The sequence below is a fragment of the Rhyacophila brunnea genome, unplaced genomic scaffold (genome assembly GCF_057557595.1).
Source record: "Rhyacophila brunnea isolate RB1 unplaced genomic scaffold, BYU_Rbru_1.0 scaffold_2, whole genome shotgun sequence".
In the NCBI taxonomy this organism is placed as follows: domain Eukaryota; kingdom Metazoa; phylum Arthropoda; class Insecta; order Trichoptera; family Rhyacophilidae; genus Rhyacophila; species Rhyacophila brunnea.
The window spans coordinates 9,792,783-9,936,961 of NW_028232859.1; the positions used below are offsets into that span (position 1 = coordinate 9,792,783).

The 144,179-nt window shown below is 35.7% G+C and overlaps 3 protein-coding genes across 3 annotated transcripts; 2 read left to right on the forward strand and 1 right to left on the reverse strand.

Moving 5' to 3' along the window:
* The first annotated feature begins 2,380 nt into the window (after positions 1–2,380).
* On the forward strand, positions 2,381–46,601 carry LOC147071829 (uncharacterized). Its single transcript, XM_085946409.1, has 2 exons — positions 2,381–3,092; positions 44,250–46,601. The coding sequence occupies exon 2, from the start codon at positions 44,919–44,921 to the stop codon at positions 46,599–46,601; it is 1,683 nt and encodes a 560-aa protein (XP_085802535.1). The 5' UTR covers positions 2,381–3,092; positions 44,250–44,918.
* Inx7 (innexin 7) lies at positions 28,530–65,516 on the reverse strand. The gene is made up of 8 exons (XM_085946713.1): positions 65,301–65,516; positions 37,404–37,640; positions 36,088–36,265; positions 33,901–34,048; positions 32,519–32,705; positions 30,904–31,054; positions 29,945–30,134; positions 28,530–29,129 (listed from the first exon to the last, which is right to left on the reverse strand). Exons 2-8 carry the CDS (start codon positions 37,638–37,640, stop codon positions 28,901–28,903), a joined length of 1,320 nt encoding a protein of 439 aa, XP_085802839.1. The 5' UTR covers positions 65,301–65,516; the 3' UTR covers positions 28,530–28,900.
* Positions 65,517–124,388: 58,872 nt separating this feature from the next.
* Inx2 (innexin 2) lies at positions 124,389–127,877 on the forward strand. Its single transcript, XM_085946803.1, has one exon. The coding sequence runs from the start codon at positions 124,461–124,463 to the stop codon at positions 125,538–125,540; it is 1,080 nt and encodes a 359-aa protein (XP_085802929.1). The 5' UTR covers positions 124,389–124,460; the 3' UTR covers positions 125,541–127,877.
* The last annotated feature ends 16,302 nt before the right edge of the window (positions 127,878–144,179 follow it).

Below are 144,179 nucleotides of genomic sequence, written 5' to 3' on the forward strand. Positions count from 1 at the left end.
CAATACTTTGTAAATCGACGTGGCAGGCCCTATAAATTCCACGTCGATCAACTCCGACGTTACCTACCTCCTGTGGCCACGGGAGCCGAGGTAACTGACGAGGGGGCAGACGATTCGGTGACGCCCCCAGCGCCACCGGACGTCACTTCCGCGAGCTTGGGTGACAGTACCGAACCGGTCGGACCGTCAAGCATCCCAACAGCGGAAGAAGGAGTCGACTATGACTCCGACACGGACGACGAGATTGGGGAAACCCAAGGAGTGGATGGCGTGGTTCATACAATCGACCCCGCGCCATCAGGGGAGTATCGCCCGTGGGAGATGGGGGACGATACGAGGAGACGCGCGTCACCAGGACCGGCGTCTCCAGAAAACCCCGAGGCTGACGGCCGCACTACGGTGCCCGGCGTCAGTGGGAGCCTAGAAGACCGGAAGAGTGTGTTAGATGACGTCCTAGACGACACACCTTTCAGGTCAAGGCCTCCCAGACGAGAGTTCCGTTTGGCGGGACGCACGGGAAAACGGCGCCAAAAAGGGTCCGTTCTACCGGCGTCCGAAGACGTACGGTAGGAGCCCAGAACTATACGTCGTTGTTTACTACCGCTATCCGGATGCGCGCAAGAAGGGTCACGCACGTAAGGCAACTAGTTGTGGGTCAAAGGAGTGCACGCCTTAGCCCAATAAAGCTCTCAAACGGAAGGCTCTTGCGTGGCGTGACAGCAAAGACACCGCGCGCATAGATGGGACAGAGGCCCAGGGTAGCGGAGTACTCACACGGGTATGAGTTGGGTTCCACCACGTCGAAATGGAGTAAGCGGAACGGCGATATTTTTTGTTTTTTTGTTTTTTTTGTTGCTTTACTAATATCTATTGCGCATGTATATTTTGTCTCTTTGTTGTATATAAAAAAAAAAAAAAAAAACCATGTATGTACCAGCGACGTCGAGGATACGACCGGGGGAATCTCCCTGGCGTATGATTCTGCAGGTCCCAGAACGGGCTGCCTGGCTCACACCGGGAAACCTGTACACCCACCCCTGACGATGGACTGGTGGAAGGATACTTTCTTAAGATCCTGTCCTAGAAAACACTCCACGTCAGGAGGGTGACAGGCAGACTATTTCGTCACCAGCAGCCCGGGAATGAATTATCTCTAATCCGAATTTGCTTTGTATAAAATTTCGTTTTTTCTTATATCCTTGTACCCGACTCTGGGCCAATAATAAATAAATAATAATTACCCTTTTTCTTGTCATGTGCATGCCGTAGCGTTACGATTATTTTAGATATCTTCTTTTTTGTACGTTTAATAGTTATTTCGTTTTTTGTCTATGCATGTACTGTTTGTTTTGTGAGGCGGAGCCAAGGGGGCCGGGGGCTAATTGAGGTCAGATCCTAGCGGTGGTTTTGCTTTGGTTGGGGGGATTTGTCACCGACAGGTTTTTCCGCCCCTGTGGGGGGCGCTCCCATAAGGAGTAGTGCCACCCAGCCGCTCGGTCTGACCCTGGTAGTCAATGCGCCACCGATGAAATGATGATGACCCTTGGCAAAGCTGAACAAAATATGTCATATGTTAAGTCCCGCAGTTTGCTCTGACAGGCCCCACGGCTTCTCAGAGTGAACTGTGGATGGTTAAGTCGGTCGCCACTGACCATGTAAATATAGGTAATAGGTAATATAGTATAAGATTGAATTTTGTTTGTCGAATATAATATGGTAAAGGGTAATTAAATTAAATATGATTTGTTTGTAATGATAATGTATAGTATAAATTGTAATATAATATTCATATATAATGCAAAGGATTAAACGGTAATAAAGGGGGACTTATAGATGGGCGTTGATGGTATGTAAAATAAAATAATTAAGATGTACGTAATGATAAGGGCATATAGATCGATGTCGCTACGCGTCGCACGTACACGGCACAGTAATTGTTAACATATGCTCATAGGCCTGTTGCGAAGGCTCCCATTTGCACGTATGTGCAATCACAAAGCATAGCAACACCTAGGCAATCATCGATCCGATTATAATCACGATCCCGCGTAATTAATTTGCACATCAATTCCGATCATTAATATCCGCGGTCATTCCGCGCGCGGCGTTTCCGAATCGGTATTCTGGCAGCTTTCCTGCTCTCACATACGACGGCGTCTCTGTCGTATGTGTAGAAACCGATTTCGAGATACAAATTTGCTCGCTTTGCAGTGACAGAGCCCCTCTCGCTCGCGTGTATGACGGCATCACGCTCACGCGCGACGGGAGAATCGGATCAATGATTTTGGTCGATCAAGGAGACCACGTACTGGAATAAAGTGCGGGTAATCTTTGATCGGCTAGGTATGAGTATGTACTAAGCAATTATTACTGCCTATATGTTTGGTTGACGGAATGACATCCGTCAACTAGTCGTAAGTATGTGCCCGTGGCGACACCGAGCTATATTAGTTGTTAACGTGAGAAAGATTGCGCGACCAATACATTTATATATTAGAATCAAGTAACTTCCCCGCTTGATATTGTTTTATATTAAGCTTTTATTTTGTAGTTAAATTACCAATCTACCGAGTTCATATTCTTAGACCAACGTCAAGTAGGTATTCAGGCCGTCGGGGCGCCTCAAAGTTGAGCCCCCCAACGGTAGTTGGCCGAAGGATTGGTATGCGCTGTCGAAGGCCTGGTGCCACAAATATGCCAAGTTAACCACTGGCATATGACGCCTTATCATCCAGGCTAACTTTGTAGTACTCTTGTTTCTGGGTGAGAGGTACCTTCGCGCCGCTAGGGCCCGTAAAGCCGGCCGCCGCGGGAACGCCCCTCCCTCAGCCATGAAGAGCGCCACCACGCGGGGGGTGTGCTGTATCGATAGGTAATTCAACCACAAATCCGTCGATGCCTCGCACGTCTTCGTAGGTGCGTTTTTCGTGGGGCTGGCCCAGAAACACTGCGGTACTGCTACATCAATTACACGCTCTCGGTACTCCTAGGTACTCGAAGGACGTACGTGACGAGTGAGCGACGCCGCCCACCGGCGAGCGTCGACTCGCGCCCATAATTTTACTTAGTCGGCCCTTACGTAGATGTCGCGGGTAATTAGTCATTGTACAATTTCCGCCACTCTCGTAAGGAAACCGTTAATTAATTTTGTCACCCGAAAAACGTTGAGCTAAGGGATGAAATCGGCTAGATTTGCATATAAACCCACTATTTTTAATTTCAATATCAGTCTTCGCTCTCGTTTACGACCCTGAACCTGCGAAGGTCAGCGGCGTAATTTTATCCGAATTTTTACATACAAGTCGCTGAGACTTGGGAAGAAGTATTCGCCAGGGTACAAATACCTATTGGTCGGTACTCGTACGTCGGTACTTACGCGAAGTGTCAGTCAGCGACTTAGTCGTTTTTGTGCATAATTTTCATTTCTCGTTACCGGACCCGGTCCTCAACCTTTTCCGGACAGTGACCCGCGCTCGCGCAATCTCGCTCGCGACTTATAATAAATAATTCTTAATAAATAAATAATTAGTTTCTATAATAATATTACATAATAATTTAGTTTCTCTTATAATAATTTGTGGTTCTGAACTTTCGTAATTTGAACTTTTGTTTATTTTTATGTGATTGTGGGACTTAATAAATTGTTTTAATATCGTGAAATTTCTTTTACTGGACTATAACAAGTGCCTACCTGTTCTTCCTACATCTGAATGTACCTCCACTCCAGGCCCGGAGCTAGCCGAGGATTCGGAGGCCTACACTGTCCATTCCGAGCGCTGCATCCGTGTAAAGTTCTGTAAAAGGACGTTTTCATTCGATTCTGTTGCCCTCATTATTCCGAACAGTAGTCAGAAAATATATCACTTATATCATTAAATTTAAATCTCTTCAACTTAAATTGATGTAATTACAATATACCTAGTATAATTATTGTAATATTTATTTTGACAATCAGAATTATTCGTATGAAGTTCGGGCATAGAATCTTTTATTTGCGAGGGTGAATATCCATACAAGAATAAATATCATTAATGTAATACAAAGTGCACCGATATATGGCACTAAACTAGTTCCATGACTGGTTTTGTCGTTAGGACACATTCAAATATGCTTATTTATTACAAATATGATTGTGATAATAAGTTAAAAAAAATAACTAATATAATTAAGTATTTGTTATTCCAAATTTTACTGTTTTCTTTTAACTTTTTACACTCATTTCCCGTACGCACCGTGGTGGCGCTCTATTACCGTGAATAATTTTATTCATCACCTGCGAATCTATTTCGATGTATAATCTATGACTCAACGAAGTGTAAGCTGTGATGAACGAATGTAGACAGTAAAACGGATTCATCAACTCTGCGTATGCACAAAACTTCTCGGTGTAAAACCAGAATTTAAAAGTTGAAGAGGAAGTCGGCGTTGAAGTGAGTAAATGGAGAAATAGAGAGGTGCATTCGTCCCAATACGGAATACGGAGTCATTCTTTGACACGATTTCGGGCAGCGCCCGCGGCGTCGGCTGGCCGCAGGACGCGACGTAATAGGCCAGTGCCCAGTGGTTGCCAACCTATGGCACACGTTTGAAGAGAAAAAAATACATACAAGAATACAGCCGCGAACCTCTAATTTTGATATATTTACAATGCTTGAGCTTGACACCACTGTAGCGAGAAAATGGCTCATCTGATCGGAACAATTCTGGTGTAAATTTGTGCGTAAAGAAGCAAACTAATTTATACATTGACAAACAATTTCATTTCAACCAACAAAAAATGGCTGCACTAAATAAGAACCAAAAACGTGGTTGAACTAGTAGTAATTCTGGCGAGTGTTTCTAAATTGGTGGACCGAAATGTATACCCTAATTGAAAAGGTGATACAACTATAATATGTGTGCTATGTTTTGTGAGTGGTATCTAGAACATCATCATTTTTTTAATGGATTCTTAAAAACTATTTTTTCCCCATGAAAAATTGCTCGGCACGTCAGACAGTTGAAAAATAATATTTGGTTTTGCACCGCTGTCGAATTTTTTCAGTGGGTAGTGATACCCTCTTTTTATGCCGGCATCACCCTGGGTCTGAATTCGGATAAAAATATCAATTAGTCACAGATGTCAGTTAACGACTCGCATATTCCACTGACCCAGTTGAACTATGTATCCATAGTCTAAGGCTGAACTGAATAGTTTGTATTGAGTTGCAGCCTCCTTGTCGAGCTACTAGGACGCGTTCTTCATCAATGTTATAATCAGAGCTCGGAGCAGGAGCACGGAGCACTGGAGCAGTGGCGCACCCAGGATTTAATATTGGGGGGGGGCAAGGAGGAGAATGTAAATTAGTCCCATAGGCTCTTTTTCTTCTTCACAGCCCAATTTTTCGTTTATCGGTCTTTTGTCTATTGCACTCGGTGTACCTACCTACACATTGGTCCCCACATCCTGAAACGGGCCCTCAGGCTAGGATATTTGGCGGTCCCCCTACCTACCGCTAAGATTAAAGGCAGTGTGAAACACTACATTAACGTTATTTGTCTAAGTCCAAAGGTATAGTTTATTGGCTTTCAATTTCAATGTTTAAAATCATTCTGACAATTTTCATGTTTGGGGGGTGCCAGGGCCCCTTGCCCCCTGGGTGCGCCACTGCACTGGAGCAATGGGATTTTACCCGGAGCAGGAGCGGAGCCGAAAATTTGTAGTGCTCCACTGTTCCGGATGTTTTTTTTTATTATTAAATTTTCGTCCAAAAATCCAATGAAAATAGTATATTTTGACACTTTGCAACACTTATTATTTGAAATATGGCAACACTGCCGAGTGATAAATAACCTCACCTTTTTTTGACAGAAGTAGGCAAATAATGAGGGATGATTTGCTGTCGGTATTTTGTTTAATAATGAAAATGAAGATTATTTTAAAACTACTTACTTATTTTTAAACATTTGTATACATATATAGTAGAGGTGGGAAAACTGGTCGATTTTGAAGACTAAGTATACTTACTACCAGTATTAAAAAATACTTAGTATTGAAACTTGTTCCAAAATACTTACTAGTATTTGAAATATCGGCTATAATAGAATCGTTAAAAATACATCCGCTTTTCGAAAAGTCCCATTTTCGAGACAGGTACAGCTGGAACTATGGCACTAGTCACTCCTGTTTCAGTAGAAAATACTGAAGCATTAAAAGCACTGGTTTCATTTATCTGTAAAGCATTTTCATTTACAGGTGGAGCTATATTTTGCCTGGCAAATTCAATATGAATAGTTGGATGCTTGCGATGTAAAAGTTTCTTCAAATTTGACATTGACTTGTATGAATTTTTTATTTTACAAACATTACAGATGGAATAATTTGTAACTATTTCTTTGGAACGATTCCACACGAAACTTAACCTTTTAGTAGCCATTTTTACAATAATTGTTTATTAAGTATAATATAATTATTATCCATTTATACAATCACGCATACAATTTGAATTCAGTTTATGTTTATAAGTTCCAATTATAACACTAAAAATCGAGAAACTCGCGTGACAAAACCAGATAAACGCGTAGTCAGTTCAGTTATTCATTTTCAGTTATCAGAACTCCGCTATTCCGGCTTGCGACTGACGTCAACTCGATGTAAATGTCTTACTCAACTGAAACTAAAACTAAAACCCGTTGCATACTAAACATACGCGAGTCGCGACGCCGAGGCGATGATTTCATACGTAGCAAGACTGCGAACTAGCTAGCGGACGGCGAGATCTCATACCATGCGTCGAACTCCTGGACTCGATAAAGTTTCATACTCAACTGAAACTAAAACTCTTAAACTAAAACCCTAAGGCGAACTCAAAAGTATACTATAAAACGAACATGACGTGACCATTTCTGTCCTTCACTATACCAACTTTACAACAGAGGAGAAAGGGAGAACAATGACAGTTGAGTATAATATCACGGCTAGACATACGTGTATCACGATATCTCGCTCGCGCGCATTTAATATCAATAGCGTTGAAAGTCAACCAGCATCACGGAATAGCGAGTCACGGCGATGATATTATTATCGAATGCGTTCGAATTCGAACATCTAATACGTTTCAAGTTTCTTGAAACAAGTTTATTGGGCAACAAATACTTAGTATGGGTAGTTTCATCCGAAACTTAAGTACACAAACTGGTGACAGTATTTCCAACTCACCTCTAATATATAGTACTTATTAAAACTTTTTACCCAGAGCGGAGCAGACCCTGGAGCAGAGCCGGAGCAAGTAGTAGGTCCCAGAGCGGAGCAACTCAAAAAAGGGTCCGCTCCAACGATCTGGTTATAATCTATCTATAGTACAGATTACGGAAATAAATGTATAAGAATATTTAATAAGATATGACTATGAAAATATGCTTGTCAAACAGAAATGGACGACTATTTCTCGACCAAGTAATTTCGTAATTGTGTCAATCATGTAAGTACTTACTTAATTAGATTAATATACAGTTTTTTATGCTCCACTGCTAAAAGTCACTGACTGGGTAATTGCATAATGCTAACGATATATTGAATAATTAGACTTATCTATTATTTTAAATGCATAATTGATTGCAGGCGTCGGAAAACTGGGCTTGCGAGCTCGCAATAAAAAGGATTTCAAGTTATACACATTTATATTATTATAAAAATGGATGTTTTTTAAAATAAATATAAAAAAATATTAAAACTATGAATTAGTCAAAAATCTATACGACAAAATATAAAAAACTTAATGAACTAAATTTTAATAATAAATATGACCATAAAGTAATTATGTAATAATAAGATGGTGTCCTTCGACAAATTCACATTTTATAACAATTTTTTATAATTGTATATTTGATAATGTTTTATAATTGTACTTTGATTTAAAATAAAAAATATTTTTCTTTTTAATGTTTTCAGATGCATATTTATTTATTAATACAATTTAAATTGTAAATTATCAAAAAATGTCTCTAATTGCAAGCTTCGTATTTTTCCGCTAGGTGCCTCTGGTAGGTAGAGTATTGCCTGAACCAGGGAACTCAGAAATAATGGGAACTGAAATACCCGTAAGGTACCTGTAAACCTTAAATACCTGTAAGGCGACAGCAGGTAACCATCTCGAGTAAGGAAGAATCCGAGTTAAACTTACACACGTGTCAACAATACGTTGTACGTCTAAAAGTGGGGCCACACCGAAAACAAGTCGCGCGACAACTCGTTAAATTTTACGATAAGCATGATAATTATCGTAAAATTTCTTAAGCAATTATGATAATTATCGTAAAATTTAACGAGTTGTCACGCGACTTGTTGCCGGTGTGGCCCCACTTTAATACTGAAAACTGCTCTCGGTTTATGCATTTACGCTCATTTAATGTTGGTGTATTACACACACTATTGCAAGTGCACAATGCGTGCTTCATTTTCGTAGGACACTCACACATTCAAAAGATCTGCTTCAACGTGCGGCGTATTGAATATAGCCAATCGGTATTCTATTTATTATCTGTTCTGAGGCCTGAACGTATCCATTGATATACTTTATTACTGCAGATGATTTTCCTTGGAAAATGCTCTCCCAATGCCCAATCGGCGAATCTGCGACGCATCCCGTTGAACTGAATCTTATACAGAGGTGTCTTCAACATTTCTGGCTCTTCCGCCACACTTTCACGTACAGCAGCAATGTTTACGCGTGAACAGACTAGATGAAGATAATATACAGGTGTGAAGGTGTCAGGTGATCCAAAACACTACCTACTAGTCTCTTCAATTTAATGTAATCAACTTGCGAATGCAGCAAGCAACAAAAGCCAGGACTGTGAAATTCGTCCCACGAGTTGTATAACCAGTATTATGGCAAAAGTTTGTCAAACCCTGACCTGATGTAAAAGTTTGTATAAATCACTTCACCTCTCAATTCATACCTTTTAATAATATACCTACTTACGTTTATTATATAATCATGGTGATATTATAATATTACCATTAATTTTATTATTAACCTACAGTTATGATAATACGTAGATACCAACCTACCGACTATTATATATTATGAATATGCATATTATATTTTCATTTAGAGGTTAAATTACTTATATAAATAATAATATAAGAAAATTGGCTACAAATAGCCAAAAAGAGAGTTCAGTGGGACTCTTTGGAGGAGACCTTCACTCGAAGAGGGGTTGACACAAACCAAACAAACTAATTAAATATCATTGTTTAATTTATAAACATCTAATAGTATTATATACAAAATAAAAAATCTTAATAACTATGTGTATTATACAAAAATATAAAAAAAAATAATACTTAATTAATATTATATAAACTAGAAAATAAATAGATAATTCAATCATAGATAAATATATATATATATAATAGATATATGCATAGGTTATATATATATATATATATATATTCATTAGATATAGTCAATTAACTGTCATTTACTTTTGTTTGTAAGAAATGAAAAGGCTTTTTATATTTATATTATATTTATATAAGGAAATATAAATTATAACCTTTAAAAATGATTAAAGTTTTGTATTATTCCATTTGAGAATGGATTTCAAATGGATCTCAAATGGAATAATACAAAACTCAATTAAACCTAATCAAACGAATCCCGGGTCTGGCAGATACCTATGTACCTACATGTGAATTTTGTTCAATGTGTATTTTTTACTCCAGATAATTAACTTAATAGGTTGAGCAAGTGGCTGACAACAATTTCTAGTAAAAACCTGCTAATACAACCTCCACTCTATGCAGATCCATATAATCTTCTTAGGATCAAATACCTATGGTAAAAAACAGCTTCACCGAGAAGATGAACTCATCTCATTAATTTATGTGTTCTCTGAATCCAAATAAAATTTAATGTTCCTCCTTCAAACGTTGATTCAGGTGTACGATGAAAATAAAAGCACTATATTTGGTTCTCTTTTACTCGCATTAACAATGTCGTTTTGTACTGCATTTTTGATTATATCTAGCTCTTAGACTATAGATACATCTAGACGCCACCCATTGCATTGCTAAATGAAGCTGCGTGCCGTGCGATTGGTTTGTGGGCGAGCGAACGCATTCGTATACAAAATGTTTGAGACCATAGACCATTTCGCTAGTGCTCGCCCAAAGTGCTCGTACTAGACGCTCAGAATTAAAATATAATTTTCTATTTTTTTACGTTATATAGTATTTTTAAGCGCTCAAAATGCAACCGTTAGGTAAAAATATCCATAATTTAAGTTATTTTAAAGAAACACTAGGTCACTTGATATTAAAACATATAATAATATACAAATAAATTATCACGAACACGTATCAACTTACCTATGCAACGTAATACCATCTTCTTGCTTATCAGTACGGCTACCACATTTTAATACAACACACAGAACCATCTTTTCTACTTAATTAACTAAAAATATTTACCACTGACTTTATGTTTAACACAACAAATATCAATTTTAGCAACACGCGCGCGCAGGTTATCGACGCTTAGTTAAGCAACAAACTAAGATTTGGCGGCGACACCATAGCAAACTATCTCATACATTTGTAAACCTTTTATCTTACTCTAGCGTGTGTCGCAGAGATTATAAGGGTGCCGAATACTTTCTCATTCGCACTTACGCGTCGTTTTTGTTCAGGCCTTGACCTAGCTATATAAATAAGAGCTAATCATTTTGGGTGTGTCTAGTCTCTTGACACAGGCTCCGAAGACGTTCTGCAGTAATGAATATACATAGATATCACTCACAGAATATAGTACACATTATAGCTTTAGCCTAGGGGCGGCAGGTTATATGAAAGTATGGTGAAGCAGGTAAGTATGGTGAAAAGGTATGGTGAGGCAGGCTGGTAATCAATTTGCGGCAAAATTTCCACGTTAATATTATATTATATGGGTACGTTATAAATCAAAGTAAATCCTCCGTGATGCCTTGCATTTTTTTTTTGTCGCGTCGCTATTTCTCATAAGTTGTCGGCTATTAATTGTTGGCCTGCTTCATTTAGTTGTATGAGAAAACCGATTTCTTGTCCCTCGTTTTATTTAATACCTCTATGTTTAGCACCCTTTCAATTACGCCATACATTTCGGTCCACCAATTTTTAAACTTTACTGTCTGCCAGAATTACTATTTTACAAGCATCACCAAGTTTTTGTTTCTTATTCGGTACATCCATTTTTGTGGGTAGAAATAAAACAAAATAAAATGGTTTTTTATTGTATTACTTATGTTGGTTCTTTACGCACAAATTGACATTGAAGTTAAATTCCCTCCACCAAAACCCGCCCCGTACCACCCTCGGTCTTAATCGAGAGTATCACGGGAGCACAAATTGACAATAGAATTGCTCCGATCAGATGAGGCATTCTCTCGCTACAGTGGTCTCAAGCATTGAAAATCGATCAAAATTAGAGGTTCGTGGCGCGGCTTCTCTCTTTGTGCGATAATATCATGGCCTCCAGATCCTGAAGCGGGCCCCTACGCCAGGATCATTGTCGGGCCCTCCTACCTATCGATAGGGTTAAAACAGACGCTCTACAGAAACGTTTTCCAAATGATATTCCAAGTAAAATTAAGGGTATTCAGTGTATCTTTAACGATTTTTTGTATTTTTCAATAAATTCATTTGTGTTATGAAGTTTTCTAATATCGACACACAATATTTCAAATTTGCATCACACAATAACATATTTTAATATGGTAATATTCTTAAAGCAAAATAGCACCGCAGACGACTTTTTTACCATTAGAGCAAATTTGTTATGTGTATTTATCTCACTTGATAATGTAGACGCGCCACGCGGGGCCCCACCAGAGCCCGGGCCCCCAGGCTAGAGCCCTTTCAGCCCCCCCCCCCTTGTGGGGGCCATGGATAATATTATATGTGGCGCATAAAATCTAAGGACCGACCTATTCAATAACATATTTAAATTAGATGTGGTGCTTAGTTTTGAAGAGTATTTGCCTGCTATTTTTATACAATACGATCTGTCATTTATTATTATTACATGTATATTTTTTCTCTTCAACATAAACATTCGCGTGTCATATGTTCGTTGCCACTGCTGTAGGCTGTATGATTGAGGATAAAATCATAAAATGAAGCGCCTTCTTTCAAAAGCCTCTAAAACGGTTTTTGAACAATTTTGAGTTATGCGTCAATTACATTGAGCTTCTTTACGAGCTGTTTGTTGGCGAAATTATAATCTGCCTGTAAAGTCACCCAGTGTAATCATCGAAATGTTAGTTTGTTCGATGATTACACTGGGCGACTGTATAGGCAGATTATAAATTCGCCAACAAACAGCTCGTAAAGAAGCTCAATGTAATTGACGCATTAGATATGTATTTAGATGGATATTTTTGTTACCTATATGATGGCCAAAGATTGAACTTTAAAAAACGCCAAAAACCATCAATACGTATGATCAAAAATTGGGGTAAATTTCAAAACCCGCTAAAATGGTTGGGTGTGCTTTTCAAATACCCCTAAAATGGAAAGCCAAAATACTATTTAGAATGTAAAAAATAGATAAGTACATAAAGTTCACAGATTTAATAGATATGATTTTTTCTCATTTTTCTCAAAACTACGTAAAATCGTTTTAGGGGCTTTTGAAACTAGGCGCTTCAAATGTCGTCTCCAAAAGCTATATCGATGTACATAGTTGCGAAGATTGCTTTCTGGTAAGTAGGGTTTGGCCAGACGCGGCCGGGCCTGTAAAACCTGTAAGACCCTGGTGTATAATACCACACACACAATTTTTGTTTTCATAATGCTATTAATATCGACAACTACATTTATTATATTACACCCAAGCTTTTGCGACGATTCAATGAAAAATTAAATGTTTGATTTATACGGTAGGTATGTTGCCAATTTAAAAATAAATCACTGCAAAACCATCTTATAAATAATTGATTAGCACAGATGGCAACTCGATTGAATTGAGGACATTTTTTTACGTGCAAAATAATTATTCGTTGCAAATCGGTGTCGTAAGTTTTAACCGTAAAGACTAACCGATATGTTTTTTGACCTGTATTTTATTTATCCGATTTATCGACGATTTCATATTTCAATGGTGGTTTTTTGTTTTGTTTTCAGATTATGCAAGCTTTCAATTTTCACGGTTTTTCTTCAATCGTAATAGTATTATTTATCACAAAATACGATTGCGATAATTGGACAACACAAACATACACCCCTTCAAACCAAATTAATGTCCCGCACCGCACCCGGTCTTATTACCCTACATATAATTTTTAATATTTTGCAACTATTGCCTATAAAATACCAAGATGGCGGAAAAATATTATTTGAGTAGGTACTTATTTAGTTGTAAGTAGATAGGTACCTACCTAATAATGTATACATTTCAAAGTTACCTCATAAGAATATTAAAATTAATTTAATGTATGGTTATTATAACGATACAATAATAATAATTATGTTGTAAGACTTGTAAATAACTTATTTATAACAGATACTTACCCAATTTTATTAATAGTAAATAGGTACCTGTCCACTTCGTAATTCGTACGTCATTCGATGGGATTTCTACCTAGTAATAATATACTAAGTAAATATTGCACGATGGTTAAAAATGCACGTAGGTCGGTATGTAATTAAAAATGCAGGGTTTCTAATGAAAATATATTCCTAAAAAGTTTAATTTCTCTTTTCACTTCAATTAAATAAAGGTCATTTCTATGGTGTATTGAAGTACTTACTTAGGTAGGTACCTACTTACCTATAATTATTGTATTATTATCGTCTGGTTTCTTGTTCCACGACCATTTTCAATAAACTTGAAAAAGACAAGCGTGTACCGGTCTTTCTTCTTCAACGAAATTCCAACTACACAGCTATCGTACAATAGAAAAGCATCAAGTCTTCTCCAGCCCAATCCTCAGTCATATCAGTGACAAACACTCCTAACTAGGTGATTATTTAAAGCGTACGTCTTCACAAGAATTACATATGATTATTAATAACAGAGCGTTGGAGCGGACCCTTTTTCGAGTTGCTCCGCTCCAGCTCCACTCCAGCTCCGCTCCGGGACCTATTAGTTGCTCCGGCTCCGCTCCGGATAAAAAGTTTTAATTAGTACCTACTACTCCTACTAGGTATATGCATACAAATGTTAAAAAAAATAAGAAAATAAGTGGTTCAAAAAAAATCATCATTTTCATTATTAATACTATTAAACAAAATTCCGGCAGCAAATCGTCTCTCATTATTTGCTTTTTCTGGCAAAAAACTGAGGTTATTTATCACTCGGCAGTGTTGCCATATTTCAAATAATTCCAGTATTGCAAAGTGTCAAAATATACTATTTTCATTGGAGTTTAGGACGAAAATTTAATAATAAAAAAAACATCCGGAGCAGTGGAGCACTACACATTTTCGGTGCTCCGGCTCCGCTCCTGCTCCGAGTAAAATCCCATGGCTCCAGTGCTCCATGCGCCTGCTCCATGCTCTTGCTCCGAGCTCCGCTCCAACGCTCTGATTAATAACCTAAATATATTTCAAAGATAAAATACCAACAGAGCTATCAATCTCTAAGTGTCCAGCCGTAGTGGTTTGGCGGGCGCGGCGCGGCGGCGTCTTGCGAAACTCAAACGTAGAACCGTGTGTGAAATGTTCGTAGACAGTGTTTTTTTTGGGGCATAATACACACGGTAATACGTTTGAGTTTCGCAAGACGCCGCCGCGCCGCGCCCGCCAAACCACTACGGCCGAGCACTTGTATTAAATATAGGATCCAAGTCTTTTGAATCTTCTACTAACACATCCAAACAAAGGCTTGGAGTAATTTAAAGTTTTTTTGTACCTACCTATGTAGTTTGATGCTATTTGTCCTTGAGGTCTCAGCACTGTCTGCTTCATTATATGAAACGACTAATGCTTCCAATGACAACGCCTACCTGCGAATATTATGTAATGGGTATTGGCTATCTTATTTTGCACACAGTAGGTAATATCATTGGAAAACATTATACTTATAGGAATGTATGACATTTTTTGGAATAACTGACTCCAACGTTATCAACTTAGATTATAGATTATCAACAATATGAGAACAATGACACCTCCGGAAACCCGTCATTTATAAAGGGCAGAGGGCTTCAGTTAAGGTTCGGGATTCTCAAGTTCCATGGTTGCATTCCGGTTCCATTTCCAGCTCTGTGTAAAAAATAGTAAAACAATCTGGAGAGTTCGCCATGTTGCCAATCCAAGTTGTCAAAAATATAGCAGCCGGAGCTAGTCTGAAAAATAATCTAATTGGATTGAGAAAAAGCTTGGTGAACTAAAAACACGACAATAAAGATTACCTTTTTTACATCTTCTCAAGAAAAATCAGCAGGGAAATACATTATTTTACCTTATATCCTACAGATTTTTTAAATTAAACTTACATCAGGTAAATATCGGGTGAAAATAATCTGGCGTCTTTATGGAGACAGCTGTTCCTGGTTTTTTAAAATGTCTGATAATACTCGTAATATAAAATTGGATTCTATTAACTTATTCCACGGGCGTATCTTTCATTCCATAATACTTAAAACGATACCTACCTATGCAATCGACAGCTAAGGTAAGGTACGGTTCGGACTACTTTGTAGATAAGCCAGTACTTCTGCTTGCAATGCCCCGAACGACAATCTTACCTGGAGAGAATGTTGCGCGATGCGCCACATAAAATGCATTTATGAACAAAAAGTTGGCTTACCTAAATATAACTATTGCTTATAACACTTAAATGACAGCATTTTTTTTGAAAACTTAAAAACTTTCAATACGAACGATCAAAATAATGATATTGATAAATGAAATAATATTTGATGGCAAAATATGTTATTAATTTACAATTTTAGTTTTTTTCTCATATTATGTGAAGATAAAGGTTTCAAACTATTGTAATGAAAACTGTTTGTTTTTTACAATTCTTAAATTGATCAAATGCCTACGACAGGTATTACATTAATAGAAATAATAATTGAATTCTAGCATGTAAATAGCATTGCAACCAACATTACAACAATGTGGGTTTTCAAAATATTACTAACACTTCGGATGCACTAGTGATATTATCATACATACTTAGGCATTGTCCTAAGCTAATGGGATTATAAAAAACGCAATACATATACAACATCAATACTTTGCTGTACCTACATATAACGCAAACGTTTAAAGAAGATTTTTAAAGAATTTATAGACACAAAAAAACAGTGCATAGTAGGCGTTGATGTTAAATACTGACACCTCATTTTCTATTCGTCAGTTGCTACAACAACTTTCCTTTCCAAGTAAAATTCTCGTTAACTATGACTATTAATATCCCAGCAACCCAATATTTACAAATACTGCATTATTTTAGCGGAATGCTGGTTGAAAATCACTGCTCCACAGGTCGTCTAATTCTTAGATTTCCTTAACAGAACCGATCTGGAACCCTTGATTCTGACTCTCGAGAATCTCGAACTGTAACCCATCAAAATGCCGGGGTTCTGGGTTCTGGATGCTCCATCGTTTTTAATGTTTTTTTTATCATTTGTATCACATTATTTTTATTTATGTTTTTTCTGGACCACTGTTTATTCGATTGTTCTAAAAAATATATTAATTAATAAATTATCCATTCCTACTGTATATTTTATTATAAAGATTTTTTTATTAGTGTGATTTCATACCTACACTTTGTGGTATCTATTCAGTCCACCAAGTATACCTACCTAGTAAATAAAACCGTTATGTATGTAAATGTGTTTTTTTTTAAATAACCGTAATCGAATTCCATTCGACTTTTCCACTGGGACCGAACCTTTTAAAAAATTGGAGGGTCAAGATTATTTTTATTTATATTGACCTCTTCAAATATTTATAAACAATATCAATATAATGTTCATATTATTTACCCTTGAATGCAAATGTTTACTTTATACGGACGTCATTTATTAATTAATCTTAATAATTATTAATATTTAATATTGTTATGGTGCTTATCACTCCCCTCCATTTTGGTATGAGAATATTTCAACTGTCACTTTGGGTTTTGTTTTCTGGTTTATCGTCTGCGTTTTAGGATTTGGAGGTAGATAATTGACACACCGGAATTAGGATGGAAAACGACGAGTTTATTTACGTGTTAATATTATAATCATTACATTTTTATAATTTAATTCTACGGAGCGCGAAATGTACGCGTTCACGATTTTGCTGCTTATCGCGATCTGAGCGCCATCTTGAAAAATCATTCCCAACGGTTTTTTTTCTTGGGCGACGTTGCATATCTCCAACGGTTTTACAAAATTTACGGCATTGCCGGCTGGGCTCTATTATTATTATTTATTTTCGTAATCAGCGCCTTATTATTTGCTGGCTTCGATACCGATTCGGGCGTCTCCAGATACACAAAGACATCCCCAAATGGGGACCATACGGGGGTGTCACAAGCGCACCTCTCCGGAAAGGCCCGAATGGGGATCGGGCCAACTAAGGGCTGATTACGATAGCGTGTGTAACTGGACAGTGCGGCGGCTTGATAAGGGGGGGTTGCATTTCTAGACGTTGAAGGATCGAAGCCCTCCCGGTACGTCGGCGGCTGGAGAGACTCGGATGCAGCACTGTAGCATAGTGGTTCGCGGTTCCCAGGCCTACCGTAAAGCTGCTGAGAGAGGAGGGCGTCGCGCCCAGCCCTCTCAACACCCTCGGACCGTCGGCAACCGGAGAGTTTCGGATGCAGCACTACGCCGCTTTGTGGGCGTAGTGGTTCGCGGCTCCCCATGTCTACCGTACGGGCGGATGCTGAGAGAGGACGTCGCACCCAGCCTTCCCAACAGCGACCGTCCGAAAATCAGTCGATCCCTCACGAAAATGCATACCGGCGCATTACTCGACCCCCTTTTTTGCTCGCTTGCCCTGCCGCGGCTATCGAATTACACGCACTGCACTGATATTATACTAATATAATATGCGAAAACTTAATTTTATACTTAAAATGGCTTTAGAGTTAATAAAAATAATTTTAAAAATATATCAGGACCCGAAATGGACCGGAACGCCATTCTGCCTCATACAACCGCTCCGGGTTGTAAAATTTTCCACTTCGAGCACTGAAATAACTTATTATACATCGCTTCCAAACACAAAACACTTAAAACTAACTAATCTATGATGCTAATGGCTGAGGATGCTGCTTGGCTGCTATCCGCTGATGGAGGCTGCTTTGCTCAGCTGAAGAAGGCCGCTTTGCAGCTCTCTTCATCCTGGTGCATCTGGGCCAGGGCTGATTGCAAGGCTCACAGACACGCTGCTGTTGACGAAGAGGGCTCAAGCGGCTGATGATGCAGGGCATTTGACGCCGTTTTCCCTCGTTGGAGCCAGGGTCTTGGCCGATACACTCGTCCGTGGGCCAAGTTCGCTGGCGGATGCAGTTGGTCGGGAGTACATCGGGAGCCATGACTTCGCAATCCGGGTGTTTCTGCTCTTTTCTTCACTGGCTTGGCTTTGGCAGCATCCTCTTTCTACTGTTTATTATTATACTTTTGTTGAGCGCCACCAGAGGCAAGCCTCTGGATGTTTCTTCCTCGCCGTTTCCTATTCCGGTGTTTGGATCTCAGGGTGTGTGTCCGGGTGAAAGAAATTTCACCTGCTTCTTGATTCCAGACGATTAAAATCAAGAAGCGTAGTCCCACGTTGACTGGGGCCACTTATCACTCCCCTCCATTTTGGTATGAGAATATTTCAACTGTCACTTTGGGTTTTGTTTTCTGGTTTATCGTCTGCGTTTTAGGATTTGGAGGTAGATAATTGACACACCGGAATTAGGATGGAAAACGACGAGTTTATTTACGTGTTAATATTATAATCATTACATTTTTATAATTTAATTCTACGGAGCGCGAAATGTACGCGTTCACGATTTTGCTGCTTATCGCGATCTGAGCGCCATCTTGAAAAATCATTCCCAACGGTTTTTTTTCTTGGGCGACGTTGCATATCTCCAACGGTTTTACAAAATTTACGGCATTGCCGGCTGGGCTCTATTATTATTATTTATTTTCGTAATCAGCGCCTTATTATTTGCTGGCTTCGATACCGATTCGGGCGTCTCCAGATACACAAAGACATCCCCAAATGGGGACCATACGGGGGTGTCACATGTTGATATAATTATGAGATAATGTCATAGGTACAGATTAAATAAATAATAGATCTACCATATCACAAAGGTTGGACATCACGTCTCTATTCTTCCTTTATGATCCCAAGTGTTAAACCATAAACAATGACGGAAAACGTGGATAAGATGCAATATTTAAAATTGAAATACCTGTATATTTATATAGAAAAGGTGTCACTTAAAAAATCTGCCTATAAAAATAAATTGTTTTATCATCTGTCTGGTTACTAATATGTTAAAAATCAAGATGGCTGCCGCTGCCCATCGCGCAACATTTACTAACCTGCGCTCAAAGGTCAACACACGGGAGTAAACTTAACTCTCTCAGGCCTTCCATATTCAAATAAAATAATAAAAAACACAAACAAAAGAAGTGCAACGTTTGAATTTTTCGAAAAACGAACACAATGGGATGGAACCTGTTTTGAAAGTTAGGAATTTTACATCCAGTAACCATAGTATACAATTAATAATTAATAGCATTTGTTATTGTATGTCTTATTTCAATTCCTACTGGTATGAATACCTACTTGAAGTTTTTATTGATTAATTTATCGCTACTAACCCTTTTCGTTGTGTGGTCTGACTGTGTAAGAATTCTAAAATATATATTATGTATATTGTACCCACAGTTATATAAATTATACACCATCACTGAGTTGGCAACAGTGGCGAGGGGTGGAGGTAGACTATTAAGATTTCACATAAATAGTGCATACCTACTAAACTTTGTCAGTCATACTGAAGTATTTGTTTTCATCAAACTAAGGATACAATTTTCAGTTGGTACTGGTTAGTTTTTAAAATTCAATTAAACAATGCCTAAACCAAACCATAATAGTTTAGGTAGGCCATGGCCCCCACATCCTGAAGCGGGCCCCCAGGCAAGGAACTTTGGCGGGCCCCCCTACCTATTGCTAAGGTTAAATGCAGTGTATACGATATACAGTTGCGTATTTCAAATGGTGTTCGAGGTAAAATTAGGATATTTTTTTTTATAGATTTAATACACCCACTTGAATAATTATGGAGTTGTCAATAATCAAAAATTGCATCGCACAATCATATATTTTTAAATGTTAGTATCGTTGAAGTGAAATAGCGCCGCAGGCGACATTTTTTTACTATTAGTGCAATTTTATGTGTTTATCTCACTTGGCTGGTCGATCCGCCAAACCGGGTCCCCCTTAAGCCCGGGCCCCCAGGCTAGAGCCCCGTCAGCCCCCCCCCCTTATGGGGGCCATGAGGTATGCTATGACCATTCCGACAAAAATAGTGGTCACTTTTTCAGTCATACATTTGTTTGTTTTCGTTGAATTAAGAATACATATTACGGATGGTATACTTAAGTTAGTTTTTAAAATTCATTAAGCCCTAAACCAAACCATAATCGATAAAAAATATTTATCTATCTATAAAATATCTAAAATTACGTATGGCTTAATGGCATAATTTTAGATATTTTATAGATAATCGAATATTTTTTGACTATTATCGACTACGGCTTTGATTAGGCAGATTTAAATGAATTTTATAAACTATCAAACACTGTCTACACATTCATTGATTGTAGTATTGGTTCAATTAATACAAATACCTACGTTTGACTGACAAAGTTTAGTGTGTACTATTTACACCGGATTTTAACAGCCTACCTCCACCCTTCGCGACTGGTTGGCAAAAAGTTTTGATCTCTAAAATGTTTTGCAACTTTATCATAATAAAATCCTAAAGGACTAATCATAATATTACGTTTATTTCTCAGATATCATTTTTTTGTGCCATGTCGAAGCTTGGTCACAATATATTTCGTAAACGTAATTAGTTCACGACCTCAATTAACTGCTATCCAAGACTTAGTTGCGTAATTTTTTTATGAGTGTCGTAAATTTCAGTTTTTAGCGCTTCGAGATACGTGCACATTTCGGAATTTGAGCAAGATTAATAATTAATTGCCATCAAGTGCCTCTTACTTACTTCTTGCTATGAATCCTACATAAAAAAAAACTCTACAAACAAAATAAAGATAATGAACGTGCAAAGTTTCCTACACAGAGCTGAGTAATAAGATAGAAAATATTTTATATTTCCGATCTCCTACCGTCATGACAATATTATGTATGTAGCTGTGGATATGCAGACCGCCTGACCCATGACACTTATATAGAAAATATGGGTACTGTTCGGTTATACCGGAGGCAGCGGAAAACGCATTTTGAAAATAGCCGATAAACTGGATTATTTGTTAGTTTGGGTTAGTTTAGGTTCGGTTAGGTTGGGTTAGGTTAGGTTAGGTTAGGTTAGGTTAGGTTTGGTTAGGTTAACCTAACAAATAATCCAGTTTATCGGCTATTTTCAAAATGCGTTTTCCGCTGCCTCCGGTATAACCGAACAGTACCAAAATATGTTACGTGCTCACTCTCCTATCCCGACACGGAACCGCACGAAACTCATGTAACAACCATGCACCGTGGTCAGTGATGTCCCGAGACAAAATGCCGCCCCAATTTTTTATATAGCATCATCCGCGCACGTGTCGTTTCTGTTCACCATGGACGTCGAAGGGCAACGGAAGTAAACTAGACATCGCGAACTCAACAAAAAAAATACAGTCCTGTTAAAACATTTTGTTTCCAAATGGAAAGATATTTTCGTATTTACTAAGTTTAGGTAACTATTTCTATATAAACCAAATGATTCTCCTAGATTTGCTGCCTTTAGAGTAACTGCCGCCTTCAAGCGACGCTCAATCTACTTACCCTCACGGGACATCACTGACCGTGGTGCATAAAGAATGTGAAAACCTGTCGCGATGGATGAAAGTTTTCAAGCAGAGTTCACCTTATTATAGGTCTCTCAGCCAGAGTTGGTGCGCACACAGATACGAAAGATTGTGTGTATTGGTGCATTTCTGAGGCAAAGGGCATTGCACAATGTCTACGAGAAACAGCCGTTTGTATTACTTACGCCTAATTATTGCGAAAAGAGGACAACATGCGTATAGGTTGATGTCGATTTAAACATTTTAAACATCTTTTTTGTAAACAATGCGTCTGTGTGAGTATTGCTTCGCCTCAACTCTTGTTAACACATCTATACTTTAGTAAGGCCTTAGGGGCTTAAGGCCATGAAACCAAGTTACACAAAAAGCGCCGACTGTCCTCAAATATAGAACGCACGCTTCGTTTACGTGTCACACATTTATGCATATTATGACAGACGTAACTATTGAAAATAACATATTGTTTAACACATGTTTAAGTTCATCCCATATTTTTCCACAATCGAGATTCGTAACCCACACCCGATAGGGAAAGGCAGTTCCCATTATTTTTTTGTTCCATGGTCTACTCGGTTGATTATAAAGTCGTCACAGAACACGGCATGTCACCATATTGCGACATAGTGACATCATCTTTGGTAGGTACTATCATCTTACCCAATATGTTCATGAAATACGACACATCTGGAAAATGGGAGCCAGGGTAAATGTGGGTCAAAATTGCAAAAAGTTTGACTAAACTGAATAGCAAAGTGAACTTATATGATTATTAAAACCACATAAAAGATTAATAAGATAACACACAAAGCCCCCTGAAAATCCTCAAATAATATGTTTCGTCTGGGTACGTGACACGCTTTAATGCATAATATTATTATGATACAGATGTAACTATTAAGGTGTTTTTTATTAATTAATTAAGTTTATTGCACATTTTCCCCATTCGATAATTGTATCTTTTTACAGGTACAAAAAGTTACCCACTTCACTTAATATTATGTTCCTGATTAATACAATATGACGGGTATATAAATGCTTAAAAACAAAATGAAAAATTATTTCAATATGGTACCTACTTATAATTTTATCCATTTCGATTACTTTCGCCGTGTTGCCATCCGCCATCCTGCAGCAGAGTCATCGCGGCTGTATCGCTATAGCTTTTGGCGAGCACATTTCGACGTCGCATACAAAAACTGTAATGCCAAACCCGCCACCAGTGCGTCGCAGTAGCTCCTGGCGAGCACATTTCAATAATATTATGTAACACATCTGAAGTGTTCAAAATTGTGTATGTTCAATCAGTGGCGCACCCAGGATTTAATATTGGGGGGCCCAAGGAGGAGAATGTAAATTAGTCCTATAGGCTCTTTTTCTTCTTCTCAGCCTAATTTCTCGTTTATCGGTCTTTTGTCTATTGCACTCGGTGTACCTACACAATGGTCCCCATATCAGGCTAGGATATTTGGGGGGGGGCCCTATCTACCGCTAAGATTAAAGGCAGTGTGAAACAATACATTAACGTTTTTCAAATTGATTTTAGTTCAAATTAAGGGTACTTACTGACTTTTTTTACTATTAAAGCTAATTTATGATGTGTGTTTATCTCACTTATCTGGTCAACCCGACACGCCGGGCCCCCCACAGCCCGGGCCCCCAGACAAGAGCCCTGTCAGCCCTCCCCAGCCATGACCTACACCACTCCGGAATTCGGGTGGACACCGAGAATTTTTTGACAGTTCCATTGGGGATTGTGTTTCTAAAAAAGCCTGACATTAATGTTTCGAAATTTTTGTGTTAGAAATTAAAATCTAAGATTTTTTTCTAAAAAGGGTGCTGGAGAATTATTACAAATCATTTTTTGCCGTGTTTTATTTGTCTAAGCCCAAAGGTATAGTTTATTGGCTTTCAATTTCAATGTTTAAAATCATTCTGATAATGGTGCCAGGGCCCCTTGCCCTCCCCTGGGTGCGCCACTGTGTTCAATAGCAAATGCTACATTTATAAATCGTTTGTATTATTTATTGAAGAAACAATAGTCTCATTAAAAAATATTATTAGTACCTACGTTAAAAATAAAATTCAGCTTACACCATTGAGGAATTGAAGTAGCTACTTAATATTTATACTTACGTAAGTACCTTGATTCAAAATAATAAAATATGGTCAACGTTTTAACAAAGCTTGACATAAATACCTGGAACAAATTGTTTGGTAAATTTCGACGTAATTACTAATTAGTATTGTACAGATTAGGTACTTAATTGGTAAAGAATATTGGCCGGAATCCGATGTATATTCAATAATAAAACTACTTATGTTAAAATTGATATGAGATTTTTTATTCAAATTGAACACATTTTCATTAATTTTGTTAATCTAATAAAACAATACAAACGCGTTTACATAAATAAATTACTGACTTACTTATAATAAATTTCTATAAAAATAGCATAAAAAACGTATCATAATATTTTGTATTCCATCCATTTCGAAAAAACAAGAAATATTAGCAAACCTTTGAATAATATTTTATTATTAATCGCAATGTTGCATTAAGCAAAAATATTTATAAAACATTTAGCAGCTCCACGGCAATAAACAGAAGCACTCTGTAAGCATATTAAAAATAATTACATTTATAATATTTATTTTTACAATAATGTGTGGTGCACTTTATCACATTCACATAACATGACGTATAAAATTGTCAAATTTAGCATATTATTATTTCGAAAGTAGTTTGAATTTAGATTTAGGTACTACGGTAAAACTCAGCTAAAAACATCCATCAAAACTTTCTACACAGCCTCGTATTTTTTGTTACATAATTAATTAATATTGTTATAAACATAAACGGTCCCAGGCCCATTAATCAGCGCAGTAGCATAATATGCGCCAGGTAGTCAGCGCACATTGATATTAATTACCACACGCGGACAAAATCGCAACGACAAAAAATATAATATGAATTAATTGTATGTAGGACGTCGTCAAAAAAGTATCAACACTTTCTTTCGATACAATGCCGACACTTTTTCTTTCGATGTGCTGTCCCTATATTTATAGGTACCATCAAATCAAATTTACTATTACACTTACCGCATAAATACATAATATCTACTAAAAGGCCCGTTTCAGACGGGACACCGGTGTCGCGCTCGTATATAATAAGGAGGCCTTTGTATTCGAATAAAGGGGCCGTTGTATTATGTTTATGAACGCTCCAGAGCTAATGAGTCAACGCGTGTCCGGTACACTTTTCCGTCGGCCGCCGCCGATACACTTGTTTTATTACCGTAGCCAGTTTTATGTTCTAATTTTTAACGCGAAACTATGCGTTGACTCATTAGCTCTGGGGTGTTCATAAACATAATACAAATGTCCCTTTATTCGAATACAAAGGCCTCCTATATTATATCGAGCGCGACACTGGTATCCCGTCTGAAACGGGCCTTGGCTTCGGTAATAAAAACAAGTGTATCGGCGGCTTGAGAATCTAGCGGCCGACGGAAAAGTGTACCGGACAGGCGTTGACTCATTAGCTCTGGGGCGTTGATAAACATAATATAAAGGCCCCTTTATTCGAATTCAAAGACATCCTTATTATATACGAGCGCGACACCGGTATCCCGTCTGAAACGAGCTTAAGTATCGTCATAATTCAACAGGTTTATACATTTGCTACCCGGAATTCTACTTTGGCTTAGGTATATTGGTATATAGATAGTGATAGGTAGAGGAAGAAGAGATTCTTCTGACATTGCAGCTACTTTGTCACGGTGTCATTTTGAAGATTATGCTATGCAATACCAATACCTAAATGAGTCGCTTACACTGTCAGAAGAATCTGATACAATTCTACCACGTACCTACCAACATCGCATATTATATTAGAATTAATCAATCTTTAAACTCAATTAATCAAATAAATCGCACTTCAAACAAGTTATAAATAAGACAATCTTTGTCAACTTTACTGTAAATCAGCACACTTATTGAGTGCATTTTTGCGTGCGATATCTCTGGGTGTCATTGCGCTGATGCCCGTTGTGCGTCTGTCCGATCACTCTTAGCGATAGCGCTCACAGAACGCGTCGAGCGGGCGAAGTCGGCGAATGCAGTGTTTATTCATAACCATAATCACACGTCTCTTCCCGCGCATTACCCTTCACCTATGTAATATGCGGCCCAAGCAGCACAAAATAAATATTATTACAGCGCCTCTCATAACAAAGCAATAAAAATATTATATTATTTCGGGGCTTGTAATTAAAATTTACGACGACATTATTCAACCAGCGATAAACTGAACACGCAATAAAATTAAACAATGATTCTCTGTTATTAAATAATTGCTTTTCGCCCGTCCATCGACAACGCCTCGAGCAGCGTAATTTTGGTAGCCGTATTCAATGAATGGACTCCATTGTATTTTCTTTCATTCGTATCGCCGAGAAGCGGTGATTCGCGAAAAAACGATGATTCATGCGGCGTGCGCGTATAATGCGTCGTGAAATCCAGTGGGCGCTGGCGTATTTGATTACGTTGTATTTTCGTTGATTTACGCGCCACTTGTAGAAATTTTGCGCGAGCGCCGCACTCGCTGCGTCAATGGGCTTTATGCCTTATAAACGTAATTTTTAAAATAAATGTACTTATAATAAAATTGTTGGCAATAATTCAACATATGGCAGGCTAAAATTATTATCTAATTTTCTCACGAAAGCGAATATAGAACAGCGTTTGTAATGTCACATACGATTAGTATTTTTTGCACCTAATCTTATGTAACAGATGCGCATCCAGGATTTTTGTGTGGCTCCCATCGATATATTTTCAATGGTGGCTCCAGACGTCGTAATGATTTTTTTAAACATGCAATTTAAAAATATATTTTCAGAATTCTCAACAGAGTCTTATTATAATAATTATTATTGCAATCCAAACCGAACAAGAACATAACACCTCGAAATTATTTTTGTTTAATTAACGTGCCAAATCATTCATTCACGAATTATTAATGTGATTTTCCACTATTAGAATACTGCCTACGGCTTAGGTACCTACTCATTTATATTCAGCACCTAATTATGTATAAGTAAGTATTCAATAATATGAGATAAACAGATAATATTTTAATAATAACTTTATTGATTTTTTTGACTAGTGTAATAATTTTGATAATATATGAAATAAAGTAGTCAGAATTTTTGGCAAAATAAATCAAATAAAATATTACAAATAGTTAAGGTCATCATTTTGTGTGTTATATTTCTTATCTGACCGAGGCAAGTGTGTATTTTAATCATAAATCAGTCACATTACATTATACCTATCTATGATATTTAATATATAATATAAAGTATGAACACATTCTTTCCATTTGATAAGATTAATTTCAACATAATGACATACATAATTGACCAAGTAGCAGGAACATAATCAGTAATAATTATGTTACCTACTACAGAGCCGCGGTAAAAACAGCTGCCACCTGAATGCTAACCCAAAATTGCCACCTACCCCCCCCCCCCCCCCACATTTATAAGAATATATTTTAACGGAAAATTAAATAATAATAACTCCAAAATAGAAATATTATGTATTTTCTTAATATATTTTGTCAGATTTTAGTTAGTGCTGTACCTACATACTTTTGCAATACTGCGTACGTGGGCACCTAGTTATTTTGTATATTTCACGTGAGATTCACTTTATATACTTAACTTATTGAAATTAATAAATTTTATGTTTTTTAATTAAATATTTTTCAGTTATTACGTCTCCATCTGAAACCGCCCACCGCCCGGATTTTGTGCACACAATCCCACTTAGCGCGGCCCTGGCTACATACAATTTTCAAAATAATTTTATATAAGTATATAGGTACTTATTAAAATCAGAACATTTACATTATTGCCATGAAAATACCAATGACTTACAATTAGTGGGTTCTTAGTTACCGGAAAAGATCCTAATCAAATAATCCGTACGTATGGTTAACTTACAAACTACATTTATAATATTTTATGTCGTGATTGTGTAATATGTTTGGATAATATTGTTGTATCCATATTAAAACAACAACATATAGCTATACATAAATTTAAGATCAATCTAAATCAGACATTGTTACACTAACGTCAGCTATCTTTGCCCACCAATTGGGATATTTTACAAATTATAACTATTGGGATACTGTATTCTTGTATTCATCCATTGCCAACTCAAGTGCCGAAAGCCGATACATTCACAACGACTTGTCCTACTTTTACCGCCCCTCCCATTGTTGTCTGAGGATGACCTGTCATTGCCTGTCATTTTTCTATAGAGTGCTCATACTGACGCGTCTGTCGTGTTCACACAGGGAATGACTTGATTTGAATAGATAAGTTACATGATAAATAATACACTAGCATTAGCACACCTTCTACAAATGTTATGCATAGATCAATGCTACATATTTTTTGGAATCGGTACTAACACCGGTTTTTTCGTAAAGAATAACAGATGCTGGTGAATAACAAGAATGTATATTATTTATAATTTATTAATATATTTGAATTGAGAATTTTTTATAATTCAATTTGAAACGAGAAAAGGCGAATCAATATGTCAAGCAATCTGGGATTTGATTTTGACAGCTGAACAGTGGACCACTCGTTGCTTGTGCAAAAAGATAATGCTCAGGCTTTATTAATCTAAAGATGGCGCTGATTCATCACAATAATAATAAAAAAATATCATGTTCTCATTTTTCGTATACGCCTTCTTAAGTATTTAATCTGAAATCCCCTTTTCATTTATAAAGGAAACACCAGTTTAACGAATATATCAAATGTTTGAAACACTTTAAATTTAAGGCAATTAAAACGTTATGCATTATCTATAAGCTTTTGTCCTTGTTAAATCCGTCGATCTTATCTCCTGGATTTTTGTCGGATATTTTCAAAGTACTATCATCATAGAAGTCAACATCGTCGAGTGGTTTCTTCTTCTCGATCATCGGCGCTTTGTCGTCGGTGGTGTTGTTCGTCAGCAGAGGAAACTCATCCCTGGCCTTGCCTATCTTCCCCGTCCGGTCCATTTCTTCTGCAAGGCTTACGAATAGATCCCTACAAAGAAGAAACAATTCGTTACCTCTAAAGACTTTCTTCCATAATACATGTGTATAAAATTGAAAGTGCTTTTTATTATGACGTATAAAATTTGATGTATGTTTGAGCTATGTATGTGTATTTTTTGTGTTTATTGAATGAATGGTGTTGTGTTAGGTTATCGAAATAAAGCAGTCGTTGACACTTGTCCGAAGCATACTCCTGCCTATCATGGCTATCAGTTAGGCAAAAAGCATTTATTTTTAAAGTTATTAAAAATATTAAGATTATAAACATTTTTCACTTAAAAAAAACATTGCCCAAAGACGGAACTCGTATGGAGAAAATTGTGTTACCATAAAGTACTTTATAATAATCTAAGAATGACAGTCATTAACAAAATTACAAAAAAAACTTTTGCGAGACAATATTTTATATTGCTTAATTTGTCAATTTTAGTAGAAATATGCATTTACAGAAAGGACATTACGAAACATCTTTTAGGCTTCATATTTTCAAAATGCCAAACGAAATGCAAAAAAGCACGTCGTAATCATTCTTTAGTTTTCATTTTCTGCAAAACATCGTGGTTAATTTTGTGAATACAACAGAATGCTAAAAGTGGAATTTTTCGTTAACAAAATAATTACCAAGGCGATCCGTGATATTAAATCCATTCAATAATGGTGCATAAATCGCAGGATCGGGCTAATTTTTAAAATCTTCAAGTTACCTATTATACTATATATTATGACAAATGGTGATAGTCAGTTGATAAACATAATTATATGAGTATACTTATGTATATCTATAAGAAGTGTTAAAATACATACCTGAAGATGAAGCCATCCATATTCTTTGCAAGATAATAGAGGAACAACCAGTCAGCAAAATGGCACTCCCTTGTGACTGAGATCATGTTTCTAAGGTCTATTTTTCCTGGACTGGCTGTCGAGTAAACCCACTCATTGAATCTTGCAGACCTCGAATGGAGTAAGAGTGTTGCGATACGCCAAATAAGCCCTAATAGTAAAGTTATAAGTAATGTAACAAATTGTATTTACAATTTGAAGGTAAGAAAGTGCAAAAAATCAATGAACGTATTATAACGCGCAATGAAAGTTGAGGCGAACACAGATGCGAAAGATTGTGTGTATTGGTGCATTTCTGAGGCAACGGGCATTGCATAATGTCTACGAGAAACAGCCGTTTGTCTTGCTTACGCCTACTTATTGCGCTTATAGCGAAAAGAGGACCGATGATGATGAGACGAAGATGCGTATACGTTGATGTCGATTTAAGGCTATACTTCAGTTAAGGCATGGTCTAAAAAGATCGTGGCTAGGCGATGCGCGGATTGTGCAAATGACGCGAGCCGAACAAAATATAATTTGTCATAAAAATTCAACATCCGTCCATGTATAGTTATGTTTATTGTTATATTACTAATAATAATAGTATATATTATATTCATTGGCATGTTTTCTTTTTTAAGTAGGATACGTAAAGTTTTTTAGTCATCTTTGACGCCATGACAAAACAAATCGACGTGCACACACCTCGACGGTCGGTCTCCGATTGGCGAAGAGTGCCAAATTTCGTCGCACCTACTGTTGAAAATTATTTGCCGTTTCACTGAAGTACGCTCTTAAACGTTTGAAACATCCAGTTTGTAAACAATGCGTCTGTGTGAGTATTGCTTCGCCTCAACTCTCTTTAACACATCTATAACAATCGTCTCCCACGTTGAAAAGTAGATAACTATTTTTATTACAACTGTATCAATAGTTACCAAATGTAGTCGCTATGAAGAGAATGAGGAACCAGAACCACAGGACAGCGTAGATCTTCTCGTTGATGATGTTCAACGCCATCACGCAAAGTGCATCGTGCGTTTGGATGGAGCCGCTGGGACCATATTTGTGGAATATGCATTTTGTGACCTACAACAATTACACATAATATAATATTGAAGAGCGACATCCCATTGTATCTCAATCACAAAAGTAACAGAGAAATTCAGAAATTAAGACCTGGACAACGTGCCGTGGAGAGGATTGAATGGACAAGGGAGCAAACGATAGTATGCTACGTAATTATGTATGCCAAAGCCCATCGGACACATTGCAAATATACAAATAAAATAAATAATCCAGTGTTTCCCAAAGTGGGCGACATCATGGTCAGCAATCCAGAAGGCGGTAGTAGCCTCGGAAATTTTCATTGAAATTATGTTTTGTTATCGTAATTTTGTTTTTATTTAAATGTGAATAATTTTATAATTTGAGCATCAGGACATCTTATTTATAACAACATCCTATTCCGTTGGTAGAAATTATATAGGCACACAAATAACCGAAAATTTGTCATTGTATCTTTCTGTTTGTTTGCTTAAAAATAATGCAGATTTCTAGGGGGCGGTGAGTTATTTTTTATGATAAAGGGACAGTGGGCGGAATACGTTTGGAAATCTCTGCAATAATCCATTGGTGAGCGATGGATATAATAATATGACAATCGAAAGGCCTCAGAATAAACAGGATTGCCGAAATATTATGGTTCGGCGGAATAAATTAAGTGGCAACGAAGAACAAGGGAGGGATAATAGTGGAGAGAGTTTGGGGATGCCACCATCCAGCACTGGATTGAGACAGGATAATGATTTATAATATATTACTAGATAGTAGATAGGTACATTCACGGTTAGTCGTTATAGCCGTTCATTCTGTTAAAACGTTGAAGAAATGAGGAGGCAAATAACATGGTGGCAACGGCAACTCAAAAAATCAAGTTCGGTAACACATACCGATACAGGTAAACAGTTTATAATTACCTACATGTGCATACTGGATGTACACAACCCTATAGCAGTATAGCAGAATCACCCAAGTGATAATGATTACCGATAATTTCAGCTTGTTGTTTTCGACATTGCTCAATTGCAAAATTTGCGTATGAATCTTGATAACTACATAAATGTAGGTATATATATTTAATGCCAAATAAACAGCTTTAATATTAAAACGACAACATTCTAAAAACATGATATCTTGGCACATTGTTCGATATTTTAACAAGAATAACAAAAAAAATGCTTATAATGTATTTTTGATGAATTGTGTAATTTAGACGGACATTGTTATAAAACTTTTAAATATTGTCTTTTAGTAATAATTGTCAGCAGTTTCTTGAGAAATGAATAATACATAATATAACCCGGCTTGATCTAATCACCAGAATTCAGATTTTTTCCATTGTTGGTATATTTATGTGTTTTATGTAAGATAATATTTTTATATAGTCTGAGAAAGTCCATCTTCTTTCTCCAAATGCTTTACAATTTATTGTATGTCTACATACTATAGTAGTGTTATTATTTGTAGATAATAGAATTATATATTATTTACCTTTGGAAAGACTACGTCCAATGGATCCATAGCTCCTTCCCAGTTGACGTAAAATAGTTTTGGTCCCAGTCCTAAGAAATGTCCTCCGAGGAACTTATTGGTGATATGAATCTGGAGGATAATATTGAGGAAGTTCAACACTTCACATAATATCAGCCAAGTGGACCATGGTCTGGACGCATGTAACCTGTTTTTAAAACAAAGCAAATAACTCAGACATCGTGTCAAAAGCATTATTATTCTTGGTGTCCGGAAGACATAATAGGAATAATTACAAGATACAAAGAACTTTTTATATACGTTTTTTAAATTTCTGTTGAATCATATAAACTTGACTTGCTAGCTTAAACGATCAAAAAAATTTGTACTTGATAGAAATAATACTGAAATGTCATTTTGATTTCCGTAGTAGTGCACGTATATATTAATAATTTAGTTGCTAGGACCTGAGGACCCCAGACCCCTAGCAACCAATAATAGTGGATTGGATTACGGATTTCTTCCGAAATAACTTTTCATACGAAACAGAATTAACTGAAAATGAATTCAATTATACTTAAAGATGGCTAAAAGTATTAAAAAAATGCATTGGCATCGTGTTCTGATATATTCTAAAAGTTTCAAATGTCTAGCTAGTCAGGAAGTTAGTTAAAAATCGATTGCAAGATTTGTACCGGACAAACAACCACCGGACAAATAAGAATACGAGCTAATAAAAACGTTGTAAAAAGTGGACTTACCACTCACTAAAAAGGACTCGCTTTGGTAAATTTTACTATAATCGGATGGTACCTACATAACTAAATGGGATAATAATACATTCATTCTTTTTTAATAGATATATGATTAGGGATTGCAATACCTGTAGATATTTCAAAACCGGTATCCCACAATTTTTTGATACCGAAATATCGGTTTTAAAAAACAGATAATATCGATATATTCGGTATTGAAAGTGGAAATAAAATATATTAAGTAACGAAAAAGCTTTAACATGGCTGTATTTTTTGACGATTTACGCGATGTCTGGTTTACTTCCGTTGCCCTTCAACGTCCTTGAAGACCAGCTATGGCACGTGCTATACAATAGTAATATGTCCATACATTTCACGAATACCGGTATTCAATAGGAAATACCGGTATTAGTATTTTCATTCGGTATTACAATCTCTGTAGGTACATGATTCCTTTCCTGTTGAAGGGCATGTATTGCAATGATAATCTATACGCTGGAAAAATTTTCTCGGAGCAAGAGAGACCTTTTGACACCAAAGCAAAATTGTTCTTGTACTTTCTTTAATTAAACCATGAGGTTTACCTTCTGTCGTAGTTTCGTATACAATGTACTTTTTTGTTATATCCAATAGTGAACTTTTATGTACCTGGTAAGGAAGTCTACCCTGATAGTAGTGATCCTTCCGTCGATTGAGTCCTTTGATGGAACAACAACACCGTTTACATTCAAGTCATCTCCGGAGAATGGCATCGCTGTCATGTGAAGACCATTAACCAGGGCTTTTATCCGACCACCTATAATGATATGAAGAAGCTGACGATTTTGGAAGACAAAGAGTTCAACATATAAAATAACAAAATATCAATTGAATTTGGCACAAAAATATGTATACATAAAACGATAATAATACAGACATGAAGATGATGATCATTATTTTTGACGATGGATATATAATATATATGAAGAAACGGTAAGAGTTGCATTACAATATAAATTAGAATCCTATAATACCCAACCACCCGTACTACCCGTACCACCCCGGGAATGTGTTGGATGCAACTACCCAAGACTACGGTTGCTATGCAGTTAAGTGTGGGGTTACTGACTTTCTTTTTGAGAAGAGTATTGATCGAGCATCAGAATCGGGAGTTTATTATGTTATTATTATTATGTACTCGACATCAACATAGCACCCAGTCTTACAACGGGTCTAGGACGATTTGGCGCCTGGACAATTGGACGCCACGCAATTCGAAATTAAATAGACGTTAGGTACTTATAGGAACTTTAAAAAAAAATATTTAATATTATCATTTATATTTAAATTATTTTATTTTGATTTAATAGTTGGTGAGAATTTAAATATGCACACGTAAATAATGACTTAATCGTGCATATGTTTAAGCTCCAACGAAAAAAGATTTTTTTATTTTATATAAAGCTTTAGGCATGGTAATTCTCAATCCGCAATAAAAAAACATTATGTTAAGAGTAAAATGAATTAAAACTACTAAGTAGTAGATAGAAACTGATTAAAATTCCTCGTCTACGTTCTGTATACGTGTCTACGACAGTGCGGCGTCCAATTGTCCTGGCGTCCAGTTGTCCCATTCCCCTTAAAACGGATAAATGTCATTGTAGATCCGACAAAGAAACAGTGATGAGTTAAAAATATACGAATTCACAGTATTCCAAATTGTTTGAAGAATATTTCTTAACCTACAATGTCATTTTCTTATGATTGCATTGATTGTCATTTTTGCATTTCTTCTGATCCGACAATTACAGGCTTCCGCAATCAGGCGGCGATCTTGTGTACTACAACTGTACATAACTACTAACTTCAAAGGTGACTCGCGCGCTGTAAAATATTATGGACTCTATGCGTTTGCTTTGCTTTCTAGGTTATGGGGCATCTGGGCTTTGAGTCCTTATGGGGATCTTCTTTAGTTAAAAATCTGTAGTATAGGTTTCTTTTGTGAACTTATTATGTTTTGTAACAAGGTGTACGGTTTTTAGTTGTGTAAGAAAGTTAATCCGGTTCTTGAGGATGACCTGTAGAAGTGTTTACCTCTATACCTCTAAGTTAAATATTTATGCTGGTAGTAACTATACACAAGCGAAATTCATAATGTGTTCTTCGAAATATGTTGCATACACGCTGTATGGCGGTACATTACGCCGTGTCCACATTGGCAACAAGTTGCTGGCAACCACATTAAATTTTGATTAAAATAATTTTTGGTCAAACAAATTTTAATAATTACAGTAAAATTTAATGAGGTTGCCAGCAACTTGTTGTCAGTGTGGACACGGCATTAGGTTACTGTGTTTTATGAATGCAAAAAGAATCGTGTTGCAGTCAAGATAAACAAGGAGCAACACGCTGTTGTTTGAAGAAAAAAGAAAAGATGGCAATTTTTGAAAAAAAGATAAATTTAATACAAACTGTATTATTTTTCTGGTCGGTATCGACCTAATTTGAGGCCTGTTTATCTCGATCCTAAATTGTATAAAATGGCTTACAAAAATAATTGGGTATGTAGATATATTAAATTCCACTTCCATTTAATCCACAAAGTATCTTTTTATTTTCTAAAACTCTTTCTTAAAGCACTAAGGTGCATGGTTTATACATCAGTCCCGTGCAGCATCGCTTCGAGACAAGGAAGTGTGGCACTAAAATCTTTTCATTCTGACACGTTTATTGCGTCATGGAAGGCGGCCGTGCACAAACCACAGCTGCATATACATGGCGGATGGAGATGGGGAAACTCAAATCATTGTTCACTGAGTAATAGTATAGTAAAGTCTTTAATCAGCTCTAAATTACCTTCAATCTTCTTCCATATGTTATGGGGAATGTAGAACATGATTGCCTGGCCGAAGAGTACGAAGGGTACCCATTGGTAGTACGCATGATGGGTGATATTGTCTCGGTCGTCCAACGGACCAACTCCTGGGTGAGGGATGTAGCCCATCGCCAGCATAGATTCATTGTAATGTCGCGACTGAAAGAAAAAACCTATATAAATCTACGCTTGTAAGTTTCCGGTGGCTTGTTGGGACGATAACGCCAATCCAGTGGTAGGCAGGACCTTAGCCCTGCTTGCACGTTTAGCCTTTTTGCTGTTGAAATAAAAAAAATCATTTATGGACTCTTGGGACCCAGTTATTTCATTCGAGCCATCAGATACCGAAATAGAAAAAAAGCTAGGTAAGTACATATTTTTCAAACTATGAAAATTAGTCAATACGTCATCATAGTGTGATCAAAAGATTGAAATACAAATATTGTTTTATTCAGTGTAAAAATATTTGAGTTGGCTACTCCAAAAGAGCGTGAGGGACAATTTTCAACTTAATGGAAAGCAATCTGAAGAAAAAGTTGGTATCGTCATTAAGTTTTACACTTTCTATCCTACCAACACATATTATAATTAATTATAATAATTATATATATTTATAACATAGATATAAATTCGCTATGGAATAACTCTTATTTATGGACTTTTGGAATGCTGCAATTTCCATTCTAAACAATCTAACCCAGAGGATACCAAGCTTTTTAGGGTCATGGCGCCTCAGATGACTTTTCTCTTTCGACTCTTAACATAGTAAAAATTTGTATTTAATGTAAAATTTGAAAAAAAAGAAAAACAAAAAAGCATTAAAATATATTCATTTTACAATTAACAGTGAATTTAATGATATTTCATTTTGATAATTTTGTTGAAAACGAACACGACTCATAACAACTACCGTAGCAAGTCGCACGTGTTCGACGTAATAACGCCATGTGTGCAGATAATCCATAATCTCAGAATATACACTCCGCAGTGCATGGTATTAATTATTCACCTTCTGAAGATGTTAGACGTTTCAGCCATTTTAAACTAAGCTGATTAAGCTATCTTCTCGTTATAGAAGGTAAACTATTGCGCACTACCAGAAAATGCTATTTTGAAAACCATGGCCGTCACTGATTGGGAGTGGTAGCCACTAGCCACAGTAACTACTGTGGTTAGTGACTGCGCTGCGTATGCACGTGGCTTAACTGGACAGTCATTAATTAGGTTTACATAATATTATATTGTGTATTTTACATAACACAATCAAAATGTAATAATGTGTAGCAATTTCACTTACCACTGTGAATGTGCTGGTGAAGAAGCAGAATGTGTTGATGACATGCTGCGGAACACCGTTGTCCACCAAACAGCGAATATGCTCACCAAAATACTGCCGAGAGCACACGAGGATGGTGCAAAGCACCAGCATGAGAAAGGTCACCCTATAGTGTAGCTTGAATATCAGATTGTCAACGGAGATCTTTCCAGGCTTCACCTTCACGTGGGTACTGAAGTATGAAAATGTTCCCAACATCTGTTGAATAGAAAAACGTATTAGTTAGCAAATACGTAATAATTAATTGGTCCTGAACACCATGTTGAAGATATGACAGGTGATTAATAGCACGTCGTAAAGAAGCAGACGAAATACGTAGGTTTGGCCCCCAAAAGGGGAGGGGGGCTGACAGAGTATGGCGGGTCGACCAGGTAAGTGAGATGAATACACATCACAAAGTTTATCTGATAAAGATCTAAGTTAAAAAAAATAGCCTGCGCTATTTTACTTCAAGAAACGCGCAATACAAGTGGAAAACGGAAGGAAATAGGAATAAATAAGTGAATCATTCAAAAGGAGGTGAGCAAGAATATGCTTGTAAGTATCAAGTCGTACATATCAAATTAGTATTCTTGTTGAATCTAATAAAATTGAAACATTACTATCTGTAATGGTCCACGAACAACGTATCATTAATCTCAATGCTATACGACCATCTCTTTCTGATACGACAGCTCACGGTGAACTGTGATACGGCGAAATGCAATACGTAGAATTTTCAAATATTACGAATATATCATAGTTAGATTTCCATATATTTTTTTACACTCCGATTGTGAAAAATACGCAATTTTTTAAAAGTATTTTCTAACGAAGTGATACATCACATGCTTCATGAAAAGATGCCAATGGTTTTTCCGACATACCATTCACTCTGCAGGCTATGCGGTCAAAAAACCGTACTGTGCGACGTCAAAAATGGACAGCGACCATAGAATAGATTAAAAAGATAGAAGTGCGAAAGCCAGTCACCGTAGTGCGTAAATCAAGCACTTTGAAAGCAGTTTTGGTTAAGGCTATACTTCAGCTGAGGCATGGTCTAAAAAGATTGTGACTAGGCGATACGCGGATTGTGCAAATGACGCGAGCCGAACGAAATATAATTTGTCATAAAAATTCAACATGCGTCCTTTTAATGTTATGTTTATTATTATATTCGTAATAATAATAGTATATTCAATGACATGTTTTCTTTTTCAAGTACATGCGGAACGTTTTTTAGCCATATTTACACGATTTAAGAATATATTCCTCCGACGCGATCACAAAACAAATTGACGTGCTCACGCCTCGACTGTCAGTCTCCGATTGGCGACGACTGCGAAATTTCGTTCCACATACTGTTGAATATTATTTGCTGTTTCACTTATGTACGCTCTTAATGGCTTAATAAGGAGCAAGCCATTAAATACAACATATACAGAGGCCCCCAGAATGTCCTCACATATTACCAATATTGAATGCGCATTGCGTTTACGTGACAAAATTAATGCATAATAATAATATAGTAATGATGTGGCTGTAAATGTTGAAAATAATATATGTATTCGTGATTAAATTTACCCCATATTTCTCCACACTCAAAAATTGTTACAACCACACCAAGAAGGTAATGTACTTCTCATTATTGCTGTTTTTTCCTTGAAATGACAAAATTTCGTACTTCAATGTGCATTACACTGGTTTCTCATGCCATGGATTCCATGCTTAATCCCCGGTGAAGTCACAATATAATTTTATAATAATAATGTAATACTTATATTTTCAAGCATGGGTGTTTCTGTGATTTTTTTCAACTATTGTAATTGAGTTACGTGGTCCGTTACACTATCGATAATATTATTGTTGACATACGCTTTTCCACGTCCAATCATTTTATAAAATTTCAACGTTATTTAGTTATCATAACCACCCGGTATTTATAGACAATATTTTTATAACACTGTTCTCACTTATTTGATTTTAATAGCTTTGACACCAGCATTTAAAAAATATCAATCACTGTCAATACTTATTGAATCTCTTAATAGGCACTTCACATCTAGGTTATCGATGAAACCAAGACGTAGATAACTCTATCGGTAAAAATGCAAAAGTATGTCGGTGAAACCACACGTGAATTTTAAGAACATTAAATTTCGATTAGGAAATACGAAAATATTCTGTTAAATATATAAAATTTAATTTGCTATCATTCTGAATCCACGATGGCTGATCGGTTTACGCGACAGCTTGTAATGTCGTGGGTGCAAGGTTGGAGTCCTGGGTATGGAAAATACACGTCTTATTATTTTTAAATTTGTCTAAAAAAATCTTTATATACAAACCCTCACTCTGTGGAGGCCCATATTAATAATATTATGATCTTATTAGGATCGGACATGGTAAAAAATATTCGTAACTAATAAAATTTTAACGTTGTCATATTACATTATAATATACATATTTGTCTTGATTTATATATCTATCAATCTGTCTATAACGTATGAGAGAAAACATATTACGTAAATGTGTAGGACAGAGTGACACAAGGAGAAGACGTATAAAAATAGGTAAAGTGAAAGAAAAAAATATTTATTTTTCAAATTCTAACTTTTTTCCAATGACGTTGAAGAATAGGTACCTCCTTCTAAACCCCCTAAATATAATATGAAAGTGGAGCAAAAAATGAAAAGAAAAGGAAAGAAAGAAGGAATATGACAAAAGTTCCTTAGAAGGTAAGTAGTCTTAGTTTGAAAACATCACAAGGGTCTTCATACTTTTCAGAGACTCAGACCTCCACGTACCTAAAACCAATGCACTTTGAGATAAGGTTTCTTGGAAATGATTTAGATAGTAGATTATGTGTAAAAAAAAGATTATGTGTACCTACGTATCATTTTTTTCAAGATTATTGTTGCATTCGTCTTTTTAGTTTAGTTTTGATGATAACATAGGTATAATATATGCATATAACGATTTTGCATAAAATTTGAGACTAAAAAGGAAAGAGGACAGCATTCTAATAGTCTGTCTAAAGGCGGCACTTTCCCTTCGTACCTACGTCGCTGGATAAACAGGTGTCGTCTTATCATTATTTGTGTTATGTATTTGATTTTAAGTCAATAGTAACACGTCAGATTTAGCTAAATATTAATGTAACAAATTAATAATTGGGAAATATTATGATATCACATGACAATAGTAGGTATTTGATAATAGTGCACTGCACTTCGTACTGTATTAAGTTACACACGTTGTTATAGAAAATTATGTCAAAATGAAAATATTTTAGTGCCTCACTTCTTCTTGCCAGAGACTTGAGACCCACACTGGACCGATGAATCAACGATGCCTCATCACGTGTATCATGTTATTTTCTCCGGAAAACTAAAGGACAAGATTGAAAAACAATGTGTAGCTAAAAAATTACTACCTTCTGGTATTGCCTATTAGAAACACGCTGAAGATGTTATTTTGTCAATTTTCCCCTAGAACCATTGATACCTATTGTCACCGACAGGTTTTTCCGCCCCTGTGGGGGGCGCTCCCATAAGGAGTAGTGCCACCCAGCCGCTCGGTCTGACCCTGGTAGTCAATGCGCCACCGATGAAATGATGATGACCCTTGGCAAAGCTGAACAAAATATTTCATATGTAAAGTCCCGCAGTTTGCTCTGACAGGCCCCACGGCTTCTCAGAGTGAACTGTGGATGGTTAAGTCGGTCGCCACTGACCATGTAAATATAGGTAATAGGTAATATAGTTTAAGATTGAATTTTGTTTGTCGAAATATATATTAGGTAAAGGGTAATTAAATTAAATATGATTTGTTGGTAATGTTAATGTATAGTGTAAATTGTAATATAATATTCATATATAATGTAAAGGGTTAAAAGGTAATAAAGGGGGACTTATGGATGGGCGTTGAGGGTATGTAATTAGATAGTTAAGATGTACGTAGTGATAAGGGCATATAGATCGATGTCGCTACGCGACGCACGTACACGGCACAGTAATTGTTAATATATGCTCATAGGCCTGTTGCGAAGGCTCCCTTTTGCACGTATGTGCAATCACAAAGCATAGCAACACCTAGGCAATCATCGATCCGATTATAATCACGATCCCGCGCAATTAATTTACATATCAATTCCGTTCATTAATATTCGCGGTCATTCCGCGCGCGGCGTTTCCGAATCGGTATTCTGGCAGCTTTCCTGCTCTCACATACGACGGCGTCTCTGTCGTATGTGTAGAAACCGATTTCGAGATACGAATTTGCTCGCTTTGCAGTGACAGAGCCCCTCTCGCTCGCGTGTATGACGGCATCACGCTCACGCGCGACGGGAGAATCGGATCAATGATTTTGGTCGATCAAGGAGACCACGTACTGGAATAAAGTGCGGGAAATCTTTGATCGGCTAGGTGACGCAGACTGGCACTCACCGCGAACAGTCATACCTCAAGCTACGACACGAGTAATAATACCGATACAGATTCGATTTTATTAACGCTTTCAAGACATTTCGATTACAATAATTCCGATCCGAATTTCGACACAAAGAAAATTCGATACGAATTCCGCCACCTCCGCCACCTTTCTCGATTGGAATAACTCCGCCACCTTGCTCCGCCACCTTCGCCGATTGATTTCAATACGAAGCTGCCACCTTCGTTGAAATAATTCCGCCACTATCGCCGATCCAGTCCGCCACCTTTGGATGCTGCAGCGCCGTTATCATCGCCCATCTGGAGGACATCTAATGAATTTCTGCCGCCTCTGATTGTCTTTCTTGAGATAATTATCGACGGCCGAGTGAATTGGAACTTCTCTGAAGCCTTCATAGCGGCTAACAGAACAGACACATTCAGATATTGTTACCGATACTGCGTTACAGTTCGACTAAGCGAGCCAAGATGAGCAAGATTCCTTCGCTTACCGGTTTGCTGAATCCGGACTCACATGCGCAGATCGACGATAACATCCAAACCGACCTGACGCAGATCCATGAGCTGAAGAGGAAGCTGAGAGCGGCAGATTTTGCCTACATCTACGGCTTTCTCTGCATCGCTTATGGGATTCCGCCACACGAGACACTGCCAGATCTCCAAAAACAGAGAGACAAGCCTGAGAGCAAAAAGAAAACAAAATCCAACATGCAGAGAGTCCCAGAAGAAATCGATGCCATCAAGCTGGTGACCCCTAATCAAGCCGACACGGAGGAGGACGACGCTGACTACGAGGACCTGGACATCGATGATTCTGACTACTTTGACGACGACTCACAAACCATGGAAGCTGATAAACCCGCTCAGGCCCCCACTTTGGCCACTGCCAAAGCCCAGGCCCCAGGCGGCCCCTCAACATCCACCGCCCAAACCAAGACCAGCCCCGAAATGATGGACACCACTCCAGCGGTGCCACCATCTCCCAGCATAAAATCAGACAAATCAAAAACGTACGCAGCCGCAGCCAAATCAAATGCAGCCTCAGCCATGACCACAATGAGTGATGATGAATTCCTCAAAAAAATAAGAGCCGTTAACGATCGCCTCAACCTCGAAGAAGACGAAGAAATAGAAAGAAAAAAGATCAAAAGAGCAAGCAAACGCCCAGCCACAAAAAGCCCCGATCTCAAAATTGCCAAAAAACCAGCTACACAGACACCGAAAAAGCCAGACATGCCAACCCCCAAAACGACAGTACCAACGAAGGACAAAAAAGCAGACAGACCGCCCAAAACCCCACCGATTATTCTGCATGATAAAAAAGCATTCAGGAATACAATGGCCAAGCTGAAAGACGCTGGTGTCACTATTTCTGACGCGAAAAATATCAAAACAGGAATATTACTCACCCTGCCAGACCCAGACTCTTACAGGCTGGCAGTTCGGATTATGGACACAGACAAGACTGAATACCATTCATATAACCTCCAAGAGGAAAAACCATTAAAGATAGTGATCAGAGGTATCCCTGAAGAGACGACTGCTGAAGAAATTCGCAGTGAACTCATTTCACTGGGATACCCGATCAGGAACGCCTTCAGGATGACCCAAGGGAGCCAGAAGACACAGATCCCGCTGATTCTCCTCGACGTCGAGAAGAGCGGCGAGGCCAAGAATATCTACAAGCTCACCTCCATCTTTGGATTATCCATCCAAGTGGAGCCGCTACGCAGAAGAACGGCGGATGGACAGTGTCATCGCTGCCAGGGCTTTGCCCACTCCGCCTCCTGCTGCCACGCTACTCCGATGTGCGTCCGATGTGCTGGCGAACACCTCACCTCGGATTGCAAGAAGAAGAATACGACCGATCCCGCCAAATGCGCCAACTGTGGTGGCCCTCACCCGGCCAACTACAGAGGTTGCCCAAGGCACCCCAAACACGCCAGATATGCGTTTACAAACGCCGACAAGCAATTTCAACAACAGCCCAGACAACGCGAAGAACCGCAAAACACATTCAAACCAGCTTGGATGAACACAGCCAACAGAACCACGGAGCCAGACCAAATCAATGAAGCGCTGATGGCGCTCAAGAACGCCATCGATATCGCCAACGAACTCATGAAAAGACTAACCAGCAAAAGGACCTAGATCCACACCAAAGTATAGATAGAAACGAACGAGCGCCGACAAGAGTGAAGAAAGAAGAAAAAGAAACACAATTTTAATCCTAACCAACAAGCCAAGATGCAGACAATACAGAAAAACCCGCAAGGGAGGAGACTTCCATCACACGCCATCATACAGATGAAAGGGATATGGGGCTTGCCCCGGTGCCCTACACGCCAAACATACCACAACAACAACAATCGGCTAGGTCATTCGCAGACTGGCACTCACCGCGAACAGTCACTTTAAGCTCCGATACGTTACTACAGTTACTACATACAGTTACTACTGAGATTATATTATATACTCTGATAGTAATAATCAACTCGATAAATAATTCGATACGAATTACGTTACAATAATTCGAACAAATTCGATACGAATTCCGCCACCTATCTTGAACGTCACAACGTCGCCAGCTTGCTCCGCCACCTCCGCCGATTAATTTTAATACGAAGCCGCCACCTTCGTTGAAATAATTCCGCCACCTCCGCCGACCCAGCCCGCCACATTTGGATGCCAACGCCATTACGATCGCCCATCCAGAGGACATTGATGCGAGTTCCGCCACCTTTCTCGAACGCCATAACGCCGCCATCTTGCTCCGCCTCCACTACCGATTTATTTCAATACGAAGCTGTCACCTTCGTTGAAATAATCCCGCCACCTCCGCCACTTTTGGATGCTGCATCGCCGTTATCATCGCCGATCTGGAGGACATCTGGTGAATATCTGCCGCCATTGATGGTCTTTTTCAAGATAATTATCGACGGCCGACCGAACTAGAACTTCTCTGAAGCCTTCATAACGACGAATAGAGCAGACACATTCAGATATTGTTACCGATATTGCGCTGTAGTTCGATAAGCGAGTCAAGATGAGCAAGATCCCCTCGCTTACCGGGTTACTGAACCCGGACTCACATGCGCCGATTGATGACAACTTTAAATCCGACCTGACGCAAATCCATGGGCTGAAGAGGAAGCTGAGAGCGGCAGATTTTGCCTACATCTACGGCTTTCTCTGCATCGCTTATGGGGTCTTGCCTCACGAGTCACTGCCAGATCTCCAAAAACAAAAGGATAAGCCAGAGAAAAAAAAGAAACCAAAATCAAACATGCAGAGAGTCTTGGAGGAAATTGAGGCCATCAAACTAGTTAACTCTGATCACGCCAACACGGAGGACGACGCTGACTATGAGGACCTAGACATAGATGACTCAGACTACTTCAACGATGAATCACAGACCACGGATGCTGACAAACCCGCTCAGGCCCCTGCTGAGGCTACCGCCAAAGCCCCGGCCTCAGGCGGCCCTTCAACATCCGCCGCCAAAACCACGACCAGCTCCGAAAAGATGGACACCACTCCTGCGGTGCCATCAATTCCCAGCACTAGTAAAGACATACCAAAAACATACGCAGCTGCAGCCAAATCAGATGCAGCCGCAGCCAAGACCAAGAGGAGTGAGGACGAAGAATACTATAAAAGACTAAAAGCCGTCAACGATCGCTTCGATCGAGAAGAAGACGAAGAAAAAGAAAGAAGAAAGATCAGGAGAGCTAGCAAACGCCTAGCTACCGAAAGCCCCGATCTCAAAATTGCAAAAAAACCAGCAAAACAGACACCTAAAAATCCAGACATGCCAAGCCTCAAAACGGCAGAACCAACAAACGATAAAAAAACAGACAGATCGAAAAAAACTCCGCCTATCATCCTACACGATAAAAAAGTATTTAGGAATACAATGACCAAGCTGAAAGACGCCGGTGTCACTATTTCTAATGCAAAAAATATCAAGGTAGGAATCCTACTCACCCTGCCAGATTCAGACTCCTACAGGCTAGCAGTACGGATCCTGGACGCAGACAAGACTGAGTACCATTCATATAACCTCCATGAGGAAAAACCGCTAAAAATAGTGATCAGAGGTATCCCTGAAGAGACGACTGCCGAAGAAATTCGCAGTGAACTCATTACACTGGGATACCCGATCAAGAACGCCTTCAGGATGACCCAAGGGAGCCAGAAGAAACAGATCCCGCTGATTCTCCTCGACGTCGAGAAGAGCGGCGACGCCAAGAATATCTTCAAGCTCACCTCCATCTTCGGATTATCCATCCAGGTGGAGCCGCTGCGCAGAAGAACGGCGGATGGACAGTGTCATCGCTGCCAGGGCTTTGCCCACTCCGCCTCCTGCTGCCACGCAACTCCGATGTGCGTCCGATGTGCCGGCGAACACCTCACCTCGGACTGCAAGAAGAAAAATACGACCGATCCCGCCAAATGCGCCAACTGTGGTGGCCCACACCCGGCCAACTACAGAGGATGCCCAAGGCACCCCAAACACGCCAGATATGCGTTTACAAACGCCGACAAGCAATTTCAACAACAGCCCAGACAACGCGAAGAACCGCAAAACACATTCAGACCAGCTTGGATGAATACCACCACCAGAAACTCGGAGCCAGACCAAATCAATGAAGCGCTGATGGCGCTCAAGAATGCCATCGATATCGCCAACGAACTCATGAAAAGACTAACCAGCAAAAGGACCTAGATCCAGACCAAGATAGATAGAAACGAACGAGCGCCGACAAGAGTGAAGAAAGAAGAAAGAAGAAAAAGAAACACTATTTTAATTCAAACCAACAAGCCATGATGCAGACATTACAGAAAAACCCGCAAGGGAGGAGACTTCCATCACACGCCATCATACAGATGAAAGGGATATGGGGCTTGCCCCGGTGCCCTACACGCCAAACATACCACAACAACAACAATCGGCTAGGTATGAGTATGTACTAAGCAATTATTACTGCCTATATGTTTGGTTGACGGAATGACATCCGTCAACTAGTCGTAAGTACGTGCCCGTGGCGACACCGAGCTATATTAGTTGTTAATGTGAGAAAGGTTGCGCGACCAATACGTTTATATATTAGAATCGAGTAACTTCCCCGCGTGATATGGGTTTATATTAAGCTTTTATTTTGTAGTTAAATTACCAATCTACCGAGTTCATATTCTTGGACCAACGTCAAGTAGGTATTCAGGCCGTCGGGGCGCCTCAAAGTTGAGCCCCCCAACGGTAGTTGGCCGAAGGACTGGTATGCGCTGTCGAAGGCCTGGTGCCGCAAATATGCCCAGTTAACCACTGGCATATGACGCCTTATCATCCAGGCTAACTTTGTAGTACTCTTGTTTCTGGGTGAGAGGTACCTTCGCGCCGCTAGGGCCCGTAAGGCCGGCCGCCGCGGGAACGCCCCTCCCTCAGCCATGAGGAGCGCCACCACGCGGGGAGTGTGCTGTATCGATAGGTAATTCAACCACGAATCCGTCGATGCCTCACACGCCTTCGTAGGTGCGTTTTTCGTGGGGCTGGCCCAGAAACACTGCGGTACTGCTTCATCAATTACGCGATCTCAGTACTCCTAGGTACTCGAAGGACGTACGTGACGAGTGAGCGACGCCGCCCGCCGGCGAGCGTCGACTCGCGCCCATAATTTTTCTTAGTCGGCCCTTACGTAGATGTCGCGGGTAATTAGTCATTGTACAATTTCCGCCACTCTCGTAAGGAAACCGTTAATTAATTTTGTCACCCGAAAAACGTTGAGCTAAGGGATGAAATCGGCCAGATTTGCATATAAACCCAATATTTTTAAATTCAATATCAGTCTTCGCTCACATTCACGACCCTGAACCTGCGAAGGTCAGCGGCGGAATTTTGTTCACACTTTTCATATACAAGTCGCCAGGACTTGTGAGGAGGTACTCGCCCAGGTCCCGATACCCACTGGCAGATACCTACCTCCATACCTACTGTCACTTTGACAGATAGTGGTGAAGTGTCAACCAGCGACTTAGTCGTTTTATTCGCGAGTTTTATCGTTCATTACCGGACCCGGTTCCCAACCTTTTGTCGCGGTGCCCCGTGTTCGCGCAATCTCGATTACAGATAAAGATAAATTAATTCTTAAATAATTAAATAATAAATGTGCTAGTTTATATAATTAATATTATATAATAAATAAGACTTTTCTTTTCTTTTAATAATTTTTGTGGTTTCGGACTTATATAATTTGAACTTCGAACCTTTGGTGATCGTGAGACCTAATAAAATTGTTTAATATAGTGTAAAGTTCTTTTACTGGACTAGACATAGTGCCTACCTGTTCTTCCTACAATTTGAATGTACCTCCACTCCAGGCCCGGAGCTAGCCGAGGATTCGGAGGCCTACACTATACTACTAGATGAGGAGTTCCCATACAAGCGTCATTTTAAAAATGTACCACAAAATATCGGATACAAATAATATCGTCTTATAATATTTCCTTGTAGGTATAATGCGTTAAGACCGTTAAGGCCATTGGACCCGTTTTTTCCTGTCTTCTCAGAATCGTGGAAATGGCAAGGACGTTTAACACGAATTGACACATAATAAACACTTTATTTATTTAAAATCTAATAAATAATATTCAAATAACACTTTTTGTGTCATTAAAATTTTCTGATTCGCTTTACTTTTTAAAATAAATGACAAATAGTCGGTCCTGTTTTCGAAATTGGCCAAAACGACTGTCACGCCACAGTGAATTTTTGAACTTAATAATAGTTTTGCAGGTATATATTGTATGAAAGAAATGGGTAAAACAATAAATTTCATTGATTAACTTACGTACTTTTTTTAATTTCAGAAAAATAAAGATTTTAAAGCCATTTTAGTTTGAGTATACATCAGCCAATTTTGAATGATTTTTTCTCACAAAATAATATATACTGCACAATAAAAATATTTTTTTATTATAATATAACATTTCCGTAATACTATAAATAATAATTAACAATGAAAAAATAAATAAAACCCTATAAATTCGGTACAATTAGTGACGCTATATTACCAAAACACGTCGTACGTTTTCATGTATTTATCCTATTTTCAGACAATTTAGATATATAATTATTTTGCAAAATTAACAAAAAGAGACCATTTGATCGATTAATCCATATAGTTTTTCTAATTTCTCATTTCTAACCTTAGTAGGCTTCTAAATTTCAACGGGTGAGGACGTCTTTTTTTTCCAAATTTTTATCCGTCGCGAACAGTATTTTAACTCATAGAAAAATGACCTTTACTCGCATTGCAGTAACAATCAAATTGGCAAGACCACATGACGTAGACCAGGTGTTATAATTTGTGTTGACAAATCAAACATCATAAAATACCAGTGAATGTCAAACTGAGAAAAATGTAGTTATATTATATTATTTATTATCTTGTAATACAAATGGTTGCAGCATGTGAGATATTGTAAGATAATTGAATCTTATAACCACGGTGTCTACAAAGAAGTCCTAAAGGTATTCGTTCGGTGCAACATTTATAAAAAAAAATATTTTGGACTTGAGCAGTTTAGATAAAATATAGGTGGACTTTAATTATTTTGATAAATACCTACTTGGTTGGGCTTTAAACGATTTGAAAAACTTTGCATGTACTTAATACAGTTTTTATGTACCTGGGTCGCCATGTTTTGTTATTTTCAAAGGGACGTATCCAGGAGTATGTTTATTGGCATTATCAATAGAAACAAAATAATATTATTTTTCAAGGTCTATTTATTATCGATCTTAAGTGGTTTATGTCACAAATAGTAAATTTGTAGAAAATTTAAAGTAAAATACGTTTTCGAATGCTGTCATAGTAATGGCCACTGAAACATGTGTCATAATTTTCCTAATCGTCAAAATAATAATAAAATAAGTGTTTTGGGGCAGAAAATCACGTATATGTTTTATGATGTATGTATTTTTCAGATGGTTTGTGGTAAAATCTTTTTTTTTCATACTGCCACAATTCAACTATTCATAATTAATTGTTTGTTAAATTTTTCATTGTGCACTTTGACTTAATAGGTAGGTGTTAAAGTTTTTACCTTACTTTATTGTATTAATTTATTGTTAAGTGAGAATTAGCTGCTTTCGTTGTCAGTGTGTATTTGATGAGTGCGCATAGTGCCTGACGATGTCGAAAGGCGAAACCAGGATCGCATAAAACGACTCAAATGAAATAGTACAAAACTTAAATCCATTAGAATTTAATATATTTAATGCCGAGTTGAATTGAATGGAATCACCTTAGGCATTTATTAGTAATTATTTAACACAAGTAAAAAATATATTGAGGTAAGAACCTAGTTCATTGAATAATAAAAACAATATTACTCTTTACATCACAACTGACAAGATTTATATGAATTGTATATTGCCTGAACTCATTGATCCTAGACTAACACGGTCGATGGATATAAGAAACCCTCAATATCATAATTATATTAGATGCTATCAATAGAAAAGAAAAAAAAAGAAAAAATAATAAAAAATAATAATTTATAATAGTTATTCTAATACATTACATACCGTTAAGCCTGTACACTAATTAAAGAACCAATTATTAATTTTCTATACACACTAATGTTCCGAAATCCTCCGCGGTGACCAAAACGTACTGCCGTCAAATACACGTTATTATAATAATGGTTTCTTAAATCTTGATTGTTGCGTAATAAATTTAAAAAAAATTGTAAAAAGTTGTAAATATTCATTGAATTGCTTTCTTTTATGAGTCATGTTTTTATAATTCAATAAAAACGCAATAATAACAGAAATCTTTTATGCATCTTGTGAATGTTTTAAACTTATAATTTGTAATGTGAGCTCATGAAAAAATGAATAACTTTTGTATTCATACACACCGATATATATAAATAATATACCAATTTGAAACACCTCAGAAACATACATAAGTATTAGATTTTTTTTTGAAAAATATTTGAATTTGAACCCACAATATGATAGGTTCAAGAAAAGGTGTCACTTCACAAATTCAGCATATCAATAATATGAGGTTCTTATTTGGAGGTCTACTATTTTTATTCTTATAATTTATTCTACCTACCACAAAAATGTTTATAAAATTTGTTAGGAAAAAAAATATTATTAATTCAACACTTTTAAAACCTCTGATTTCGTATCTACTCCCAGAGACGCTGTTTGTTTTTTTATGCGCGCTCCGCGTATTGCTATTTTGTTGTGGCTCTTACGTCAAATTTGATTCTTACGAATGAACCCATAGGCCTTAACATGGATTCCCGAATTTCACCCGTATTGCCTTGGCTGTAAAACTAAATTTGCGTTCTTGGAGTAGCAACCCAAAGCTTGCAAGCTACCAAAAATTCATGTCTGAGCGAACAGAGCAAGTCGTCATGCGCTGACTATTAGTTAGAGTAAGATGCAAGCTAGATCGGGCTTACTCATAATTATTGCCAGGTCGTTTTCGAGACAAATATTAAGTGAGCTTATATCAAGTTAAGTCCGCTGATATTAAAACAGTAAGTTTTAACACTGGCCGAGTCGCTGAAAATCGGGCATCATTTTAAGAAGCATATGATTCATCCAGTAGTATATCAATGCCTAGAACCCATTATTCTACTGTACTGAGTACGCTTCAAATGTTTTACAATCAAATTGGGCCCAATCGGTTCTGGGGCTCAATTTTTGAAACAAGCAGTAGGTACATATCATAACATATGATAACTTGCTTGAAAACGCCAAATAGCTTGAAAAGTAAGCATGGTGCTTCGATCGCGTACGAGTTTGCATTATATTTTAGTCTGTGGACTTCTACGACAGCTAAAGTTAACATATCGTAAACAAGAAAATAACCTACAATATGGTAATGCCATTATCATATTTTATTAGTAGCCGTTAAGCCTCAATTACATTGAGCTTCTTTACGAGCTGTTTATTGGCGAATTTAAAAGCGGGCGATTCAGCTACTGCGATTTGATGATTGGACACAAAACATTCCATTCGCTGAGAAGCCACAAGCCAGCGACTATTTTGACGGAACGTAGTTCGTTTTTTTACCGGGAGGTTGGTACTGCGCTCTACTGCGCAGACGCAGTAGGCCCACACGCCGACGTGTAGCGTGTAAAGTTGACCGGCTTTCAACTTTTCTCGGTAGAGTGTTTACAACCTGCTTATTAGCTTATTCGATGATTACACTGGGCGTCTTTACAGGTAGATTGTAAATTCGCCAATAAACAGCTCGTAAAGAAGCTCAATGTAATTGAGGCTTTATAGTAGGGTTATTAAAACTATTACAATACCTACGTAATTTATCTAATGACTGACTAATTAATCGCTTCTTCTGTATTTTTACGTTCAGTTCACTGGGTATAAATAAATCATTTATGTTTTCAAATTTTCTATTTAAAGAGAACAATGACATAATTTTATATATTGACGTGATTCAAAATAATTGTGTGTAATATAATATTGACGATAGCTATCTAGATTGGTATCAATGTACGTATGCGTAGGTACAAGTTTTGTATTACAAACTATTACAACTGGAAAAGGCCAATGCTTGAATTGAAGTCATGTCCGCCGACACGTCATATTGACATCGAAGAAGAAAATAATTTGGATTGATCTAGTGATTCTAGTCGTATAGTTTTGTTTTTATTTATATTTAAATTATTTTTGAACTACAAAAGTTATCAGATTTTCGGATTTAAAGTTAACGTGCTCCATATTCTATTGAAACCATACAATGAAAAGGATGCGATCTGTATGTTGTTTGAAATTTCAATTGCAGTACACACCCAGCCATTGAATTTTACCAGAATAGAAGAAGTGGACACATACAAGCTAATGACAATCTACCTAAGTAGATTAAAATAATATTTTGTTTATGGGTTTGTGTATGACAAGGATTTTTTGTAGTAGGCACAATATCCAGGCATGTCCAACTCCAAATAGGCTGTCATTTACTAGGTATGTATACGTCATTATCTCCCATTCAGTGGTGGGTTTAGGGACGCGGAGGCCCGACGCACAGTGTTTTTGAGGCTCCACACGATTAAAAAAAAACACGATAAGCACCACAAATTACATCCCTTAATCAAAAACAATTATCATTGACGCTGACAGTGATGACTGATGACACATAATAATATTATTGGTTATGTTTGATTTTAGTTGAAAGGATTTTGTTATGCTTTGGGCATTGTCTTATACTCAATTTGTGAGAAATACCTACGCATTATTTGAATATAATTGAGTACCTAATTGTATGACTGGTTTGAACTGCTTCAAGGCCCCCTTTTAAATCTTCTAATGAATCTGATTTACTTTTGGATATTTTTTGGATATTCATCGTCAAACTATTATCCTGCTATGCAAAGAGCCTACTCCGTGACGCTATTTGTCTCACTCCCTCGTGCAACTATTTGTGGATGCGATATGTCGGATTATTTCGTAGATGAGCACTTCTAATTATACGAGGGTGGGTCAATAATTCCTTAGAAAAAAGCATTAAAACAGTTTTTATTTTTGTATTTTTTTTTTATTTCTCAACATAATCTCCTGGGAGCTCAATACACTTGGTTAGACGTTTCTCAATATTTTTTAAACCGTCAGAAAAATAAGTTTTCGGAAGGTCCTCAAAATAAGCATTTGTCCGATCGATGACTTCTTCATTTGAAAAAAAACCTTGTCCACTTAGCCATTTTTTTAAGTTTGGGAAAAGGAAAAAGTCACTGGGGGCTAAATCTGGCGAATACGGTGGGTGGTCGACCAATTCGAACTTCAATTCTTCAATTTTAGCCATTGATCGTAAACATGTGTGAACACGGGCATTGTCCTGATGAAAGAGGATTTTTTTCCTGTTTAAATGAGGCCGTTTTTCTTCAATTTCGTTTTTTAGCTGGTCCAATAAAGATGCATAATAATCTCCTGTTATTGTTTTTCCTTTTTCCAAATAGTCAACGAAAATAATTTCACGTGCATCCCAAAATACAGTAGCCATAACCTTACCAGCGGATTTTACGGTTTTCGCCTTCTTTGGACATGGTTTGTCTTCGCAATCCACTGCTTTGACTGTTCTTTCGTCTCCGGAGTATAGTGGTTATCCATGTTTCATCTACAGTCACAAAGCGACGAAAAAATTCATCCGGATTGCGTTGCATGAGCGACAACAGGGCTTTAGAGGCCACCACCCTATTGCGTTTATTGTCGACTGTGAGCAAACGCGGCACCCATCTTGCAGAAACTTTTTTCATGCCCAATTTGTCATGTAAAATAGAAATGACGCTACCTTTTGAGATCCCTGTAACCTCAATTATCTCACTCAACTTTAATCTTCGGTCACTTAACACCATATCGTGGATTTTATTGATCATTTCTGGTGTAGTCACCTCTACAGGACGTCCTGAGCGTGGTTCATCCTTTGTTGATGTACGACCACGTTTAAATTCATTTAACCAGTTATAAATAGTTGCAAGTGAAGGAGCAGATATGCCGTGAACTAAATCCAACTCATTTTTTATTTCCTTTGCTGTTAACCCTTTTATATTAAAATGTTTAATAACAGCTCTAAACTCAATTTTCTCCATTTTCCATTTTTCCATTTTCCACAAGCAATTTTTTTTTTAAATGTACGAGAAACACACAACAACCCGACCAATCTGATTGAAACTTCGCAGCATACTGAATCGGTAGTGCCGCTGCATGAAAACAAACCGCTTACAGTACTAGTCGCGCCACCTGTCGGCTTTTCTAAGGACTTTTTGACCCACCCTCGTAGTTACAGCCCAGGTCTTCGTGTTATAGTTATATACACAAAGTACGGAATGTCTGGGTATAAGGAATGTACTCGGTCCACGATTGAAACGATGAAAAGTCGAAGGGAGTAGTTGGAGGGGCAAATACGGAAATTAGTGCCACCCGCTAGAATTTGCCCCTCTCACTGCATTAAAAATCAACAATAAATTACTATGGATATTTTTTTCGCATGCGGGATGCATTCCGGGATCAACGCGTTGGACATGCCTGCAGAGTACTATGAATGTACCACCAAAATTGCCATAAACAATAAAAACATGGCGGTATACATTCTACAGTAAAATTAATTTTCGGATGTGACTAGGTATATTGTTAACTCAATATACAACAATGAGTTTCTAACATTAAATATAGATTTATGACAGAGAATAATGCATGTGCATTTTTATCAAAATTCTGGAAATTATGTCAGCCGTGTAAACAATGGAAACAAAACACCTGTAATCTACTTTAAAGTACAATGTAATATAAAATATTATTTTACATGAATAATCGTACGCATGGAGCAGTGGCACCCAATCCTTTTGTGGGTCAAGAGTGTTTTGGCGTAAAAAAAAATCATGGTATCTAGCAGTGGCGCTGAGTTTGTAGATACAGTAGATGCTACACATCCCAGACACAATCGATAATAATATATGACGTACCCTTGTTCCTGTGTGTTTATTGCACAATACTGCGGTAAATTTTACGCTTACTGAGCTATCAAATTAAATGTGGTTTAAATAGTTTACATCTTTAAAATTTTCGCGCTTTCCACGAAACCGTAGTCGCTACTTCCGTTTGAAACAGTTTTAATAAAACATCCCGCAGACAACATTTGCTTGATTATTAACGCAATTGCACGTGTTGTCCATCCGCAGTCAATTTAATAAAACATGGCAATTGTCAGGTATGTTTGTAAATACTTTCCCGGATACAAAATATGTATACATAAAAGGGATAAAAATGCTGCTGCATTTGCAACAACATATCTTTGCAAACAAGGATTTTCCACCGAACTTAAAAACAAAGTTGGTACAGAAATCTGTTAAACCACGAAGACAGTAGGTATGTACCAAATTATTCTGACATCAAATTGACATCAAAGTAGATAATACCTAATGGGATTTATGTAGATTGTAGATATTGATTGTCTACTACCTACATACTATATATTTTTTGGTTAAGCCAGCTTATTTTCATTTGATTATTATGTAGGTATTGTGTTTTATTTTTTTAACTTTATAGGTAGGTATTTCATATTACCACGTTTTTCTTAGCTCGTATTCTTGTTTATCCGGTGGTTGTGTATCCAGTACAAATCTTGCAATCGATTTTTAACTAACTTCCCGACTAGCTAGACTTTTAGAATATATCAGAACACGATGCCAATGCATTCTTTTAATACTTTTAGCCATCTTTAACCAGAATTGAATTCATTTTCATTTAATTCTGTTTTGTATGAAAAGTTATTTCGGAAGAAATCCGTAATCTAATCCACTATTATTGGTTGCTAAGGAGGTGTTCCTAGCAACTAAATTATTAATATATACGTGCGTTACTATGGAAATCAAAATGACATTTCAGTATTCTATATTATTTGTTTGTTGCAAAATAGCAAAAAAATGATTTGTTGACAATTGCCTTATTTGTCCTGAATTATTAATAAGTACATAGAATAATTGTTAAGTTTATATGATTCAACAGAAAATTTAAAAACGTGGTAAGTATATAAAAAGTTCTTTTTATCTTGTAATTATTTCTGAACATACTGAAAGTAATTTTAACTTCCATATACTATGTTATAAGTACCTACTATATGAGTATATTTACAGTATAATATATTATTATTACAATGAATGATTGTTAGTCATTTGCTGAACTCTTTGACTCTTGCCTCGGATATAACCAGTGAACAGAAAAACAAGGAAAGTGGTCTACTTTCTGGCTGTGGCTGTAAGAATTTACAATTCTCGAGTTTGAATATATGGGATAAACTTAAAAGGTGATAAATAATGTACCAGTTAACTCAAAAATAATGGAAACTGAAATACATTACGGGTAAGGCGATAGCAGGTAACCGACTCGAGTAAGGAAGAATCCGCGTTAAACTTACACTCGTGTCAAGAGAATACGTTTTACGTCGAATACTGAAAACTGCTCTCGGTTTGTGCATTCACGCTCATTTAACGTTGGTGTATTACACACACTACTGCACGTGCATAATGCGTGCTTCTTTTTCGTAGGACACTCACACATTCAAAACCCTGCATCAAGATGCAGCGTATTGAATATAGCCTATCGGTATTCTATTTATTATCTGTTCTGTGGAATGTACCTATCGTATCTGTATTATAATAAGATTTAATGGTTATCATGTCAACGAAATGCGCCTTAAATATTGGTAATATTTGAGGAAACTAAGCGGGTTTGTATTATTACCGCCATTAAGTAATAAACCAAAACTGGCCTCAAAGTATTTGTCTTTGGCGGCTGGCTTTCGCGTTTATATCTACTTCATCTGTAATGTGGATATAATACATATTTAATATAATATATTGAATTCATTTCATACTACTCCACTACTATTATTCTAAGACATTTTCATTATTGTCAACAACGAATTATAATAATTATTACACTTTATAATACAATTATCTAATCTCAGTCGTGAATCTAATAAACGGCATAGGTATATAATGATTTATTTTCTCTAGTATCAAATAGAGAACTGTGAATTTATATTATTAGTCAATTAAAGCTTGTACATAACTTTTAATCTGAGACCTTGGAGTGTCTTTCAATACAATTTTCTATCTATCAAAGTTATATTGCAAAGAAAATACATTAGTAACTATCTATTGTCTTTCATACTAAGTTCTACAATAAATGTTATCATTAGGTATCATTATCAGTGTTGCCAACTGTGGTTGACAAAAACATGTCAGACGGGGTATGAAAACAAGCTATTTGGCAGGGAAAAATGCTAGATTTGTGAAAATAAAATTGCAAATAAATTTACTTATTCTACCAAGAATAAAGTCCGAAGATAATTTGGTTTCGAGTATCGAAAAAAGTGTAAAAATCGAAAAATGTCGATATGTGCTGAAACCACACATTTTAACAGAAATATAATATTTCAAAATATACAACAAATACCTATACTCCTATACTGTGTCAACGGCGTTCAAGTTTCGAAGATAAAAGCTTCTTTCGTGTAGGATAGACATAGAGAATTAAAGAACATACCTTTTAGATGAATAATTATTGTTAAATTATTATTTTATATAAGCGGAAATTCGGAGTAATATACAAAAACATTAAATAATGCATGACATTGTTTCATCGTGTTTTATTTCTTACTAAAAATAGGTACCGACCTACCTGCATTAAGTATCACTGATAGTAAGAAATTTGATGCGCATGAAAATAAACTAACTATATCTAGCGTTTTTCAACACATTTAAAGCTGTTGGAGGCATCAAAAAACGACAGTAAAACCGCCACAAGCCAGATGCGTTTTTATCAAGCTTGATGCCGATCAAAAATGCTAGATCTGGCAAGAATAACGCGAAATTGGCAACGCTGATCATTATAACGATCATCATCGTCATCGGGGTCGATCCACTGCTGGACGAAGACCTCCCCATAACTCCTTCCACGGTTCTCGGTCCCTAGTTCTTGCTGACACGTACATCCGCGAACTATATGAGTTCCAACGGTTTTTAGGAGGTGCGTGTGGTCGTTTACCACAGCATTTATCCAGCGGTTGACATTTAGGAACAACGTACCACCCATCGCCTCTATCAATCTTGTCTGGCACCTTATCTATTGGTTTATTTGGTGGTATTTTCGCTTTATACTCAATATGCATCTTTCCAAGATTGCTCGCAGAACCAAACTGGCATGCCGCATGGAGCAAATTTGAGTGCCTCAATAGTATCCATAAAAGTGACCCCCCGTTGTGTATTAAGCATTAAGTGTTCAACCAATGTGTGCCACCAATGCTCACGTATGTATGTGAAGCATTGATCCTTAATGTTGCCATTATATTTTCAATAAAATAAGAAAACACAAGGTTTAAAATTCATATCTCAGCGCAGAGTATAGTAGATATTATTAACATAAAAACATTATGAATATTTTTTGTAAAGGGCTAACAATTAAGTATGGCCCCCTATAGGCACCAGCCAAGACCACCACATCCTGAATATTTGGCGGCCCATTCAATTCAGTGTATTTTTAACACATCGAATTATGGAGTTGTCGAGTATCAAGACACAATAACCAAAAATTAAAATAAAATGTTAATAACCTCGCAGTAAAATAGCGCCGCAGGCGACTTTTTTATTATTAGAACACAAATTTACTATGTGTGTTTATCTCAATCACCATGTGGTCGACCTGCCAGGCCGGGCCCCTCCTGAACCCGAGCCCCTAGGCTAGAGCCCTGTCAGCCCCCCCCCTGGGGCCATGGCACCAGCCGCATATGATCCACCCAAGAAACACAAAAATAACTATCAGTGCGTTACGTTATGGATGTGTTTGAAAAAATGTACGATTTTTGTGTGCGGAGAAAATGATATGGGATAAATATAAACACGACGTGTTAAAGATTAATTATTTTCAATAATTACATCAAAGTTACGTAAACGCAGCGGCGGCGTACACTCAATATTGGTAATACTTGATGACATTCAAGGGCTATTGTATTACTTGACCCTCATTTAAGTCATAAACACAAAAAACTTTGCTTTCATTTTTCTATCGGTTGAGGTTTTGGTTAATTAGACGAAGATGCTAGTATAATCAGCACTAGGATCATTTCGTACAAGTTTCCCGTAAAACCTTTTGACACACCTCCAACATCATGTTACAACAAAATGACAGGAAAGTTGTTCGCATCTTTTATCATAGCGCTTATTGCATCCAAGTGATCCAAGGTCAACAGCTTCTTATCTTTTCAATATCAGAATAAATTAAATATTTCACGGCATTACAAAGTGCAACAAAGCCCGAAAAACAAACCAATAAACAAATCGATGCATTTTGAATACAGCTGGTATTTAGATAAGGTATCTACATATTATTATGCAACTGTTTTATGACGTGCATAGACGTGTTTAACTATCACATATTGTTGTGGTAAAATCTATGTACATAAAAAACACTATAGTAGTCTTTTTAGAAGATTTGACCTCAAACAATGATGTTTTCGGTATTACTACTAAAATACGTCCTCTGTTTAGCATTGATTGAGTTGTTCCGAAACATTTTTTTCATACTTACCTATATATCTGTAGTATTTAAACAATTTATGGTGTGTACAAATTAGTAAATATATAATTTTGCTGGCTGATGTGTGCTCTTTCCATAGGTGAATTCAAACTGTTGAAATGAGAATCAGATAAGTCCCGCCACATTATTAAGGGCGGCGAATGAAGGAACAAATACATACAAACATTACTACTTTTGAGAGCAGTGGCGATTTTCCAATGAAGCAGACGATGCGGTCGCTTCATTAGAAAGTATTAAGATCTTAGTTTATAGAATAATCGAAGCATAAAAAATCATAACTATTGATGTAATACCCATTGCAATAGATATTGTAATGGTGGTTCTTCGCTCAGGTAATGTTTTCACAAGGGACAACTCCACGTCCCTGAAACCACCACTATTTGAGAGTAAGTTTCGTGAAAATGCTTTAATTCTTAGTAGATTGTGTATAGCCGACAATTAATTTTAAAATAGTTACCTAACGAATTTGCACACAGTTTTTGACTAAAAATGAAAGGCTACGGCAATCTAAGTCTGCTTATGCTTACGGACGTCACTGCACTCTAATACCTTACTAAAATATCAACGCACTTCAAACCTATATGAATTTAACTAAAAGCTTGAGATATATATTTTTAATAAACTATTTCTTTTATTCAACGAATAATTCACAAAATTGAGAATGTACCTAACATTCCACATATTGAAAATACATAATTCGAAAACATTTCAAAATCTTATTTGAAAAAAAAACTGACGTGACTCATTGAACCTGTAACCACTGGATTCGCGCCAATGTACTTTTCTAATTAAGCTACGGGCATCGTACTTAATTAGATGAATTTAACTAGTAGTTCTTACATGAAATGTCTATCATATATCTATAAGGCATTTAATTGATATCTTGATTTAAAATACGAAAACATTATTAACGCTATGATACAATGATTTATGGATGAGATGTTTTCAAATTATCTATGTTCTTAAGATATAATATGGTAAATCAATGGATATTGGCAGTTTTAAATGCAGCAAATGAGACGGTGACTTCGTCAGAAAGTACCAATAATAAGCGTACTTTTCATAACCTGACTGTTTAAAATCTTACTAACAAAAGAGGCTCCGAACCTGTCAGTGTCTCAAGGGGACGTTCACTATCAATGAATGAAACACTGAAGCAATGTGGTCAATACTAGGGATTCCAATCCCGGGATCCCGGGCTCCCGAGCTATTTTCGATACCTATGAATCCCGGGATTGATAAACATAATCCCGAAACTTTCGGGTTGATTTTTTTTATCAATATTTATGGAAAATAAAATAAAAACGAAAATATAACGGAAAAAAATACTTTTAATAACAAATAACTACATTAGAAATAAACTGAGTTTGAATGAAGTTTGATTTATACCCATGTGTAAGTTGCTGATTCATTTTATTTTTTCACATAAATTAATAAAATTGAGAAAGATTGGAAAAAACAAAAACTAACAGATTAATTCCACCATGATCTCATACGTTTTACGGCATTTTCATATTTGGCTGACTAATTAGAATTGTGAAGCGGAAAGGCCATAAGTACATTTACTTTACTATTTTAAATCTCGCTAACCCATTCATTAAGTCTTTACTATCAGAAACAGCAATCTCATATTAAATTCAAATTATTATTTATATTACAATATTATTTACTCCATTAAACTTATGTATTTCCAAGATTAAACGTATACAATATTAACAATAAATGTCTTAAATAGTATAAATTATACTAGATTTATTTTTGGCCGATTTTATTAATGTTATTTGTAAATATAAAAATTTTATATTAACAATGGAAAAAAATGCCAATCCCGGGATTGTCAAATTGTAATCCCGAAATCCCGGGATCAGAATTTTGGCTCGGGATTAGATTCCCTAGTCAATACACACATTGTTTTGTAATGTTACAGTGATTATTAATTTTCTTCAATGTCACAGTGTATATTATGTACCTACATAACTGTGAAGAAGATTGTGGATCGGTCTGCCCGTGCAATTGACCGGGCCGTCAATTATTGTCCGGGAACGAATCCAGAGATAGCGACATCTACATCCCCATACATAGATTGTTAAACCAATGATTCGTTAACCGACGATGTTTGATGAAATAAATTAACGTTGATTGGCGGGAATGACTGTATATTCTTCAGTTACAAGTTACAAACATTCTTAGAAATGAATACTTACGTATTATTTTATTCTGTTATATTTATAATCCACCCTGGATTTTTCTGGTTTTGTTTTTTTCGAATTCGAACAAAAACGTACCTATGGCATAAAGCCCAACAACGCGGCGCTCGGTGCGCTCTCTACGAAGTAGGCCCCCTCCCACCCGCGCATTACCCTTCACCTATGTAATAAGGGGCTCAATGAGCACACAATAATTATTATTATCAGCGTCTCTCATAACAAAGCAATAAAAATATTATTAAATTTCTCGGGGCTTGTAATTAATATTCACGATGACATCATTCTACGAGCGAAATATCGGCACGCAATAACTAAACAAAGAGTTCACTGCTATTAAATAATGGCTTCTCGCCCGTCTATCCGCTTCCAGGAGCGTGATTTTGCTTGCCGTGTTCAATGAATGGACTACGTTGTATTTTCGTTAATTCGTATCGCTGAGAAGCCAAAACACGATGAATCATAGGGCAGGCGGGCACAATGCGTCGTCAAATCCAGTGTGCGCTGGCGTATTTGATTACGTTGTATTTTCGATGATTTACGCGCCACTTGTGAAATTTTGCGCGAGAGCCCCACTTGCTACGTTAAATGGGTTTTACGCTTAGACAATATAGTCTATAAGAGCCTATAAGTCATCCAGTACTCACTACCCAGTGACGTTCATAAGAAAAGTGTCGCCTTTAAGCGTACATAAAATGAGTGTTTCACAACCATAGTGAACCAAGTCCATTCTGGTTATTTTTGAGTAGGCTAGGTTCAAACATAATGTTTGAGTATTTGCTATTCTGTAAAGGTATGATTTCCCTTACATAATAACTTAAATGTACTCAAAATAACACTTTAGAATTGTAATCATACCCTTACAGAATTATAAATACTTTAATATTATGTTTGAACCTAGCTTACTCAAAAATAACCCAAATGGACTTGGTTTACTACACTGTGTTGTGAAACACTCATAATGACGCTGCCGTCCATTTTAGTCTTAAAATAATTCTTATATGTTAATTCATTACCTATTATATTTCATCGCATTTATCTGAATCCGATACATAAAAAAATATAACACAATTCTGACATTCACTAACGTTCGTATGTACTTTATTTACTCGTATGGAGACAGGGTGAAGGCTTAAAAAACACAGTTCTAAACACAAAATCGCACTGTCAAGTCAACACGTCCAGAGAGATTATAGAGAAAATAGTCATACAGAGAAGGCGTACGTACAGGGCGCAGCTTTTACCGACATGTTCAGCAATTTGTATTTTACGCATATCGGATTTATGAGGCGTCTAATTACAAAAGCGACAAGTCCACAATTCAATATTTTTCGGGAAACAACGTTTTTATGTTTCAAGCTTCAATTATTTGTTTTAACGTAATATTATTTTTTCCGTTGTATTCTAGGTCGAAATTAGAACCAAATATCAATGTGTTTCAGCCGATAAACTCTTAAATGTAATAAATATAGGCAAAATAAAATTAGACGTAGCGCTACTTGTACCTCACTTTTTAATTTATTCTGCATAAGGCACATATTTTCGTGGCACTGTCATGAGTTTACCAGATGCTACAGCATGGGAGTCGCCCTTTTTAATATTGAACATTCGCTTATTGGTTGACATAAACACGCGCGAAATCAATCATGCTTTAAATAATATGAAACACGGACTTGGCGCTTTTTGTAATAAATCGATACTTAAAATATTTTTTTTCGTACGGTTTTGTCGCGTTTTGGAATTTATAGATCAATACATATTGTATAAAACTATACAAAGAATACGTGCGACGTAAATGTGGACTCCTCATATGCTCAAATATCCGGTTGCCACAACAGATTGCCGGGGAGTATTCACATTACGACAAAACATACCCTCATATTTTACAAAGTAATCATTACGTCAATTATATTTGCCGCCCCCTTAGCAGCGTATGACCTACCTCCCACACGGGTCGTCACTGACAATATCTCAAATATGTTATGTCACAACTGTATATCTTGTATTTAGCCAATAATAATTCATGATTAAGCTTAAACCTTTTATTTCTCCCTGTAACGTGAGAAAATAAACTGCAATAGTAAATTTTATAAAACTAATCGTCAAATAGTATGTCATTATAATAATATTTTGAATTGATCAAATGAAGTTTAGTAAGACTGTAGTGTCTCAAAGTATGTAACTAATTTTGCTCTTGTCACAAATTGACCAAAAACCAAAAATGCCCGTTTATATTTCGTGTGTAAAATATATAAAATAACGGTAAATAAATAAAAATAAAGGCCATTATCATCAGACGCCAGAAACAAACACTAGTTTTAGATATCGTGTTTTTACCTTTGTACTATCACACCGTTTAAATGATGGATGACAAACAATAATTGCACAAAAAAGGTAAACATGACGTTTTATCAAACGTTCTTAAAATTATATTAGAAATTATATTTCAGTATGTGCCCGTAAAAGTAAGGCTTACACACGTTTAGATTTTTCTGTAATAATTATTAGCTTATTAGGTGGAAAGCCCATCCAAGGATGTACGAAAAATATTTAAACTCTTGTTATTTATGACGAACTTTATGATGGCATCTATGTATTTAGGAACTTATGTAAAAATAACAGAAAAAGATGACCTAAAGCCCTAAAGTCAGTCCCGTAATCTCATTATCGTTTTTAACACTGCCAAGGAAAATGTCTTGCGTTTATAGGTACTTATAAGGATTATTTCCACAATTAATAAAATAATGAAGTCATCCAAATGACCACGTCTTATTCTTATAAAACATTCCTTCCTTTATTCATGCTTTTTAAAATTTTCACCATTATTTTAAGCAATCATCACAATAAAAATATTATAACATGTACTTATAATTGAATTAATAATTATTGTTTCAGTGCGTAATACAAATGACAGCACAGACAAGGATTTGAAAATTGGAACACGCATGAACTTCAGTCTTTATTTTTAATAAAATGTAAAGTTATATATAAGATAGTAATGATTAATGAAGGTCGAAACGATCGATCAATTATTAAAATTTGGCGCGGTTTTTAGCGTCACTGAAATGAAATCAAAACTTTCACTCACTTTGACAGATGTCAGATGTCACTGCGGAAACCGGTTTATTTTGACGTTTATCAGACCACGTGGTCCACGGCCCCTGTTGATGAGTGCCCGTATCCGAAACCGCTCGTCTCCGTTCCACACGCGGTACAACAATGATAATAATTTGATAGCGTACAACTCGCGGGACTGTTCGGGCAAATGCAGCATGTATGTGACATCGCGCTCCGTGTATACTGCGAAAAATCATCGGCGATTTGGACAGACTACACGGTGATCGAGAGGTTACTGCCATTTACTTAAAAAAAAAAAAACAATATAATAACAAGACAAAAAGAACTTTTTATAAAGAACGTTTTTAAATTTTCTGTTGAATCATAATAAACTTGACTTGACTAACTTAAACGATCAAAAAAATGTGTACTTGATAGAAATACTACTGAAATGTCATATTGATTTCCATAGTAACGCACGTATATATTAATATTACTAATTTAATTGCTAGGACCCACTTAGCAACCAAAAATAGTTTTACTTTTTACAGATTTCTTCCGAAATAACCTTTCATACAAAACAGAATTAACTGAAAATGAAATCAATTCTACTTAAAGATGGCTAAAAGTATTAAAAGAATGCATTGGCATCTTGTTTTGATATATTCTAAAAGTTTCAAATGTCTGGCTAGTCGGGAAGTTAGTTAAAAATTGATTGCAAGATATGTACCGGACAAACAACCACCGGACAAATAAGAATACGAGCTAAGAAAAACGTTGTAATAATAATAATAAAAATAACAATATACTTATTTTATATGTAGAATAACTAGTAAAGACGACAAAATAAACAAGTGAATAAGGATTAAGACAAATTATTCTATGTGATAGAGGCCTCCAAGCTGTTTGAATGGCAATTTGTTAGGCGAATGGACTACCACTGGACACTAAATGACTACGTCCGCCTTAAAACCCACAGGATCGACGAACGTTTTAAGTTTTGCGGACGCAAATGCAGGGCTCGAAATGGACTGGAGCCCAAAGGAGCACAGCTCCGGTTCGTGAAATCTCCGACAGTATAATTCCGTCTCGTTGAAAAATTTAATGTTGGTTTCCGGGTCATGAATTATGAAAAAGTAACTAAATTAATTTACTTTGTATACACTTTTTTTTAAATAGTTGTCAAAATCATGGTAAAAATGCTAAACCTGCGGTATAAGCTACACATAACAAAAAATGTATCAAACTTATTATTATACTTAACTAAAATTACATAAAAATGTCAACATTTTCGGTGAATTATCGAGGGGCTCCGGTTCGTAAAATTTTACATTTCGAGCGCTGTTGGCAACGAGAAACTAAAGACGGCGAAGAGTGGAAGAAGCTAGGAAAATGCTTCATCCGGTAGTGAGTAGTTCGACCCCGGGTGATAATGAATAATGAAAAAAACATCAATGCGATGTTTGCTCATTTGTACGCTTACGAGTGGGGCATCTCAAAATACAATATAGTGAAACAATTTTGTCCACATTTAATGACACATACTGATAAAAACCATAACAATACATTGTTTGCTCATTTAAATGCTTGTGAAAATGTTATTTCAAATAGGTGGGTCCCGTAAAATTTCAACACACAAAAAAATGCAATTGAACATACAGAAAAAAAACTATATCAATAGGTACCATGTACGCTCATTTAACATCTCGCAGCTTGTTCTTAAAACCAGTCCTAGTATGAAAGGGCAAAAGTATCTTTCATAATAAATTTAATAATTCAAAAAAATATCTCATCTCAGTTACTTATCTTAATAGATATAAAATAACACCTAATGAGAAACCATATCAATGCGTGCTTTGCATTGTATTACGTAGCTCTCCGCTTTACTTTTATGCAATTGGTCGACCATAAACAAAATTGGCACCCCTGCGATAGATTTATCTTTTTAGAAATCAGGAGTATAACATAGCCATGTTATGGATAAAACATAATATTATTATATGACGTATCAAACACACCTTTGACCTAGGCAGATAATTTTATCAAAAGTACGGTGAGATTAGATTCACTGTATCAACGTCAAAATGATTGAACGAAAACAAAATTGAACCGAAAACGAACCCTGGAAGCCGGAAAACATTTTAATTATTTTTAAACCAGAACCCCTTCAAAATGTAGTGGTTTAAGCAACATATAAATGTTGGTTTTCACCGGTATATTTGACGTTAACCTCATTTAAACTAAGAAACATGTTTACATCTGTCTTAATTAACGCACATCTGCGACTTTTTTGCATTATCCCTACTTGTCACATGGATGCACAGGTATAGTACCACGAGTTAGATCCACGATATGGCCCCTCTCCGTAAGGCGCTTAATTGTTATTCTATCTTACCAGCACTCGATAATTTTCCAAAAATATTAACATATTTATTATAATATACCTACCTAGCTCAGACGGTCAAATAAAATTACAGTCTTTAAACTTGTAGTATTTAAACGTCAGCGCCGCAGGCAAAAACGAGGTTTACGACACGTCATAAATATTTTTTTTTACAATGAGTCCAACAAGTTTAGTATTAAACTTAAAATATATATATAAAATAACTGGATTTAATTTCTTTTTAATAATTCATGGACCGGGAAGCAATTTTTATTTTTTCAACTAGACGGTGCGATAGTCTCGGGGATTTCACGAATCGTAGCTGTACTTCGAAGGGTTCTGGTCCATTTCGAGCCCTGTAAAAATATCTTACCTGTTTCTGATTAATGTGTGTGCTATTTATACCTAGTAATAAAACCTCATATTTTAAGTCCGTAGAAGTGAATCTTTCTAGTAAAATAAATTATAAAAAATAAATACGGCACTGTTGTACGAAAGAAAGAAGACATGTTAACACAATACCACTTTCTTTCTGCCCTGCCTTGGAAGCTGTAAGCGTTCAGTTTTAGTTATCTTATTGTCGTTCTGAAGATGAGTTTATAACTTGAATTAGGTAAGTAGAATTAACAAATAAAACTTTTTTTAAAACCTTCAATATTAATTATTGATTAATTAACAATGCCAGTTTTTGGTTAGTACCTATATACATAGATTTTTTTGAAGACATTTCGTCGTATTTCTTAGAAAAAATATTACCTATCAAAAATGGGCAACTTGCAAAAGTTTCATATTACGCAAAATGAATCTTTTTCGTAACGCCTTTGTAAAATTGTTGTTATTATCATTTAATTTAATTATTGTAAAAGAATTGGGTTTTCTGCGGATATAAATGAATAATATCAACAGGTATTTTTGATTGCACTGTGAGAGTAATGTTGATGAACTTGACGTCATGAAGATGGCAGTTTCGTTGTATGATGTATTAATGACCGTATAATTGGTTTTAATTTAATGATTCTTTAGACAAAGCATCGTCCTTTTTGTGAATATACCTACGAAAAAAAATGATATTATGAAACAGATATCAAACACTGAATTGAAATACTTTAGATAAACATTTTTGTGTGCGCATGCACATAGTCAAAGCAGTTTGCTAATGATTTGAAAATTATATACTTACTGAAACATGCAATTTATGGATTACTAGTGTTGTACACGAAACATGTAAAAAGATTTTATTGGATTTCGTTGCACTTAACATCTTGACTGTCATCTCTCTGTTACTCTGACTGTCATTTCCGATATCTGACCATTTTAAACGTTTTTTCAGTGTATTTATTATACAATATCCTCGTCGATCATGTCCGCCCCTTAGTTGGAGTATATCTACACCACACGGCGCCTCCAAGAATCCCTGTCAAGAGGATGCAAGAAGATTGGCAAGTGAGAGGGTTACAATACGATGTGGTCAGATACTCGTTTAATTTGGAAAGACTGAGACATGGTATCTGGTTGGTATCTCTATTTACATGGTCAAACCACCTCAATTCTTTGTCGTCTCTCCAAGTAAGTCATCATTAGCGTATTTTGTCTTTAAATCCATATTTACGTACGTACCTACCTACTGCATTTAACAATTTTTACTTCTAATCAGAGCTATTGAAAACTTTATTTTTTAAGTTTGGCTTCCAGTTAAAAAAAATCTTGGGTTTTGGTCACGGTACTTTTAAAAATTCAATTGTATACCTACCTATTTTTATATTAGCAATCTCATACTAAGATTTTTTATTCAATAGCTGTCTATGATAATGTGACTCTTATATAGAAAAAAAATATTTATCATACCTTCTCCAGGCGAAGGATATGTACACTAAAATTTAGAATTATAGCAATTGCATAAGTACCAAAAATATTGAATATGGATTAGAGTTACAATACCTACAATTTATTTGAAATTGTTTTTTTATAATTTATATACTTATCTATGTAAAATTAATACTTATATGAAAATATACTCACACCTACTAGCTTTAAACCATTAAAAAACATTACAAAATTAAAAATGTAGAGTGTTTTGTAATATTTTACAGTCAATTTATGAGAAATACGTAGATTTGGTATAAGTTGTTAACTTTATGATTGATTTGAATCGTTTAGAGACAGTGCTCGAAATGGACCGGAGCGCACTGGAGCGCAGTTTGTAAAATTGTCGACATGACTGTTCCGTCTCATAGAAATATTAAATATTGCATTCTGGTTCATAAATTAATAAAAAGTAATTAAATTCACTTACCTACTTTAAATAATATATTTTAGAGATTACATTAAAGACATAATTTCCCATTTTTAGGGTTGCTGCGTCGATTTATCATACGTATTTTTTTATATAATAAGTAGGTATACATAAAATTAGACAAATAATATATTGATATTTTTGGAAAATTCTCAAGCGCTTCGGATCGTAAAATTTCTATTTTGAGCTCTGTTTAGAGGCCCCTTTTTATATATTATGACGAATAAATTTACGTCAAAGAAAACCAACGTTGAGCGCAGTGGATAGAATATACAAATATGAAAGACACTATTTTACTGATACATACAATAATAAAGCTTTAGGTTCAGATTGATGTAATAGAAACATTGTGAACGTTGGATTACTAATACTTTAAAATTAAATTAAAAGGAAGGCTAATTAACTTAAACTTAAATTTTGTTCGTTTTGAAGCTTGCAAACTATAACATTATATAATAAATATTTTTACTGTAACGTATTTCGTGATTACCCAGTTAAAATTATACATCAAGAAAGAAATTCATTTTTTATTCTATTAAAACAGGTATCATAAATATCGAATGTTCTAATAATTTTTAATACAGCTTTATGCCATTTTTACCGATATCAGCCGAGTGAAAGTGGTCAATCGGCGTCATAAATTTAAATAAATTAAATTACATACTACATATTTTGAGTTTCATATTTCATGTTATGGTGAAACCCATGACATCGGTGGTCCATAAACTTTTTCGTCTCGCGGCGCTCTTCGTGTCTAAAGATTTTTTCTCGGCGCCCCAAAAATACCAATCAGTGATTGAATGTCCCTGATGTTCTCCAAGTAGTTTCTCAAATTTTGTATTAAAACTAAACACACGCTTAGGTCACAGTAGCACTCTTTAACTAAACTCAAAGTGCCGGCCCATTTTAGTCTCACTCTCAAAATGTAAAATAATCACATTATTATACGATATTATTTTGGACCTTTCCAATATATTATATTACACGCAGAAATATTTGAATTCTGATATTCACGTAAATACACCTAGTTTGCCACCTACACGGAACATAACTTGCATTTACCTGCATTTCTCTCAGATCTAATCCATGTAAACGAATCCATATCTTCATGAAAGTATTTTTGAAACCAATAATTGCGAATATAATATACTTAGGTGCTGTTCAAAAACAATTTTATATCGTGAGAGGAAGTTTTAGAGGTCGCAAACTGGTGCGACAATCTGAAATCTAAAGAATATCTGAAATTATAAATTTTTGAAATAACAGGTTGTGACGCCACTAGGCGCACAGTTTAAATGCCACTGCATTACGACACTCATCAGACGGGGCGTTTAAGATTATCTTAGATACAAACACAAGGCACAAGACATATTCAAAATTTCCAAAGATTATTTCACATTTATGTAATACCTATTACCTATAACTAATAATTATTCGATCAACTTCGTCATAATATATTCACCTCTGATTTATACAAACATTGAGTCCATATACCAGGGATGGGGTACTGTTCGGTTATCAGGAATACAGCGGAAACACATTTTGAAAATAGCCGATAAACTGGATTATTTGTTAGGTTAACCTGAGAGTGGGACGTGAAGTGCACGATGCCGGCGGGACCAAACCTAACCTAACCTAACCTAACCTAAACTAACCCAAACTAATAAATAATCCAGTATATCGGGTATTTTCAAAATGTGTTTTCCGCTGTATTCCTGATAACCGAACAGCACCGAAAAGAAATTACTACCTATTTTATATCCTTATTATTCCTATTTAAAAAATGTTTTTTTTATAAAAAAAGATGTACAAATAAATATATACTCACTTAAGTACCTACTTACTCATATATAATATTAAAAAATAATGACGACATAGCCATGCGTATTTTCTTGGGTTTTTCATATTATGTGTATCAATCGATGCGCAAACGGAAACGACAAAATTCAGTCATTCATAAATGACAAATCGCATTATATAAAAAATAGCAGGCAAATCCTTTTAAAGATAATCATGACGTTTAATGTAAATATACAATTGCATAGGTCGGTCGTTAGGATCGGGCAATTAAAAATATAAATACTCAATCAACAAACCTTATGAAATGAAGAGTGGGTCAAATGCTTCCACGATCTCTTTGAGAAATTTGAAAACAAGACAAAAATTTTCAAAGAATAAAAGATATGCATTCGGCTAGAAATACGGTGTAAAATATCAAGAACTCAATTGTAATTTTGATTTTTTTTAATGGAATTCTTAAAAACCGTTTTTTTAGAGAACTTTTAAAAACTTTTTTTTCGCCATGAAAAACTGCTTGGCACGTCAGACAGTCGAAAAATATTGTTTGGGAAATTTTGGCACGCGTTCGTAAAAAGGTTCGCCATCCCTGCCATATACCATTAATTTACAACTTACAAAGAGTTACTCAATGTTAATGTGGACATGTTAGCATAATAGTTTAATTAAATAAAAGTTTAGTGTCATTTCTAAATTAAAACTAACAAATATATTATCATAGTGGTATACTTACTAAATATCCGTTCACTTATAACCGCATAAATTATAGTAGGTAGGTACATACGCGTTGTGTCACGCATGTCTTCAAAATTTTTAAACTCCTGGTCCAAATTTCAAATGTTTTTCCCCAAACTTTATGTTCTAGCTCTTCCAAGAAAATTTATCCGCAAATTATAAATTATACTGCCTGTTTAATTATGGTATTTTTCTTTAATTTTTTTTCCTGTCTTCTGTTTTCTTATTAAAAAATGTTTTATCTTCAGAAAAATACCACTTGTACCGCAACAATCGAAAAAAACCAGACTGCATTTTCATTTTCCTCTAAATAAATATACCAATAACCAAGGTTTAAGATGGTTTTTCGGATTCAGCAGAAATAAAGTACGATTTTGAAAGTAAAGGACAAAACTGGATTTTTAATGTGAATATTAAATGGTGCCCTCTTAAAAAATAAAGGATGTATTCATTTTACATTTGCAATAGGTATATTAGAATAATGTAAATTGTAAACTGTGGTGGACACATTCTAAATACTATATAATAATAAAATAAAGATGTCTCACGCTCTTGGGTCCGATCGCCAAATTAAAAAAGAAACAATTTAATTACCTCCAATCTCTTCCAAAACGGACACTTGATGAAACAAATTTTGTTTTTATATTGCATTTTTATGTGTTATTTAAAAATTACTTAAATTTCATCATCGTGAAGAAATTGTTAAATTACTTTGTTGCATTCGGTTAGCGTGACATCTGCCATGTTAAGGACTTTAGGGGGACTCCCCTGGGTTGTTTATTGTAATATGAAATGCAACTACTATTATAAAAACTAGTTGAATGTGTATCTAACTACCTGCATAATTTTTATTCAACCCCTATATTATGGATTCCTGACTGGTTTGTCGCCCAACTCAAATATCAATTCAGGTATTCTCATCCTTTTCTCTCGAGTTTTCCGATTTACGTGATTTGAAAATTAAGACATATCTAATTTTCGAAAATTTGTGATTGATTTGATTTCTCGAGAATTGTTGTGATTTTTTTATTCAAGATCTTTCGTGAAGAAATATATCGTTATGAATGAATTCTTACAATTTACTAAGTTTTTTGATTATTTTTCCATCCGGAATGAAAGTTGAGAGTTTTTTGTAAGATTTATTTTTGTAAAATAGATCAAATAGTCATATATTTAAGTATTGTTAAATTTTAAGCAGCTAAATCTAAAAAATATACGTAACTATTTCTTGTATAAAATATCACCTAAGCCATAACAAAATTCCTGCAACTAACATCAAAAGGGCCCATTACATAACCTCCCAGACAGATACTTTTGGACCCAAAAAGATTAACCAATAATATTAATAAAAAATACCTTTCTTAAATATTTTAGTCACAGGATCTAATTATAGTGACGGGAATAGGTACATTGATATTTTTTCACTAGGTATTGGTACCTACTTAGTTAAAATGTATGGTTTGTATACTTACTTATTTATCGTGTTCTATCAAAATCAGTGTCTCAGCCTTGAAGTCTCTAAACCCACGAATACTTATTGTAATGTAATATAATTGTATTTATTGTAGTATATAATATATAAGCGACATAATATAACTACCCGCAAACAAATAAACATATAATTACAAACGTTTCCACCGCGGATGGAAAACGCACTGACCAACAAGAAAGCTCTCCTTACTTGCGGAAATGCTTGCGGATTTTGTTTACTGGTTTATCAGAATTAGCGCTGCGTGGACAAATGGAATATTATTTCGATTAAAGCGCGCAAATTTTTACGATGTGGACTGTTCAAAATATATTTGACTTGGTATTGTTTGCAGAAGTCGGCAAATGTTAAGTTCCAAGCAAATATTTGTGCATGTGCATTTGTGAAGTTTACAAACAATTATAATATAATTTAAGATTAAATGAAGGTACATCTCTGTCTGTGTTTTTAAGTAACTAGTGTATTCTTCTTCTTCGGCTGTGTCTCTTCGCTGGAGTAAATAAACACCACGCGGCGCCTCCAAGAATCCCTGTTGCATAGCCAGTCTTCTTACGTCATTTCAGGCATTCATGCCAGCATCCCGTAGCTCTGCCGTGTACTCTCTATAAATAGTATTTAGAGGACGTATTCCTGTAAAAATTGTAGCCTCAACACCATCTGTTACTCTTCGGAACGAAGATGGTATTATACTACATAGGTAGCCGTTTATATTTCGGGAATTTGCAACACTGGTGTTGCTAGGTGCAATTTGACTTCTGTATTTTGAAGTTTGACATTTTTAACATCAAAAGTACTCAGAACGTTTTAACAAACGGACGCTTTTTGTTTTTTTAAATTCATTTGAAAAATTTATCTCGGCCAAAAAATGGAATTAACTCGTGAAAATTTTCGTGCGATTATTTTTAACAACTTTCGACGTGGATTATCACAGGAACAGTGCATCGCTGAACTTAATGCTTTATATGGAGATGAAGCACCATCACAAACTACGGTATATCGCTGATTTGGCGAATTTTATCGTGGCTGTCATTCGCTCACAGATGAGTCGCGTGAAGGTCGTCCAAAATCAGTTGTTTCTCTAGAAAACATCGATGCTGGTGCGTGAACTGATAATGCAAGATCGTCATAATTGTGACATACCGTGAGAATGAGGCATCTCTGGGCATTCGTAAAACTACAGTGTATATTGTGTTGCATGGACATTTAGACGTAAGGTAGCTATGTTCGCGTTGGATCCCTAAGAGGCGCGTGTCGATTGGTGCAAGGAAATGCTCAAAAAATACGATCGAGGTGCTTCAAAAATCGTTTATAAGATTATTACAGGTGACGAATCTTGGATCTATACGTATGAGCCCGAAAGTAAACAGCAGTCGACCGTATGGGTCTTCCAAAATGAGTTAAACCAACAAAAGTTGCTCGCGCTCGAAGCACTTCGAAGCAAATGGTCGCCTGTTTTTTCGGAAAAACGGGCCATGTCGCATGGCCATGTTTTTGGTGAAATTAGGAAAAGCAACCGTCGGCGTCAAATCATCCTTCATCAAGACAACACATCGGCTCAAACAAGCGCCTATTTGAGCACTCAAAACATCCAATTGATGGGTCATCCGCCTTGAAGCCCCGAATTGGCAACAAATGATTTCTTTTTATTGACGACAGTTAAAGATAAATTGCGTGGTCAACGATTTTCTACACCAGAAGATGGGAGGGGGTTGATGCATTCAAAACCATGTTTTGGAGTTACCTTCTACAAAGTGGCAAAAATGCTTTTCAGTGTATAAATTGTCGTGGAGAATATTTTGAAAAACATAAAACTGTTTTCATTGATAAAAAATTCGTTTTTGTTTGTTATTCCCGAAATATAAACGGCTACCCTCGTATGCACCAATGTTTATGATAGTAGGTGTATTATATTTTACGTAGATATACAGTATTTCTAAAACAAATCAAAATTATATACCTATATCACGAGTATTATTTACAGTGGAATCACTATTATTAATATATCATTAAATTGATATCATTTCATAATGGCATCATTAAGAAATGTACATAGTATCAAATCACTTGCATACTATATAAATGTTTAGAGATTAAGAGAACTGATAAAAATACACGTAGATGTCACGGGAGCATAAAAGTACTTATAGATTTAGCACCTTCGGCAATTTGTTTAATTACTAATGGCATAATATTTAATATTATGTTCTCTCCTAGCAGGGATGAGCATCGCCTTTAATGGTAAGCTGCACGACCATGGGAATGGCCTACTAGAAACTATGAAGTTTATTACTTTCTTATACATTTTAATTCAAATGCATGTCATTAGTAGGTATCTAATGAATATCAATTTTAAGTTATTATAAACATATTAACTCGCCAATTTAAATTGAATAAGTATACACCCAGTGACGTAATGTGGGGGTAGGTATGTTATGCGTTGCATAGGGGTGGCACATTATAAAGGACGGCGAATGGCGGAACGAAAACAAATATCACAACCTTTGAGAGCAGTGGCTGTACTCAAAAAATAATCGAAGTATTCATTAATAATCCTGACATTACTGACTATTATTGTATTGTAATATGTTAAATTAAGCGGTTTATCGCACAAGTAACATTTTTGCAAGGGTGTGCCTAAGCCCGACAACGCCACATACTTCAATATATATAATATATAAACCTGAACGACGAACGAAAAAATCTGAACGACGCATCGTCATCGAAGCCAGAGGGACGACGACGCACCGGAAGGCGACGAACCGCTGGTGGATGGACGATGGATGGATGGATGTCTTACAAACCCTCGACGTGTTCAACTGGCGATCCAATACAAAAGAGAGGAGTCGGTGAAGAACGATGTTGGAGGTAGCCAGTGCCTACCCTTGGCTGTAGTCTGTAGTATCTCTAAAAATAATTTGGTATCTACCATTTACCGGTTTCTCGTGACAATTTAATATGAATGACCGCTATTTATCTATATCTAAACATAGGCATCGTATAGTATTTAAAAAATATTATTAATATACTAGGTAATATGTTGCTTTCTCTATGTTCATCAGTCATATTATCACAATTTGTGTTCTTGTAAAGTAACAAAGACTATTAATTAACAAGAATATTGATACAAGTTATTGTTCATGAATAAATTATATTATTCACAAGATTAGTCACTTACCTTTTATTGGTCTTTATGACATGTTTGAGCATTAATGAGTCTGACTAGACCAGTGAAATACAAACAGGGGGCCGTGGGCCGCATGCGGCTCAAAATGGCATTTGATGCAACCCAAAATAATAAATACTAACCTACTTCATCACCAATATACCTATGTAACTATTAAATTTAAAATAATAAAATGTATGTCTCGTCTAGTATAATATAAAATTATTTTTTACTTAAAATGATCAATTACGGTACCTACCACTTAATCTGAGATGTTTATAGCTAATAAGTGTATATAAATGTTTCTGAGAGAATGTAACCTGCAAGTATAAATTATAATTCAATATGGTTTAAGGTTTAAGCTAACATGTAATATTATATACCTACCCATTGAGAATAATTAATATCACATAAATGTAATAAAATATACTTACGCTCAATTTTGGCCTATTATCCATAGGTTGTTAGAAATTCTGTTTACATAATATGATAATGCAGTAATAATATCCTTTTTTTAAATTTGGGGGTAGTCCGGTAACCCAAATATAAAACCAGTAAAATCAGTATATCACTGGACACTGGTGGATTCCGCATGAATGGTTTCCCGACAGAAGTGAACACTTTTACCCGCTGCGGTCCGTGGAAAATTTGAAACTAAATAAATTGGCATTTCATTCAAATAGGTTGTGCACCACTGAACTAGACTAAACTAATCTCGCTCTTTTATATTGTATATAAATATTACAGGCAAAAAATAATAGATAGTATGTATTTAGAAAGGTGATAATATTTTAATTAAAATTTACTGGTGCAAAATTCTCACAGGTGAGCAGTGAGCAGCAAAATCTGTCGCTCATGTTGGTAAACAGTCAACGTCTTTGTGTAAATACTGGAGAAACGTTTGTGACAATAAGTTAGTCACAGAATACACAGTGGTGATAAGATGTGCACCAGAAAAATAAAGAATTTAGAATTAACCTCCGTCAACTGACGTCTTGGAATATTTCTTATGCACATAACAATAATTGAAAAAGTAAACATTGTTTTATCTGAAAATTAATTTTCTAAGCCTTTAAACAGCATGTTTCTAGAAATAATTCGTGAGACGAGTCAAGTACTTACTTACTTACTCACTTAAACTGGCGCTACAGATCATATAGAGGATATCCATACATTGAAATCGTATGCGGTTTAGAACCGTGTACCATATTAAATTTATGATTTCTGTTCATGGAAATATATAAGTATATTATAAGCATCTGATCGTATCCGTTTATATACCATATACTTACACTTACAAACTTGATGAAAATATATTTTCATGAACAGAAATCATAACTTTAGTATGGCACATGGTTCTAAACCGCATACGGTTTCAGTCTATGGATGGATAGGCTATTAGGTCCAACTGCAACACGTATATTATCCATGACTGCAACCCAGGATCTACGATCTTCGTATATCCTGATCTCTCTCTCCAATCGGTCAGCCTCTCTCCGTCCCTCTTAGCGTTATTTGCCCAATTCTTCGGTTCCTTTATAAAATGTACTGAGAGCTCTAGATCCATCGCGTTTAAGAACGTGATTAGCCCAACTGAGTCTTCGCGCCCTCAAAACTAATGACTACATTAGGATTAAATTGTTCGCAGAGTTCAGCATTCGTATGGATGTGCCACCTTTGGTTTTATTTAACCGGTCCAAGTATTCTTCGGAGAATTTCGTTTTCGAATTCTTGAATAGCCATCTATTATTTATCCGTTAGCTTTCAGGTTTCATCATGGCCCTCACAAAGGGGGGCTAACAGGGCTTTAGTCTGGGGGCCTGCAGGTTTATTCTTAACGGTTACGGATACGGTTTGTTGTTTCAACTTAGCACGGAAGGTATTTTATACACTTCAGACTAAACGGTTATCGGCGGCTATCTCTAATTCGTAATACGGCGAAAATTTAGGTTGGTAGACATGTCGGTTAAATTCGGATATGCTCGTGCTACCGAACCCAAGCGGATAATACCTTATTGCAAGTGGATAAAGCCAAACCAGGGCCATCTAGTCAGTAATGAGCCGAACACAAGAATTTTGTATTGGTACGTCAGACATAACCTAAAATGTTATTAGTCAAGTCATTGCGATTGCAGCAAAACAGTTGGATCTTGCGTCTCAATTCTCAATATGTAAAATTTACGTATTCTGTCTCATTCTCAAAGTTAGTACGCCCAAGAGAGGGGCTGTTAAAAGATATTACCTTTTGACAGATCAGAAGGTTACCTTTTTTACATAATTAACCGCCAGAATACGTAAAGTGATATATTTACCACAATTAGCTCTTTTTTGATATTAGGTGATATGTTAGAATAGGCACACACACCACAAATTTGCTCTAACAGAAAAAATATATAAGGGCGCTATTTTATATGTGCCTATACGATGCAATTTGGTGTGATAATATGATCAATATAATTAAATGATAATTCACGTGTAGAATTTTATTTTATAATTATTTAAAGTGTGTTACCTGACAAATAATAGGTACCAGCTATTTATCCAATATGGCGAAAGGTCGCAAGTTACTTGGTTACCATAAAAGGGAGTCGCGATCAGTGCTTGATAATAATGTGATACTACGTGCTGATAACAACTCAATACTTCAAGTGGACTTATTTAAAAAAACGCTAAAAATTACTCGGAATACCCTTAATTTCATCTCGGCGAACCTCGTGGAACCCTGGGGTTCCGCTGAATACAATTTGGTGGTACACTACTGTAGAACCTTAGCGATAGGTAGGGGGCCCGCTTCATTATGTGGGTGCCATGGTGGCCGTATTTGGAACCACTAGCGGTCAAGCATTTTAGGAATAATACATGTTTTTGTCAGTCAGTCTTTTAGTAATATTACAAACAAATGCTTATCTTTAAAATTACCGATACCTTCATTTTAATGCAGGTCAGACTTTATTAGTTATTTTGTTACGAGTATGTGCCTATCTATATTCTATATCTATACAAAGCTACGTGCGTATTTTTTCATGTATTGCAAAGGTGTTATCTCTTATCAGGGCCTTCATAATTGAAGTGAAGTGAAATGGAAAACAAAATGTATTACTTGTATATAAGTATGCAGGTACATTAAATAAGCCAATACTTACATAAGCGAAGGAAAAATATTAATTTACGTGAATGGTCTACATAATATGTTGGAAGATTTTTAAACATTGCATAATAACAATATTGTTACTTTATGATATGATTGATATCACTGATAACGACAAAGTAATTTCTTATCACTTATCAGCTTATCACTAATATAATAAGTACGACAATAAATTGAATCAGGACACCACTAAATGTAGGTCATTTCTGAACTCGAAGAGTGAACTGGCTTAGGTAGTGAAAAACACAAGCCGATACAGCAAACCAAATAATTCTTACTGAATCAACACTGTCATTTTTGTCATCACAACACAATCATTTTTGAAGTTTTATAATTCTTTTGGCGCGTTTGGGAATTCAGATCAGAGTGTATTTTTGGTGTGTGACATGTAACACATAATTTATTTTTTCACACGAAAAAAAAACGCACTCGATTGGATTCGAACCACCGATTGTTCGGTTATTAGCCGAACGCACTATCTTTACGCCACAGTATGATACTGCAATCGTGACGATTATACAGTATAATATTAAAGTTTAGAATTGTTCCGTTGCCTAGGCAGCGGATTTATTATTGTCGGCCATTTCCAATTCCTTACGTAAACAAACTATTAAACGCCAGAGTGACAGTTGGTACTTTAAAAATAAGAACAACGAGAAACCATTATATAATTTAGTAATATAAGTTAAAGTGTATAGAAATATGTTGGGAATTGTGGATTGTTTTGAGGATCGTAAATAAGCAACGTAGTTTTAATATACGATTAACTTTATTTATATTAATCTGCATGAATATTATTATACAGAAGGATCACAATTTATATGCGCGTGTGCTCTAAATAACCGATGACAACTATCACGCCACACACAGGTGCGGCATAAGAGGGGGAAGAAGAATCTGTCTCCCTCTTACAAACAATAGTCGATATCTAGCTTCGGCGGAGCGAGCGCTAGATGTCGACACGTACTTTTTTATTCTATTAGACGGCTTTATTTCAACAAAATAAACCAACGGCGTTCCATCAAGCGGCCCTTTTTCTTGAGTGTGTAATTTAACAAGATAACTAAGAGCTAGTCAAAGAATCTAGTTTATCACAATTTCTGTTTTTGTTTTGTTACGCCAAAGAAGTATAACTTTTAACGCGCGTACATAAGTACACACACCGATTTTTGTTTTTAAATGAATCAATGCTGTTTTCGACGGTTGGGACAGTTTTAATTCATCAATTAATAATTGCATATATTCAATTACCTTCACAGCAAATTCTTCTTCTTGGTGGCGTCTTCTTTCGACGGTTAATAAAAAGTCGAACCAAAATCAAACCAGTCGCTCAGATCAAAACTACTTGGACATTGAGCCACTAACGGAGATTGGGTAGTCAAGTGAATCTTTTTTTGCATGTACCTCTGGTACTCTCAGGGATGCACTAAGCGGGGGTGTTAGGGGTTGCAAAACACCCGGACGACAGGAGTCCAAAAAATTGTTTTATTTAAAAATTTATGTTATTAAATTATATAAAATCAAGCTTATGAAATTTATGAAATAGGTACCTATGCACGTTGTCTACTACTACATGGCAGCAAATCGAGGAGTAGATAATAACGAAATATTCAACTTTCGCCTACGTCATTATATTCTATTTATGACAGTAAAAAATATCAAAAAGCATTCTTTCAAAGTCTCAATAGAATGGACCAGTATAATATTCTGCAAAAGTATAATAATTATTTGTAAGACAAAGGTGCGCCAGAAAATTGACCGAAGCATAAAGCTACAACGTTTTAAGAAAAAAACATTTTGTTTCATGATTTTTTTCACAGATTGTAAAAAAAAACAATTTTCTTCCATGCCTTTACTATTTTATAAACAGTGCTTCATTTCCATATTGAAACATTTCGATCGATTCACGTCGCTTCATTCAGAATGTTATATTAAATTTAAGAAGACAAGTTAAAACATGTCATTGTTTTTGTTATAATATGAATATATTTTTTTTTTATTCCACTGAAAACATATTTTTATATTTGGGGTGGCTATTTTGATTTGGCACCCGGGCGGCAGTCACCCTTGACGCAGCCCTATATGCCCTATGATATTACATTCCCTCGCGGCTTACTTACATGTATATGTACCTATAGCTGATATTATAAATCGTAGTACCCAACGCGGAAATATTGCTGAAGTATACAGTCTTTCTGCGATTGATTTGATAGTATCTAACTATTAATAAGCACATTATTATAGGTACCTAGGTCATCAGCTTATCTTGACTTTACTTAATTGACTTATATTCAAGCTTCATCATTAAGTGATAACCCCAAAAGACCTTCATCGTAGCTTCACATTTCGAATGTATATGGTCTTTTGATGGCAGTGGCGAAGAGTGGAGGTAGGCTGTGGAAATCCGATATAAATAATACACGTTAAACTTTGTCAGTCATACTTGTTTGTTTTCACCAAATTGAGGTGCATGTCGCCTACTGTCATGCTGTCGCGGCGACAAATTTAGTCTATAGTTTCGTCATTTTGCGAAATATTTTGAATCATCGCCATCTCTGTAAATTCATTAAAGAATGATACTGATGAAGAGTGCCTACTATAATGTATTAGTAATTTAAATTATTATTAATTATTCATGCTAATTTCAATTAATTTTAACAGTTTCTACGTGTGCGTACGTTAAAATACTTGCGGCAAGACATCCATAGATAATATATTTTGAACAGAACCCAACCTGCAGACCAGACAACATTCTTATCGAAAATAGGTACATAGTGCCAACCGCTAAAACGTGATTTTGACATGATATTCGAAAAGTGTAGGCATGTGGAATATGATTAAAAACGTTCAAAACGTCATGCAGTGCAGTTCAACGTGAGGTGACCTCATTGTTGTTTTAGTGATTTCGGCAGATTTTGCCAACTGACAATGTTCGTTTAAAAGTGCTACGGGATGGGAGCATCAGTCTGATAATCTTTTAAACACCAATAAAAACGACATTACACACATTTTTGCCCGTACCGGCAGTTTACTCTGACGTCACGTGATAGTCCGCGACATGCACTTCAATTTGATTCGCGCTTAATCGTCAATTTTAAAATAAACGGTGCTCTTTTATATGTAGCTTTTTCAGCAGGGCAATAATTATGGACAGGCACAGAAAAAAATTAACTCAAAGGAGATCACAGGACTAAAAAGGTTGAGAAACACAATCTATAGAATATGCTTTAACTAGTTTAACTAGTAAGTAGATAATAGTTCTCAAAATACACATACAACAATCTGAAAGTCTGATAACGTCGAGAACAAAGTCACACGAAATGCATATTTTCTGCTGCATTAATTTATAGTATCGAGGTCAAATCTTTCATTCGACTATGCGGTCCTTAACGAGACTCGATTGGTCCTGGCTCATGCGATATCGCCAACTGCATACCAATGCCAACAACTCGCTGCACTTTGCATGTGAACATAGATAACTGCATATTTAGATCAATCATCGGGAGATTCTATTAGTTCACTCCCACACGTTTTCATTTTCATTCAGCTGCTGTTTAGTTCGTTGGTTTACGGACATATGCAAATTAGACATTGTACATAAACGCACATGGACCACTGTTGAAATTAATTAAATATACATATAAAAAATATATGTCGTGATTTACTAGAGAATTCTCGAGTCGTGCCCCAGTTTTCCGATTGACAACGACTCACTACATTGTCAATCAATATATTTTGATACTTACATTATTATTTTAGGCTGGCTGATTACGTTTGGCTGACAAAGTTTAGTATTTACTATTTATGTCGGATCTTAACAGCCTACCCCCACCCTTCGCCACTAATAATTTCGTAAGCCATACGAAATTTTGCGAAAGCCACTGAAACATTTTGATGATTGATGACTAGGATGGAAGCTCTAGGACTCTAGGTCTTAAGGGGGGACATGCTCGTCGAAGGTCAAAATTGAGTTTTTATTGTATTTTCAAACCATGATCCTGGACACTCCTTAAACGTTGTAGATAATCTATATATATAATTTTGAAGCCTTATTATCCTTTATAGTTATTTTAAACATTTGATGACTGCATAAAGTATTTTTGTTACATAAAATTGTATTCTTTTAAACCTCTCGCTCTAATGTTTTAGAATATAGTCATATTTCGGTACATAGCTGTGCAGTGGTGTTAAGATTTTTTACGTTTATTAATTTTTAAACGCATTTATAAAACCATAAGTATAATTTATTACGAGATAATTTTTGTAAAATATTCACGATAAAAAATTATATTGATAATCTCTTTGATCCCAAATTTGACAAGAATTAGGCATTTTATTATTCAAAAAATCGGCAAGATTAACACATTTCAAGATGATTTTATTGATTTTTATTATAAGCTATGTGTTTGACCATTCAAGTGTGATAAACATCCTACGAATAATGATTGCTTTATAATAATTATTGACCTAAGAAAAAAGTAGTGTTTTTTTGAAATACACCATTTCTTTTGGCATTCCCCAGTGGTTAAGCTACAACATACGGCCGTAGCCATAAATTGACAAACTATAATTAAAGTAGAGAGTAAAATTATGTTAACGCGCGTGTTTGCAAGTTTCCACCTTCAAACTTCCATCCCCTGCACCGATCGGTTTCATGTGAGGGTATTTCAGTTCGTAGCTGGCGAGTCGACCAAAACCTGAGCACAAAAACCAAAGTAGGATGATAGTCATCCTCCCGTACAAGAAGGGACATGCATCGGGAAACTGACAAATTGATGTTGCTAAATACCCTATCCAGAAGCCCATTCCTAGAGTTAGAAATATCATTGTACTGAGAAAATCCAAAAACAGCGCACATAAATTCCAGGTCACTGTTGACCCTTTCACCGTTGCGCGCTGAAGTTAGATTAAAGTCTCCCATCACAATAATACTTCTGTCTCCAATCAAGTTGACACTAGATAGCATATTCTCAACAAAAAATTTATACACCTCCACGTCACTGGCTGGAGGAAAATATACAACACAAACGTAAATAGTGACTCCATCACAAGTTAGTTTCACCCAAAGGTCCTCATTTGGAGTTTCTAAAGCATGGACACGTTCGGCCTACAACCCCTCCATGCTTCTAACCCCCAAAAAACAGCCTCCACCCTGCCTGTGATCTGCGCCGGAATCTCGATCCCTCCTAAAGACTAAGTACTCACTTCCAAAATATTCGCGATTAAAAACACTGTCATTGAGCCATGTTTCAGTTAACCCTATGACATCATAGTCGTCAGCCAAAACATTTCTCAAAAAATCGACAGCTTTTGTCTTTATGCCACGTACATTTTGGTAGTAGAACAATAATTGCCTTGGGCAATTATTATTTTCATTGTTAAGTCAGCTGGTTGGCAGCCGTGGTGTTTCAATTTTTGACACCCATTCTTTAATGAATGAGTAACGTGGCCAATTATCAGGCTTTAGAATCAACGTACTTAGTTTAACAGGGTTCCCTATCTTAAAAGATGCGTAGTCCCCTTTTGACTTTAGCCTTGCAATTGTAAATTCGGCGTTACAATTTGCAAGTTTTTTTTTAAATAATCAGACATATCCGCAGCAGACGTCTCTGGGTGAAAGGGGTAGAAATGGTAGTTTTTAATTACCTCGCTACCCTTCACTCCTCCGCCTAAGATGCCACGGACAGCCGCTGTTCGCTTCTTCTTCACTACTGTAGACCATTTTCCGCCTTCAGTAGATCGTCCAACAGCCTAAATGTCTATAACTTCACGCTCTGGATCAGAAGTAATTTCCTGCGTTTCCGAGATCTCGTTCGTAGACTTTTTGCTAATGTTATCTAAAACCTTCTGCGACCTGGTAATTCGGGACGTTGTCGTATTAGATAGAGTCGCTGTTGTTGTTGATTTCTGTTTGACACTCGATTCCTCAATGCCCAATATGCTCAAACTTTTACTTGATAATAAAAAACAAACAGATATAGAATATCTACTGAAATGTCATTTTTTGATCAATTTTGATTTCCATAGTAACGCACGTATATATTAATAATTTAGTTGCTAGGACCACCCCCTTAGCAACCAATAATAGTCTTTTACTTTTTACGGATTTTTATGAAATAACTTTCCATACAAAACAGAATTAACTGAAAATGAATTCAATTCTGCTTAAAGATGGCTAAAAGTATTAAAAGAATGCATCGGCATCGTGTTCTGATATATTCTAAAAGTTTCAAATGTATAGCTAGTCCGGAAGTTAATTAAAAATCGATTGCAAGATTTGTGCTGGACAAACAACCAACGGACAAACAAGAATACGAGCTAATAAAAACGATGTAAAATGAACCGGCACCATTTGCAAATTTTATTCTTAGTTCGATGAAAACAAATAAGTATGACTGACAAGGTTTAGTGTGCACTATTTATGTTGGATCTTAACAGCCTACCTCCACCCATCGCCACTGGAAATTATATATTATATTATTGTATAGATAGATAATAATAAATGTATTCAGGTAGGTATCTACCATATTTAATAAACTAATACGTCATCATCAACGTTAGTGAAGCATTTGGTTTGTTAAACAGTCTAAGTAAACAAAATGTAAGTAAATATTTATTTGGTACGTATACACTTAATTTTATCTGTAATTGTATGCAGAATAGATTCCATGCTCATTCTAAATTTCAGAATTGGTATCATAATTACCAGCCTGGGTGAATCCACTGTTGGGTGAGAGCCTCCCCTACCTCCCTCCACTCTTTTCGGTCTCTAGTATGAATACTTCGCAGCCACCGATCTTTACAATTGAGCGTAGTTATACACAAAGCAGCCAAGCCACAATTTTGAAAAAAATGAGTTATTGTGATTTCCATAATCTCACACGTTTGTTTTACGTTCTGAACAAATCAGCCTAGCTGCTGTCATACAAAAATCTCATATAAATGCGTTTTAAAGATTTTGCAAATCGCAGAATACGACATTTTCGATTTGCATAAAGCAACCAAGCTGCTGTCATACAAAAATGTCATATGAATGCGTTCTAAAAATATGCCATATTCGTTCTGCAAAAAGCAGCCAGATGATAATATTATGTACTTACCTAATTATTAAAATCCTCACTGTAAGTTGTGTTTTTCTACATTCAATTAATAAACATTATTTTCTCAATTACATTATATGTTTTTAATTTTATTATATATAATATAATCAGATTTTTCATATAAAAATTAGTGCCAGGCAGCTAAATATTAATGTATTGCTAGTTTTTACTTAACTAGTTTTTGGAATTATTTTCAGAATTTTGAAATTCCCATAATACTTGAATAACTTAGAAGGTTTTTTAAGAAAATAGATGCAATTTTCTTTCAAATTCTTCAATTCTTACAAAAATAAGAGTTGGCTGCATTCAAGAATGAACATTCTAAAAAACTCGTTTTGCACAAAACATCCTGCACTGCTAAAACACCAAAATTTCATAGATTGTAGGTATGCTTTTATCTCTTTATAAGTTACACAAAATCATATGAATATATAATATCTATCATTTAAAAGGTATAAATAGTATACAGAAATTTTGTGGTTAAAGAAACACACTTTACATAAAAGTGCTTCTATCTCTGTTTGAGGTTTGTGTGGCTTGGCTGCTTTGCGTATAACTACGCTCAATTTATTTTATCTGTAACTTAATGCAGAATAGATTTCGTGGTCATTCTAAATTTCAGAGTAGGTATAGTATAGATTAAATGGTACAGTAACAGTAAGTTACTGATAGGCCTTGTTAACCCCTAAAATACTGACCCGAGTCAGGTTACTCAGGGGTATAGATTGACCTCGCCCATTTGCGGGTCAATTGAAGACGGCGTGTAACTTTTTGACCGATCTGTACGTTTTGCACTGCCAGACACGTTATATTATACCTACTCTTTCATTTCTCATGCTTGCTTCAATTACAAAGCCGTCTTCAGGCAGGTTAAACATATTATTTTATATATTATAACAAATAATTTTAACAAAATTGACTAACACGGTTAAAACTGGTCAAGGCCGCCTATAGACAACCCAGGGCACTAAATGGCGAATTGCGTTGGTAGTACTAGTCATGGCCCCCACATCCTGAAAGGGACCCCCAGGTCAGGATCTTTGGCGGACCCCCTTACCTATTGTTAGGGTTAAATGTAGTGTGACTGTTTACAGTTTGAAAAGGAAAATTTTCCGAAAATATTAATATATTTTTCAAATTTTATGTAGGTTAGTAGATTTTTTATTGTGTGACCTACCTACATGGTCAACTTAATTTTTCCACGAGAGAGCGATAATCTCGGGGATTTCATCGACCAGAACTGTGCTTCGGTCCATTTCGAGGTCTGCAGTAGCATTTTCTAAATGCTGTTACAGGTCAAATTAAGAGTTTTCGGTGTATTTATAATGATTTTTTGTATTTTTTAATAGAGCCACTTGAATTATAGAGCTGTCGAGTATCGACACAAAATAAACTAAAATTCTATCGCACAAACACATATTTTTAAATGTTAATACTGTTTTTACTATAAGAGCAAATTTGTGTTTATCTCACTTATCTGGTTAATCCTCATTCAGGGCCCCTTTTGAACCCAGGCCTCCAGGCTAGAGCCCTGCCAGCCCCCCTCCCCCTCTTGTGGGGACGTCGATGCTAGTTAATTGTTTAAATTCAAATGCAATACGGTAATCTGAAAATAGTCGATTGCATATTTCGTTCATAATATTAATTAATAACGTATGACCTTTTTTTTCAATACGAAACAATCATCATTTTCTTCTACAAACAGTTTACCATATTCGAATAATAATCAATAACTAGCAATACGATCGAATTTCATAGTTTCGTCCTGAATATTATAGTGTGCCTTGACAAAGAGATAGTAGCCTCAAAAGAAATTAGGGGACGTTGAATATAAGAAGATTAAAAGCAGAAGCATTTCTCGGAAAACTGTGCCTACGTGTTTCATATGTTGTGGAATATACAGTTAAATTTGTACTGTACTAACCAAATAAACACACGAAATGTAAATTATCGGTTAGCGCAAATGTTGGAAGACAAGCGATTCGGCAGGACCATGACGTGAATTTTAATGTGCGATATGTATAAAATCGATTTTAGATTGTTTCTGTATTTGATGACAAGCAGTTAATAGTGCAAGTGTAATAAGCATGAACTTAAAGTCTTAAGGCTATATCTACTTCATCTGGGGCACGGTCTAAAACGGTCGTGACTACGCGACGCGAAGATTGTACAAACGACGCATGGAGAACAAAACATAATTTAACATAAAAATTCAACATGCATCCATTTAATGTTATGTTTATTGTTCTATTAGTAATAATAATAATATATTCATTGACATGTTTTCTTTTTCAAGTAAATGGGTAACGTTTTTTAGTTATCTTTACACGATTTAAGAATTCATTCCCCCGAAGCCATCACAAAACAAATTGACGCGTTCACAGCTCGACGTTCGCTCTCCGATTTGCAGCGAATCCGAAATTTCATCGCACCTATAGTTGAAAATTATTTGCCTTTTCACTGAAGTAGGCTCTTAAATTATATATTCGATACTCATGATCTTAAGGGCCATGAAAAAGTGTAGGTACCTGAGTGTTGGAGCGGACTCTTTTTTGAGTTGCTCCGCTCCGGGACCTAATACTTGCTACGGCTTCGCTCCGGGGTCTGCTCCGCTCCGGGTAAAAAGTTTTAATTATGTACTTATACAAATGTTAAAAAAATGAAAAAATCCTAGTTTTAAAATAATCGTCATTTTCATTATTAATTCTATTAAACAAAAACCGCCAGCAAATCGTCTCTCATTATTTGCCTCTTCTGTCAAAAAAGTGCGCTTATTTATCACTCGGGAGTGTTATCTATATATTATTTATCAAATAATTCCAGTGTTGGAAAGTGTCAAAATATACTATTTTCATTGAATTTTAGGACGAAAATTTAATAATAAAAAAAAAAACGGAGCAGTGGAGCACTATAAATTTTCGGTGCTCCGGGTAAAATCCCATTGCTCCCGTGCTCCGAGCTCCGCTCCAACGCTCTGGTAGGTACATATTATATATCGAAATATGTTTATTACATCTGGCAAAGATGCCTCTTATTATTGTTATTAATTACTAAACGGTCCCGTGATGAAAATAATTTGTTCCAGTTAATATTTGATGAATTTTGTGATCTGATACCTTGGCTAACATTAATTGTGTGTGGCTTGTAGGAAAATTAAACATACTTATACCTATGTCTATATTTATCCAGTATAGAATTTTATTGTTTATAAATAGCAGCCCGACTCTAGAAGTGATGGGTGAAGGAAGATTTCACAATATTATTTCAATTTATAAACAATCAATTTTCATAACATGCAATGCACTAAAATTAAATAATAATCGGTACCTTCCTTGCTTATGGCAACTAGGTATTTTGGGTACCTACAGTTTAAATTATTCTAAAGGATTTTTTTATCGACAAAGTGATACCTGCCTGGACGATAACACTCAGGTATAATATCGATTAATAGATCCTTTTGCATACACTATAAGTAAATCATTTCACAGTGGCATAGGTCCAGGAAAAACGACTTGCAGTTGTAGTGGTATTGTGTACTAACATTGAAACAGTCATAATTCCAATATACTCGCATCTCACAGTTCACCATGAGATGTTGTATCGGAAACTGATGGCATTGACATCAAATTAATGTCTAAATAAAACACTTAAAACACGTAATAAAAACAAAAACCACTGGAATACAAGAGAAACACGGAAGAAAATAATAATATGTAGTTAAGTAGGTAAATTAGAAATACTATCGTATAATATATGTAAGTATATAAAAAAAATTGAAAGATACATACCTAAGTAGGTTAGCAAGTAAGTATAGGTAGGTTGTCGCAAGCAATGCAATACACGCGCGAATCGCCTATGGTGCCACTGTAGAATGATTTACCTATATGTGCTCGAAAGTGTCCTCTCAAATATCTGATAGTAATGACAGCTTTATTTCAGATATTTGATACCAATCAAACTCAAATTAATATTGTTATCGAATCGAAAAAAAATCAACATTACTGTTTGCAATGATCCACAAGATTATTTTTTGATACCAATGCGTTACGGCCATCACTTTACGGTACTATAGTTCACGTTAACAGTACGACGAAATGTAATAATATGAAAAACCTATGTTTACTACTTCACACAAGGATTCGTTTGCCTCATTCGTTTGTTTCATTTTCCCAAATTACACTTATTACGTGAATAAACGAATGGTGTTACCGTTAAGGGCTCACATGCTCAGCGTAGGTCAGGATGGAGCTTTTATGGTATTTTCAGAGCATAACCCTGGACATTCCTTAAACGTTGTAGATAATCTATTTATATAATTTGAAGCCGTATTATCCTTTATATTTATTTTAAATGTTTGATGACTGCATAAAGTATTTTTATTACATAACATAGTATTCTTTTAAACCTATCGCTCGAATGTTTTAGAATATAGTCATATTTCAGTACGTCCATGTGCAGTGGTGTTAAGATTTTTTACATTTATTAATTTTTAAACGCATTTATAAAACCATTAGTAAGATTTATATTGACATTATTATAGTGAAATATTTACGATAAAAAATTATATTGATAATCTCTGTGATCCCAAATTTGACAAGAATTAGACATTTTATTATTCAAAAAATGGGCACGATTAACACATTTGAAGAATAAGCTTTTTCGCCATTTCTATTGGCATTTCCCAATTAAAATTTTAAAAAAAATCGGTTAGGTACAAGTTGAAACACGCGCATTAACATGATCTTACTCCCTACTTCATTTATCGTTTGTCAATTTATGGTTACGGCCGTATGTTGTAGCATAGCCACTGGGAAATGTCAGTAGAAATGGCGTATTTAAAAAAAATACTACCTTATTCTTAGGTCAATAGTTATTATAAAGCAAACATTATTCGTAGGATGTTTATCACATTTGAATGGTCAAAGACATAGCTTATAATCAGTATCTTTAGAATTATGTTCAAATGTGTTAATCGTGCCCATTTTTTGAATAATAAAATTCCTAATTCTTGTCAAATTTGGGATCAAAAAGATTATAAAATATATTTTTTTGTGTAAATATGTAACTATATAATTTTAACATGAATTTTACTAATGGTTTTGTAAATGCGTTTAAAAATTAATAAATCTAACAAATCTTAACACCACTGCACATGGACGTACTGAAATATGACTATATTCTAAAACATTAGAGCGAGAGGTTTAAAAGAATACTATTTTATGTAATAAAAATACTTTTTGCGGTCATCAAATGTTTAAAATAAATATAAGGGATAATAAGGCTTCAAATAGATTAACTACAACGTTTAAGGAATGTCCAGGGTTATGCTCTGAAAATACCATAAAAGCTCCATGTTGCATGTGGGCCGTTAAATAAAATTTTATTTATATAAAACTGGTTTTCTCGTCTATCAAGCCGGTAGATAGGTACTGACCTAATCCTTTGTTATTTTATTTTCATTACGTGCCGTGTAGCAGGAAAATATAACAAGACAATCAAAATGCAAATTCAATAGATATTCGTAAGTCGTAATTTTATGCCTGGGGTATTTTTTTCTATTCTTAGATTTCTCAAAACCACAATAAACCACTCCTAAGAATTATTATTTATACTATGTCTTACATTACAGTAAAATTATTGCCTAACGACTATGTTAATTAATATAATATAAAATAAATTAGCAATTTCAGTAATTTTGATTACCTACCTGTGGGTCTATTCTATACTTATCGATCGCTAAAGTGATAAATATTTTCAAACTTAGGGTAGGTTTGTATCAAAGTATTAGCACTTATTGTAACAATTAAAATACGTTGGTTGTAATTGTTGCAATAAGCGCTACATTTTAACAGCACATCTCTCGCTTCTTTTTTATCACGTTATCACTTTAGCGGTCGTTAAGTATTGAATAGACTCACTGATTCTCTTTTTGCACATTGGTTAAAGACAGAGCGTTGGAGCGGAGCTCGGAGCAGGAGCAGGAGCACTGGAGCAATGGGATTTTACCCGGAGCAGGAGCGGAGACGGAGCACCGAAAATTTGTAGCGCTCCACTGCTCCGGATGTATTTTCTATTATTAAATTTTCGTCCTAAAATCCAGTGAAAATAGTATATTTTGACACTGTTGTACTTTGTCACACTGGAATTATTTGAAATATGGCAACACTGTCGAGTGATAAATAACCTCACTTTTTTGACAGGAGAGGCAAATAATGTGAGACGATTTGCTGGCGGTTTTTGTTTAATAGAATTAATAATGAAAATGACGATTAAGTATTTTAAAACTACTTATTTTTCGATTTTTTTTAAACATTTGTACATATACATATTATACTTATTAAAACTTTTTACCCGGAGTGGAGCCGGAGCAAGTATTAGGTCCCGGAGCGAAGCAACTCAAAAAAGGGTCGGTTCCAAAGGCTATCGTGCAATAAAACCATATTGTAGATACAGATATAAACAGTAACTAGTATACATCTAAAAATAATAGCTCCATTATTACCTACTCGTTTTTTGGCCATATCCGCCCCTTAGCCGGAGCATAATTATTGACCGTAGAAAAGAAAATGGAATTATCCCTCAGTGTTTTTTTTAAATAGGTTTTAATTGAGTGTCCAAAGGATATAGGTTGCACTGAGCCTTCGTAAGGTGCCACGCAGGGAACACGAATTAATGGGAATTAAGTATCTGACGGGTGTGGAGTAACAGGCAACCAATCTCGAGTGTGGAAGAATATGGGATAAATTTAAACACATGTGTTTGTCATTGTCCTTCGTTCTGACAACTGCTCTCGGTTTATGCACTGACGCTCATTCCATATTGATGTATTTGAAAGTTGCAACACACACTATTGCTTTCTATAATGTGTGTTTCATTTTCGTAGGATATTCGACATTCAAAACCCTGCTTCAAAATATAGTGTAATTGCCTATCTGAATTGTGTCACGATTTGCTACCGTTATTAGCATTATTTACTGCACTGATATGCATCTTTGCCTGATTACATAGCATAAAATTAGATCAAATGATATTGACTTGTATTAATATATTATGTAGTAATAAATAAATAAATAAGCAATATAAATATTGTAATAATATAAGTATATTTTTAGAATATATTAGAATATATTCTACTTACATCATTTTCATCCTACATCTGCAATGCAAAGTTGGTGGCAAATCTATCTTCTGGGTGTTGCTCGAAGATAGAATTCTCGAATATGGAAAAATGTGAGATAAACTTACACAATTATTGTTAAAAATAAATATTTATATTATTTTCAATATTTACATCTGTATCATAATATCCACTTAAACGCAACAAACTTTAATACTTGCAATATTCAGGGGGATTTGTATTTCTTGGCTTTAATGGCTTCCCCCACATTATGTCATAGACCAAAACTTTTAAACCTTACACTTTAAAACCGTTAACGTATTGGTCTATGGCAGTGGTCGGCAAACTCATTAGTCAAAAGAGCCAAATACCTACCAACAGTACAACGATCGAGATTTCTTTTGAGAGCCAAATATCTTAAACTGAAATTATATAATATACTAATATGTAGGTACACTGTTTACTTAATTAAACTATAGGTACACTGAATAAAACTTGATATCATACTTAATAATGATCTTATTTATTGATAAAAATTAAATTGTAAGTAAGGTATCAATAGAATTAAATCATGACAATGACTGACAAACACTCAATGTGAATAATGGCCTTGCATCTCCTTGCAAAGTTTGGGTAAGTCAGGTTTGTATGTTGATGTTTTTAATTTTAAGCACGATTCCAGGTTCTCATCAATAAGAGACTTAGAAATCTCTTTACTAACCACAAAACATGCAATATTAACATTGTTGGAAGATTGTATTCAGTACCTAATTAAATACAGAACTTGATTTTTCTTGACTCTTCTAAAGTTCCTCAACTGCTTTCTTCTTTGAATGACAGGATATTTAGTGCTAAATGACGCGTGTTCAGTTGTAAAGTGTCCCTCCAAATTTGACTTCATGTTATGCGCCAATTTTTCCCGACAAATAATACAGGTCGGTAGTTCATTTTTAAGTTTTGAATAAACGCGAAAGTCTCGGTCCATTCAACTTTAAATTCACGGTTTTCGTCATCCATTTTTCATTGCTTCTTCTTTGTAGCCATGTCAAATAGGGCAGAAGGCATGTGTGGTAGACCCGCACTCAAGGGTTAAAGAGCCGCGTGTGACTCGCGAGCCGCGGTTTGCCGACCACTGGTCTATGGCAGTGGGCCCCTGTCACTATTTTAAAAATCCTGGGCGTTTTTTTATTAGTATTTTTTTAAGATTTGGGGGGGGCACTGCTGAAATCCGAATGAGCGATTGCATCATTGCATGTTGCGTCGATTCGATCGCATATATCTTAATTATGATATAACACAGATGATTGAAAAATGTGATGCACTACACATGTATGGAAAAAACAATAATATTACCAGTTTTAGGTGTACCTATTCATTAGTAAAATGATCGGATAAATCCAGCGAAAGATTTTTTCTTCATTTCACAAAACAATATGACGTGTACTTGCCAGACCCAGGATTCGAACCTGGGACCCACGGCGTGATAGTCCAACGCTTAAGCCGCGCGGCCACTGTGGGTGTATACCTACTAACAATAGTGTAATTTTGAAATTTTGTTTTTACTCTGGAGGAACCTTATTTTCTTCTAAAAGTTGTAACCTGAAATGTTGTCTTTTCAGTCATACATAGGTATTAGGAGTGAATTAGGACTATTAGGTACCTACTCGTGACTGTCAAGAAAGACGTTGAATATTATATTGAATATGTCAATGATTCATAATATGAATATCTGGTGTAATCCACCGTGTGAATCGCGGACACAGGTTATTCGAAAATATTCCAAGAATTTCCGCGTCTACTGACTTCTGCTAGTTACCTAAGTGAGTCACCGGCTTACCTAGATTTTTACCTGGCCGTTGATGCCGAATTTAAAACAGGTAGGCCGGCAATTTGAAAATCCTGCAGAAGTTACACCTTTATTACAATAAAATCATCATCATTTCGCGACCGGTGGGTCCCTGACCTCGGTCACTTTATTAGTGAGTCAGTTTATTCGTGGTAATCTCGTACCTTTTATTACTAAGTATTGAAATCAGGTAAGCAATAGGCAGGTGGAATGTGGGTGTTAAGAAACCGTTTCAGCTGGTTATCTTAATTAATAAAATAGCAGTATGCTAATTTCTACGATTTGGTAACAAAATAACATGCACTTTTCGTGCACACAACCACGTAGTATATACCACAGAACCGAATTTATTTGTAACCCTCTCCCCTGTAGGTTTGTAGGCTGTCTTTTTATTCCAACCCTAAATTACATGAAGATCTGCAAAACGTAAGAAAAATGTTATAGGTGAAAACTAATAGGTAGGTACTGTTTTTTTTCTCTTTCGACCATGTCCGATCCAAATAGGATCATATGGGCCTCCACAGAGTAAGAGGTTTGTATTGACAGATTTTGTTTTTTACGAGAAATGGATGTCAGCCACTTGCTCAACCTATTAGGTCCATACCCTGACACACACAAATTGAAAAATAATATGTGTACTTGTCAGACCCAGGATTTGAGCCTTACTGTATCGATGTGGGTCACACATATTGTATCGATGTGTGTCTGGAGCCACAGTATGAACCGAATAGGTTAAGCAAGTGACTAACATTCAATTCCTCCACTCTTTGAGGCCAATATTATGATCTTCTTAGGATCGGGCATGGTCAAAAAAGGTCATAACTACCCTGCATCGAAAATTCAATAAACCTTAGATAGTGCTAGAACTGCTAGGTATTTATTTTAATTTGTTATAAAAAAAATGCTTTAATATTATTAGAAATAATTACAAGATAAAAAGAACTTTTTATATACAACGTTTTTAAATATTCTGTTGAATCATATAAACTTGACTTGACTAGCTTAAACCATAAAAAAAAATGTACTTACTTAATAGAAATAATACTGAAATATCATGTTGACATATCATATTGATTTACATAGTAACGCACGTATATATTATTAATTTAGTTGCTAGGACCCCAGACCCCTAGCAACCAATAATAGTGGATTGGATTACGGATTTCTTCCGAAATAACTTTTCATACAAAACAGAATTAACCGAAAATCAATTCAATTCTACTTAAATATGGCTAAAAGTATTAAAATAATGCATTGGCATCGTGTTCTGATATACTTATTCTAAAAGTTTCAAATGTCTAGCTAGTCGGGAAGTTAGTTAAAAATCGATTGCAAGATTTGTATTGGATAAACAACCACCGGACAAAAATAAGAATACGACCTAATAAAAACGTTGTAAAATCCTTAGATGAGACATGTTTTAGTGTATTTAAAATAATTAAATACAGCAAAACATTGACATATTTTCATTAATATCATGGGAAATAATATGACAGTACGCGTGGCGTGGGCAGTAGGTAGTGATCAAAAAGTAGAACCAGTTCATCTCATTACATTCCGGATAGTTAATTACTTTCGATGATTCGTTGATGAAGGTGCGTTTACACGGGTCACTGGGGATGATTCCTCCGCGATGTTCGTCAAAATCATGTAAACGGGGTTTTAACCTTAGATTAGCTTTAGCCGTAACATCTCGAGGATCCACCGAATGAGCAAAAATTTTACGAAAATACCCGGATGCCACTTTTAGAAAAAATATATTCGACCAAAATAAATAATGAATAATGCAATTTCGTAAAATTTTTCCAATAACTTAAGAGCGTACTTCAGTGAAACGGCAAATAATTTTCAACAGTAGGTGCGACGAAATTTCTCACTAGTCGCCAATCGGAGATCGGCAGCGAGGTGTCCGCACATCGGTTTGTTTTGTCATGGCGTCGGATGAAAATATTCTTAAAGCGTGTAAAGATGACAAAAAAACTATAGGACGTATGTACTTAAAAAAGGAAACATGTCAATGTATTTACTATTATTATTAGTAATATAATAATAAAGATAATATTAAATGGACGCATGTTGGATTTTTATGACACATTATATTTCGTTCGGCACGCGTCATTTGCACAATCCGCGCATCGCCTAGCCACGATCTTTTTGGACCATGCCTCAACTGAAGTATAGCCTTAACGTTGGTATTGTCTGTACATACACGGTATGTTAATTTACACATATTTTAATATTGCCTACTTAAATTAAGTGTCGTAAATAGTTATTTTATTGTAAGTATGTTTTCTGTTATTAATTTGCATTTTAAAATGTCATGTTTATATTATTTAAAATCATAGGTACCTACCTATTTATGTTTACATAATACCCATAAGTCGAATGTCAATACTCGCATACGTTAATTTTATTGCTAAAATAAAATGCTATTATTGCAAAATGTCAAGACACTACTGCATTTATTGATACCAGTAATTACGTAAGCTTTTCGTAATAGAATTTATATAAGTAACTGATAATTTTAATATAGGTACCTAGCTATGTCCATATTTCTTATAAGTACTTATATTAATTGTCATTTTTTTTTAAATACATACATAATAATAAATTATCAATAATCCTGGGCATTGAGTGGCACCATAGGTTATTTGCGGGTGTATCGGAATTGTTTGTTGCAATCTAGGGGCGGCAGGTTATATGAAAGTATGGTGAAGCAGGCATGTTCCTGTAAAAGTATGGTGAGGCAGGCTGGTAATCAAGTTGCGGCAAAACTTCCACATAATATGGGTACGTCATAATGACGGTCAAAAGGCCAAAGTAAATCCTCTGTGATGGCCAGCATTTTTTTTATCGCGTCGCTATTTCTCGTAAGTTATCGGGTATTGTTGGCCTGCTTCATTCTGTTGTATGAGAAAGCCGATTGCTTGCCCCTCTTTTTATTTTATACCTCTACGGTTGCAATGCTAGCAAACAATACCACTACAACTGCCCATATTGGCACTGTATAGTGATTTATCTATACGTATACATACATCAATACTGAATCTTTCTTACAAAGTTAAATGTTAAAGCCCTTTTCTCTAAATTATTTTTTATAAAAAATTATAAATCTGTTGTATCTTATCGTAGTGCTGCGTTAGTTGTTTTAATATTATGTTTTCCAGTTCGTATCCTTGACGATTATTTAATATTATTATATTTTACTAGTAGGGTACCATTGTAATAACATTTATAGATGCCGCTTGTTTGACGGGTTATTATTTCAATATATACGGCACGGAGAATAAATCAATTGTAATTTAAATTATGTACTAGATGCACTCATAATATAATAAATAAGTATGTTTAAGACTGTAGAAAATACAAGCAGTGACGTCCCTTGACAAAGCAAAGTCAAAATGCTGCCCTATACCTACCAATCTATCAAGATTTATGTAAATGCATTAACCACTGTTTTGTAATATTATGTCTTCTCGGTAATGGACAATGAAACCGTTAAAAAATGACTTTTACGTATGTTCAGAAAATAGAATGCATACTTTATGCTATTCCTCAGAAATTCGTTTACCTTAATTTGGCACCCTTTCGTTTGCGAAAATCATCTCGACTGTTATGGTCGTCATAAATGAAAACTGGGCGCAATGTTGCATTTATCTTCCGCGCGCTCATGCGAGACTATGCCGGGTCATTGACATCACGCGGTTAGCCGAAACGAATGAAAGAGCAGCTTCTCACATTCGTCTATTTTTCTATTCCACCTGCGACCCATGTCAAGTGAAATTTGTTACAAGAGACAAACACCGATGCTATATAAGGGCAGTACATTAAATAGAATGAAAACAAAATCTCATCAACCACATTCCGCGAGTTGCAGTTAAGACGAGTTTATAATATGTGTAACCGGGCTTTGGTACGTTTACATTTGACACTAATATCGTCATATTTATGTATGACACCATATTCACCAAGTGTAAACAGTAATTATATTTGTACCAGCCACTTATTTTGCGTGTGTCGACACTCACCTGTCACTTATTCAATCTACTTATATACGCAAATGTAAACACCGCGTATTCGACAATTCCGAACTTGCCGCGATATATCACCGAAGTTGGACTACCGTCTACTTTTATATCAAGTACCTGACACATTATTCGTAGTTTGACAGGTACCTAGTGAATTGCATAGGTATATTTCTAAAACAACGGACAATCAATTATCATAGGTACACCATGAATGTATGCCCAACGTTTACGTTAATAAATGTACCTACTAAGTATATTAGTCTATGTGCCTACTGTAGCGATCTGTCAAAAATCATAGACAGTGAGAAATAAATCGGATGTGCCGTGTTCTATGGATTTTGTTCGAAAATAAAATATCGCTTGTTCTCGGCACATACGATTGATTCTGATGCACTCTGTGAAGAAAAAATGCGCTTTAAATGGTATTACCTAATTCATTTTGGCCCACACCTGCACTTGTATTACGATAATATTATATTGAATATGCATGAATATGCAATGACGATCAAGTGCTAGATATCACAATGTTACTATTAATCGTTCTTCTACACTTATTGCATTTCTGAATTGTGTGTCTTGTTTTTTGGCAAAAGGTCCAATCTTGCAAACTAAAGTTCACAAATTGAGTTGGATCTTCGATTTTAAGCTCTGACATTAAACGGAAGGCACCTAGTTCTTCTCGTCGCTGAATCCATTCCCGCACCCATCTAGACCATTTTTCCTCCTTTTTGTTGCCAAAAGACTTAAAATAATAACACTCGCTGCTTTCTTTTTTAACATTCCCATATTGACAACTGACATAACGTTTTTGAGAAGTATACAAAATAAGTGTCCGAATAAATTACAATATCATATGTAAACACCGCATATATTTATTCCAATGTTGCCATTGAATAAAGTGTCTAGACTTTATTTCAACGAGAAGTATACCAGAATTTTATGTCAGATCCATGCAGGTGTAAACAGTAAGTGAAATTTTATGTCAGACACATAAAATAAGTATAACGGTATAAGTGTCAGATGTAAACGTACCATTAGAATATTCGGCTATATGGCACGACCTGCCTTTCCCTACGCACGTCACTGCGTATAAGTCACGGTAAACCAGGGTAACATACAAATAGAATAGTCGTCAATACGTACCAAAGAGCTTCAAAATTATATAAATAGATTATCTACAACGTTTAAGGAGTGTCCAGGATCATGGTTTGAAAATACAATAAAAACTCAATTTTGACCTTCGACGAGCATGTCCCCCCTTAATTAAAGACACATTTGTTAAGTACCCACTCTTCTCAACTGTCTTTTATGGTGGTCGACACCTTGTAACAAAATACATTATAATTATTTTTATATGGACTCGTTTAAAATATAATATAATATCTTATCTGTTTCAGGTTGCATTCGGATAACGATTGCTGTCTGTATGTTGTAATTTGTATGTTATGTCTAGCTAGCAGTGATTTTCAACCTTCTTTAGTTGACTGAATCCTTGGAGCATTTTATAAAATCTCAGGGAGAACCCTAGCTGATACATATCTAATAAGATTCAGATATACCTATTACAACAAAAAACGTATTGATCAGTAAACAGCAAAATGCCTCCGGAAAGCAGAGTGAAATAATTATTGTTGCCCGTTACTATCTGTGATTTCAAACGTATGATGTGTCTAACAAGTAATAACATTACTTCTGCAATGGATGAATACAAACACACAAATATTCAAAGAATGTTAGCCCCGCAGAAAAAAAATGTATCATCTCCATAGAATCTACTGTCAAAAGTAATATTTTTCGCACTCCTACGTTTATTTTAGGTTACCAATTTTTCTAATAAGTACCTAAGTATGTAGTTTCTGAATGTCAAAATGTCAGTTAACAACTTGTAATTTTGATTTTTATCATATATAAATACATAACATCATCATCAGACGGAATATATCCACTGCTGGATGAAGGCCTCTTCAAGCTGCTTCCACTTATCTCGGTCCTGTGCGTTGTGTCGTCATGTACTTCCACAGAACTTTATCATTTCATCGATCCAGCGGCCTCTAGGTCTACCTTGCGGACGTTTTGTGCCTCTTGGATACCACTGGATGACTAATTATGTTATATTTAATCAATGATTATGTGTACTTACTTAATCGTTGGACAAATAAGTACATATAATCATAGATTAAATATAACGTAATATAATATAATACAAATCCCTATTCCGCATGTATTATAAAAACAAACGTGAAATAATACTGCCCCCGTTTTCGTGTTTTGGTTGCCTGGATCATTTAGGAGGCGCCGAATCTATTGGTTAATTAAATTGAGTAATAAATTATTATTGATAATTTTTCTAAATGGGAGGGGGCTCCATACCATTTTTCTGTGTGCGCGCCAGGTAACCAAAACCCGAAAACGAAAAATAAATGGGATGCGCCTTTTTGGCTTAGGAAGGCAGAATATGTGTGGAGAAAAAGATTGGGCAGCACTGGAGTCTAGACAGCCGATCAGCCAGCGTGTCTGCAATCGGTAACATGAGAGCTGCATAGTGACAGCGCGACGTTAAAAAAAATAATGCAATGTAAAATCATTATTTTATTAATGCTTACAAAAATTTCCATAGACACCGCCTGTAGAAATTGACACCTCGGTAGCTCATGTTTTGGCAGACGACTAAAATAATACTGCACTATCAATTTATTTTAATTTTATATACTTCTCCAAATTTGGACAAGCACTTATAAACAATTCCAATATCATATATCGTTTGATACAAGGAAACTGCACTACATTCCCTAGTATCATTAGTCATTACTCATTACACTCATTACATTAGTGATTTCATTTTATGGTCATTGTAGCCAGACCAGGGAACTGAAATACTCAACGGGTGTGGAGAAACATGCAACCGATCTCGAGTGTGGAAGAATATGGGATAGACTTAAACATGTGTAAAGAATACGATTGTCTTTAGGTCTGACAACTGCTCTCGTTTTGTGCATTGACGCTCATTCAATGTTGGTGTATTTGAAGATTTCAACTTGCAACACACACTATTGCATGACTATAATGAAGGTGGTTTCCAAACTTTACGTTACTACGCCTCCTTTTTAAAAAAATCTAATCTTGGCGCCTCTCCCACCCCTTTATTTCATTAAATACATTTTTACACAAGGTGCTTTTTTCTACTAAACGGGCTCGATATATGGATTTCATTGGATCTAATGCAGAAAATTCCGTTTCGCATAAATATGATGTTACGAACGGTAGCAGTACCTACTTGCATTGCTTTTCTTGATAAAGTATTATTTATCGTCGTCCCAAAAGCAAAAGGGCACATGTGCAATTTTGACGGTTTTGAGTTATGAATGCAGTTTTCTTCGTAATTTTTTTCTCTATATTATGGGCAAAACGGCATTCGTGAAGCAAAACCCATGAATTCACAATTGAACAAATAAAATAAAGGTTACTTGTGTATTTGTAAACTGGCCATCATATTTTAATGTACTTATAGGAAAAAGGTAACATGTACACGACTTTAGGAACTATGTGCAATGTTTACAAAAATAATATTAAAAAAAGGTAACAAGTGTAATTATTTAAAAATGAGTAAGGGCCTTTGTACAAAAAAATAATTTCGTTGCAGAAAAAGGGCACTTATAAAATTTCTGAAAAAAATAAAAACATGTTGGCAGTGGACAAAGAAGCCCAAATAAATATTTTGGAAGATCACAATAAACATAAAGTGGACGCTTGCAAATCAAAAGATGAAGATAAAGCTAGAACGTTATTTATTAGATGACAGCTTTAAATCTTTCACTTTTGTTTTACAGGCGGTCCTCTATACTCCATGCTCACAAGTATCGAGTTTTTATTACACGAGAAAGTTTGGTACATTGAATCTTACCATTCATGACCACGCATTGAAAGAGGGATTTTGCTACATTTGGAATTAGAGTCACGGTCATCGTGGTTCTGATGAAGTTGGAACAGCTTCATTCACTCATTTAAAAAATCTTCCGCATTCTGTTAAGCACGTTTCCCTTTTTTTTTAATCATACGGTGGCCAAAGTAGGAATCGCTTTATAGCTGTTCTACTATTGTATAATGTGAAAAACATTACGTTGGAAACAATCGACCTTAAATTCCTGGAGACTGATCATTCTCAAATGGAAGTGGACAGCATACAATATACAATATAGTAGTATCGAGAAGATAAAAAAAGGTATTTCTATTCACTGACCAGAAGAATGGCCTACACTGATTAGTGATTATACTGACCAGGCGTAAAAAACCGTTGAATGTGATTCAATTGACTTTTAAGGATATTTTTGATTTAAAACTGCTAAAAACTAAAACCAGCCAAGGCAACATGGACAACGTATCTTGGATGAAAATAAAATGCATTCAATGTCTGAAAAACGAACCGCTGAAAATATTCATTAAGATGTCGTATGACGAAACAGAGTTCATCGAGATTCCAGCACGTACTCCAAGAAAGAGAGGAAGGCATGCATTATTAACACAACCTGAAAACTTTCTATCACCAATATACAGCCAAGAAATTCCAATAAACCCAATAAAATTGCGAGACCTTCTGAAACTGTGCAGTATTGGAGTTATTCCTCGCAATTGTCATGCATTTTGGGAAGGATTGCGACAAAGCAATACTATAGCTGAGAGACTGTTGGAACCCGATGCCTCTGAGGACAATGAACTAATAAATATGTATCTGAATGAATGACTGAACTGCTCTTAGTTTCTTTGTTTATGTTTATTTTGTAATGCATGTTCTTCATAAATTATTTGTCTTACACTAATAAAAAAATATTAAAAAAAAAAAAAACACAAATATTCATTTTACTTAAATATTATGAAGTGAAACCTATATTATACCAATTTAAGGATACTGACTTTGAATATTAAGTATTAAACCTCAGTAGATGAATGAATAACTGTTAATTTGAATAACTGCAAATTATGTGCAACTATTCATAAATACATAAGTATAGGAAAAAGGTAACATGTGACTTAAAACCTCTTAAAAATCAAAAATTGACAAATTATAAAAAAAAATTGCATTTCAATCTTGAGTAATTAGGACAGGTGACCTAATTACCTAGTTCCAAATTTCATTTCAAAGTATTAAGTAATAACCTCTCCACGATTTTTTTTCACTATAAAAACACTTAAAATGCGTTTTTCTCAAAACTCAATTTATGCACAAGTGCCCTTTTGCTTTTGGGGCGACGATATTATTCTTCAGTTCGATTCAACCAAAATTGAACAAAGGTTTTTTTCCATATACTTAGCCATTTTTATTAGTCAGGAAATACACTATACAAATAATTATAAAAACTCTACATGTGAATTATCATCAAATTGTATCTCACAGACACATAAAATGTTAATATTCTGCAACCGAAATAGCACCGCAGGCGCATTTTTTATTGAATTTGTGGTGTGTGCTTATCTCACTTAACTGGTCGATCCGGAACGTCGGGCTCCCCAGCTGGAGCCCTCTCAGCTCTCCTCTTGTCGGGGCCATGCACAATAGTATAGAAATGAGGTGGTATAATAAAATTAGTCTCCATATCTCTTCATACAGGTTTGTAAACAACATAATTTTTATAGGACTGTTTTTTATGTATTTTATAACTAGCTGCCGTTTTATGAACTATGCACTTGCAAACTGCAAATCTGTGGCTACATTATTGTGTTAAACTTTTCGCGCCTTACTTTGCGACAGTCCGCGCCCACCAGTTTGGAAATCGCTGCTATAATGTGTGGTTCATTTTCGTAAGACACTCACACGTTCAAAACCGTGCGTCAAAATATAGTGTATTGGGGAATAGCCTATCGGAATTCTATTTATAAATCTCTTCTGTGTGCCAGACTAATGAACTCGGCCGCCGCTGCGCACAAAGCCGTTTTCACCCCCATTCAAGAAAACGGTTACATATTATTGTAAATTGTATGTATTAAATTTCGTTGTAGCACAGTTCACCATGAGCAGTCTTACTGGAAAGAGGCGGCCGTATACCATTGAGATCAAAAAATTACGTGTTGTTCGTGGATTATTCCAGTTTTATTAAATTCAATAAAAACATTAATTTGATATTGATTGATACGAGGGTGGGTCAATAATTCCTTAGAAAAAAGCATTAAAACAGTTTTTATTTTTGTATTTTTTTTTATTTCTCAACATAATCTCCTTGGAGCTCAATACACTTGGTTAGACGTTTCTCAATTTTTTTTAAACCGTCAGAAAAATAAGTTTTCGGAAGGTCCTCAAAATAAGCATTTGTCCGATCGATGACTTCTTCATTTGAAAAAAAACGTTGTCCACTTAGCCATTTTTTTAAGTTTGGGAAAAGGAAAAAGTCACTGGGGGCTAAATCTGGCGAATACGGTGGGTGGTCGACCAATTCGAACTTCAATTCTTCAATTTTAGCCATTGATCGTAAACATGTGTGAACACGGGCATTGTCCTGATGAAAGAGGATTTTTTTCCTGTTTAAATGAGGCCGTTTTTCTTCAATTTTGTTTTTTAGCTGGTCCAATAAAGATGCATAATAATCCCCTGTTATTGTTTTTCCTTTTTCCAAATAGTCAACGAAAATAATTTCACGTGCATCCCAAAATACAGTAGCCATAACCTTACCAGCTGATTTTACGGTTTTCGCCTTCTTTGGACATGGTTTGCCTTCGCAATCCACTGCTTTGACTGTTCTTTCGTCTCGGGAGTATAGTGGTGTATCCATGTTTCATCTACAGTCACAAAGCGACGAAAAAATTCATCCGGATTGCGTTGCATGAGCGACAACAGGGCTTTAGAGGCCACCACCCTATTGCGTTTATTGTCGACTGTGAGCAAACGCGGCACCCATCTTGCAGAAATATTTTTCATGCCCAATTTGTCATGTAAAATAGAAATGACGCTACCTTTTGAGATCCCTGTAACCTCAATTATCTCACTCAACTTTAATCTTCGGTCACTTAACACCATATCGTGGATTTTATTGATCATTTCTGGTGTAGTCACCTCTACAGGACGTCCTGAGGGTGGTTCATTCTTTGTTGATGTACGACCACGTTTAAATTCATTTAACCAGTTATAAATAGTTGCAAGTGAAGGAGCAGATATGCCGTGAACTAAATCCAACTCATTTTTTATTTCGTTTGCTGTTAACCCTTTTATATTAAAATGTTTAATAACAGCTCTAAACTCAATTTTCTCCATTTTCCATTTTTCCATTTTCCACAAGCAAATTTTTTTTTAAATGTACGAGAAACACACAACAACCCGACCAATCTGATTGAAACTTCGCAGCATACTGAATCGGTAGTGCCGCTGCATGAAAACAAACCGCTTACAGTACTAGTCGCGCCACCTGTCGACTTTTCTAAGGACTTATTGACCCACCCTCGTATCAAATCAAATATCTAATAATAACGCTGTCATTATTATAAGATATTTTATAGGTACGGCTCGATACTTAGCAGTAGATACCTACTTGCTTCCTAGTTAACTTTTGAATCATTCAAAATTTTATATAAATATACATATACGATAGGTATAATTGTATTTTACAACGTTTTTCCTAGCTCGTATTCTTATTTGTCCGGTACAAATCTTGCAATCGATTTTTAACTAACTTCCCGACTAGCTAGACATTTGAAACTTCAAGAATATATCAGAACACGATGCCAATGCATTTTTTAAATACTTTTAGCCATCTTTAAGTAGAATTGAATTAATTTTGAGTTAATTCTGTTTTGTATGAAAAGTTATTTCGACACCATTATTGGTTGCTAGGGTTTGGAGTCCTAGCAACTAAATTATTAATATATACGTGCATTACTATGGAACTCAACATGACATGTCAAGTAAGTACATTTTTTTATCGTTTAAGCTAGTCAAGTCAAGTTTATATGGTTCAACAGAAAATTTAAGAACGTTGTGTATATAAAAAGTTCTTTATATCTTGTTATTATTTAATTTATTTACCTACCAATTTTCTTCTGTGTTTCCCTTGTATTCCGGTGTCGTAAGTTTTTAATATTTTTAATTATGCATGAATTTGATCTCAATGCTATTCAGCCATCGGTTTTCGATTCAACTTCACGTGTTGAACTGTGATACGGCCAACTGCATACTGTAAACAGTTATAGCGACAGTTTAATTTTCACACGTTTGGCGGGAGTAAATCCATGCACGTGTGTACAAGCGCTATTATATTCCTGAAGATAAGAAGTGTAGGATATAATTAATATAGACCAGTCCCTATGACTATAGATAGTAATGGTAACAATGATAATAAATAAATAGATCTTTGGATAATTGGATTACATACTAAAGAATGTTGTTTTACTCATCAATCATTCAGTAAGGTAGAGTACTTAGTCATGTAATCCAATGGATAGTTTACCTTGCCGCATTGTTGTTATCAATCATGAATGTATTAATCATTATAATAGCAAATCAGCTGTGTTTGGTCATCAACCTACATTCAACAAAGGATATTGTCGTTATTATTTGTAAAATAACTATGTCACGAATCACGGCTGACGCAATAAATAGCAAAATGAAAAAAACGTAGCGAATTATCACTGAATGGCGTAGAAATAACATTAAAAAACGTCTTTACTGCTATATATTGAGAAAGAAAAACATTTTTTGCTATTCCGTCGGATTTCGTACAAAAAAGGCGCTATTCGCTATTCGAATCGCTTGGTTAAACGGCCGAAGGTATTGTAAAAGAGGTGAAAACATGGTTTGCGATAAAAAACGCGAAGAAATCAAGTTTAACAAAATGTTATGCTTTTTAAATGAATATACACATAATAATACGGTACATGGGTAGTTTTAATGTACGTACTAATAAAATATTTTAGGATAATTATTTATTAAATAAATAATTTTAATTACCCCAACATATTTTACTAGTCTCAAACCAACCCTTTCAGTATCGTATCGAGTTTCCTTGAAGCACATGAGGATTTCACATTTTCAGAAGTAATAGCGCCTGTACTGGCAGCAGGGAACTCAGAAATAATGGGAACTGAAATAGGTACATAACGGGCGTAGCCGACTCGAGTAAGGAAGAATCCGGGTCAAACTTACGCACTTGTCAAGAATACGTTTTACGTCGAATACTGAAAACTGCTCTCGGTTTATGCATTTACGCTCATTTAAGGGGGATGACATCAAAAGTTTCGATTTTATTATTACTATTACTATTATTACGATTACACACACTATTGCACGTGCATAATGCGTGCTTCATTTTCGTAGGACACTCACACATTCAAAACCCTGCATCAAGATACGGCGTATTGAATATAGCCTATCGGTATTCTATTTATTATCTGTTCTGTGACTGGCAGCAATAGTGAGTATTTTAAACTATCGTGGTAATAACTGTTTACACGTATAAAAGTGCTGACTGTCTCCCCAATTCATTCTTTAAGAGTGAGCGAGACGCGATGTTGTCATTTTATGGTACTATTTCGTACTATTTGACAGGTAGTGAAAATCGGTCAACCTGAAAATTCGTTCGTAGTTCGTTTTTCTGCCGGAAGGTTCGCCATTATCGTTCTACTGCGCAGGCGCATATCAAAAAAATCCTACTGTCGCATGAAAATTCAAAAGCTTCCAAACTTTTTTGATTCATACATGCAATCTTGCCAACTGCAGGATAATACATGTTTAAACATACATTTTCTTGTTTTTGCCGCGTTAATACTTACTTTCAATAGTAAATCCATGCACGTGTAAACAGGATATAATATATAATTGTGCTGTGCCCAGACATCCATACATTTAACAAAATGCAATATTATGTCGGTAGAAAAAATATTCATTTTGCTACTGGTGGTGAACCCAATGACATTGGTGAACCCATTGCCGACTGAAGAGGAAAGCCGATACATTTCACGACTGGTCCTACCTTTCCGCCCCTCCCGTTCTCTATGGATGACCTGTCATTGCCTGTCATTATTAATAAACAGTATGGAAGTGGACCACTCGTTGCTTGTGTTAAGTTATGATCAGGCTTTATTAATCTAAATATGGCGGTGGTGAAACCACATAATGCTAGTAACACAATATTACGGTGAAGTCGCGCCACGAGCAAAAGTGGTGTGCTATGTCGTTTTACTTGGTAGATATTTAAAATGTTATCAATTATCAGATACTAGTTCTCTCATCCCGTAGCACACTTTGAACCGAAAGTATCAACAAAACCTGCCAAAAACTATCAGAACTTATCAGAACCACACTAAGATCCCCTCACGCGTATCACACCATGCCGCCAACCTGACGCGTGTTAAAACGTTTTTTTTTTTACTTATAAAACACATCTAATTTTGTGAACATATATTTTTATAATTTATATTGTTTTTTATTTTAGTGGCTTGGAAAGCAGTTACAGATGACAGCTAGTTGACACAATGTTTTCGTAGGTTGTTGGTTTATATGTTTATATATTTATGAAACTAGTTGTAACAAGTTGTGTCATTGACATACTTCTGTAGTAAATTGTCAATCAATAATATGCACCATCAAAATAATAGATGCGAGAGTAAATTCTTCCACCTATTAAGCGTCTCTGTTCAAATTCCATCGAACAATATGTCAAATTGGGCCACGTGTGGTTGTGAAATTGGACATTGCTTGCACGTGGTTTGGGTAGGTCCACTGTCCATTAAATTTCTCGAACGGTTTTAATCAATTTGAATTAGTCGCTCACAGAGTGTAATCAGTCAATTGGTGCTCGTCCGCCATGCGTATCTTTGTAAAAAAAATGCATCTTAAATACATAGTTGATATTATTATTATTTATTATATTCAATATTATTATAAAACGGCGGCTCTCGTGGTGCAGTGCGTAAGGCGCTTGCCTTTCACCCGAGAGTTCTGGGTTCGATTCCCGGCCAGGACACAATATTTATGTGTTTTTCTCAAAACCTGGGTGTTTGTGATTGTTCAAAATTACTAACAACCATCTTGTACGAAAAAGCAAGGACATGGTTAATAGAATATTACTTGGTACAAGTCTGTTTACTGGAAACCAGGCGGGAACAGCGGCAATTTTCATGGTCGATTTCGGCAAAATTCATGAATTCAAGAATGATAAGCAAACCTAACATAACCTAACAAAATACAATCCAGTTTATCGGCTATTTTCAAATTCTTTTGCCGCTGGCTTCCATTAAATAGTCAAGAACCTATTGCTTTATCAGTTATTTTTCTTCAGGACCTTATGACTAAGGATCGTAACACAAATGTCTTGGCTATGACATGCAAGGTATGTGTCTCCTGTCTGCTTCCTAATTCATCGGTTTCTCTTGTACCTTTTCATGCCACGTTGCCCTACTCGTCATGGCCCCCACATCCTGAAGCAGGCCCCCGAAGCTAGGATATTTGGCGCACCCCCTACCTATCGCTAAGGGTAAAGGCAGTGTGACGCGCTACAGTAGCGTTTTTCATGGTGTACGCGGTAAAATTAAGGTGTATTTTTAGCGATTTTTTGTTCTCTGGATTTACAGAGTTGTCGAGTATCGGCACACAGTTAAAAATTTCATCGTACAATCAAATATTTTAATTATTAATAATTATCGAACTAAAATAGCGCCGCAGGCGATTTTTTTTTGTTATTAGAGCAAATTTGTGGTCTATCTCACTTATCGGTCGACTCGTCACGCCGGGCCCTTCCTGAGCCCGGGCCCCTAGGCTAGAGCCCTGTCAGCCCCCCCCCCCCCCCCCTTGTGGAGGCCATGCTACTCGTAATTACTCGCGAATGCCAGCCACATTGCAATAAATGTGCATACGTATACCAAATTCGCGTTCGTGTCTCAAACTTCTTCTGCTACCGTGTCCACTTTATTATTCACCGTCACTGACGGTGATGCCAACCGTACTATATATTTTTTAGATATTAATTATAACCATGTTCTTGCTTTTTCGTATAGGGTGTTTGTTGGTAATTTTGAACAATCACAAACACCCAGACTTGGAGAAAAACACATAAATATTGTGTCATCACCGGGAATCGAAAACAGAATCGGGTGGAAGGCCATCGCCTTACGCACTACACCACGAGAGTCGCCAACCTTACTATAATTATACGAGTAATACATTGCCTTACAATACCTAGCGGGCAAGGAGAAGCAGACAACCGATCTCGAGAAAGGAAGAATACGGGATAAATTTAAACAAGTGTCAAGAATACGTCATATGTCGAATACTGACAACTGCTCTCGGTTTATGCATTGACGCTAATTTAATATTTGTGTATTACACACACTATTGCACGTCTATAATGCGTGCTTCATTTTCGTAGGACACTCACACATTCAAAATACTGCGTCAAAATGTACTGTATTGGCATATAACTTAGAGGTATTAAATAAAAAGAGGGGCAAGAATCGGCTTTCTCAAGCAGGCCAACAATAGCCGACAACTTACGAGAAATAGCGACGCGATAAAAAAAATGCAGGGCATCACGGAGGATTTACTTTGGTCATTATAACGTACCCATATAAATAATAATGTTAACATTAATTTTGCCGCAAATTGATTACCAGCCTGCCTCACCATACTTTCATATAACCTGCCGCCTCTATGTATAAAGTATATAGCCTATCGGAATTCTATTTATTAATCTTTTCTGTGGGTGTTTCAAATCACTCTGTTTAATTACAATATTATACCGTTATGTCATAAATATAAATGTGACTCGTGGTCTCATAAAATGATCTATCAGAGATTGAAAATAAACATTATCAATAAAAAATACTTGTTACCTGGTGTGTTATTAATGACAATATTTGGGTCAATATGTACAACATTTTAACTAATTAAATTCTTTTTTACATAACCAATGGAAGTAATATTATTAATAGTGAATAAATTAAATCAAATTTGACATCTGGTCACTGTTGGCTGTTTCGCTAAAATGCATTCGTGCCCGGCGGGTATTCCAGGTATACGCTGCTAACGGGTCTACGCTGTCTCCCTCGCACTCAAGGAGGCGAATTCGAGAGAGCGTCTCTTTGTCTCAGTCTCGCTTGACGACTTGGATGCCTCGCCCAAACCGGTTTCGCGACTCGATCGACGCGTCTGCCATTTGTAAAGATTTGTGATCGAAGAGTAATGGGTTTTTAATAATATTATGGCGATTTTGAATTCTTTGAATAAACTTTCCAGTCATTTTATTGCAACCTATATACTTTATAATCGTAACTTTCTATTGGTAGGTAGGTAACTATAATTCAATCAAAATCTAATAAGTATTACCGTTTATTATAATAGGTATAAATTCAATTAATTGATTTAATGTTTAAAGTTTTAGTTTAATAATTATTACACAGAGAGGGAAATTTGGACAGGGTCAACCCGGTCAACACATAATTACTAAATGTGCATTGCACACGGGCAGCCGGATTCAAAGGTGGCCGAAAATCATTTCGGTTTTGTTTTCATTTTATGTCAGGTAGACAATTAATATGGACGAAGCATCTGGAAAAAAATGACACTCACTTTTTTGTCGGGTCTGCCGAATGGCATAATCTGTTCTAACGCCATTACAATAAAGGTGATATTGCTATAAATTCCCGATGCTTTTTGTCGGGTCTGCCGAATGGTTCGGTTCGAACGGGTTCGCTCAAATGAACATTGACACTAGAAACACTGTTCTAACGCCATTACAATAAAGGTGATATTGCTATAAATTCCCGATGCACGATATCGCATAATGGAAATTGCGTGACGTCTACCTCATGTGCGAGTGTCGCTATGCGCGAATTTACTCGCTAGCTACTGTACTGAGTGCGTTGTCCATTAATAATGTCATTGCAGGTAGATATCAAAATTTTCAAAAGTCAGTGACGTCACGCTTCACAAAATTAATCATCGCAGTCAAATAAAAGTCAACAAAAAAATACAACTATCATAGAAAGGAACGGTCTTTGAATTGGGGACGCACTTGCCTGATTTCTATTTAACATGGCTCTCGAAAAGGTTACCCGTGACGCAAAATTGGAAGCCAATGGCATAATATGTCATAAATCAATTAAATTATTGGCATACTATATTTATGCCGATGATATTGATGTCATTTTCCGGTCCCCAGAAGCTCTCAAAGAGGCATTTATTTCCATAAAATCAGATGCTGCAAAAATGGAACCCCGGATAAACGAAAGTAACACAAAATACATGCCATTTCACCACAGTGCAACCGATGATAATACCAACCTTATTGCTGGCGACGATGCTTTTTAACTGTGAATTCGTTTGTTTATCTAGGATCCCTTGTCACAAACGACGAAATAAATTAACCTCGCCAACAGGTGCTATTTTGGTCGCTTCTGAAGAACAAGGCAGTCTCAATGATAAAAAAAACTCTCTGCGCCCAGTATTAACGTATGAATCAGAATGCTAGCACTCAGCAAACAGATGAGAGAAATATGGATATTTTGAGAGGAGAATTTTGAGAAGAATCTTTAAGGCTATTCAAGAAGACGGCACTTGGAGGTCAAGGTATAATGGGGAGCTGTACACACTTTATGGGGGCGAAAAATCACGTGTCATATTAAAGTGGAGATTAATTTTCTAAATTTAAATTTACCTAAATCATGCTAGTAGGTACCCTTTTAGTGGCTTAAATTTAACCGGCATACCCATCCCACTTTCGATGACAAAATATGATTTCGATGTAGGTACGGCATTATTTTTTTCGTATTTACTTATTTCCGGTAACAATATATTTAATATTTTGGCGTACGATACATACTTCATTCTAAAAGTAAATATAGATACGTACAATCGTACAAATAATATAAGTAGTTATAGAGTTGGTTGAAAACACACGACAGTAGAAAGGAAATCACTGTTTAATAAACAAGTACTTAACATATTTTTACGAAAAAAAACCAACCGAGAACCTTTTCAAATCTATTGTGTAGCGCCAAGGGTAATTGTAACGTTGTAACACTGGATTGGGATTTTTTGACCGTTTGGGATGCACTGGATATAATGTAGATTGTAGACGTAGAGGCTATGGTATATAAATTATGTAATCGGCATTCAAAATTGTAGCACAAGACAAGCAACAGACTGAAAGTAAAAATGCACTGTCATCGATATTAGATAAAAATATATCAGACGGCAAAAAGCACACGCTGTATTTTTTATCACCTGGGAACCAAGCCCATACCTGCCCCGATGGCCAATACATGCTGTGAATCACGAAACTGGAGCTCCAACCAAATACGGTGTTTAGACTAAACTTAGACCTAGGCCAGGCCTAGACAACAGCCGTTGATACTATCACGATAAAATAATTTAAGTATTACAATAAGATTACAATCTAAGGCTAGCTTTATTATTTCTTAGCACAGTCGCACATAGAAACTCTCAACATAATTATAATATGTAACTGCATGTACTACTACCCCATAGTGTCGGGGCGACATTTTTGGTAAATAAAAAACACATTTCACTCGGGCCGCAGGTAGAATAGCAAAATCTTGTGTCGGTTCATGTGAAAGAACTGGATTTTTATTTGTTTCGGCTAGTCGCGTGACGGCGTGGTCTCGCATGTGCGCGCGAAAGAGAATTGCAACATTGCCAGCGGTGAAGATTTATGACCATATTATCCCAGTCGAGACGATTACGACCGGGATGAGCTTAGGTACTATATGGGCTAAACCCGGCAACTATTCGTATAACTGGTGTTGTGTTTCTCTTTCATAATAATGTAGGAATAAGAAAATAAATAGATAATACGTATAAGTATGCAAAAAAAATTTTTTAGCATATATTAGGTACATAATTTTCATCCTAGAACCGGAGTGCAAAGTTATGAAGAAGCAACTCCACCCTGCTTCAAAACCTTGGTCTATAGCCGATGTTATATTTATGACAACAGCCAGAGGAAAAATGAAACATTAATTTTTGTGGAATCTCTTTAGGTTAGGTTAGGTTAGGTCATTATTTCGTTGAACCTAGTCACCTAATCATTTTGAAAATGTTATATTGATTAAGATGAGATATCCTAAGCTTGGCCGGCAAAGTCCAGTTTATTTGAGGCTTTCTAGCGATTAGGAATGCAGAAATTAGGTATATAATTTGATATATTATGGCGTATTGAAAATCAGTGTTATTAAAAATCTATCAACATAATAGAGATAGGTCAATTTCAATATTAAATTTATCGTTGTTCTGTTTTGTCATGGGACCAGGTAATGCATACATGATATTATTATTACGTCAAAGCGATTAAAAGATTTTTATTCCATATTGCAATATGTTGCAATACCTACCTGTTATTAAATATTAGATAATGTCAGATTGTTATAATTATATATTATTATTTTTTACACATTTAATATACCTAATCACATTTATAAAATTTTATACGTATGACCTATTCGTATTGAATATTTTTGATATAATTATATGCATTTTGAGCAGTCGATAATAATATATTCATCTCGCAACATTTTCATATCGTCAGCAAAATGAAGTGTAGGTAGGCAGGCCGGTTTTTCGGCTTTACATAATTAATTATTACGAAATACACAAGTGAAGTAAACTGCTGAAAGTGGACCCGAACCCCCCCTCCTGTTTTGTATGCGCGCCTGATACATATAAATTATATTCTTATGCAACTGTTAAAAAATCAACGGAGGATGTGCGTAAATCTATTAATTAATTTTAGTAGAGTTTGTCACTACAACGCACCAAATAACGTTGAGGAAGAAGGAGAAAAAATGACACACGGTGATCTGTGTTACTAACCTAGTGTTTTATTGTCAGATATAGAATTTTTCAATAGACACCTAGGTAGCTTGCAAAATATCTGGCGTTAAAATTGGAGTATTTCGACACTGGAAATAGCAAAAAAATCTTCCAAAAAAGCAAGGATTATTTCTTAAATCATATTCTTATTATTATTAAGAGCATAAGTGAAACGGCAAATAATTTTCAACAGTAGGTGGAACGAAATTTCGCAGTCGTCGCCAATCGGAGACTGACAGTATAGGTGTGAGCACGTCAATTTGTTTTGTGACGGCGTCTGAGGAATATATTCTAAAGATGACTAAAAACGTTCCGCATGTACTTGAAAAAGAAAACATGTCAATGAATACACTATTATTATTACGAATATAATAATATACGTAACATTAAAAGGACACATGTTGAATTTTTATGACAAATTATATTTCGTTCGGCACGCGTCATTTGCACAATCCGCGCATCGCCTAGCCACGATCTTTTTAGACCATTCCTCATATCTTTATTATGCAACATACTGTTAACGTGGAAGACAAAATTTTGTAAGTAATTAATTTTTAGTTGTATGTATGATTTATTTATTAAAGTGTATGGAATTATGCGTTGTTATATATTATAATGAAACAGACAGTGCTGAGATCTCAAGGACGAATATCATCAAACTACATACAAAAAACTAAGATTATTCGAAGCCATTGTTTGCAGGTGTTAGTACACCTGCAAATTCGATAGACTTGAATCCAATATATCTATGCGTATGTGAATTCTAAATTCAATACTTGGAGACAGGTGGTTCTGTTGATATTTTTTAACTTTGAAATGTCTGAAAAGCTTCAAATAATCGCCTAGCCTAGAGTCTTCGCCACTGTTATGTACCGATTCATAATAACATAAATACGTCTAATAATTCTTGTTCTCGTAATGCCTGTTCTTTTGAATGTTATGTAATCTATTATATTATTATGATTCGGCCTCACGCCCTGAAGCTATGAAACTCAGTGAAGGTTTATTTTCCGTCCAGTAAACTTCACCGCGTAGACGTGCCATATAGTCCACCGGCGAGCCACTTTCGAAGGCAAAAGCATGTCGTCTTCATCATGAGTAGCGACTGTCGACCGAAGTGCTCACCGTCGGAGGCTCACGATGAAATTATTCAGAACTGGTTACCCTCCCCGCCGCCCTCGTCTGGGTAACACGGAACCTGTCCCGACCCAGACGCTGAGACCCGACCCGACCTGCAACTCAGCTGTGTCCAATGATGGAGCCCTAAACTTACAATAATTGTTTTCTATGTTTTTTTTACCATTCCAGGCATATTATCTATACTATTCCAGTTCAAAACAGAAACAGCACCAAGAGCCCTATTATTAGAATAAAATGGGGTTATTTTTTGTACAAACTCATGCATCAAACAATAGTGACGTCCCGTGGGGGTAGGCAGATTGAGCGTCGCTTGGGGGCGGCAAATCGAGATTTGGTATAGGTACTTATAGAAATAGCTAAAAATATTTTGTTTACATGTTGTACCTACCTACAATAATAGCTTTGTAAAAATGGTGTGGAAATAACAAATCTGTGTATTGCTAAACGGTACAAACCAAATACGACATCAGACTTTGATGATTTGGGTAAGTGTCTAACTTAATTATATTTATTCACTTTTTATATCTAAATTTAATTTTGTATGCTTTATTGGTGTATATTTTGTTAGTAATGTATCAATACAACACATTTCTTATATACTGGAGTCATGAAAGGGTGATAAAAATACTGTATAAAAATGGGTGGCTTTTTGGCGCTGCCTAGGGGCGGCATTTTGCTTAGGGACGTCACTGTCAAACATAGCTTCGCCTATGCGCAGAGAAAACAGTTACTTTTAAAATCCAGACGATGTTCAATGTTTAACAACGCTTACACTGATTTCAATTATGTATGTGGATAACTAGTGTAGACTGTGGAATATGGTCGTACCCAGCGATGACCCATGTAGGTCGGCAGGTAATGCGTTGCTTAAGGGCAGAAAATAGATGAATGAATACAAAAATTATAACTTTTGAGATCAGTGGCCGTTTTCCATGAAGCAGACGATGCGGTCCCCTCCTTAGAAAGTGTCGACATTTTAGTTTAAACGATATTTTAGAAGCATAACAACTCAGGTGTAATGATGATTCATGCCTTTCAGATCCAGTGACTGCAGTCAAGTAAGATAGGATAAGTATATGCTCATAATATCAGTCATATACGACATTTCTCGGGAAAAACTCGGCAACAAATCGCAGTCCTTAGTTCCCAATGAATACGACACAATATTCATCAGAATCACCACCGCCTTGCGCTACAAAAAATTTTCCAGGGTTTTGCAAGGCGGTTTCATAGGCCCTGGGCCTATGAAACCCATAGGCATATTCTCTCAGCCGGCAGAATTTTCATTTGACTAGCATCGAGTAGAGTAGTTTGCGTGCCAAAGTCCTTAAAGAAACCTCGATAGTAAATGCGAGGTATCCAGAAAGAAATAAACCCTGGTAATCTATCCAATGTTTGTATTTTCGCCAATCGCCCAGCATTTTTACGAGGGGGGCTCTAAACCTGTCAGCGCCTCAGACCTCAACGTACCTAAAAATAACTTGTCGGTCTCTACTCTCTAGTTGTTTGAGAGTTGGTTTCGTGAAATTCTCTAATCCTAAGTAGATGATATGTACCTAAGTAATTTTTTTAAGATGTAAGTTATTTGCCTGTTTAATATAGTAGCCGAAAATAAATAACAAAATAGGTCGGTAGGTACCTAGTTAACTAACACATTTGCATTCGATTTGAGATTTAAACTGAAAAGGGATGGCCTTCTAAGTCTGCCTAAGTGCCGCACATTGCACAGGGGCGTCACCGGTTCTGGTTGTACATTTATATTCTTTTAATATGGTTATCACAAGTCTCAACTTGTTGTGAGACCCTGAATGAGCCGCGACCCCCGGTTGGTCCAACCTGGCCGCCGCATTCCGAAAGCCTTTGTGCCACGACATGCGGCGTTGCCATCCTCACCTGCAAGTCCAAATATAAAGGTAAGAAAGGTAGGCAGGCGAGTACTTACCTATCGTATTGTGAATCAGAGTTGGCTTTCTTCTCTGAATCCATGGGAAGAAAGAATACATACTCTCAGTTTAAATATTCACTGCAGCAGCTGCCCGAGGGCCTGAGGGAAGTACTAGTCTGATACACCACCTTACATTTTCCGCGTGTGTTATTCTTTTATCAATAATAATGGGTCTGTTTTCAAACCATGATAATGTGCGATTCTGATAGAATTAAAGATTATAAATTAGGTAGCAGTGGCGAAGGGTGGATGTAAGCTGTTAAGATCCACCATAAATGGTGTACAGTGTACACTAAACTTTGTCAGTCATACATATTTGTTTTCATTGAAATAAGACTACAATTTACAGATGGTGTTGGTTAGTTTTAAAAATTCAATTAAACCCTGCGAAACCAAGCCAGATAATAGTCAAAAAACACTCGTCTATCTATAAAATATCTAAAATTATACGTACTTACAATTAAATCATACATAACTTTGAATATTTTATAGATAGAACAATATTTTTATCTATTATAGTTTGGTTTAGGCAGGGCTTAATGGATTTGAAAAAATGAACCAACAATATGTGTAATATTTAAAACAAATAAGTGTGAATGAAAAAGTGTACACAATTTTGTCGTATCGTCCAAAATATAGTAAGTATAACTATTATGGTTTGGTTGGGCAGGGTTTTAATTGATTTAAAAAAACTAACCAATACCATCCATCTGTACATTGTAGTCGTACTTCAATAAAAATAAATACGTATGACTAACAAAGTTTAATGTGCACTATTATTTATGACGGATCTTAACAGCCTACCTCCACCCTTCGTCACTGGTAGGTACCTAGTTAGTACCTATATTCTTATGAAGTATTTTGGATACATATGCTTAAATCCCTCTTTTTTGCCTAAAATGCTCCTCCTTATTACGGTTATAATTATTTAGATTTTCTTTCACCTACAACTTATTTTTTTTTCTTTCATATACCTAAGTACTTAAGTATTTCAATTAGGTTACATTAGAACCTTAATATAAGCGACTTAATATGTATAATGTATGTACGTTATTCTTTATATTCTTTACCCAGTTATTGAGGATGGTAATTATTGAAATTACCAGCGTTTCTAACACACTCCTTACACCTGGAGTGATCATGCGCCTATCTTGTTGATTCAATGATTGCTAATTCAGTCACTTTCTTCCTTGGCGATGTCACTTAATCTGGAGGCGCACACCCTCGGGACCTTTTAATCCCAGTAGGCTACTCGGAACTCTTTTAACAATGTAACATGTGACCGAAGAATGCGTCTCTTGTAAGTAGCCGTGAGACGTTGTTTCATGCTATAAACTATTCCAGTAAGAATAGAGATAATATCACGGGAATAGCTACGGTAACCATCCGTTTTTTTTATTTAAAAGGGCCAGTATCGACAAATTCATAAGGGCAACGACAGGGAGACATAGACACAACCTCCGAGGTAAGGTTCAACAAAGTAAAACAGGCAACACACTTTCCCAGATTCACTTCGGAATTGGACTGACTAATCAGAGCTTCCGTATTTTTACGCCCTGTTTACTGGGTGTTCTATTTTAAGTTAAGTATAATTTTTTTCCAAGATAAAAAATAATTTTACCTGATTCAAAAATGTGGTACGTATGTAACATACTATTGATGAGAACTGACTGGAAAATTGGCGGAGCGGTTTCTGTCCTGGAAAAAAGGCACGACTCGGCACTAGACCGCTGAAGTCCTTTGCTTGAGGGTGGAGTCCTTAAAATTTATTTCATTTTTAATAGTCCACTAATATTATAGCTACTTTTCAACAAGTTCTTCTTGTGTGTGTTAAAACTGTGAACTAACAAGCTCCTCCTACTTTTAACCGCACTAGCGACTTCCGGTTATTGCCTAGATCTTCTTGTCGGACAGTATACCTCATACTTATTCATTTGTTCACATTGGTCCGACCATGATCTTGGACGAGATTTTGTTTGTTTGCAGGAAAACCGCTTGCACGAAGAAAATAACTTTGGGAAGAAAAGCTAAATAAGGTCTCGCCTAAATAAAAATATTTTGTGATAATCTTTCGTCGAGGATTCTGGACGAAATTTTTTGGGAAACATAATAATGCACCCATTTACGTTGTATTTATTATGCCGGGGTTCACAATGGTCCACGTGATCACGTGACCCCACCACTGTGAAGGGCAAATGTTTGGCGTTTATCGACATAGTGTCGGTATTTCAATACATATGCATAATTTTACGACAAATTTGCCAAAAATACTAAGTACTTATAATTTATTTTGAGGAATTGAAGACAAAAATGTTCCGGTACTGTAGTTTTTTTTATTTCAGAAATACTATTAATTCTTATACTTCATCAGCATAGAAAAGATGTTGGCACTGATTGGAAATAAGTAATATTATTATGAAAGCCTTCTACTTTAGGTACAACTGCGTGGTAATTGAACCAATAAAAAGGGAAAGAAATCAAAGAAATCGATCAAGCAGGACGCAGGCAGGTATCAAAATATTCGCAACGGGCTTTATGTCACGTATCAATTTGAAAATGTAAGTATGAACTCACTATTATTTTTGTAGAACGAAACCGATCATAAATATAGAGATGGGGTATAAACATTGAGAATACGTAATCGATTGTGTTGCAGATATCGATTATATCCAATACTCTCTAAGGAAAACTAGCCTACTCAAATTACACTGTTTCATAATATTAGTAAATCGTGACAAGTAACATTATTTTTTATTAATAATTGTATCAGAATTTATTGAGAAGTCCTCTAATAAAACATATTTTTAGGTAGGTAACTAGGTATAACATTTTATTCATGAATATGCCTTACCAATCTACTGATAGGAGCGAGCAGTATCTCATTTAAATTTCTTAAATATCCTGCGATCGTTTGATAAATAAATCATAATACGGTAAATCACGATTTTCGATGTTTTAGGAAACATAATTATTATGTGCCTACACAAGGTTCCACTTTATTTACGAGGTATTAATAAAAAGGATTTCAAGTTATACACATTTATAATTTTTATATAAATCGATGTTTTTTAAAATATATATATAAAATATTATAACTATGAATTAGTTAAAAATCGCTTAAGTGATGCTTAGAAAACTTAATAAACTAAATTTAAATAATAAATATGACCATAAAATATATGTAATGATAGGGTGCAGTCCGATTCAAGAAATTCACATTTTTTACAATTGTAAGTTTATCTTTGACTTAAAATAAAAAATATTTTTCTTTTTAATGTTTTCAGATACATATTTATTAATTAATACAGTTGAAATTGTAAATTACCAAAAAAATCTCAAATTGCAAGCTTCGTACCTTTCCGCTAGATGCCTCTTTAACGGTTCAGTAAAGGCTTCACCTTAACACACCATACTAATAATATTAGGTAAGTATATGTTATTTTATTTCAGGCGAGATTAACGATATTTGGGGGCATAAAAAGTAGATTGGATGTCGTGCCTCAACAGTCTACCCCCACCCTTAGCCATTGGTAGGTACTATGGGTATCGAAAAATTGAATCAAGTAAGTATACATATTTATAACGTAATTATTTCTAACTGCAAGTACTCAATGGATTGTGCGAATGGCTAACTATTAATCCTAGTAAAATGGTATGTAAACGCAAAATCCACTCTATTTATGTCCATTTGCCCCGGATAGAATCGAGCCTGGTAATTATCTTCTTATTTATGTTTCAAAACCACTTGTTATTACGTACCACATTATAAATCTGTATGTTCAATTAACCATTTTTATTATACGATCATTCTCTTATTTTTAACATGAACTGTTATATTTTTTGATATTACCATATTTGAATTTGCTTCTCAGTTTCAAAGCGTTTATATGCGAATCGATATTCGTATGTCGGTAAAATTTGTTGGGACATCTCTAACTACCCTTAGTAAACAAACGCCCGTCTGATTCGCAAACCTTCCCGCAACCCCTATAGGCCTATACCTTAATACGACGTCCTTATTATATTGACCGATTGCAATGCAGCGAAAAGAGACGCAACACACAGACAAGGTTCGGCGGGGGGGATAAGCGTTGCGTCGGCTTGGCAACGTTGCATACCTACTCAAAACAGTTCATTTCATTTTAGTTCTGCCATTACCGCCAAGGCAAAAGCAGGCCCGTCCGCATTGGGCTGCGCCATAACACCATGTTTGACGTATTCGGCTCCGTAAAGGGCCTATTGAAACTAGATTCAGTGTGTATAGACAATAATGTATTTCGATTGCATTACAAGGCCACCGTCATCATCTTGGTGGCCTTCTCCCTCCTGGTTACGTCCAGGCAGTACATTGGAGACCCCATCGATTGCATCGTGGACGAAATTCCGCTGAATGTAATGGATACGTACTGTTGGATTTACTCGACTTTCACGATTCCGAATCGCTTGGTCGGGCGCGTCGGCAAGGACGTCGTCCAGCCAGGTGTCGCATCTCACGTGGACGGCGAAGACGAAGTGCATTACCATAAATATTACCAGTGGGTGTGTTTTGTGTTGTTCTTTCAAGCCATTCTCTTCTACGTGCCCAGGTACCTGTGGAAAACATGGGAAGCGGGTCGCATCAAGATGCTCGTCCTCGATCTGAACTGCCCGGTCGTAAACGATAAGTGCAAAGCCGAAAGGAAGAAGCTTCTCGTGGATTACTTTGTCGCAAACATCCACACGCATAACTACTACGCATATCATTTCTTCAGCTGTGAGCTCCTGAACTTCATCAACGTCGTCGGCCAGATTTACTTCATGGATTTCTTCCTCGACGGTGAATTCTCTACGTACGGCAGTGACGTGGTGCGATTTACTGAAATGGAACCTGAAGAACGAGAAGATCCGATGTCAAGAGTGTTTCCTAAAGTCACTAAATGTACATTCCATAAATACGGTCCTTCAGGTGGGGTGCAGAAGTTCGATGGACTCTGCGTTCTGCCTTTAAACATCGTCAACGAGAAGATTTACGTGTTCTTATGGTTTTGGATGGTGATTTTAAGCATTTTGAGTGGAATTTCATTGATTTACCGTTTGGCTGTGATCTTCGGACCGCGCGTCAGGTTGTATCTCCTCCGCACGAGGTCGAGCCTGGCTCTCAACGAGCAAGTGAAAGCTGTCGCGAAAGAGTGTCAAATCGGAGACTGGTTCGTGCTCTACCAACTCGGGAAGAATATAGACCCGCTGGTGTATAAAGAACTAATCGCGGATCTGGCCACTAATTTTGGGGGAAAAACTCTAGTTTAGCAGGAAATCTTGCTGCCTTTAAAGATCAAGAGTCAAGACGGTGGAATATTATTGAAAAGAAACGCAAAGACTGTGTTAGTCCAATGGAACTGAAGCGTGATTGCAAGCAATAAGATCACGGGTGTGTCGCCATGTTGGAACGAACGTTTTCGTTTATAAGAAGATTAAAAAAAAAAGTGTATTGTTTTGTGCGGTGCTCGGTTTATGAAGACGACTCGTTTCCGGAGTACGTAATTATATTCCGGAAATGTGGATAATGAAAATTTTCTCAATAAAATATTGTACAAATATTTCTCATTGCATATTTGTTGTTCATATATTTTTGTTTGTAATCGTAATACCTATCTCATTATAGTCGACAAGAAATATCTCAATTTCTAGATTTGTGACGTTCTATATATATAAGCTATCATCTTAGCTTTTCTACAATATATTAATTTGATGTGTCCATGCAGTAAACATCTGAAGTTCCGTAACTTGTCTTGCCTGTTTTTATTGAATAACAACTATCATCCGGGCTTTATTATCGTGTGTAAATAATTTTAGCCACGCCGTATTTAACCGGGGTCGACACAATGTATATAAACCAATTTGTGATAGATAATGTAATTTAGTTTTATGAATTTAAAAATAATTCGACAATTTTACTAAAAGTCATTGGACTCGGCTCTACGTAATTTAATTCATTTGCCGTCGGGAGTCGTAGGTATACCGGTGGCATTTGTAATACTGAAGACAAGCGTTATTATGAAATTTAACCTTGTTTTCAATTTGTTAATCAACGGCGAATAAACATATCGCGAGGAGCGAACTTAGTTTCGACCACATTCGGTATTTTATAAATCAAATTAGAAACTAAATAAAAATATGGAAAAGAATTTTTATCTCTTGTTTTGTCTAACCACATTTTAGGTTGATACATATTTGATTATTAATAATACAATAGCATTCACAAATGTACTATAATAGGTAACTAATAAACGCCAATGTATGTTGTAAAGAAGCGATAAGAGCAATTATTTTATTGTTACTGTTTGTATTTGATTATTTACTTACAAATTTCGTTTGTTTTATAATCTACTTCTACATTGTCATTGTTTTGTGAGATGCCAGTTTAATTTTAACGACATATTTTGATTATACATTTTTGTTATCTATGTACTTCAGGTGTTTATTGCTGGTTTAATAATATTCCAATAATTTCAGTTCCATTCCACGGTGGATTTGCCATGTATTATTTAAGGGTCCAATTTTATTTGTAATTTATTTAAAACTGTTCTCGCTTTTAGATAATAGAATTAATTCAAATGTTTAATTATACAATGTTCCACTGACAATATTTTACGTTGTCTTTTTTTTGCTTTTCATCGTATTTGTCTTATAATTATTATATATCGTAATCCAAGCAATTATATTTCTATAACGGTATTGTAGAATGCATGGCTTTTAGCAGGTAAAATTTCGTAAAAAAAAAACGTAAAATTTTATCATATTCTAGGCCAGTAAGCTATAAAAAATACAAATTATATTTTTATTTACGTATGCTCGTATATTGTCTTCGTTTTGTCGTGAATTTTACATCTTCTTATTCAGTTTTTTTTCTAATTTGTAATATGGATGTTTTTACAATAATATGACTGCCTGAAACTGAATAAATTCGAAGGAATCTATTGTTCTCTTCTTTTATATTGTGTGCTTCATAGGACAGTGGGTAATTCATTTCAAGTTAAAACGAAAAACATTTCAAAATGGAACACAGGTCCAGAGTGACTTTATTATATCAATTATTAATTACTGATCAGTAGTTATTTCTTACATGCTAAAATATTAATCTCATTTTAACGAGACTCACTATTATTACTATATTAAACTTTTCTGACATTTTGAAGCATACCTATTCAATCCAATATTTGATCTTTTAGTTTAAACACTATATTATAATAATTTTATTACTTATACAAAACTATTATTTGATTTTGTGTCAGTATTGTTTGAGGGACCAATAATTTATCGCACATTCTTTTTTATATGAATTTACCCAAAACTAATCTTGGCGATATTTTTTATTAGGTATAAGAAATTTCTTTTGAAATTGTCGAAAGCAGCCAGAATATCGATACACTGTATTGTCTTTGTATTAAAATAATGAATGCAGTCGAACATTTTTATGTATACTCTAGGTATATCGAACTTTTATAATAATATAATCATTTAACGTAAAAATTATTGTTTTTACGAATGTAGGTTTTTATATATATATTAAATTGTTATTATGAATGTAAAAAATATAGTGTGATACAATTTTCTGATACCTATAGCGCGTTCGAATAAAAAATAAACGAAATTGAATCATTGTTTTATTACATCCATCCTTGTAAACGTATGAACTGAATTTGACACTAATTATGTTCCAGATATGAACTGTTGTCAAACATAACATGAATTGACAAATTTTGTGTCGCAAATAGACATCATGGCTAATTTTCACCTTTCTCCCATAAAAACACTAAGTACATTATTATATAAAATATACATTTTCCTATACGACACACCGACCACTTGTTAAATAAAATTGACTGCACGATTGTTCATTCAAAAATGCAAAATTACTATTCAAGGAGTCCCATTTTCTGTTAATTTTTCCTTTATTTATATGGCAATACTTTATAGTGCAAATAGTAAATTAGTGCTGGAATAGATGTATTGGCGGGATACGTAATAAATAATATTAATAATAACACATTAAAGATAGAAACATACTGTTGTCGCGTCACGCGAGCTCACGGTAAGTCGCGCCGCGAGTAATAACTGCAATGTTGTTTTACTTAGTATTTTAATAAAACGCCCTCACCAAGTCACGTCGTACACCAACAACCAATCTCACTCGGAGCATTTTTGATATTCTGTATATTTAATGCCCGAACACATTACCACCACGTCACCGTGACATACCGACAGATAGTGAATTTCTATCTATTTCAGTGTAACAGCACGTGACGTGATAGTAATATGTTCGATCATTACCATTTTCGAGTCACAAGTCACGTTTTTTTTTATTGTTTGGAAGGGAGCTGCACACTGGAGGTAATGTAACACAATATTTTTGAAGGCTATTAGTTTTTATTATTGAATTTTCTGATGGTTCTAGCCTAGCCAGGAAACACCAGCAGTGAGGAGGTACAATAATTCTCAGATGTGGAGAAATATCAGATCTGGTAAACCTTAACGTATGTTAAAGAACATGTTATTTTTATTAGATACGTTTGTATCAAAATATACATTAAAGTTTGTCACGTAAACGAAACGCTCAGTCAATATTGGAAATATTTGAGGACACCGACATTTTATAGCCTTTCCGTCATTAAGTTATGAAATAAAACTGGCCTCAAAATCTTGGTCTATGGCGACTGGGTTTCTCATTTCTATCTTATTAATAGTTATCTACAGCACTCGAAATGTAGAATTTTACGAACCGGAGCGCTCGGTAATTTTATGAAAATATTAACAGTTATCTAATTTATGTGTTTTATAAAAAATAAGTGTATGATTTTTTATTATATTATGGCCATTCTAGCTCAAATGGTAAAATTATTTTTTCCTTGAGACGGAAGGACAATGTTGCCGATTTTACGACCCGGAACGGCGCTCCGGTCCATTTCGAGCCCTGGTTATCTATTCTGTAGTTTTAGCATATCAGTTCACAGACGTGATAAAAATCTGTTTCTGGCCTTGCTCTCTTATTCTCCACTGGTAAAGTTTTAAACAAACTATAGTAGTTACATGCACTGCTTGTAAATAAATACATAGATGCTAGTTTTGTGAGTGCGAAGGTGGTACATTTTGCGGATGTTAGGTGACCTACCCGCGAAACCTGAATTGTCGCCAACGAAATGGTTCTGATTTATTTTAAATTTAATAATCATTGTTTGCTTCCCCTTTTTAACATATTTATTGTTTTTCATTCGCATTAAAACATTATATTGTTGTATATAAGTAGGGATAGGTACATCTATAAATTTGGCCAATATTCCTATATTATTATGTATTTAAACTTTGAATGTAAATACTGTCACAGCCGTATAATTTAATTTGGCAAAAATATAGTCATTATAGTGACATTGAAGCTGGTGAGTAGTATAACTGGTGATAAGTAATAAAAATAAATAACTAATAAGATAAGATAACACAAATAAACAAAGTGATGGAATGGCTAGGTATCGAGTGTTGGGTGTACATACATAAATTAATGATATTATACATTTTAAAATCACACGGTGACATCTATATTCATTTTGGGAAAGTATGTCTTCGCCAGACACGGCGGCACTACATACTGTTTGAAAATCGCAGATCTTTCTAATACAGATTACTTATATTATTATTACTTATATAATTACTTATATATATATACTTTGTGTCGCTGTGCACGATAGCCGACCAGGTAACGTGTCAGACTATAGATAATGTCGTGCCTCCCGGGTCTGGCAAAAAAATCGCATGTTTGTTTTTCAATTTGTGTTTGATCCCAGAGTATGGGCCTAATGGTTTGAGCAAGTGGTTAATATCCATTTCTCGTAAAAACAAAAAAATGTTAATGCAATCTCCAACGTGCGAGGCCCATAATAATATGATCTTAGGATCGTAAATGGTATACTTAATAGGTAGGTATGTATAATAATCTTGTATTCAGTCAATGGAGGAAAAGTTGCCGACTTCTGATCTAGATTCTGTCTTGAATGTATGCATCAAATGATTTTTCGGGTACTGTTCGGTTATGAGGGAGTGGCAAACACATTTTGAAACTAGCCGATATACTGGATTATTTGTTAGGTTAACCCAGTGGTCGGCAAACTCATTAGTCAAGAGAGCCAAATATCAAGAGTACAACGATTGCGATTTCTTTGAAGAGCCAAATTTCTTAAACTTAAACTATAGATGTAGGTACACTGATTATTAACTTATTAAACTTTAATTAAAGTTTAAAGTCTTAATTAAACTATAGGTAGGTATCTACACTGAAAAAGACTTGATGTCTTACTTAATCATGATATTATTTATTGATAAAAATTAAATTGTAAGTAATGTATCCATAAAATTAAATCAATAAAGTATACTTATAAAAGTCTATAGAGATATAAATTACGTCAATTATTCTCTTTAAATTAACAATTGCCTTCCATCTCCTTGAAAAGTTTGGGTAAGTCAGGATTGTATGCTGTTGTTTTTAATTTTAGACACGATTCCAGGTTTTCATCAATAAGACAACTTCTCAATTTACTCTTACTTAATAAGGTTCATGCTTGCAAAAGATTGTTCGCATGAAATTATGTAGAACCGGAAAGGGAAAGAATAGCAAACGCTAGTTTTTTAATTGATCATGTTATGAGTCAGGAATACTATTCCAGGTGTTAAAAATCATCATGTCTTCCTTCTCCAGGTCTTTCAAAGTAGACTACTTGTGCTATGAACCATATTCATATTCGTTTTTCTCCAATATGTCCATATCAGCACAGAGACGTTGAAATTTAGAACTCCATAATTCTTCATTTTTAAATCCAGAAATTGCATTTCAAAATTTCAAAGTTGCCAATGTCAACATTAAAGGGAGAAAAAAAATTGTTTAACAAAGACTACGACGCTTTGCTGTGTCTGAATTCCTGTAACCTGTTGAGAAGAGTTCCCTCATATTTAAAATTGTTTTTTTGAAATAGCAAATGTCAACATCAGAATTATTTTCGTAGCGAAGTTTCAGCAGGCTTTGAAAGTGAATCGAAGATTCTCTTTCGAAATCTTAAGCAAAAAGAGATAATTTGTTTTCGAATGAAATAACTTCTTCTAACATCGAAAAAATGTGTTTCCTTTCCCCTGCAGTTTACGTTTAAGCTGATTTAGATGAGACATAACGTCTCACATGAAATATTTTTTTGGATCAACTTATTCCATATTGTCCGTTACCTATTTCTGGATAGCAAACGCCAAACAGACAAATTAACTAAATAGCAGGCAAATTAACTAAAAAAAAAAATTGGCGATGATTAAGAGTACTAACCTTGCAAATTTCTTTTGGAAATGTCTGCGCACAAAGCGCTTTTTGACGAATGATGCAATATGCTTATTTTTTTCTTTCAAAATAGTAACAAAGCCTTTTCTTATACCGGTCATACTTTACGCCCTATCTGTTGAAATTGGCACAATTTTATCGAGTGGAATATGATGTTTTTCCATGCACTCAATTACAGCATTTGCAATATCCTCTCCACGTGTTTGACCTTTCAGTGGCAATAATCCTAAAAGTTCTTCTTTATATATTATATATCTTATATAGGTAAATCGTTTTACAGTGGCACCATGGGTACGGCAAATGCGGCTTGGAGTTGTAGTGGTATTGTTTGCTAGCATTGAAACAGGCATTGTCGCAAGCAATTCAATACACGCGCGAATCGCCTATGGTGCCACTGTAGAATGATTAACCTATACTTGTAGATGAAATAAATTGTAAGTACAAATTTGTCCTGTATCATTATGTCACAAAACTCGTCAACTACTATTAATAAAGCTGAAACCAATTTAATATCTTCGATTTGCTGGTAGGTTATATTCGAAGACATTTTGACTGTTTTATCTTTCACTGTACGTGGTCATTTGTGGAAGAGCCACACTCAAAGGGCCAAAGAGCCACGTGTGGCTCGCGAGCCGTGGTTTGCCGACCACTGGGTTAACCTAACCAAACCTAATCTAACCTAACACAACCTAACATAACCTAAACTAACCCAAACTAACAAATAATCCAGTATATCGGGTATTTTCAAAATGTGTTTTCCGCTGTATTCCTCATAACCGAACAGTACCATGTTATTCCATTATAAAAAATGGGTACTTACCTAAATACAAATAATTTATTACTTTTTCGTCAGCTTTATTTTCCCATGATTATATACAAAGATGTCCTATAGTAGAAATAAGTATGTAATGCGACATATTTTTCTTAATTTCAAATGTCCTACATGTGTTGATCAAACGAGCAATTATTTTAGCCATATCCTTCATCACCGATTATATTTTTCACAATAAGCTACTACATAGTCCAGTGATGGCGAATCTATGGCACCTATGTTTTATTTTGAAGAGAAAACAACATATAAGTAGGTACTTACCTAATAATTAAAAAAATATTTATTTTACAAAAAAGTTTTACAAATAAATATATATAGGTACTTAATATTAAAACATAATGACGACATAGCCATGCTTTTCGTCGGTTTTTAATATTATTTTTCACAATATAATTTTACCAATCCCTGCGGAAATGGAAACGACGAAATTCATGCATAAAATAGCAGGCAAATACTCTTCAATATTAAGCATTACGTTTAATTGTATAATATGTCGGTCTTTACGTTCTTACGCTTTATGCATCACACGTAATATTATTGCAATGACCTCATCAGGCGGCGGGGAATGCTCCCACGATCTATTTGATTTTTTTAAAACAAATGAAAGAATATTCGAAGAATAAAATATACTTACCCATGTCTTCAGCTAGAAACACTGTGAAAGATAGAATTGTAAATTGTAATTTTTAAACGTTTTTAATGGAATTCCTAAATCTATTTTTTCTCTATGAAAAATTGCTCGGCACGTCAGACAGTCGATAAATAATATTTGGAAAATTTTGGCACGCCTACGTAAAAAGGTTCGCCAACCCTGACATAGTATGTGGTTAGTTGATTGTATTTAAATTATAATACAGTAAAGTTACAAGAATGGTTAGTTTAGTATAAAGTTAGTTCTGAAGGATGAGCGGTTTGCTAAAAAAAACCATATCAGTGACAAGGCCAATAATAATATGATCTTTTTCGGAACGCACATGGCTTGGAAAAAAATTGTAACTTGTAACCAAAATTGATTGAATTCATGAATGAATGTGACTTGCTCAAACTATTAGGTTCATACGCTGGGTACAAACACACATTAAAAACAACTTGTGAATATTTTTTCGTTGTCAGACCCGGGATTCGATGCGAGGACCCACGACAAATAGGCTGACACGTTACCCGCTCGGATATCGTGGGAAATATAAAATTACTTACCCATCAAAATCGTCAAGAGTATAATATAGTATGTACATCTATTTTTTAAACATAGGTAGATACATTATAATATAACACAGGGTTGGCGAACCTTTTTATGTACGCGTGCCAAAATTTTCCAAATATTGTTTTTCAACTCTCTGACGTGCCGAGCATTTTTTCATGAGGAAAAAATAGTTTTTAAAAATTCTATAAAAAAATGATGATGTTCTAGATACCACTCACAGAACATAGCAGACATATAACTTTATCACTTTTTTCAATTACGCCATACATTTCGGTCCACGAATTTGGAAACTGTCTACCAGAATTACTACTAGGTACTATCTTCACCAAGTTTTTGTTTCTTATTTGGTGTAGTCATTTTTTGTGGATTTAAATGAAATTGTTTGTTAATGTATTAATTAGTTTGGTTCTTATGGCACACATTGACATGGTAATTGCTCAAATCAGATGAGGCATTCTCTCGGTACAGTGGTCTCAAGCATTGTATATCGATCAAAATTAGAGGTTCGCGGCGCGGCATCCCCCGCCGCCTGATGAGGTTAGTGTGATAATATTATAAGTGACCCATGAAGTCTAAGGACCGGCCTAAGCAATTATATATTTAAATTAAACGTAGTGCTTATTCTTGAAGAGTATCCGCCATCTATTTTTATACAATGCGATCTGTCATTTAAAATTATTATAGGTATTTTTTTCTCTTCAAACGCGTGCCATGCAAAATCATCTCCTGTGCCACCAGTGGCACGCGTGCCATAGGTTCCCCACCCCTGATATAACATAACACCCCAGAATCATACATATTAGAATAAATATATGTCACAGGTGCCGGGCGGAACAAATAACACTCTAATGTTAAATCCGCCGACTGTTCTTACCTTTCTGACATGATCTACGTCTACATTTATGTGACTTGGGCACCCCTGGATGACGAAATATATCCGGCGATTGACTCTTCATATAGCTATCTAATAGAATGCAGTAAATCAAATTTTGCAAATGTAATACGAAATAACAAAAACAATTTATATACCTATATAATATATATAAACACATTTTCACTAAAGTCAGTTGAAATCAGTTGGGTTTTGGGATCTCCACCAAGGCCCACCGGTGTTGGTCTTCCTTCTCCACATGATATTTTACTGCCACTGCCAGCCTCCCTGTCCAATATTGACGCTGAGTTGAATAATAAAAACGTCCTTTTAGACGTCATTTGAGTTTTCCATTTAGTCGAGGTGTCAGTTTTTGCCAATTAAGTTTTGAAATGATGTATTTATTTGGACTCATTTATCAGTTCAGTTGTCCGTTCAGTCTCAGTAAAGTTGACAGTTCCGTTTGGAAACTGCCGTGTATATTTACGTATTTTTCCCACTAAAAATGAATGTTATTTTACAACGTTTTTCTTAGGTAGTATTCTTATTTGTCCGGTACAAATCTTGCAATCGATTTTTAACTAACTTCCCGACTAACTAGACATTTGAAACTTTTAGAATATGTCAGAACACGATGCCAATGCATTTTTAAATACTTTTAGCCATCTGTAAGTAGAATTGAATTAATTTTAGTTAATTCTGTTTTGTATGAAAAGTTATTTCGGTAGCATTATTGGTTGATAGGGGGTCCTAGCAACTAAATTACTAATATATAATATATACGTGCGTTACTATGGAAATCATTATGGAATGACATTTCATTATTCAGTTCTATCAAGCACAATTTTTTTGATCGTTTAAGCTAGTCAAGTCAAGTTTATATGATTCAACAGAAAATTTAAAAACGTTGTAAGTATATAAAAAGTTCTTTTTATCTTGTAATTATTTATAATAACTTTCTAAACACATTGGTTGGTATAATGCAGTATCTTTGTATAGTAGGTATCTACCTAGGGGCGGCAGGTTATATGAAAGTATGGTGAAGCCGGCTAGTATGGCGAAAAAGTATGGTGGGGCGGGCTGGTAATCAATTTGTGGCAAAATTTGAACGTTAACATTATATTATAATATGGGTACATTATAATGACCAAAGTAAATCCTCTGTGATGCTCTTATTTTTTTTATTGCGTCGCTATTTTTCGTAAGTTATCGGCTATTGTTGGCCTGCTCCATTCAGCTGTATGAGAAAACCGATTCTTTGCCCCTCTTTTAATTTAATCGCCGTATCGACTAAATAGTACAGTCATATCCAGATGCTCAGGTTAATTATTTTACTAAATTAATTAGGTAGATACCATAGACTATAGATACATCTAGACGCCACCCGTTGCATTGCTAAATGAAGCTACGTGCCGTGCGTTTGGTTTGTGGGCGAGCGAACGCATTCGCCTACAAATGTTCGAGACCATAGACCATTTCGCTAGTGCTCGCCCAAAGTGCTCGCACTAGACGCTCAGAATTAAAATATAATTTACTATTTTTTTACGTTATGTAGTATTTTTAAGCGGTCAAAATGCAACCATTAGGTAAAGATATCCATAATTTAAGTTATTTTAAAGAAACACTAGGTCACTGATATTAAAATAAATAATAATATACAAATAAATTGTCACGAACATGTATCAACTTACCTATGAAACGTAATACTATCTTCTTGCTTATCAGTACGGCTACCATATTTTAATACAACACGCAGAACCACCTTTCCTACTTAATTAACTAAAAATATATACCACTGACTTTATGTTTAACACAAAAAATAGCAAATTTAGCAACACGAACTCGCAGATTATCGATGCTACGTGAAGCGATTCACCACGATTTGCCAGCGATAACTTTTGGAAACTGACTCAAAACTATGTAGACCTTTTATCTTACTCTAGCGCGTGTCGCAGAGATTATAAGGGTGCCGAATACTTTCTCACTCGCACTCATGCATCGTTTTTGTTCAGGCCTTGGTAGATACCTACTTTCTCAGTTATAAAAAAGACATCCATATTTCGTAAGTTATTTGATTTTTTCGTATTCGTAAACCGTAGGAGGCTCCTTTTTTATTGGCGATGTGGTGATCACTCTTTTCCCATAAATCTCCATAAACTATTAATAAATAAATTATGTTGTCATTTAGACACTACTCTACATACTGTTACGTTAGCTGATGCTAACCCATCCTGCCATGTCTCCATTCCAGTTTCAGTTTTTCCGTTGGCATATCAGTTAAACTGACAGCTCGACTGGAACGGAGACTGAACGGACACTAGAATGATCGTTTAATTTAAAAGCGCCTTGATTTGGTTGGTCCTCTCATATTCATGGTCTTTGCCAAGAATCACCGTACTACACAGTTCAATGTTCTCACTTCTCAGTGTAACAATAATAATAAGTATATAGGATGTATTCCGTTTCCGGAAATCCATAATATGCATTTTATATTATTTTATAATATTCAAAATAATATAATTTTTGGTGTTTTCAGATCTTATCAACATAATATACAGTATAAAAAAAACAATGAACTTGAATTACCGTGATGACGTACGAATATATTATAACTGGGTATATTATAATGAGACACGTAATTGAATTTTTGGCGGAATCTGGTAAGTAAATATTTTGACCTCGGAGGAAAAAATACAATTATAAAGATACCCAGAAGTATGTATGTATGTAACGATACAGTGTGCACAATAGTTATCATTATAGAAGCAATTTAAAATAACCAATACGGAGAAAAATTAAAAACATAATATCGCCGCATGGATTTACTTGCAGCAATAGTGTGTATTTTTAACTATCGCGATAATAACTTTACTGTTTACACGTCAAAGTTCTGACTGTCTCGCCAATCTCATTCTTCACCACGTTCGCCACTATCGTTCTCACAGAACAGATAATAAATAGAATACCGATAGGACATATTCAATACGCCGCATGGTGAAGCAGGATTTTGAATGTGTGAGTGTCATACGAAAATGAAGCACGCATTATGCACGTGCAATGGTGTGTGTAATACATCAACATTAAATGAGCGTAAATGCATAAACCGAGAGCAGATTTCGGTATTCGATGTAAAACGTATTATTGACACGTGTGAAAGTTTAGCCCGGATTCTTCCTTACTCGAGTCGGTTACCTGCTATCGCCTTACCCGTTATTTATTTCAGTTCCCTGATCGTTCTACTGCGCAGACGCAAATCTCAATCAATCCCAACTGTCACGTGAAAATTCAGAAGCTTACGATTTTTTTTGATTCATGCATGCAATCTTGCACCTTGTATGATAATTGATAATACATGTTTTTTTTTCAACTAAGTCCGATCCTAATAGGAATATATGGGCCTCCACAGAGCAGAGGTTTGTATTAACAGATTTTGTTTTTTAAGAGAAATGGATGTCAGCCACTTGCTCAACCTATTAGGTCCATATCCTGACTCACACACAAATTGAAAAACAATATGTGTACTTGCCAGACCCAGGATTTGAACCTGGGACTCACGGCGTTATAGTCCAACGCTTGCCGCGCGGCCAAGACTGGAGGTGTGGAGTTTTTTTCGCCTGCAGCCGCCCCGTGGTTTATGGTGGAATCTATACCATGAAACTGGGTCGAACTCAATGGTTTTACCATAATCTGAGTATAAAGGTATTAAATTTGTATTTACCTGTATATATTGTGTTATAAATAGGTATCTACTATTGTATCAAAGGTCACATTGCATTGTTCGCATAATATTCTAATGCCAGCTAAAGTTTTAGAGCATGGGTGGCCAACCTTTTCAGCAGCCGGGCCAGATTCTAAAAATGAGATTTCCTACCGGGCCGCAAATCCATTTTTTTATAATACAAAACAAAAAATAAATATATATTATATAAGTATACCTATTAATAAAATAAAGCAAAAATCAGAATCTAACATATTTATTAGATTAGATTTTTTTAAATAATAAAAAATAAACAAAATAATATAAAATAATAAATTTTAATGAGAAGTTTGATTTTGTGTGGCAGAACTAAGTGCATCAATATCGATATCGAGTGAGGTTGTTCCTACACGCAAACAGTTTTCCAAATGCACATCAGCGATTCATGTTCTCACTTGGGATTTGATATGCTTCATCTGACTAAAAAGCTGTTCAAACGTGTAAGTGTTTCCAAATAGCGAAGTCATCATTAGAGCATGTTTGTAAAATGCAGGATATTTCTCCTTGTCCAAATATGTTTTGTAAAACTCTTCCAAACCAATCTGATAGAATTTCTTCTTTAACTGTTCATCGCAACATAGTTGCTAACATATAAATTTCCTGGTAATAAATTCACGTCTACAGAGAATGGCGTAACAAATGCAGCAAAAAGCACACGGTGCTTTAAAAAATCTTGGGCCAATATCGAATCTCAATTTGCGAAATTAGCACATCTAGCGGTAGCATTTGATATTATTTTTATTTTCTCACTGCTCCACGGGCCACAAGTTGACATCCAACGGGCCACATGCGGCCCGCGGGCCGCGGGTTGGCCACCCATGTTTTAGAGCGAGTGTCAGTAGCAGATTGTTAGTTGTACTACGTTGTTATAATGCATAGATTTAATAATATGTAACTATCTATTTTTTCCGAATCATGTGACCATACTTTGCAGTAGGCATTGTTTTAAATCAGGAATAGAAAAAAAATAAGCTTTGCACATTAATTTTTCTAGCCATTGACTAATAATCCGCTACGTAATGAATGCAACAGTGAGATAAAGTGAAAAAGTCGATTTTGAGATAGGTAAGATAGGTAAGAGATAAGTACTAATCGATTGCTGAAAGCTAAACATAATGAATCACTGATATTTTTTTTAAATTTTGCTACCCCATTTAAAATAAAAATTACACTAAGTATTTTATTTATTAAAATTGTATTGTCTTGTAACTTCTGAGATAACCCACTGTTAATTTATATCATAAACCATAAAAACCAGAAAAAAATAAATTAACTATTTTATTTGTATGACACAACCATTAAATTTAAATTATCTCGCAACTATTGTATGACAACATCTTTTTGGCTACATGTTAAAACTGTGAACTAACATGCTCCGCCCATTTTTACCCGGAATTCCATTAAAAACTAAGAAGCTCCTCCCATTTAGTAGACAGCAGCGCCTAGAAGCGTAGTCAAGAAGATGTTGTCGTACAATAGTATTTGTGACTTATCCGACTATTGCTATCAGATAGCGAATCGTTCATTGTAAAAAAGTCTATGATAACCTCTACTTTTCGGATGCCCATTTGCTTTACCTTCTTTGAGAAACAATTAGTAGGCACTGTTAACACTCAAATATTCTTTTTTTTTTTTAAGTTTTCGTCATATAGTAGGAGAATTTAAATCGCAAGGGCGTAATGGTTATAAAGCCTGGTTACGATTTTATTTTCGCTAGAGACGCTAGAGACGCGCCGAGGGCGTAACGAGTAGGTGGCCATTCGATATAATTAGCATGATATTTAAATGTGGTTTTTAAAAAGTAATTATCTAGTCAGCAGTCAATGTGGATCGTTAAAATGATTTTTTGATTATTATTTTTTTTACACTGTCCGATATTTTTAGCATTATAAGGCCTGGGTGTGTTAAATACGCGTTTATTTATGATTTTAGCCCTTCTCTCCTAGCCTATGAGAGAAGGTTACGTGTAATTTGCACGCAAACAATAAAATTGCAATTTTATATTATTGCCGTGAACATTTATTCAAATAATAGATGGCAGAATAGCTTGAGACCATTGATAGTAGTATATCAATGCTTGAGACCGGATAACACGTTCTTCATGGAGCAATTCATTGAAATTTAGCGGTAATTTGTACGCATTTTAAGAACATCTGTGTCCATCTGTATGAAATACAATAATATCATTGTATGTCATATAGATACAGATTTAAAACAATGTACTTTTAAACCTCTCGGTAAAATTCTCGACTAAGGTCGTATCAACCAACATCAGTGATATTCTGCCATCTGATTGTTATTCGAATAAATGTTCACCGCCATAAAATGTATACGCATAAGTGTTTATGTACAATTATGTACAACAACACGGTGAGATAATCTTTTGCTGAATTGCAGTAGTATTTAGTTATTTTAATTACTAGGCCATTCATTTTAGATTTAATATTAATTCATGGCATAGGTAACATTATCTTTATATAATAGTAAGAATATGGTGAAGTCACATGATTCTTATAATATTGTAATTATGTATATGTTACGCCGAATGTGCGAAATTGACTATTACATGAAATGGGCAAAATTTTGGCTAATTCATGTAATAGTCAAGCCTGTTGCCTTATTCATGAATTAGATAAATTTTCTGCTAAGTACATGAATTCGCCAGGGTATGGAATTCTTAAACTGTCAACATGACAGAAGAAAAGGTAAATTTAAAGTAAATGGTTTAATTAGTTATAATTGGACATAATATAATATTATTATTATTGGGTTAGGTTAGGTTAGGTTTTGTAATTCTGAATTAAATTATTCAACTGAATGTCCATTTTGAGGTTAGCTAACAAGTGTCAACAAACTATCACAAACATACAATCGACCATTGCACGATTGATACCCAAGCACGAATCAAATCGCGAAAATACCTTTCAATAAAATTCTTCCGTTATCATATTATAGTTCTAGATTTGTTTTGCGCATAGTAAATGGATATGAACGTCATTGTGGTTATTGATTGGTATATTTTTATATTATAATTAATGACATTTGACACATTTGGTTAGTTTGATTAGTTGCAAAAAACACCACCGGAGCGCGATCATCTATTTTGACCATAGATAATATATGTACATTTTGACCAATGCATGAGCATTTGACACATTTAGTTTAGTTGTAAAAAATACCACCGTAGCGCTACTATATAATTTGTCCAATGCATAAACTAGGCAGAAAAATTACTGCCAGATATTTTGTCTAATTCATGAATAAGGCAACGGGCTTGCATTTTTCATGATTTAGGCAAAATTTTGCCCATTTCATGTAATACTCAATTTCGCACATTCGGCGTAACATATATAAAAGTAAACATAATGGTGAATGGTAGTCACCCTAGTTTTACAAACAGTAGCCGTAGCATTGGGAAATAATTAAGGCCACGAATGCTGGCTTGATGGAGATTTAATACACTTTTGATTTGGTACATTAATATTTTATTGTAGACAACTTTTAGCGCACTGGTGAATGGTGTCATATTTCATTGTGGAATTTACTGTTTCCTATGCTGCGTGGACACAAATAAGCAGCGACTATTTATACTGATAATGATATATTACACACAAATCACCTCGTTTACCTGGATTTTGATACTTGTCATAGAAACACGCTAGTAACTGATAACTAGGTAAGTTTATGTTTTATTATTATAATGTTATGGCATTGGTACGTTGAAACATTTCACCAGGGAACTCAGAAATAATGTGAACTGAAATACCTACTAACGGGTGTCGACAAGCAGGTAACCGATCTTGAGTGCGGAATAAACTTAAACACGTGTTAAGAATACGTCGATAGGAAGATGTGCAAGCTTTGTATCAGTGACAGCGCAGACGGCACAAACGGACAAATATCAGAGAGGATAATATAGATAGACAGACGATCCAAATAAGTATGACTTAGGCTACGCGCGTTCGATAACCACTTGTGGATGCGACAGATTGCAATAACTCGTAGGTCAGGTGTTCATCGCTAGACTCAAAATGTCTGGGTATGTGGTATGTACCCGGTTAACGGGAGCCCACGGTTGAAGTGAGAAGAAGTTATACGTACCTATTGGTAAGGGTAAATCTGAAAGTCTGCTAAATTTTGTCCTACCATCCCCCCCCCTCCTAAACCAAAATCTTCCCACCGCTTATTCCCATTACTGCCAGAGCCAGATATTTTGTCTAATTCATGAATAAGGCAACGGGCTTGCATTTTTCATGATTTAGGCAAAATTTTTCCCATTTCATGTAATACTCAATTTCGCACATTCGGCGTAACATATATAAAAGTAAACATAATGGTGAATGGTTCATCGCTAGACTCAAAGTGTCTGGGTATGTGGTATGTACCCGGTTAACGGGAGCCCACGGTTGAAGTGAGAAGAAGTTATACGTACCTATTGGTAAGGGTAAATCTGAAAGTCTGCTAAATTTTGTCCCCATACCCCCCCCCCCTCCTAAACCAAAATCTTCCCACCGCTTTGAAAATCTAAAATCAATACCTAATAAGTAATTATCAATAATTTTCGAATTGAACTGCCTCCATTCAATTTTTCTGTTGGCGTGCCTGTATGGGCGTAAATTTTATGATGCATCCACATATAAAAGCTCAGACCTTGCTCAGACATACTGTGCGCCTTCTATTATAAATTGACATCTACGTCAAGGCGCTGTATGCGATTTCAGTATTACGGCACGCGATGCATGCCGGCGGTATTGCAACGGATTTAGTTCCAGAAACGACCGCGGTGATGTCTCGATATAGAGCCGCAGCACTGCAGTTGCAGCGCGTCGACGCAGGTCTTACTTAATTCCAAATGCATCCGATTAAAATCTTCACTTTGTGGAAAAAAGTCCAATTTGTGTGTCTAAGCCATGGCCTCCACATCCTGAAGCGGGCCCCCCTACCTATCGCTAAGGATAAAGGCAGCGTTTTCCAAATGGTGTACACGGTAAAATTAATGTGTATATTAGTGATTTTTTGTATATTTTAATACATCCATTACAATTAAAAATTGTATCGTACATCACATAATTTTAAATAAAAATATTACTGAAGGAAAATAGTACCGCAGGCATTTTTTTACTATTAAAGCATATTTGTGATGTGTGTTTATCTCACTTATCTGGTCGACTCGCCTTTTCAGGCCCCTCCTGAGCCCGGGCCCCCAGGCTAGAGCTCTGTCAGCCCCCCCCTTGTGGGGGCCATGGTCTGAGCACTTAAATGGGCTTAAAGTGTCGCTTTATTGAGATGGAGGGCGACGTGTCGTTAACATTTTGATTTTGAGTAGGTAGTTTGGGTAATCTAATTTTACTTATTATGAATAATTGATAAAACATATTTCTTGCGGTTATAACTGTTGATATATATAGCCGTCTAATATAATAACATAACTAAATATTATAAGTAATAATATAAGAATATTATAAATATGTTTAACTACGGCACTGGCTGTCAGTCAATGCTAAATACTAATTAATACTAATTACAGTTAAATGTTCACTTGAGTGTCCGGCGTGACATCAGTGTATAATCGAAGGTCTATTGTAACGGTCGCAAAATCAATGTAATCTTTTACTCTGTATATTATTATTCATGATGATAATAATAAAGTTAATCATATGAAGAAAACCATGTTCATAATTTAACATCCTCTAAACGATCCATTATCCCAACATGGTAGCAGAACGTGGTTTAAATATAAAACTAGTGCAACGTGGTTTAAAAACGTAAAACCAGTGCTCCGTAAATTGTACCGCGGGTTCCCGGTGACAATAATAAAAGTGCGATCACAGCGGATCAGAAAACAGACCGCTTGGTTAAGTGAAACGCAGTGGCGGCGTAAGGCTGCAAAATAATTCAATAAAAAAGAAAAATA

Bases quoted from the DNA above. Each gene is read 5' to 3' on its own strand.
- Inx7 (XM_085946713.1), bottom strand. From the start codon at position 37,640: ATGTTGGGAACATTTTCATACTTCAGTACCCACGTGAAGGTGAAGCCT. The intron at 34,049-36,087 runs GTAATTTAGAGC...ATATCATTATAG, and splicing joins CATATGGAAGAAGATTGAAG to GTGGTCGGATAAAAGCCCTG. The intron at 32,706-33,900 runs GTACATAAAAGT...TTTTAAAAACAG, and splicing joins AGGGTAGACTTCCTTACCAG to GTTACATGCGTCCAGACCAT.
- LOC147071829 (XM_085946409.1), top strand. From the start codon at position 44,919: ATGAGCAAGATCCCCTCGCTTACCGGGTTACTGAACCCGGACTCACAT.
- Inx2 (XM_085946803.1), top strand. From the start codon at position 124,461: ATGTTTGACGTATTCGGCTCCGTAAAGGGCCTATTGAAACTAGATTCA.